The sequence below is a fragment of the Heteronotia binoei genome, chromosome 15, assembly GCF_032191835.1.
Source record: "Heteronotia binoei isolate CCM8104 ecotype False Entrance Well chromosome 15, APGP_CSIRO_Hbin_v1, whole genome shotgun sequence".
In the NCBI taxonomy this organism is placed as follows: Eukaryota; Metazoa; Chordata; class Lepidosauria; order Squamata; family Gekkonidae; genus Heteronotia; species Heteronotia binoei.
Window position 1 is genome coordinate 29,851,256 of NC_083237.1, and position 107,951 is coordinate 29,959,206.

The window sequence follows — 107,951 nt, forward strand, 5'->3', positions numbered from 1 at the left end:
CATGGTTCCCTAGTCCAGCACTTTAACATCTTCTACACCATACTGGCCCAGACAGAAACCTGATTACTTTTACATAACTGCAGCACTTTGTAAACTTTCGATGCCTTTAGAATTATTAGCTGCTTATATAGAAGATATGCTGGGCAATTACTGCTGTAAATTTTACAGGAAGTTGGTCCAGTTATCCATTTTGGTCTGACTTTGATCATGGGTAATTTTTCCAACATCATCAGCTAAATGGGAAGGAATTGCAGTGGTGCAAAACTGTTTCTATTGTAAATGTTGCAGAAAGTTAAAAACACTGAAGACAATATTGTTGATATGCATTTGAAAGGATGTGGAAATCTCCCCATGAATTCCCCATTAACTGCAGTATTAACTCACCATTGAGCTGAGCTTACTCGGTCTTCTAGTCCACAGCTCTTTGCTTAAGAAGTGTAAGAGTTGAACCTTATCACTTTTCTTTCCCCCCACACATAATAATATTAATTCTTGTTGTTCAAAGTCAATATAAGGTTTTTATCCCATCCATTCTTCATGGAACTCTATGTAGTGTACTTGGTCCTCTCCCTCCATTTTACCTACAACACTCTTCTGAGGTAAGCTGAACTGAGACACCCAGTTGGCCCATAGACACCCAGTGGGTTAAACTGAGATAATGATTGGCCCATAGTCCCCAGTGAGCTTCATGACAAGGTTGGGATTTGAACCTGTCCTGACCATTCTATAAACCACTGCACTGCACACAGTAGGCCACTGAGGACAATAGTGGAGTAGTGATGTTGCTCTTTATGTCCTACTTAGGTTTTCCAAAAGCACCTGGTGGACCTCTTCAGGAAACAGGATGGTATATGACTAAGGAGGTACATTATAGAGGCTTATAAAATCATGCACGGGCTGCAGAGAGTTGACAAAGGGAAAATTTCCCCCCTCTCCCAAAATACTAGAATTCAAGGGCATCCAATGAAAGTTGATGGTTAGTAGGTTCAGGATGAACAAAAGAAAATACCACTTTACACAGAGAATGATTAAAATGTGGAATTCGCTGCCAGAGGATGTAGTGATGGCCACAGGAATAAACAACTTTAAAAGGGGATTAGATAGATTCATGGAGGATAAGTCTGAATCCCAGAGTCAGGAAGCAACATCAGGAGAAGGCCTTGGCCTCTGTGCCCTGTTGTTGGCTGTACTGAAGAACTGGTTGGCCACTGTGTGAGTCAAGATGCCGGACCAGATGGACCACTAGTCTGATCCAGCAGGGCTCTTCTTTTGTTTTTATGACTTGAAGGGCCTTTGGTCTGAATGCGCAGGGGTCTTCTCTAGGTTCTTAAGTCGAAGTCCTTCTATGAAATGGCTAGCTGCTGGTTTACCAAAAGCTAAAGGAACTTTATATTTCCACCCACTATATAGGTAATGTAAGCAAGCTGACTTGAATCCTATATATAGAGAAAGGTGGCCTAAAATAGTATGAATAAATACTGGGTTTAATTATCACAGGGTGCCATAATGACATCTACAATATGTAATGTATTAAACAGTAAGTTCACAGAAGATCTGGGTGGGGACCACAGCCATGACAGCCGAGATGCCAAAATCACATTCAGAGGAAATGTTTCACCAAACCATAGGATCTCCCTAGATGTGAATTTCTCTAGGTCATCTGTTTTATCAGTGTCAGAGATTGTGTACTGAGGAGATGGACAGTTTACCTGACAAAGAAAGAAAGAAAGAAAGAAAGAAAGAAAGAAAGAAAGAAAGAAAGAAAGAAAGAAAGAAAGAAAGAAAGAAAGAAAGATTGCTGTAGACCTATTTGTCTAAATATATTGATTCAGATATAGGTAAATGATTGTGAAACATTGCAAGTGTGTAAATGAGAAATACATGACAGATTGATTTAGTAATAAATACAGGACTGAGGGCAACCCAGTTCTTCGTGTATCTTCATTATAGACAAGACAAGTGACAGAAATAACTCCTAAATCTGTTAGAGACAGGAGGGGGGAGGCTGGAGTGAGATCTCTTGTAAGGAACGGGCAAGGATTTGACTGACACATGGGTCTGTGGCCACCCGGCCTCTCTACCCTGCTTCGCCCCCTCCAAGCCAACCATCCTCCTGGCTTCTCCCTCTCAAGTCAGCAAAAATACCTTCTCTCCGCAGAAGGCCATATGCGAGTTGGTGGCCGAGGTGATGTCAGCGACAGGCACCCAATGGGGACCCACGGACACTGTCCGAGGATCTGGGCCCCGGGCTGCCTCATAAGGACGTGTGCCAGCCCCAGAGCTCGGTGAAGGCTTCTGTACGAGGACGGGTCGTCTGGGCTTTCCCTCCATCGTTGGATACTGTGCGTCGAGGACCATGGTCTGCTGAGAATCCGGAGGAACTCACAGGGGGCACGAGTGACACTCCATTGACTGGACAGCCAGGGGAGCAGCAGCAGAAGTCCGTGCCGAAGGGAAAGGGGGACAATTTTAAGCACAGCAACAGGGCAGCTGTGGTAGGGCAAAAATGGAGAACGCCCATGCCAAGACAGGCGAGGAGTGCCTGGCCTACTTTGGGGTGAGCGAGCACACAGGCCTCTCTCCGGAGCAGGTGAAGAGGAATCTAGATAAATATGGATTCAATGGTGAGTACCCATTAAAGCCAAGAGGCATCTTGGTACCCATGTGGCTAGATGCCAGGATGCAAAAAGGGGCAGCAGGATAGAAGGACATAGATACAAGAACTAAAAAACAGAAAGATTGATCCTGCAAGAGATGTATAGGCGAATGGGTATATGGATTCTGGATCTCAAGGATGGATGGATACAAGGTAGGGCAAAGAAAAGGTGGATTCAGTGCAAACCAGAGAAGAGTGGTTATTGATTGAAGGAAGGACAGGAAGGGACTGAGAGAAAGAGCCTGGTGGGAATTTGAAGCTGGACACAGAAGGTAAACCGGGGTGGAGACTGAAGCAAAGCAGAAGAGAGAACATTGCAGATAGAAAGAGGGGGAGGTTGTAGCCAGGCTGGGGACAGGGCAGCTGCTGCTTTGCTAAGAATAACCCAGTAATTCCCTTTGGTATGAACCAGATATCAAAATTGCTGATGGGCAACTTGTAGGAGCAGCCGGGGGGTGGGGGGTGGGGGATGGAGAGAGAGTTATACATGTTAGGGCCACGAAATGCAGGGTAGATCTAAGAGAGGAATATGGGTTTGGCAACAAAATTCAGGGATGTGGTGGTGGCCTATCATGTAGGTATCATTGTGGGCGATTTTCTGCAGCCTCTCCCCCAAGGTGTAGGCAAACAAGCAGCAGAGAAATGGTCGTTCCCTCCAGTTTTCCCTTGCATGCTGTTTTCCAAGATCGTCTTGCTTTTCAGAAAGGAAATATGGGGAACACACAGGTCCTGATGTCCCCAGTAGAATCAATGCGATGAGATGGTAAAAGGGGATTGTGAATATGTACTTAGATAAGATAGCATAGGCATATTGCTGGTTGTAACCTATACTGGCTCATGACTCCGCAGGTTTTTTGGGGAATCCTACTGACAAGGACTCCTTTCCTTAACTTTATAATTCCAAGGTAGTAGCTCTGATTCCATACTTTCTTTCAAAATCTTATTCTTTCCTTGTCTTTCACCGTAGCTGATGCCCCCTTATTCTCAGGCATCGGCTTGACCCAAGTCTGTAACCCTAAACTTGACTCTGGGACTTAATTCCAAGGGTGCAGTTCTGATCTCAAATATTAACCCTCATCTCTGTCTGAGAAGCCGTCCTTGTTGCTAACTTAAATCACAGCTTTCAAACAAGACTTTCCCTGTCTCTATTGTTGCCCAATAGAGGCAACTCCATCCACAGTCCTAATAATCATGACTCTAACCAGCTCCTCTCTCTCTCTCTCTCTCTCTTTCTCTCTCTCCATGCTATCTCTGAACCCCACAGAACTCCCAGCTGAAGAAGGTAAGCCCTTGATCCATAGATGGGAAATGCTACATCTAAGGGAAAGCCATTGTATCTATTGGGGGCGGGGGTGAAATAATTTCTCTCTCATAAATGTTGTATATTGGAGTGAAGGACTGTTGCATCTCTGTGCTTGACAGGAAGTTTCAGGGTTTCGGCCTTTTTCTCAGGGTCTTGAAGCAGAATAAATGAGGGGCCTAGAATCAAGGGGGCAGGCTATCTTTTGAAAGCTTTTGCTATTAATTCTACCATCTCGATGACCTGGTACCACCCTGCGCCCCAGACAGCCATACTAGGCCCTGCTCTTATCCCATTGATCAACCAGGCACCACCTCTTAAATCTCCCAGGATTCAACCCTGCTTTTCAGAGCAGGGTTGTCCTTGACACCTGAGCTTTCTGGCCAAACTAAACTAAAACATAAAATGAAAGTAAACCTCTTATATTGTCTCCCCCTTCCACATATATACACTAGGGATCCTGGAACATGCTCCTCTGAGGAGGAAACCCTAATCATTCTCTACTATAATGTGATGTTGTTGGACGCTGAGGCAGAAATGTAGGCCAGCCATACGGATGTTGTTGAGACACTTGGAAAAAGTTGAATCCTTGGAACCTCTTACAGAGAAAAACTGACTGACAGGAATGATTTGGGGTAGAGAAAAGATGAAGACTCCTTACCATTTCTCTGCTCCAAGTCCCCTGCCTAGTAAAAATAGCTGTCAGACGTTTGTTATCTGTGTTTTTGAGGCCCTTGAAGAACAATGCTAGAGACCTGGGGTTTTTTCACCCTTACCTGACTAGGCCTTGCTCAAAAGCTATTATTGGTCTGTTTTTTGCAGTTCATCTATAATTTTGGATGCAGTCGTTCCCCCTTCTGTTACCTTTTCCCCTAAGCTCCTTCCCCAGAAACCAGGGAGGGCAGTGTGAATTTCTACCCTTTCTGCTTCCTCTGAGCCTTTAATTGCATCATTTCTCACTTGTCAGGCAAATCCATTTGGGAACTGGTGATAGAACAGTTTGAAGACTTGCTTGTGCGAATCCTCCTGCTTGCGGCCTGCATCTCCTTTGTAAGTGCTCTTGGCTTTGTGTATAGAGTTCCTGCTTCCAGTGTGGAGCTGAAGAGAGTCTGTGAAATATCCAAGCAGTGGGGAGGAAATGCAAGCATTTTGGGAGTACATATGCTGAGACCAAAGGGTTGCCTACTGGGTCAGGGGTCAGCATATAACATGCCAATAGCTGATAGCATCAAACATTCAAACAGTGCTTCCAGTGTTTACCTAAATTACCTTGTAATTCTTACAACACTCCTGTAAAGTAGATGTGAGGCAGTGTGGCTTGCTTAAGGCCACCAAATACATGTGTGTTGGAGGTGAGATTGGAACAGGGGATAGTCCCCCTATCGCATCCCATTATCTTAACCGCAGTGCTGTGCTGGATGCAGCTTTCTTTCAGTCTCTGTTGGGAGATATTGTATTGTGGCAAACCACATTGATCCTAGCCCTTCCTAGGTGGTTAATCCAACTTTCTGAGTAATGGTAAGGTATGATCCATACCTTTGGATTCATCCTATTAAATATGAAGTAATATGAAAGAAGTCATGTGAAAATAATATGAAAGAAGGAATATGAATGTGAAGTAACATGAAAGAAGAGAGAATCTCTGAGCTTCTGTAGAGGGATTTTATTTCTGCTTATCACAGCCCTTGTCTGGCACAAGGGGTTAGGTCAGGCTTAGCCTCACAAGAAAGTTTGAAACTACCAGGGCTAGTCCATATCAGAGCAAGTCCCTTAAAAGACAAAATAGGAATTAGACACATTTTCCCTTATTGATAAGGGCAGATCTGTTTGGAAGTCTGGCCATGGAAGACCAATATTCCATCTGAACACTTCCCATAGTACCAGTGCAGTAGAGTGTATCTCCAGATGCACTGGTATATCTTTTGGATATGCCAAAATAATTTGGAGATATGCTATGGTCAGGGCCAGCCCTAGATTGTCTGGCACCCTAGACAAGGCTAAATTCACTGAGCCACATTGGGCACCCCCAGAAGGATGGCGCCCTAGGCAATTGCTTAGTTTGCCTCGTATCAGCGCCAGCCATGGCTGAGGTAGTGCTTAGTCACCATCCTAAGCCCTTTTTGTGGTTCAAAGCCCTATTGTACCTAGAGCTCTTTGGCTGGCAGCTCTGGACAAGTCCTTCTTTCTTAGCCTAATGTGTCACACAATGGGTGTGAGGTTAAAATTCACTGCTTCTAGTTCACTGGAGGAAAAATGCGACGTATCTTGAAAGGTGCATACCCCATTAGGTGTGCAAACTCTTAATGTGATTTTGTCTCCTGCAACTTGAACCTGGTTTCCTTGTACCTTTGAGTGCATTTGACAGACATACTGGCTATTGAACTGGGTGCTGATTCAATGGTCTGTCTTCACCTCCTTTTTCATTAATGCTCCCACACAGTGTGTGTGTGTGTATGTGTATATATATATATATATATATATATATATATATATTTGTCTCCTTGTTTATTGCCATTAAAAACCTCCAGTTTTTAAAACTGTTGAAAAACTGCTTCAGGAACAACAAGGAGGCAGGTGGTATGTTAGTGACATCACTTGTTTTTGGCCAATCACTGCTGTACACAGTCAGTGTCTATTGTAAACCCATATAATTACTTTCCCCTGAGCTCTGTCTAGTTGGGTATCTGAATAAAGTGGGGTGAATACACTTCCACAGGAGGCAGACTGCTCAAATGGTGGCAATCTGAGTAAACTAGTGACTGCTATATTTTGATATGGGGACCATCTCCCCTTTATGTTCTTCTTAAGAAGGAATTCCCTCAAGTAAATGGTAAAGACAACTCCCAGAGTCCAGTGGCACTTTTAAGACCAACAAAGTTTGAGCTTTCACGTGCATGCACTCTTCTTCGTATGTGCAAAAATAGAAGATATCTGAGGAAGTGTGCATGCACATGAAAGTTCATATCTTGAATAAAACTCTGTTGGTCTTAAAGGTACCACTGGATTCTAACTTTGTCCTGTTGCTACAGACCAACACGGCTGCCCATCTGGATCTATCCCCCAAATCTTCTTATTCTCACCACAAAATCTGAGTCAATGGCCACCAGAGCTTCTCTCCTCTTGGCCCTTTGAGTCTCCCCCACAGCCCACCCAATGGTCTTGTTTCCGACACTTGAGACACAGCCTTCATGGAGTGTGATACCGAATCCTTCAGGAGCACATGGCCTGGCTCAGCAGCTCTAGGTCACTGTAAAGGTCACAGTTAACGACCCGGTTCTCATGTAGCCTGGGCCCTACTCCTCAGAAATTCCAGGAACGCAGGAGTCTTCTCAGCTAAGGAGGAGGACTGCTAACAGACATGTCAAGTAGCCAGTTTCCTTATTCACTGTAGAAAGTGGGGAATAGTGATGCTAGCCCCAGGTGGGACCAGGGTAGGGTTGCCAATCCCCAGGTGGGGGCAGGGGATCCCCCGGTTTGGAGGCCCTCCCCCCGCTTCAGGGGGAGGAGGGGAGGGAAATATCTGCTGGGAACTCTGTTATTCCCTATGGAGATTTATTCCCATAGAAAATCATGGAGAATTGATCCGCGGGTATCTGGGGCTCTGGGGGAGCTGTTTTTTGGGATAGAGGCACCAAATTTTCTGTATAGCATCTAGTGCCTCTCCCCAAAATACCTCCCAAGTTTCAAAATGATTGTACCAGGGGGTCCAATTCTATGAGCCTCAAAAGAAGGTGCCCCTATCCTTCAATTATTTCCTATGGAAGGAAGGAATTGAAAAGGTGTGCCATCCCTTTAAATGTGATGGCCAGAACTCCCTTTGGAGTTCAATTATGCTTGTCACAGCCTTGATCTTGGCTCCACCCCAATGTCTCCTGGCTCCACCCCCAAAGTTCCCAGATATTTCTTGAATTGGACTTGGCAACCCTGGACCAGGGGATCCCTTGGAATTAGAGGTCATCTCCAGACTTCAGAGTTCCCCTGGAAAAAATGGATACTTTGGAGGGTGGACTCTATGGCATCATATCCCACTGAAGTCCTGCCCTCCCCGGGTGCAACTCCCAAATCATTAGGAGATTCCCAACCTGGAGGTGGCAACCCAATCCCCACCCCGCCAGAAGCTGCGGGGAACCTGGTAACCCTACTGGGGGAATATGGTGTGTCCAGATTGGGAGGAAGAACAGACACTTCCAGAGGGTAATTTATATATGCAATGGAATCGCAATATAAATAAATATGGTAGAAGGGACACTGCACACACAGGGAATGGACTGCAGTTAGTCTACTTTTCTCTCTCTCCCTCGTATATGCCGTGCAAGCAAGCTCTACGCTTCACTCATTGAGAGACAAAACTAATCCAGACTTTCCAGCTGGAGGATCCTGTTCTAGTATTTATTTCCTTTTCTTTGACTTGGGTTCAAGCACAAACTGTCTGGAAACATAACTAAACATGAGCTAATTTAGGAAACATTTGCGTTCATAGCTATTTGCAATGTGGAGTTCTTGATTTTCAGTGTGGTGGTTATATGAATACGTTTTGAGCAGCAAATTTCTGAACGGGAAATTAGCAGAACGCAGTCAGTTAGGAGGAGAAAGGGCTGGCCAATGCTTGGTGACCTTAACTGCAGAGATCCCTGAACTGGCCCACAGATTTTGGCTTGAACTTTGCAAAAAAATCACATTAAATAGGGTTGGCAAACTCCAAGCGGTGGCTGGAGGTCTCCCACTATTACAGCGGTTCTCCAACGGAGAATGAGTTCACCTGGAGGAAATGGCCACTTTGCAAGGTGGACTTTATGGCATTATTTATCCAGGTATTTCCCAACCCCAAGCTGGCAACCCTATGTTACTAGCAGCTTTATTAGGCTATTTTCTTTGTGTTAAATCTCAAAGTGGGGGAGGTAGGTTGGTCCCCACACCACCCCTGTACTCACACTAGCCTGACTATCCATTGTGCCTTAGTGGTTTACGCATTTGCACATACAGCTCCCTCCAGCAGAGTGTAGTATGGACCCTTGCACGAACATTTGCACAAAGATGCATCTTCCTTCCACACTCAGTGCTGGCTGTTGCAATGCTTGCACAATCACAATAACACAATACATACATTCGCACACCCTTTGCACAGCGCTCTCGGGTTTCATGGGATCAATTTATGGAATTCTGGAGCACACGGCAAGGGGCAGGCAGGGGTTCAGCTGTCAGATTCCAAATGTCAAGAATCAAGAGGCAGGCAGGATCTCAGGAACGTGAGGGGGAAGGGCAAGGGCAGGCTGAGCCAGGACTGGGAAAAGAGCAAGAGGCCAGCTGCACCTGAACAAGATGGAAGCTGAGGAGTCTCCCCTATGCCTAGAATCTATCATTTTTTCTTTTGGCAGGTGCTGGCCTGGTTTGAGGAAGGCGAGGAGACTGTTACAGCTTTCGTGGAACCATTTGTCATCTTGCTGATCCTGATCGCCAATGCCATCGTTGGAGTATGGCAGGTAAACAAACAAATAAATAAACAGAGCACCGTTCAAGGTGTTCAGAGTGTAGTGTGGTAGCCACGTTTTACAAGTCTGTAATGGCCACCCTGTAACAATGAAGGTTTCTTGCAAGGTATAAAGAGAGAAGTGGTGGGACCTGGATGGCCCAGGCTAGCCTGATCTCTTCAGATCTGGGAAGCTAACCAGGGTCAGCCCTGGTTAGTGCTTGGATAGGAGACCGCCAAGGAAGTCTGTGACTGCTACCCAGAGGCAGGCAATGGCAAGCCACCTCTGAATGCCTCTTGCTTTGAAACCCAAGGGGGGAAGGTTACTCACCACAAATCAGTGTGACTTGATGACAAAAAAAGAGGGGGGGAGGTCAAGCACAGGTGAGAGGCAGTGATGGGGAAAGGACAGGGACGGGGGGCACAGACAAGGAACCCAGAAAATTGACTTAAAACCCTCTGGTTTTTTATCTGGAGGACCATGACTTCTGAAGCAGCCTACATTGCTGTATTTCTGTCAATTTACTTGTTTTGGGAAAAGGGAATGGGGCAGTGAGGAACTTCCTCGCTGCGGTGGCCTGGTGTTGTGGGAAAGAAAGCGTTGGCCCCTGATGGACGGTGGCTTTTCTACTTTCAGGAAAGGAACGCTGAGAATGCCATAGAGGCTCTAAAGGAGTATGAGCCTGAGATGGGCAAGGTGTATCGGTCGGACAGGAAGGCTGTTCAAAGAATAAAGGCCAGGGAAATGGTTCCCGGTGATATTGCAGAGGTGGCAGGTGAGTGATAGACTGAGGAAAGGGATTGAAGTTACATGGGAGTGGTCTTGTCCAAGGGAAGACTGGACATAGACTGAGTGTCAGAGCCAGGGAGATGCTGGGAAGGCAAAAGGCATCTTTCACACTTTTAAAACCCCTATCTCTACATCTGTGCAACTTCCTCCCAACTTAAACCACAACAAATACTGTCACTAGAGAAAGCAAATGGTATCATTTGAAGAATGGTGTTTTCAGAGACCTAAAGACTTAGGTTCACCTGCAGGGGTGACTCAGGAGAGCACCAACTTATTTGTCTGTTGTTTATATATTCTTCGAGATAAGGAGTCTTTCCTGCAAAAGGAAGATCATAGGAAGATAAGGGAGGACCTATGGCTCATTGGCAGAGCATCTGCTTGGCAGGCAGGAAGTCCCAAGTTCAGTCCCTGCATCTTCAGCTAACCAGATCAGGTAGTCGGTGATGTGAAAGGCCTTCACCTGAAACCTGCGAGAGCAGCTCCCAGTCAGAATAGACAATAGTCACCTTGACATTCTAAAGATCTGGCTCAGTATAAGGCAGTTTCCTGCATTCAGCTTGAAAAGGCAGTTGAGGATCACCTAGGGCTCTCTTCTGCTTTGCTTTCTAGAGAGGATGTACTCTCCTGCCTGGGGAGGGAGGGCACATGGGGAAGAAGAGGCCATGAGCCTTATTCTGGTGACATTCACAGTGGATAACAAAGGCCAAGAATAAGGGCACGTACTCCACTGTGAAGAGGAGTCGGTTCTCCTGCTCCTGGTGGACTTATTCATTTACTTCATTTATACCATTCTCCACAGTGGGGTTTCAAAGTGTCTTACATTCTCCTCTCCTCCGTTTTATCCTCACAACAACCCTGCAAGGTAGACAAGGCTGAGAGGGCATGTCTGGCCCAAGAACACCCAGCAAGTTTTATGGGTACCAGCCTCCAGGTAGCACCTGGATATCTCCTGCTATTACAATTAATCTCCAGGTGATCAAAATTAATTCCACTGGAGAAAATGGCTGCTTTGGAGGGTGGACTCTTTGGCATTGTACCATGCTGAGGCAACTCCCCTCCCCTTCCCAAACCCCGCCCTCTCCTGGCTCCACCCTCAAAATCTCCAGGTATTTCCCAACCCAAAACTGGCAACCCTTGCAAGATTTCATGGTGGTGTTGTGATTCAGGCCTGAATCTCCCAGATCCACTCTAACCACTAGATCATTGGAGATCTGTGAAGGGAGTAGATTAGGGCTAAGGTGCTGAGGAAAAAATCTTGCCCACTGAAAATGCCCCCCTATGTTGATTTTAGCCCCAGTAAGGGGAAAAGGCAGGTGCTCAAATTGACCCAGGATGCAGCAGGACTAGTGGGAGAAAACTGAAAGTTTTGATTGAGGGATTGTTAAATTGATACTTAGAGAGCATTCACGTTGTGTTCTCTGGCATCTGTTTTCAGTGTGGTGGTAAACTGTGTCTGGTCTGTACCACTTCATGTCACGGCCATTGTTCCCTCTAAGCTGAGTTAGTGTGAGTTAGCTCACAGATTTTTAGCCTCTAGCTCACACATTTTTGTCTTAGCTCAGGAAGGATGTCCCCAGAGCACACTAATTTATGCAGTAGCTCACTTTAATGCCAGTAGCTCACAAAGTAGAATTTTTGCTCACAAGACTTAGAGGGAACATTGGTCAGGGCTCCTGTGTTTGAATGGTCATCCGTGCAAAAATATTCCCTTCACTCAGAAAACTAGAGGTCAGGGAGAAGGCTTCTAGACTTACCTTCTCACTCACATCTAGTTTTTTTGTGTGTGTGGAGGGGGACTTCTTTTCATTCCTACATGTTGTGTGAAGTGGTACAGTCCAAACGCAAAGTTACCACCTCTGTGACAATGAGGCAACTGCCGGAAGAGTTAAGAGCAAAAGAGCTGGTTAGATTCAGTATTTAGGAGATGTTAAGCCCAGACATGATGCTGTTTCATGGAAAGATAACCATTTTCCAGGGTAATACAAAGCTCTAGATAACATAGCAAGAAATTGCACTCTGTAAAGGCAAGTGAACTTCTCACCCTGGAGAAAATATGAAAATGAAATATCAGGATGTTGCTTCTGCCCAAGGGTCATCAGGACTAAGAAGCATTCTCTATTGATTGGCATTTGTATTACATTGATTTGGTTAGGGTTGCCAGCTTCCAGGTGGGGGATGGAGATCTCCTGCTTTTACAACTGATCGCCAGCTGGCAGAGATCAGCTCCCCTGAACAAAAATGGCTGCTTTGAAGAGTGGACTGTATGGTATTATACCATGATGAGGCCCCTTCCCCTCTCCAACCCCGCCCTCTCCTGGCTCCACCCCCAAAGTCTCCAGGTATTTTCCAACACAGACCTGGTAACCCTAGATGTGGTGACTGTTAAAATATCCCATATTAGGGAAAGAAGTAGTTCAGGTACCTAGTTTCAAAAATGCAAACTAATATCCTCTGATAATATCACAGTATGAATCCTTCTATCAGGCTTTAAACTTTTATTTAATTTATTTGAGGATTTTAAAGCCAACTTCTCCTCACTCCGTGTGGACTTTTTCCAGTTGCAGAAAACTCCAGGCCTTGCTTGGTGAGGATCCTTGCTAGTTCTGCCTACCCCCTCCCTTTCCTACCCCTGCCTTACTTATTCTCACTGGTTTCCCCACCCCCCTGCCCAAAATATCCTTCTGTGTCAGGCAAAGAATCCCATCCTAGTCCCCCCTCCCAATATTTCCTGAGCCACTACCAGGATCAGTCAATTGGTAGCAGTGGGCCAGATCAGTAATTACCCACAATCCCAAGGGAGTGTTGCTAGGTCCCTGTGGGGTCAGCTAGTGCTCTCTGTTAACCTCAGGTCCACGGGGTGTATGGGAAATGCTGCTTCAGCAAAGTCTTTGTGGCCCCCTCCCCATTCCTGTCCCTCCATCATGCAGCTTGTTTACTCCTTGGGCTTGGCCTGTCTTGACCCTAGGGTGGGGGCCGAGGGAGAGGGAAGGGGGATGTTTTGGGAACAGACAGTCCCCATGGTGTTCGCAGGCTGGAGGTGGAGCATTGAAAACAGAGCTTTGAGGAATCCCCTTCAGCTGCACTTACTGGGGAGCAGCTGTCCCCAAAGCCGGGCCCACAGCCAAACCAGCCCCTCCCATCCATCTGAATTAGTTTAATTCAGAGATCGCTTACTCGCTGGGCCAGTTGCACAAGTGGTCGCAAAATATAAAGGGCACCCAAATACACTGCCCTGCTGCAGCCCTTTTTGGGAAGGGAGCAGTTCCCCCCCAGATTTCCTCCCCCTGCAACCCCCCCACCCCAGCTTAAGGGGGTATCAGATATTCTCTCTGGAGTTGGTTGAGTTTTTGTTCTGCTTCTTTGCACACCACCAGGCCTGGGCCTTCTTCCCTGACATCTCTCAAAAAATCCATAAATGACAATGCATGCTGGGTGCACGGGATCCTACCAGCCAGGTCATTTCATGAAAGTTGACATTCTCTTCTCTGTGTCATTACACTGAGGTAGTTAACGTGTCTTTTTGTGCATCTGGGAAGACCATCAGGGAGTTCTAGGGTTGCTATGCAGAGGCAGGCAATGGCAAATCACCTCCGCTCCTCTCTTGACTTGAAAGCCCTACAGGGTCACCATGAGTCAGCTGCGACTTGACAGCACATTATGCCTGCGCACGCACACACACATACACTCTCTCTCTGTCAAGCTCAGGACTGGATCCTGTGGATCACTTTCACTTGAAAGGAGCTGTCCTCTGGCAGGAGGAGGCTGAGTGTCTTCCATCAGGGGAAGGCTCTTTCTGCAGAAGGAAAACAACCTCCACGAGCAGAATGGATCTGCTGGTCCCAGCCTGCAATATTCCTTTGCTCATCATGACTCCCAGTTCTGCCCTCCCTTATCTTTAGTTTATGGCCAAGGAACCTGTATTTTTCTTTAGGGGAGTTTAAGAATGTAATTAGCAGCCTGAATAGCTCAGATGAACTGAATCTCATCAGATCTCAGAAGCTAAGGAGGGTGGGCCCTGGTTAGTATATGAATGAGAGACCACGAAGACCAGGGTTGTTGTGTGCAGGAAAGCAATGGCAAACCACCTCTGTTGAGCTCATGTCTTGAGGGAGTTGCCATACATTGGTTGCAACTTGATGGCACTTAATAAAGAATACGTAAGACCTCACACAGTGTGTCAGGTCAAGGGCCCATCTAGTCTTCCTTACTGGGTTGGATCCTGTTCTGGGAACAGAAGGGTGGTGGTGATTCTTCCCTCCTGCTGCTGCAGAACTCTCTGACCCCTCCCTTATGCTGTTCCTTTGGGTACCCTGTCCCCTAGGAGTAGCATTTTGGGGGAAAAGGTGAGAAAAGCACACCCTGACAACAGAAATGCCTTCTATTTTTGAAAATATTCTGCAGGATCCAAAGCCTCCATGTCCAACAGTTGCCTAAGGGAAGCTCCTAAGCAGGGACTAATGGCCATAACCATCTCAAGCAGTTTGTCCCTTGCATCAGTTCTGAGGTGAACTGCCTGAGAACATGGAGGTTCCATTGCTATCACCAGACACCATGCTTTGGAGCCTTCTTTTTGAAAGCTGTGGGCTTAGAGTAGTTGGATGTAAAGGAGTTTAAGGCTCTTGGATCTCATCTAGAAAAGGGAATGACAGGGAGGGCAGTTTTTACAAGCGAACTCCCTCCTAAACGGGCACCATGGTAACTTCCTGTTGTGAACTATTCATTGGCAACTGGCTACCTTTCCTCTGCTCATTGGTATCACAATATTCCATGGCAATGGATTCTGCAGGTTAATCAGGTACTTTTAAAGACATGATAGGCTTTGCTCTCAGCTGTTTCGCTACAGGAAGGGGTGGACTCAATAAAGAGATAGATCTGAGGAGAAGAGATCTGCAGGTCATCTGTGTCTCATTGCCCACCTGGAGTAGCTCATCTGGTTTGTAATGCAGGTGGCCAACCAGTTTTAGCATCCTCACGGGGGTGGGGAGAAGGAATAAAGGAACAGGCCTTTGCCATCTCCATCCCAGTCTGGCCTGCGGCTCCCCTCCCTGTCAGGGCACCCATGACCTCTCCATCTCCTTGAAGGAGAGAAGGCAACGGGTGGTGGGCTGGTGCCCAGCCACCGACTTCGCCTTGTATGGACAATGGCAGGCAGCTGGTGATGCCTGGAGAATGTGATGAGACAGGCAAGGAAGGATTGAGAGAGACACTTAATGCGGTGGCAGAAAAGCGAGCTGGGGTGCAAGGAGACATCTAGGGTTACTGCGCTCTCTGAGGTGGAAGGGGTGGCAGGCAACGGGGAAAGCCAGGTGGAGGTGCTGACTCCTAGATCTTGGCCAGAGTCAGGGGACAGGGGGAACAAAACTAACCACACCTCAGGTCTCCCCTCCTGAGAAATCCCCCCCCCTTAATGTTTCCCTGGGAGTTTCTCTTTTGGCTCTGTGGAAGGCTTCCCTGCTCAGAATCTGTACACACTCCTAAGCAGCCTGCCAGAAGATCATAAACTACTCAAGAAGGGCACATGGGCAGTCTGTTTGTCTCATAAATAACTCTGTCATGGGAGAACTTGTGAGGCAAGATATAAATATGAGGGACAGGGACCTGCTGAGCCTTCTGCGTGGAGGCGGAGCTGCTGGGTTGAATTAGTGGGAACAGAAAAGGAAGAGGCAAATGTCCAATGTGGGGAGGGGAAATGGGTGTGACGGGGGCCTTTATTTGAGGTTCAGTTGTGTGTGAGGGGGGAACAGAAAAGAACAGGCCTGTGGTTTTCTGAACAGGCCATTTTTAGGACTGGGTCTGTGGTGGGCTGAAGTCCCCTACTAAATTTGAACTGTGGTTTCCCTTGACGTTAAGTTGGACCGTGGCTTCCTCTGAAAATTAAACTCATGCGGTAATGGGGAGGGGCTCAGTGACATATTTGCATGCAGAAAGTCCCAGGTTCCCCAAAGGATTTTGGGGAAAGGCCCTTCACTATCTGACACCATGGAGAGCTGCTGCTGCTCTGAGTAGTTCAGCCCTAGATGGTACAATAGTTTGGCTGCCTAGGGAACAACCTCTTAAATTCATAATCTGAATTCAACTGGATTTGGATGCACTTCAGCCAAATAAATATATCTATTGCAGCTGACCCTGAGTGGACACATTTTAAAACAGAAGGAGTAATCCTGCTTCTCCTTTTCATCAATTGCATTTGCTTCTGCAGACTGAAAATTCACAGTTCAGTAAACTGCAGGTTGTGAAAATTCACAGTTCAATTTGCATAAATCCTTTTAAAAGACTTAAAGTGGAGGGGAGGTTGGTCAAGATTAAGTATGAAAGTTGTTTAAAAAACTTGCGTGGAAGTGATGCTTCCATATTATGAGAGGGGTATGTTAAACCACAGGAAATTGTTAAAATTGCACATACCAAAGTAGCATAATAAAAAAGGGTACGGCTAGAACTTTTCTCCCTATCATATAGTTTTCTGTGGGCAGTGAGGAAGGTAAGGTTGATACATAGATGAATGTTCCATCATCTTCTTCTTTTCCTCTCTCTTTCTTTGTCTTAAGTGGTACAAAACAGGAGCATATTTACCATCTCATCTTTCTAGGTCTGAATTAGGTCCTAACTTTGGCTAGAGACAATAAAGACTTTCCTTCCCATATTATATGCCCACTGTGTTCCCTTTTGGTCAAACAGGGTTTGTGGACCCTCTTTTTTGGTAAACAATGCAAAAACCTAAATGTAACTACACAACCAGTGACCCCTCATTTAAAACTTCTTCAGCTCTCAGAATAAGTCCAGTCTCACTCACTTTTGTCTCTCTCTCTCAAAAGCCATGTCACCATTCATTCTTCCCTGCCTTTGCCCTTACTTGTTCTGAGGGCCACATCTTTGGAGGGCCACTGGGTGATTTTATGGACACATTCATTGGATTTAAGCATGTGTCTTCTGCTGCCCTCCAGTGGCTGTCATCTGGTTTCTCTGGGCTACCTTCATTTCCCATGGTATGGAAGGCAGCTCATTCCATGTTTACTCTCTGCTTACAGTGCCTTCTGCTTATCTTAGCCTCCTGGGCTTTCTTGATGTGGAGTGTCTAGTCCATGTGGTGGCGAAAGGGGCTGATGCAACCTCATCAGGGTTGTGGTGGTGGCGGTGGTGGTCTTGGGGCAAAGATAAGAGAGCTAGGATCTCTCCATCTGTGGCAGTGTTTCCTCATTCTATATAGTATTATTTTTTCCAGAGTTAATAGTGAAGGTATCTTTCACCACTCATTTAAAGGTGAACTTGTAGAATGCAGAACTGTCCTCTTGCTCAGGAACCCTTCCTCTGTATGTCTGCATGAGTTAGTGTTCTGGGTGTGCCACCTGGATTGAAGAAAGGCAACCCCTCAAGCAGTGTATCTTGCAGAGACCACGACATGTAGCCTCCTCTTAGGAAAGGGCTGCATTGAGACTGACTGATCCAGTCACACCCGGTGAAGCAAAGATTGACTAGAAGCAGAACACTGACTCATGTAGAGGCTCAACAGGCAGCCTCTTCGTTGGATTGGTCCTTTGTGTTTGCAGGATCCTTGTGTTGCCGAATTGGCATCTTGTAGCCTTCTCATGGCATGGTAGTATACACCAGTCTGTAGTTTGGAAGTTTCCCAATCTGTGGTCCTGAATCCTCTTTTCTCTTTTCAGTTGGTGACAAAGTGCCTGCTGACATCCGCATCATTGCCATCAGATCCACCACTCTTCGTGTGGACCAGTCCATCCTGACAGGTATGGGACCTTTGGGACAGCAGAACAGACCTGAAGTTGCATGCATGTGTTCACTGAATCGGGGGGAGGGGGGCCTGAGATGTGCCTATGTGGAATTGCATGTTTGTGCAAGCAAGGGGACGTGTGCTATGTGTCTGAAGAAGTATCTCAGTATATGTTTGCAGAGAGGTCCTGTGTATCTTTTGGGCGGAGAGAGGCTGGCAGAGGGACGACAATGTTCTGTGCTCAAGCCAGTAAACTCCAAATGCTGTGAAGTTTATGGAATGGGACTTCCCTGCTTCTCCCTTTCCACTGCAGCACATTGAACCCCTTGAAGTTCTGCTTCATGTACAGGATAGGGATAAAGTAGGGGCAGTGCAGTGGGAATAGAGAACCAGGACGTATTCCCCTCCTCTTGCTGACAGAAGGACCGTCCCGTTCCAGAAAAGAACACTGGATTGTTTTTCTTTTTAAAAAGAATGCCTAACCCCAGCAGTGTTCATTAGGGTAAAGATTGGATTGGGGATGGGGATGGGGATCAAATTAGACGTGTATACGTCTTCATTTCCCCAAGCAAATTTAGTTAGGAAACCACCACTCCAATTCATTTTAATCTACTATTATGACTATGATGTAAAATGGGGAGCTCTGTTGTTTCCCCTGACCAGGTTAGTCCAGGTCTGAGCTTGGCAGCTTAGCAGAGTCAGCTCTGGTCAGTATATGGATGGGAGGAAGACCAGTATATGGATGGGAGGAAGACCAAGGAAAACCAGGGTCACTTCGCTACACAGAGGCAGACAATGGCAAACCACCTCTGAAGGTGTCTTGCCTTAAAACCCCTACAGACTGCAAGGGGAGGCAGTTTCAGAACAAGGCTGTGCCGTCTCTTTTGTCCACCCAAGTCCCAGGCGGCCTGGTTGCTATCAGGCCACGGACCGGCCCCAGTCCATGGCCCGGTGGTTGGGGACCTCTGCCCTACAGGATCACCATAAGTTGGTTACAACTTGATGGCAAAAAAAGAAGTCCAAAGTAAACATAATTGCCTGCTAGTTGTGCACAGCTTACTGCAGAGAATCTGAGCAGTCAAGCCTTTAAGTTTGATTTAGGATTCTGTGCCTGCAGTATGCACAATTCTTTTTCTCAGGTGTATTTATTCTGCAGCCCAGAATAAATACACTGGGCTTTGCGCTGCCTTCTTGTGCCGCCAGGTTTAAACCGGGCAGCGATAGAGGGCAGCCCAGTTGGGAGTCATTTCATTTTTTTATACACAGCATGAGACTAGCGATGGTCTCATATCACTAGACTCATGCTGCTTGAAAAAAAAATTAAATGTAGACAGAGGAGTGGCTTCCAAGGGGCAGAGACAGGGTGTGGGGGGTAAATCTGAGGGGATCTGTATGCTTTTGTCTTTCCTTCAGTTGTTTGACTTACCTTCGGTTTGGAAGCAAAGCAAGGGAAAAAACAGCACAAAAGCACTCTCAGAAAACACAGAAACAGCGAAGGGAAAGCAAACTTGGTGTCGAAGGGAGGAAACAAAATGCAGAATGAAAAAGAAACCCCGACAGACATGCACGATGAAATCAAGGCAAAACATCTGTGTATAATAGGCTGATGTTTAAGCCTCTCCTTTCACTGCACCACAGTTCCAGTCTGAATCAAGCCCTTGCAGACTTCCAAATGGCATTCCCATGGAGAACTTGCACCCATAGGATGACCTCCAGTCCCTTTGGTGGTCATGTTAGGGTTGCCAACTGCCTGGAGAAAAAAATGGCCTGTACTTTTAATGGAGGTTTACTGGGGTGTTCTTTGCCACCTGATTCTATTCTCCTCCATGTCATGAAAAGCTTTGGCTCCCCATGTCTAAACTTGAAGCCTCTGTTAAATGCTAAGGACATTTTTCTTAATGCTTGCTGGCAACCTTGTGTGTGTTAAATACCACTATTCATTTGGGCTCTAGCTTTGTCTTTGTTATAGGCCCACTGACACCACCTAGAGGTGAAACATAGGCTGCTAACAGATGGGCAGTTGGGAGGCGTCCCAAATTGGGCCGGCTGGAAAACACTCATCCCAAAGCCTCCACACTCTCCGCAGAGAAGTGCCTCCATCCTGTCTGCAAGGCAGCCAGGTGCCTCCAGAAACAGGCGCCTCAGAAACCAGACTGCTCTTCCCCCCACAACAAGTTAAGCGCTCAAGTGCTCAAGCCCTCCCAACAGTTTTTAAGGGGAAAAAAAGCCAGAAGTGGCTTGGGGAGGTTTGGTGGTTTCACAGGCCAGGTCACCTCACTTGCGCCCTTCTGCTTCCAAATGGTGGGAAGGCAACTGGTGTATGGCTTAAAAATTTGCTACCGCTTCCAAGGTGGTAGCTTTTTGAGCCGCTCTACAGAGGCTGGAAGATGCGATGGGTACAGGCAGCAGATGTTGCCGTTTGGAAGGATTTTTCTAGTCGATTTCTGAGGTGTCTCTGAGTTGGCCCAAAGTGCCGGTCTGTAATCACCCATATAGAACCTGTTTTGCCCCATTGTCCTCAACATCCATTATTTGAAACCCCGCTCCCCCTGTGTGAATCACTGTTATAGGATGTGGATTTAAGTGAAAGGTGGTTGTATGTGACAGTGAAGGAAAATGGATTTTAAAGGGTAGATCTCAGGCTAGTAAACTAGACTGAGCTGGTTCCACACAAAATGAAGTGGTTGAGTCCTAAGATAATAGAATGCAGGCGAGATGCTCTGTTTTAAAATGCTCCCCAGAAAGCAGAAAATGATCACCGTAGAGAGTGGTTTGTGCTCAAATCACTTGGCAGTGCTGAGCTAATTATCTTCTTGCAAATGAGGGTTAACATGGGGGAGCATTCAAAAATGATACTCTCCCACCTAAGTAGTAGAGTCCACTCTTATTAGTTTAACATCTGACCATTTCATTCTACTGAGTTTATAGACCAGGCCTCAAATATAGTTTACATTTGTGTGTCTCCTGGGTGTGTGTGTGTGTGCAGTCCACATAGGGTTGCCAAGACCAATTCAAGAAATATCTGGGGACTTTGGGGGCGGAGCCAGGAGACTTTGGGGGGTGGAGCCAGGAGACATTGGGGGTGGAGCCAAGATCAAGGCTGTGACAAGCATAATTGAACTCCAAGGGAGTTCTGGCCATCACATTTAAAGGGGCAGCACACCTTTTCAAATGCCTTTCTTCCATAGGAAATAATGAAAGATAGGGGCACCATATTTTGGGGCTCATAGAATTGGACCCCCTGGTCCAATCGTTTTGAAACTTGGGGGGTATTTTGGGGAGAGGCACTAGATGCTATACTAAAAATTTGGTGCCTCTACCTCAAAAAATAGCCCCCCCAGAGCCCCCAATACCCACGGATCAATTTCCCATTATTCCCTATGGGAATCATTCTCCATAGGGAATAACCAAGTGCCCAGTAGACATTTCCCACTTTCTAAAGCGGGGGGGGGGAGGGCCTCCAAACTAGGGAATCCCTGCCCCCTCCCTCTCTCTCACACACAAATACTTACTGAGTCCTGTTCCTGCAGAACTTTACTTGCTCTGAAAACGAAAGCAAAAGAAAGGGAGGGGCCTTTCTCTGAGGAAACTGTTACTGATCCTGTCCCATGAAGCCCTTCCTGTTTCCTGCTTCCTTCAGCCTTAAAGGCACACATTAAAGGCACACATTTTAAAAACTACAGGATGATTGTGGGGGTGGGGCTTCCCTCGCCGGCCAGCTGGCTGGGGGCAGGGAGAAACCTGTCAAAACGGGGGATCCCCCGCTGGGACCTGGGGATTGGGAAGCCTAAGTCCACACCAACATGCCTTGCTGAACCCTGTTTATTCCATCCCTTGTCCCAACCCTCCTCCCTTAAGTTCAGTGCACTGCCCATACTTCTCCTCTTTTATCCTCACAACAGTTCTGTAGGGTAGGTTGGTGTGTGAGAATGACTTCACCCATGGCCCCCAATTCCAGATGATTTAATCCTTTCTCCTCTAACCAGGTGAGTCTGTCTCCGTAATCAAACATACCGAACCCATCCCAGACCCTCGTGCTGTGAACCAAGACAAGAAGAACATGCTATTCTCTGTGAGTAGGCCCTGAAACTTCCTCATTAATGTCAAACAAAGTCAAAGAACCAGTGCTGTCCACATAGGCTCAAATGATACATTCTCCAGAGGAGCTGCAAACTCCCAGGGGTCATTGGCTTGCATTCTCTTGGTAAATAAGCTGGATGGTGTGGGAGCACATTCTTCATTGTTGTTTTTCTGCCTCTTCAAGTAGCATCTAATAAATCAGAGTTACAGGACAGGAAATGCTAATGCTGTTGTGTTAATAATGTCATATCCTGTGTTTTTAATAGTTGCACATGACTGAGGAAATAGGGGCAGGTGAGGTTGTGGTTTGGTGCCATCCACTTACTGTCCTGGTATTGTGCAATTTAAGAAAGAAAGGTATGACATTACCATTTCAGTATCCTCCATAACAGCAGTCAATGAATGGGTGGGGGTAGGGTTGCCATCCTCTAGGAAGTGGCTGGAGATCTCTTGGGTTTATAACCAATCTCCAGGCAACAATTTCCCTGGAGAAAATGGCCACTTTGGAAGGTGGACTCAATGGCAGTACACCCCACTGAAGTCCCTCCCCAAGCCCTGCTCTCCCCAGACTCCACCCCCCCCCCCCAAATCTCCAGGAATTTCCTGATCTAGAGCAGGCAACCCTTGGGGTGTTCAGGAGAATACTAATATAATATCACACCATGTCTCCCCCCCTCCTCCCGCCCAACTACATGATACTGGGGAGAAGGCGGCAGGGAAACAGGGGAGGGGTGGCGGCACCCACACAACCTGACATAATATGTCATTTGTGCCAGTCTCAATTGGGGGCAGTGCCAAACCCAGCTGTTTTCAGCGTTGGAATTTCCTTTGTGGGTGTTTTGCCTACAGAATCAAGCCTGTATGTTCTTCAAAAGGGAAAAAAACCATTGAACTATGATCTGAAATTCTGCATGAAAGAAATTTGTTTGGCCTGGGGTTATAAGAACTGCTCCTTTTAGTAGCTTCTCCTGAGGCCAGGATGTGGCTTGAGCAACAGAGGGGATGGTTGCCCACTCCGAGATCAGATCAAGACTGATATTCAGCACTATCTCAAGTAGGGTTGTGGTAAACCTTGGTGTGTTAGGGAAGGCACTGAAGAAAGATATCCTGAATAAATATATCTGTCTAGAGGGAAATCTGTTGTCCTGACTTGTGACACCACAACTCTGGAATCGCCCAATAAAATTGACTGGCAGCAGATTCAGGATGGATGAAAGTACAGCTCTAGATTAATGTATGGAACTCATGGCCACCAGAAGTGGTGTTGCTGCTAACCTAGAGTAGACAAATTCCATAGAGAAAGAGGAGGGAAGGTGGCATGGTATAGCCCAATTTTGGAAGCTAAGCAGGGTCATTAGTTCACAGAAGGGAGACCATCAAGGGAGACTGCAGAAGAAGGCCATGGCAAACCACCTCTGCTTCTCACTTGTCTTGAAAACCTCTTGCTGAGGTCACCATAAATTGACTGTAACATGATGGCACTTTATACGGAGAGACAGACAGACAGACAGACAGGAATCCACCTGTAGGGTAAGAGTTGGAAATGGAATACTGGATCTCTTAAAACAGGATCCTGAGCAGTTCACCAGATTTTAGTTCCACAGATTTAGGCTGGGGCAGAGAGGGGACTGGGGAGAGGAAATATGATGGAGACACTGTTCTAAAGAGGCGAATCTCTTGCTTGCAAAACTGCACAGAGTTTCCTGCTCAGCCTTCTTCCACTGGCCACAAGCATGGCCACCTTCAAGAGGGGTTTAGATAAAAATATGGAGCAGAGGTCCATCAGTGGCTATTAGCCACAGTGTGTGTGTGTGTGTGTATATATATATATATATATATATATATATATATATATATATATATATATATATATATATATATATATATATATATATATAAATTTTTTGCCACTGTGTGACACAGAGTGTTGGACTGGATGGGCCATTGGCCTGATCTAACATGGCTTCTCTTATGTTCTTATATTCTTATGTCCTCCCACTCCTCTGTTTTTTCTTCCCGTCCTCCTGTTTGCAGGCTGCCCTGCTCCAATTCCCTTCCCCCTCCCTTACTCACTTTCTTTCTCTTCTTCCTCTTTTCCAACCTTTCCTCCAGGGTACCAACATCGGTGCAGGCAAGGCCATTGGTATCGTCATCGCCACCGGCGTCAGCACTGAGATTGGCAAGATCCGTGATGAGATGGCAGCCACCGAGCAAGAGAAGACTCCCCTGCAGCAGAAGCTGGATGAGTTTGGCGAGCAGCTGTCCAAAGTCATTTCCCTCATCTGCGTAGCTGTCTGGCTCATCAACATTGGGCATTTCAACGACCCCGTCCATGGCGGCTCCTGGATCCGCGGCGCCATCTACTACTTCAAGATTGCTGTCGCCCTGGCTGTGGCTGCCATCCCAGAAGGTCAGATGAGGCCACCCCAGGGCCGCGAATCCACCTGTCTTGGGTCCAATGACTGCCAGTTGATTGCTTTTTGAAATAGCGTTTGCCGTCATAACCCTTGGAAGGGGGTGGGCATTTGTTTTTTATTGTGTTTTGTTAACTTCTTTGTGCCTTGAATTGTGGAAAAGCTGCCTAGAAGATTCACGAAGGGAGTTGAACCATGGAGAAAAAAGCATTGCAAGTGTTATTATCCGAGCTTTTTTTGTAGCAGGAACTCCTTTGCATATTAGGCCACACACCCCTGATGTAGCCAGTTCTCCAGGAGCTTACAGGACAATTCTTACAGGGCCTACTGTAAGCTCCAGGAGGATTGGCTACATCAGGGGTGTATGGCCTAATATGCAAAGGAGTTCCTGCTACAAAAAAAGTCCCAGTTTATTATAATAAATTATCAGCATGGTAAACAATGTTACACACCACACTAAATAGCCCAAACTCACCTGAGCTTGTCAATTAAGCAAGGTCAGCCATAGCTAGTACTTATATGGGAGACTGACAAGAAAGACTCTTCAGAGGGAAGCAATGGCAAACCACTTCTGCTCACCTCCTTCCTTGAAAACCCCACAAGAGATCCCTGATAACTCAGTTGTGCCTTGACCACACTTAATGAATGCTAATCATACAGTATTACATACAAAAGCATAGCTGTGTATTTTTATTTTTAAAAAATCTCAATGTGAAGTTATCCAAAGCTATTTCTTAGATACAATCAAATATGGATAGCAAAAAAATATCTCTGGTTGCTGCCATGAGAAGTTTTTGCTGTAGACTGATGCTGTTTTGTTTTTTTAAGAACATCTATAGGATGCCGTACTTTCTGTGTTGTCCCCTGCTTTACTCTCTGATCTTTCCAAAGCGTGGTTTGAGATTATCTTTTTAGAAAGATGAAAAGTCAGCCCAGACTACATGCAGGAGTGGTTCTCCATTCAACTTCATTGACCACCCCCCTGGGGCTGAGCTTGCTCCTGGTGTGTCTGGACCAGAATAACCTTTAGCTCCTGTCCTACCTCTGTTTTGTTTATTGGTACCCCAGCATCTTCAGAAGTAAATGTGATGGGGGATATTAATTTTTTTTTGTACTGGGGCCCAAAAGGTTGCCTTTTTGTGAGCTAGTCTTTGGTTCATTCTTTCAAAGGAATCAGTGGCTAAACCTCGCTCTAATCACTGATACTTTTACCACACAGTTTCCAAGGGGTTGAATCCTTCCAGCTTTCTTTGCTCTGTCTCATCCAGTCCCCATCCTTATTACAGCTGCTGTACCATGTGGCTTCTGTCCAAGCAGGGCCCATGAACCCTAGTCTAGACTATTTGGTAGAGCTGCCTTCCCCTTTTTAGTAGTGTTTGGATTCAACCCAAGATCTTTCCCATTCCTGCTGTCTGAGGCCGGAGGTAAATAGAACACTGTTTGAGGCATGGCTATTTGGCTTATGTGGCAGAAGAATGAATCTAGAACATTCTATATGAGAGGCATTATCTCTATTGCTGAACTAAGAGCCCTAGGAGGAAGGGTGAGATTTAAAAACAGGCTAGATGAATTCTAGACAATGCATACTTCCCAATGAAATCTGTGCAACAAGTAGAGTTGCATGGTTGACAAGAGCCCCAAGGGCTGAAAGCAGATTGGATTATCTGAATGGGATTGTGTGGAAACACCTTCTTGAATGCTCCACCCCTTCCCAGCTTTCCTTTCTCATCTCCTCCTCCTCTTCTTTCTCTGCCTCAGGCCTTCCCGCAGTCATCACAACCTGCTTAGCCCTGGGCACCCGCCGTATGGCCAAGAAGAACGCCATCGTCAGAAGCCTGCCCTCTGTGGAGACCTTGGGCTGCACCTCTGTCATCTGCTCCGACAAGACCGGCACCCTCACCACCAACCAGATGTCCGTCTGCAAGGTGAGATGCTGTTACTTCCTTCCCTACCTGAAGGTTGCAGCTTGCGTCACTCATCTTGATGTTGACCCTTATTTCTCTTTTCCTTTTCCTATAGATGTTTGTCACTGATAAAGTGGAAGGGGATGTTTGCTCTCTGAATGAATTCTCAATCACTGGCTCCACCTATGCCCCTGAGGGAGAAGTGTGAGTGATCCCAAATGTAGCCCCTAAAACAATCTTATTACTCCTATTTTGCATCTTGAGGGATAAATGAGACACTTGAAAATCCTGATTTATTTTACTTCAAAGTAGCATCAAACTCCTCAGGTTGCTGAACCCTCCGACCTTTAATTTGGCCTTTCCTATAACAGGTCTGGCAATCAGTCTAGAGACGTCATTAAGAACATAAGAGAAGCCATGTTGGATCAGGCCAGTGGCCCATCTAGTCCAACACTCTGTTTCATACAGTGGCAAAAAGCCAACAACAGCCAGGTGCCATCAGGAGGTCCATCAGTAGGGCCAGACACTAGATCACCAGCTCCACCTATGTCCCTGAGGGAGAAGTGTGAGTGATCCCAAATGTATCCCATAAAATAATCTTATTATTCCTGTCTTGCATCTTGAGGGATAAACAAAACACTTGAGTTGCATTTCTTATCATAAATATTTATTTTAATCATACATGTGTCCTCTTCTGTGGCACTGACTGAAGTCTCCCATCCAGATTAGCAATCAGGTCCAGACTCCACACCAGCCTACCTTGGCAATGTGACAGATCATTTGCCCCAAGACCATCTACTGGGCCTCATGGCACCATTTCTGAAGCATGACAGATCTTTGAGGCAGCCCAGTATTTACTTAAATTTCATATCCTGTGAGCAATCCCAAATATGACCCCTGAAATGATCCTCATTGCAATCTTACATCTTGAGGGATAAATGAGGCACTTTATTTTACTTTCCAGAAGTATGTAACCCCTGTCGAACCCCCCCCTAATCTTCAATTTGGCATCTCCTATAACAGGCCCAGTAAACAGTCTAAAAAGGCAGCTTATATAAATCAGTAACAAAAATGCTATAAGCAAACTTTTCTGTTTTGTCTGGTTTCATGTATATATGTGTCTGCTGTTTATAAAGATGATTTTTGATGTCTTTTAAATCACATCAAACCATTTCCTTTCACAGCCTGAAGAACGATAAGAAAGTGAATTCTGGACAATATGATGGTCTTGTTGAGCTTGCTACCATCTGTGCCCTCTGTAATGACTCCTCCCTGGATTTCAATGAGGTGAGCCATTTTTTCCTTCTTCACATCTGCTCTCTCTCCAAATTTAAGATCCTTGCTAGTGAAGGCACCTTGAATCATTGTGGCTTCAATCATCAGTTCTGACCAGTTTTTTCTTTTGCTCAGGGCTGCAGCTGTGGACCACCACATTCCACATGTCATGCTTTACCAATTCTTCCTTCCTACAGTCCAAAGGAGTTTATGAGAAGGTGGGGGAGGCCACTGAGACTGCCTTGACCTGTCTGGTTGAGAAGATGAACGTCTTCAACACAGATGTACGTAGCCTCTCAAAGGTGGAGCGAGCCAACGCTTGCAACGCTGTAAGTACTGTTTGCCCATGGCTGTCCCCCTTCAGTGCTCTAAAGGGTTGCATGATTCTGTACAACCGGTTACCCCTCTACCTGTCAACACGCAGCAGATCAGGAATCAGACTCTGATGGGCCACAACTTGCTGGAACGCTCTGCCAGAAGACATCAGTGCTCTGCGAGGTCTTTTACAGTTCTGCAGGGCTGTAAGGCAGAGATTTTCTGACAAGCCTTTGCATAAGGACAGCGACAGTTGCCATGCTGGCACCTTCTTCTCCCCACCCCCACTTGGGGGGATCCTCCCACCCCCATTGTAATGACTGGAAATTGAACAATAGCACTTGAAATGAGATGCTATTGGGGTTTTTAATTCCTTTTTAATGTAACTGATTTTATTAATCTCAATATATGCATTTTGTTTTTATGTTGTTCATCGGCCAGAGCCTGGCGCTGGCCAGGATGGGGCAATTCATTAAGTTAAATAATAATAATAATAATAATAATAATAATAATAATAATAATAATAGTAATAATAATAATAATATGGACCTGTGGGGACCTGATCCCTTCAGGCATACTCCCTGAATTTTTGGCCTCAAATATAAAAAATATCTCTCTAGCTTTTTTTACTTATAAGGAAAACCCTTCAATTGCTCAGTGGTCCTGTTCAATTGCTCAGTGAGAAGCAAAGCTGCTCCCAGCTTTTGCTTCTGAGACCCATCAGTGCAAAGGCCAATGTTATAATTTTGTTTCCCAGCTGTCTCTTTAGGTGTCATGCTTCTTTCCCCTAAACTACTACCAACATGGATTCCCTTGATGAATCAACAGAAAATTCAAAGTATCGAAGTTAATACGTGGCATGGACATATTATTGAAATACATTGTTAAAATTATTTAACATATTCCACTATTTGGATTTTGGGTTTTGCTGTTTCATGTTGAGAGCCACTCCCTCACTCCTGGTCTGTTCATAAAGTTGTTAGCTGTGGACCTGCTAGTGGATACATGCAAGCAGGAGCCAAGTACTGGGCTGGATCTAGGCAGCTTTTTCATTCAATATCACCCAGTTCTCCAATTCATTACAGGCCCTATCCTGCATAACTTTTGTTCATGCAGGTCCCACAACCTCCAGAACAGCCTTTTTGGGGTGGTACAAAAGGACCCTCCTCTCTTTTGCAGCAGAGGAAAAGCTGGATCCAACCCAGTACAAACTTGGAACAGCCCTCTCTTCTCCCTGTCTTCCCCTTCCCATCTTATCCTAGGTCCTGAAAGGTATCAAAGGTCCTGAAAGCAAAATGGCTATTTTATTTCTGAAATGACTTAAATAGGTTATTTATTTATTTACTGACTTATAGCCCTCTGAGACTCAAGACTGATTTACAAAGATATGAAAAACTGACAAGGTCATGTAAGGTTTAACCCACTTTTCTCCTCCCTCCTCCATGTCTCCAGGTGATCAAACAACTCATGAAGAAGGAATTCACCATGGAGTTTTCCCGTGACAGGAAGTCCATGTCCGTTTACTGCTCCCCAGCCAAAGCCTCTCGGGCTGCCGTTGGCAACAAGATGTTTGTTAAGGTCAGTGCTGGCCACATGACACCTACTGTGATCTCACTCAGTCACCATAGCAGCTAAGAAGAGTAGACATTCCATCTTCAGCCTTCTTCTTCTTTCTTCTCCTCCTCCTCCTCCAACTTACAGTAACCCACACAGGGGGTTTTCAAGGCAAGAAAGGTTCAGTGGTCATTTGCCATTGGCTATCTCTGCATAGCAACCCTGGACTTCCTTGGTGGTCTCCCATTCAAATACTAACCAGGACTGACTCTGTTTAACTCCTGAGATCTGACAAGCAGAAAGTATATTCACTAACTCAGTGAGAATTAGACCTTCATTGGCATGGATCCAACCATCCTTCCTTCATGTAAGGGGTGTCCTTTCAATGTATGGGGCTGCCCCTACTAATGGAACAGTCTTAAATTGCAGGGAGGCTGCTTCAGTCAGAGAAAGCCTTCAAATTTTGCTCAGTGGAGTTGTAGGATAGATGGCAGGTAGGATCCACCTCACTGCAACCAGGAGACACTGTATAACACCTCTGTTACCACTGTCCCCAAACAGTATTTAAAACATCCAGCCTTATTCCTGGACCAAATAGTGAGACACTGCCACAACAGTGGACTGGGTGTCTCACAGTCCCTGTCTCCTGAAATCATACTATCGCTACTTCTTTCTCACGCACAGGGTGCCCCTGAGGGTGTGATTGACCGCTGCAACTATGTCCGTGTGGGCACTACCCGTGTTCCACTAACCCCCAATGTCAAGGACCACATCATGGGAGTCATCAAAGAGTGGGGCACAGGACGGGACACCCTCCGTTGTTTGGCTCTGGCTACCCGTGACACCCCCCCAAAGAGAGAAGACATGATTCTTGAGGACTCCACCAAGTTTGCTGAATATGAGGTAAAGCAGAGGGGGGTGGGGAATCACATCAGGGTGGTGGAAGTTTAACCAAGGTCTCAAAACCCAGGTTAAGATCTAGAGCTGAAAAGGACTGAGCAGCATAAGAACACAAGAGAAGCCATGTTGGATCAGGCCAGTGGCCCATCCAGTCCAACACTCTGTGTAACACAGTGGCCAAAAGCAAAAACAAAAAAAAACCCAAGTGCCATCAGGAGATTCACAAGTGGGGCTAGAAGCCCTTCCACTTTCCCACTCCCAAGGACCAAGAATACAGAGCATCATTGTCCCAGACAGAGAGTTCCAACAATACGCTGTGGCTAATAGCCACTGATGGACCTTTCCTCCATATGTTTATCCAATCCCCTCTTGAAGCTGGCTATGCTTGTAGCCGCCGCCACCTCCTGTGGCAGTGAATTCCACATGTTAATCACCCTTAGGAAGAACTGGAGAGCTGAGTTCAAATCCCTCCTTGGCTACGAAGCTGCCTTAATGACTTAACAATTAGTATGTTGCAGGGAAAAGTGTTATATGGGTTAATGATTTTAGCAGTCCTACTTACTCACAATGTTGTTCTGACCCACCCTCCTCTATACACAGGTGGACCTGACCTTTGTGGGCTGTGTAGGCATGTTGGACCCACCCCGTAAAGAAGTGATGGGCTCCATCCAGCTGTGTCGTGAAGCTGGCATCCGCGTCATCATGATCACCGGAGACAACAAAGGCACAGCCATCGCCATCTGCCGCCGCATTGGCATCTTTGCTGAAGATGAGGATGTGAGCGGTAGGGCCTACACTGGTCGTGAATTTGATGACTTGCCCCCTGCTGAGCAGCGGGAGGCCTGCAAGAGAGCCTGCTGCTTTGCCCGCGTGGAACCGACCCACAAGTCAAAGATTGTGGAGTTCCTGCAGGGTTTCGATGAGATCACAGCCATGGTGAGTTGATGAGTGGAGATGGGGTGGCTAAAGATAGGCCAGTGACAATCCTTGTCCCATGGGTTTATGGAGGGAAAGTGTATGCCTAGATATACAGTCCTGTGTGAATACTGCTCATGGACAGGGCTTTTTTTGAGCAGGAATACCCAGGAATGCAGTTCCGGCTGGCTTGGTGTCAGGGGGTGTGGCCTAATATGCAAATGAGCTCCTGCTGGGCCTTTTCTACAAAACAATATGTGAAACAATGCTGTCAAGGGGTGTGGCCAAATATGCAAATGAGTTCCTGCTGAACCTTTTCTATCAAAAAAGCCCTGCTCCATGGGTATATCTGGTTTTTGAACAAGCTTTGAACCTGGACTGTGTCATCAGCTGTTAGGATCCAAAGAGACTGCTCCACCCACCCACCCAGACACAAAATTTTATACTATAATGGACTCTATGGGTTGAATCCAAACTACTTCCTTGGACTTCCTTGATGGTCTCCCATCTAAGTACTAACCTGGGTCAACCCTATTTAGCTTCAGAGATCCAGTTAGCCTGGGCAATCCAGGTCAGGGCCTGCTATTTGGAGGGTAGTTCAAATGCTGGCACCATCACTTGGCTAGCATTCGGTTTCAGACAAAACACGAGCTAGTAGTGTTTGATCACTCATTACTGAAATTATAACCATGAGGCCAGATGGCAGTGCTGAGGCCCAAGAGCAGTCACAAAGTTATATAGATTAAGGCAGGTACAAGGGTTCTGTGAAGTGCCATGAGTTCTTGTTCTAATAGTTTTCATGGCCCTTTCTTATATGCCCAGGGAAATGCTGATCACCACTTTGGGGTCAGCAAGCAATTTTTCCCCAGGCCAATTTGGCCAGGGATCTTGGAAGGGTTTTTTTTTTGCCATCTTCTGGGCATGGAACAGGGGTCACTGGGTATGTGTGTGTGTGTGTGGGGGAGGTATTTGTGAATTTCCTGCATTGTGTTGGACTAGATGAGCCTGGAGATCCCTTCCAACTCTGTGATTCTATGATTCAACTTTTCTGAATGTGAAAAGGAGAGGGAGATTTCTCCATGATCATCCATAAAGACTATGATGGGACTTACGGGACTGGCACACACAAAAGCCACATGGGCAGGTGGTAGTGAAGGAGAACAATTAGCAGAGATTGAGAAAAAAAATCTGGCAGGATTCAAACTCGTGATTCCACTATGAGAAGCCTTGCTCCAGAGGAAATTAGTCCTTCTATGGTGAAAGAGTCTCCTTCCTCAGGCCTAAGGATCCTAGTAGAAATGAGTTGCCAGATCCAGTCATTTATATGGAGTGGTTACTTCCTCATACATGCTCCTGTTGCTTTTGTGAAATTAAGGTCTTGGAGTCTTTCCTATCCCCTCTGCCACCTTTGTGCAATATGCACTGGCTCACTCCTTGTTCCCTTCGTTTCCCTCTTTGCAGACCGGTGACGGTGTGAATGATGCCCCAGCCCTCAAGAAGGCTGAGATTGGTATTGCCATGGGCTCTGGCACTGCTGTGGCCAAAACTGCCTCAGAAATGGTGCTGGCAGATGACAACTTCTCCACCATTGTGGCCGCCGTTGAAGAGGGGCGTGCCATCTACAACAACATGAAACAGTTTATCCGCTACCTCATCTCCTCCAACGTGGGTGAGGTTGTCTGGTAAGGAGTTCCACCTCTCCCACCCACCTTGACATCACTCTTCTCCCTCGAGTGGCAGGCCAACCAATGGTGGTGGAAAGTGTTGTCAAGTCACATGCCCTGTAGGATTTTCAAGGCAAGAGCTGTTCAGAGGTGGTTGGCTGTTGCTTGCCTCTGTGCAGCCATTCCAGGCCCCACATGGAGACTGGCAACCCCAGTCCTGCATAAGCTTTTGTGAGTCAGAGCTCTGGGTCTGACAGACACAGGAACGACTATTTAACCTTACCTGGTCCACATTCATAGGACATTTAAAAGCTGGATGTCCGGCATTAATTCATGAATGGGATTCTCGTTTTGCAGGGTACGCTTGGAATACTGCCCTCCCCCCAATTGTCATCAGGGAATCTGTAATGCAGTGCCACATTTCTCCTTTTTCTCTCTTTGCAGTATCTTCCTCACAGCTGCTCTGGGTCTCCCTGAAGCCTTGATCCCCGTGCAACTGCTGTGGGTGAACTTGGTGACTGATGGGCTCCCAGCCACCGCCTTGGGCTTCAACCCCCCTGATTTGGACATCATGAACAAGCCTCCTCGCAGCCCCAAAGAGCCTCTGATCAGTGGCTGGCTCTTCTTCCGCTATCTCGCCATTGGAGGTAACAACCTTTTAACATGGTGCCTAACCGCTTATTCCCAAATTGTTGCCCAATAACACATTCTGCACTCCAGACTCATCCCCAATCCCTGTACACCAATGCTGTATCCAAATCCCTGTGCACCGATGCTGCAGCCAACCTTTTTGAACTTGTGGGCACCTTTGGAATGCTGACACAGGGTGGGGGGCACTGCGGGAGGCAGAGCTAACCACAACAATAGAGGAAGCTCAAATGCGAGGAGCAAAAGGAGTAAATAGTAAAAATAAACTGGGAAAGAGGAGTCAGAGAGAGAATAAAAAGGCATGCCTTCACATACATAACAAAAATCAACACTGTTGAGGCAACCGTCTGTACAGCCAATCAGATCTCCAGTGAGCAGTCTGAAGCTCTACTGGGCAGGAGCCCAATTTGCCCCACCCACTTTCTAAAAATACCCAGCAGGAGCCTGGAAAGTGGTTGGTAGGAGCCATGGCACCCTTCAGGCACCATGTTGGGGTCCCCTGAGAAAGGCAAACTATACATGAAATAAATAAACCAATCAGATGGGGGCTTAACACCATGGCAGAATATACTGAGGAGAAAATTTTATAGGACTCTTCCACCCACCCACATACCCAAGATGTCAAACAGATTTTAATAACAGACAACAGTTTGTTGCCCTCAAAATCTACTGCCTGAGGCAACATCATTGTTCTCCTTTTTGTGGTAGGATCAGCCCCAGCTCAGCTTTCTTTCCTCAGAAGGAGGAGAGGGAGGAAAATCCCATGATCCTGCCCTGTTCTCCTCAAGATCACTCTCCATCTCTTGTCTTCTTCTAGGGAAACAGCCAGGACTTTGACAGCAGCCAGAAAGGAAGTGGGAGAGTCCCTGGTAGGATTCCCTGCCTCCACCTCGTATCTCTCAAATGTGTTTCTCTTCTTTGGATGCCAGGGGAGGGGGCCTCTGTGCCTTTCGGCCTCGTCTTTGCCCCAGTCTTGTGCCTTACAGCAGGCCGTTTTTACTGCATCTAGTCCAGCTAAGAGCAACTGCTTGAAATCAGTGTTCCTCCTGAATGGGATCTCCACACTGGCCCCTCTCAGTTCTTTGTTCACACCAAAGTTTCCCTCTGCCTACAGGATACGTGGGAGCTGCCACAGTTGGTGCTGCTGCTTGGTGGTTCATGTACGCTGAGGATGGACCTGCCGTGTCCTATCACCAGTTGGTGAGTTTTGACCTCTTTGACCCTGTTGCTGGGAAGGAATTGTGGGTGGGTGGGGGCCGGGGGGGGGAGACTTGCCTGTAGTATGCATACAGCCCATCAGTACATCTTAAGTTTCTGCAGTGGGACAGACAGCAGCTCCAGACAGCCATTTCCAGTCAGAAAAGTCGCACAGGGGGAACAAGGCAGAAGCCCCCCTCTCCCAAGTGCTGTGGTTCCAATCCAAATCAGGCCTCTCCGTGCCTGGGAACTAAGTTTCCAAATGCAGAATTCTCAGACTGTGTCTGTGGACCAAACCCGGGCACAGCCCCAGGGGGGACTGAACATGTAGTTAGGCCTTCAGCCGTAAAACTCACTAGGTGACCTTGGGCCAGTCGCTTTCCCTCAGCCTTACCTAGTTCTCAGGATTGCTTCGATGGTCAAATGCAGAAGAGGGGAGCCATATATGCGGCCCTGTTGATAGTGTTTCCAGCTCCGAGTTGAGAAAAACCAGGACATTTTGGGGGTGGAGCCTGAAGAGGGTGGGGTTTGGGGAGTGGAAGGACTTCAGTGGGGTATAATGCCATAGAATCCACCTTCCACAGCAGCCATTTTCTCCGGGTAAACTTATCTTTGTCACCTGGAGATCAGTTGTTATAGTGGGAGATCTCCAGCTACTACCTGGAGGTTGGCAATCCTATGCCCCAAGCTCATTGGAGAACAGGCTAAAAATCCAGTGGGCAGATAGGGTATAACAGATAGGTGAGATAGGGTATAACAGGCGTCCACTGGGATTTCTAATTGTGAGCTTTAATATACCTTTTTGGCTTTTGTGACCATTTTATGAATACTTCCTGTGTGAACCAGACTTGTAAGTCTGTGTGAGGATCCAGGCCTATTTACCAGAATTTATTTCTTTTATGTTCTTTCCTGGGACAGTGTTGAGTTGAGAGCAGGGCTTTTTTTGATCAGGAATGCAGAGGAACGCAGTTCCGGCTTGTTTGGTGTAAGGGTGTGTGGCCTAATATGCAAATGAGTTCCTGAGAGTCTAAACTACGGCTGCGGTCACACTCACCATTAAATCCATCCCTAACCCGTCGCTATTATACCCCGCAGCTTTTTAACAATGAATTTCCTGATAAGACATCCCTCCATCCTTCAGTTCTAAGCAGCATTGGTCCCGTTACTGGTTGATCAGAGGTCTCAACCGGACCTCATTTTTTGAGATGGCATTCCACACTCGTGCAAGCGCAGTACGTGGGATATTGTGCTTGTCTTTTTTTTTTTTTTAAGGTGCCAGAAAAGGTGGGCGATCTGCCCCCCCACCCCCCCATTTAAACACCCAGAAAGGAAGGGGAAGCCCAGGAGTTCTCTTTGCTGTCTCTCCGCCTGGCGGGAAGACAGCAAAGGTGGGTGATCTCCCCCCCCCCATTTAAACACCCCGACGTGGTGTTTAAATGGCGGGGAGCATGGCAACTCTCTTTGCTGTCTCTCCGCCAGGCGGGGAGACAGCAAAGGTGGGGGATATTCCTCCCCCCCCCATTTAAACACCCCGACGTGGTGTTTAAATGGCAGGGGGAGCACAGCAACTCTCTTTGCTGTCTCTCTGCCTGGCGGGGAGACAGCAAAGGTGGGTGATCTTCCTCCTCCCTTGTGTTTGGAACAAAAGGGACTTGCCCAAGAGCACATGATTCGAGGCTGTGCTTTTCTTTTCCTATTCAAATAAAGCAAAAAACTGGATTTTTGGATGTTATGTTTTTAACCATGCTTGTTTGAGCGTTAATAAACCTTTCCTAGCCTTAACAAAACTTAGAAAGACATAATTGCCTAAAGACTCTGGTTTTTTTTCCAGTTGAAGCAAATATTCTAGATAGGTATTCTCTCCTTTGTGGTGGATTAAAGGCTCACAATATGTTGAGGTAAACAGGACTTCATGGTATGAGGACTACTGTGCCTCCGCCAAGGGGAGAACCTGGGACAGGAGCCAATGGTTGCTGGGGAAAGGGGAAGCAAAGTCAAGGGACACTCTCACCTGTAGCCTGGCAGCTCATCACAGGGAACAACTGCATGCACACTTGTAGTTTGACAAGCTCATGGCTTTCTTCACCTAGGAGAACAATTCACTATGTTAACTTTACTTCCCCACTTTCTTTGCCCTCCAGTCACATTTCATGCAATGCACTGAAGAGAATCCTGACTTTGAAGGCTTGGAGTGTGAAATCTTTGAGTCTCCCGTCCCAATGACCATGGCTTTGTCCGTATTGGTCACCATTGAGATGTGCAATGCCCTCAACAGGTAAGGGGTCCCATGAGGGTCAATTTCAGCTAAACATGCACAGCACAGTCTTACAGGTTTGTCAGTCATGTTTCTCCCTCCTCCAGTTCCAATCTATGGCCATTACTCTTTCTCTGCTGTCCCAGAGCTATGTGTACACTAACATCTGTTCTGGGGGGGGGGGGAGATATTCAGTGTTTACCCACTTTCCTAGCATGCATATGGACTAGGTTACAAAACATAAAGTGCAAAATACAGAGTCCCCCCTCCACCAAGAGCAGGGGGGCATTTGGGGCTGCTGTAGGAGGGGCGAGGCAGAAACTTTCTGCTCCATGGTTGGAAATTCTTATCTTCTAAAACCCTAAGCAAAGTTTCTTTTCCTACAATTCGATACCCCGTTATTCCCCTGTTCGTTGTTCTTTAAGGGTTTTAGATTGGTTGTAATTTTGTTTCATATTTCATATTATCTTTTGTGTTACTAATGTTATCTTTTGTGTTACTAATGTTTCAAATAAAATTAAAACAAAAAAAAATAAATTCTTATCTTCTAACAGGAATTCCCAGCTTCCATTCTAGCTTCTTTTGCTGTGGAGGGTATGCCTTTCCCCATATATCTCTGCAATGAAAGGGGTTAGACACTTTTTAAAAATTGAAGCTGGGAATTCAATTCACTTGTTACCTATATTGTTATAACATTATATCAGTATAGTACTGTTCAACTGCCAATTAAAACATGGCAACAGGTTGAGGACCCATGGCTCTCCCATGGCAACAGGTCGAGGACCTGGCTGCTGTGGAGAAAATGGCTGCCATGTGGGCAGGGCCAAGAAAACCTGAAATTTTCTACCCACACAGGTTGGAGAAAAAAACCAGGGAAAACATGGGAGGGGCACAGATGGACCACAATGCTTTGGGGAAGGAAAAAATAAACACAGACCAATTTTGCACTCACTCTTACACTGCTCTCACATCCGTCTTCTCTGTGCGCCATCCTTCCGATTTCCCACTATTTGCACTGGGGCTGCAGCAAACATTGCGGTTTTCGTGCAGCAAACGGAAACCGCTAAAAACCAGTTTCCGTTTGCTGCGCGAAAACTGTGATGTTTGCTGCAGCCCTGACACAAATAGTGGGAAATCGAGAGGACGCCATGCGGAGAAGACGGACGTGAGGGCGGAGTAAGGTGAGTGCGAAATTGGCCATACCCTTCCTAGCAGCATTGAATCCAGGGCAAATACCATTGTGGAAAAAAGTCACCGAAGAGGAACATGCTCATTTTGCATAATTTTTTCTTCTTCTATTGTTTTATTGAATAAATCTTGGTATTTATTAAACGAGAAAAAGATGGTAACCTCACCCCAGCTCCCCACTTCTCTCTCCTGTGCAGTCTATCAGAAAACCAGTCCTTGGTCCGGATGCCCCCCTGGGTGAACTTCTGGCTTCTGGGATCCATCTGTCTCTCCATGTCTCTGCACTTCTTCATCCTCTATGTTGACCCCATGCCTGTAAGTATTGCTACCTCATGGCCCCATTGCAAGGGCTCCTTGGAGATCAGCTTACTGGTGCCTGCCTGTTATCACTTGTTGGCGGTTAAAATACATGAAAGGGCACCCCTGAAAAGTGTTATGGCCCTCAGGGGCAGAGCACCTGCTTGGCATGCAGAAGGTCCCAACTTCAATCCCCAGCATCTCCAGTTAAAAAGGACCAGGTGGTAGGTGATGTGGAAAACCTGCCTTTGAGACCTTGGAGAGCTCCTGCCAGTCAGAGTAGACAATACTGATTTTCTGGTTCAGTACAAGGCAGCTTTTGCATTCATGTGGGTTGAGGTTGGGTGAGATGAAAGTCTGGGCTATGCTGAATTCTCCCAGGGGAAAAAACCCTTTGGTTATACAAAGGTAGGGAATTTGCATAATTTCCTTTATTTGTTTATTTTTATTTTTGGTATATTTGTATTTTGTGTGTGTATGTCTGCACCTGGGAGTCATAGTGACTTCTGGTGACTGACCCCTTCTGGGGGCCCAGAGGATATTCAGAGAGGTGGTTGAATAAAGCCTGCCCCACCACCGGACTACTGGTATTCCAAGGAGGTCTCTCATCCAAATACTTGCCAGAGTCAGCCCTGCTTAGCTTCTGAGATCTGTCAAGATTCGGCTTGCCTGGGCTATCTAGATCAGGGCTGGAATTTGCATAATTTCCATCACTTTGCATAATTAACTATGCTTTCACTAGTCACAGAGAAGGCTGAGCAAATACGCTAGGCACATCTTAGTCACTGGAAACATTAACCAATTTTTGGAGTCTGCAGCAAGCATCACCCACATTCTTTCAAACATATCTTTGCATCCATGAGGGATAATGACTTGTATTTTGTCTTCCTTTTCTGAAATGAAAGCTGACATTCTAAGGAAGCTGACTGCTGCATCCAGTACCATGCTCTTTCTGTGTTTCTGCAAGAGCCGCAACATATACGCAACCCTGTGTGTTTTCTATAACTGTTATTTCTATGTTTTCTTTTGGGGGAGAAGAGGCCGTTGTCCCTTTATATCCAAGCTGGACATTTTGGGCCAAACGCTAACCTTTTGCTCTGGCTTTCCCCAGATGATCTTCAAATTGACACACTTGGATGTGCATCACTGGATGGTGGTGCTGAAGATATCTTTGCCTGTCATCCTTCTGGATGAAGTCCTCAAATTCATTGCCCGGAACTATCTGGAGGGTAAGTCCCTGCCTTTAACTTCTTTCTCTCCCCCCCCCCCCCCCGGGTTTATTCCAGTCCTTTACACCAGTCCTTTCCCAGAATTCTCCTCCGGCTCCTCTGCTGGACAGAACGTGCAGGAAAACATCCGCATGGATAGGAGATGACTTTCCCCTCTCCTCTGGACCCCTTCTCCTTTAGTTCTTCCCTCTTCCCCCACCCCCCACCCATGACTGTCATTACTCCCTGCAGCCTTCCATCATCCCCAACTCCATCCAGGACAGAACGGTTAGGCTACAGGACACATTTTATACAAGTGCACCATGAGAACTTGCAACCATACTGCAGCTGTGAGGTGGCAACTCAGTTTAGAAGCACCGCAGGAGAACAATTTGGATTGGAACTGCAGCTCGAGGAGAGGGGCTCCTGCCACCCTCTCATGCCATATTCCCAAACCGAAATGACACCAGGGGGCTTTATTTGCCCATGCTGCAGTCCCAATCTGCTTCTAAGTGCAGCTGCCACTGGGAACTCGCAGTTGCAGTATGGCTGTGAGCCTCTGTGGTGAACTCATATAAATACATTTATGTCGTCTAGCCCTCGGACAGAAGGCTGGAAAGATTCCAGGTCCTGATAGCTCTAGCTCCTCCCACTCATGCTTCTCTGAATGAAGCTTTTCTCTTAGAAATTGTTTTTCAGCCTTGTGCTGGACCTGACACTTATGAACCTGCAATTCTTACGTGAAGACAGATAGCCCTAAGGAGGTTGAGGTGGCTAGCAGTCCCCAGGCTCCTTTGTGTGTCCTGAGAATCCAGTGGACTTCATTGGGTTGCAGCAGGAGTGTAGAAAACATGGATGGGAACTGGGACTCTTAGGTTCTCCCCAAAACCTTGTGTTGTAAATTGAGTTTAGTGGGGAGGATAGAAGGGAGCTGGAACTTCCCCAGGTTGTCTTCTATGTCCAGAGTACTCACAGAGTACCCATGTTTCTCCCATGGGGCAAACAGCAGTTTTCAGGGATGACTGATGTCAGGAAAATGACATGGGAGTAAAGGGTTGACTACCCCCCCCCCCCCATGCTGCAACTCTAATGTGAACTCCACCCCCCAATCTTATTTTTCCACTTAAAACATACCATGAGACTATTCACTAGTCTACCCAGGTTGCATCTAGTAGTCCTCCATCTACATTAACCCCTTTTTCTTCTCCTTCCCACCCACTTCCTAATCTCTAACTGTGATTTAACTGTGATTTCTTTTATCCTTTCCCTCCTGTAGCATAAACTCCTTCCCCCTCTGTTCTCCTGTATCCTGCCTCCCAGGTACCTGACACCCCTTGACCGCATGCCTTGCTTGTTCTTCCTGCTCTCCTCTCTGTCTAGTCATCCATGTGGGAATATCTGCAGGGGCGGTGGAGCTGGGGAGGGCGTTTCTCTTTTTGCTTGATCAGTCTGTTTGCACAGTTTGGACAGTCCAGGAAGCTGGGGCTGGCACCTGATTCAGGGCTAGAGTGGAAAACCCTGCCCAGAAAAAAAAGAACTCACTCCATGACTTTCAACTGCTCCAAGAAAAATTGCCCATTGTCAAATAAAATTACACCAAGATGACAAATAATTAAATGTAGCTATAATTAGTATGCAGTCAGTACTCTATTTGTGAAATAACAATAATTTATTGACTGAAATCTGGTCAGCATAGGCCTAAAAAATCATTCTTGGAGTAGGAGAATTGCCACCTGGTAGCTTTATAAACAGATTGGCTGGTTTCAAATTTTGAAGCCCAATTTATTATAATAAACTGTTTTCAGTGGTTTTCAAACTTTCTACCACATCATTTTGCCAGGCTGAGGAGCCCGTATGTCTCTGCCTGGGAACCCCTGTGCGTGGCAGAGGATTATTATTATTATTATCTTTAATATGGGGTAATAATAATCATGGGGTATTTTCTAGGGTACACTTAGTTCCTGTGAGACAGTGGCCAAACATATTTGTCTCCAGGGCTTTTTTTGTAGAAAAAGCCCAGCAGGAACTCATTTGCATATTAGATCACACCCCCTGCTGCCAAGCCAGTTGGAACTGCGTTCCTGTGCATTCCTGCGCAAAAAAGAGCCCTGTTTGTCTCCATTTCCACCTGGCATGTCCTACATGTGCCCCTGAACACACTTGACGTGGTCCTGTACTTATGGCTGCTTTCATTTGCATTGGATAATGCACTTTCAATGCATTATAGCAAGTGTTTGCAACTGGATTCTCTTGCTTCACACAGGAGAATCCAGTTGCAAAGGACTGCCATATTGCATTGAGAACGCATTATCTAACAAAGTGTGAAAGTGTTCTAAATTCTACAGTGGTAGGAAGGTGAGAGCTGTCTTTCAAGGAAGCTTGCTCGCCTTTGCTAAGGATCCCGCTGAGGAACCCCCAAGAAATATCCGAGGAACCGCAGGCTTCTTTGAAATACCATTTGAGAACCACTTTAACTACTCCTTGGGACCATTAAAAGGAAACAGTCAATTTATTGGAGCTCTACATCCACAGCTCTCAGTTGCAATTCAGTTGCTGAGCTCAAGCTCAGGACTCAATATTTGGACTGCAAAATTTCCACTGTAACCGCACCCAGTGAGTGAACCTGTAAGCAGTAGATCCTCTTCTGCCTGCTTTGGCAGGGAGGGCGGGGTATAAATTAAAAATTTATTTATTATTATTTATTATCAGTTCCTGAGAGTTTCCCCCTACCCTTCTTGACCTGGTTCCATCCACTGTATTCCTTCCTATTTCATGGTGTTTAAAATGAAGTCATGGTCTGAAGTTTGTGACCCTGCTACAGTTTTCCAAGCCGGTCTGGCCTTCATTGCTTCTCTGCCTGTGCCCCAGCTGCCTGCACTGCCCCCTGCTGGTTGCTCTATGCCATGCCTGGCTGGAGGAGCAGATAAGAGCAATTGCTTGGCACCACATTTGCTGGAGTGGGGATGTGGTGTCCTGGGCCTCCGTTGTTTCAAATGTCCTGTTTGGCAAGGGCATGGCTTGAGTCATGCCTGATGCTGAGAAAGAGATTCTCTCTTTGTAGGCTGTCTCTTGCCAGGAAATACCTTTTGCAGTGCCAGGAAAATCCAGCCACTGCTTGTTTATTTGTATGGCTGTTCAGTATCATTAAACTGCTTCAGATGTGGGGCTTGAGATATAAGGGCATCAAGGGGGGAGATGGTGGTTTTCCCCTTTTCTTCTCCTAGGACTTGAAATAAGAAACAAAACTGAGATCGGGGAGGGGGGAAGGATCAAAAAAGCTCTTAGGAGATATTTTGTTTCATAATGATGAGCAAAACATTTTTTGCAAGCAGCTTGTCAAACAAACCAATTCACACTGCTGCAGAACCCTTAGATCCATGATTCCAGAAGTAGCAATATTAGCTTTGCTATTACACGCTGAACAATCAAACTTCTAGGACACCATGTTAGAAAGTACTCAGGAAGACTGCAGGATGCAGCATCAGGTGTAGGAGTGCAGGTTCTGACAACAGCTTGGATCTCCTTGGTTCTTCTTCTCTCTTGCCTTCTCCCCAGCATCTGCCTCAAGTCAATTAAGTTGATGAATGCCTGCTCAAAACAGAGGAAGATTCATGAAGATTGGCTTATTTTAGTTCATGCGAAGCTTCTCTTTCCCAAAGTATATGGAATTCATTAAACTCTGAGCAAAAGTTCAGAATAGGAGCAAAACTAGATGATATGGAAGGCATTAGTCAGATTGGGAGGATTCGCAGCACAACTTGAAGTCACATGTAATATCAGGGAACTAGCATCTCCCAAAAGGATAGGGAAAGGCCTACCTGCTGTAGGCAGGGCCAGCCCTGCCACTAGGCAAACTAGGTGATCACCTAGGGTGCTGGCCTTCTTGGGGCTCTGAACTGGGCCCCCCACATGTGACTTGGTGATGTTATGAGTGCATGGGAGGCACCAGAAAGCCTTGGCTAGGGTGCCAAACAGTCTAGGGCCAGCCTTGGCTGTAGGTAGGACAGCTCTGCTAGAAAAATGATAACTTTTAAAAGGGAGGAAGTCTGGCCCAGTTCTAGAGCATTTGTTAAACATGCAGAAGGTCCCAGGGCCAGTCCCTGGCATCTCCAGTGGAAAAAAGTTCAGGTAGTAGGTGATGTGAAAAGACTTTGGCCCGAGGCCCTGGAGAGCTGCTACCAGTCTAAGCAGCCAATACTGACCTGGGTGGACTAATGGCCTGCTTTAGTATTTTAAAAAGGTAAAGGTAGTTCCCTGTGCAAGCACCAGTCGTTTCTGACTCTGGGGTGATGTTGCATCATGATGTTTTCACGGCAGACTTTTTACGGGGTGGTTTGCCATTGTCTTTCTCAGTCATCTACACTTTCCCCCCAGCAAGCTGGGTACTCATTTTACCGACCTCGGAAGGATGGAAGGCTGAGTCAACCTTGAGCCGGCGACCTGAACCCAGCTTCTGTCGGGATTGACCTCAGGTTGTGAGCAGAGCTTGGACTGTAATACTGCAGCTTACCACTCTGTGCCACGGGGCTCTTTCCCACTTTAGTATAATGAACAGCAAAACGAGAGGGCTGTACCTGGTTCAGCAGAAGGAGTGTCATGTATTCAAGATGCCCCCCTAAAAGGTGGGACAGAGGCAATTAAGCCAGCTCAGTGGGAGAGGTGCATGTCTGCTTGCCAGAGAGCTTTGTGTTGGGGCTGCTGCCCGGGAAGAAACATAAAGAGAGCCATATGCTGACACCAAGCTGTGGGCTTGTGACTTTCTGCACTAGCTTGCCCAGCTCCATGCTGTGTGGCATCCTCCACCCTCTGTTTCTCTTGTGCTCACCCTTCTTCTCTGTTTTCTTCTCCCTCCTCATCTGTTTTTTCCCCAGGGGATTTAGAAGAAAGGATGAGGAAGTGAACTGTTGAGACACCATGGAAATAACCTCTTCATCCCCAACAGTGAAGATCTCTCCCTCACCCCTCTGCCATGTCTTCTGCTCCCTCCTCTGCTTCTGTACCTCTTCCCTTATTTAATAGCCTCCCTCCCTTCTCTGCACACCCTCTGTAACTCCTTTATTGGGGACTTACCAGTGTGGGCCATAACGCTGGCATTTGCCATGCCGTGTTCCCTGCCAGCTGCTTCTACACCCCACCCCACCCTAAACCACCCCCAAACTCCACTCACTTCTTGGCTTCTGTACATTTTGAGCCCCCCTTCCTGCCTACCCCAGCTCCTGCACACCCACCCGCCCTACTCCCCCTCCCACTGCTTTTTGCATTAGCGCCCACACAAACGACATTCGTTCCCCCTCTTCACACGACTAGAACCCACCTCAGCCCAGGGGTTGGATTTTTTAATGCACACATAAACAGAAGGAAACATTTTGTTAGGGAAAGCAAACAAACGAACAAGTGAGACTCCTTGACTCGGAGGAAATGAAGAGACTCTTCTAGCTGCTTATTTATTGACATTAAAGGATAAACTCTTAACTCTTACCACATGCTCTCAGCTCTTCCTTCATTACTTAGAACATACAGGAGGAATGGTTCAATGGAGCTGGAGATTCTTTTAGGTCTGGAGGTGCATACTTGCCTGGTTGCCTCTTTTTACTGGTAGAAATAGGGCTGCCAGCTTCCCCCCTCCCCCAGCTGCTAGTGTGTGTGGCAGGGAGGTAGGATTGCCAGTTTCTGATTTGGGAGTGGTGCCTGGGGAGGACAAGGACCTCTGTGGGGTTCGATGCCATCGAGTCCCATCCCCACCAAGTATCCACTTTCTCCGGGGGAACTGATCCGTGTAGTCTGGAGATAAGGTGGAATTCCAGGGGAGGCTGGCATCCCTGGATGGAAGCAATTTAACAACCGTGGGTTGCCAGAAACTGAAAAATGGCAATGCCCCCAGAAAATAGAAGGGAAGCAATACTTAGATCAGGGGTGACCAAACTTACTTAACATAAGAGCCACATAGAATAGAATGTCAGATGTCTGAGAGCCATAAGACATGAATGACAGATGTTTGAGAGCTGCAAGGAAAGAAAGGAAGGCAAATAGATGAGGGGGAGGGAGGGGGAAAGCAAACAACTTTAAATGCATTCTCCAAGCTGCTGACTAGTTTGGCTTGGAGAAATGATTTAAAGGGACAAATGCCTTCTCCAAGGCAGTGGGGGCTTTGAGAGCCACCCAATATGTGTGAAAGAGCCACATGCGGCTCCTGAGCCACAGTTTGGCCACCCCTGACCTAGATCATCAGCCCAATCTCTTCTTTCAGTCACGTCTTTAGTGCTTTCACCCTTCCACAGCAGACAGTTTTAGATCACTCCAAATCCATTCCGAGAAAAGTCAAGGAAAACACTGTGTTGTAGTGGCCTGTTAATGATGTCATCTGAATCCTCTGAGATAACGGCATGAATAAATGATGGCCAATCCAAACAAAATTACTATCCAGAATAGCCCCTGTGACACACTGAAATTCAACCTCTGCAGTTTTCTTGCAGAGGAGATAAATAGTGGAACTCAGAGGCTGAACTTCTTTAAGGGACAAGAACTGTCACAGGAAACTGGAGGACAATTCTTTGTGTTCACTGAGTCATAGCAACAGGTACCCAAAGTGGGTCTTTTCAACTTGGGTGACAGTGAAATTCCTCTGCAAATTGCAGAGGGGCAGCACCAAGGGAAGATGCTGCCTTCATGCCCTGCTTAAGGGCTTTCCATGAAGTTTAGGAATTGTTACTGCAGGAGAGGAAATTATTTTTTGTTAGGTGTGCTTGGTCACCAAAGGTTCTGCGCAGATTTGATGACCTCTGGCTTTCCGCCATTCATGGAATCAGGGGCGATCATAACAATTAGAAGAAAGAGAGGGCATTTTGGTTCAAATGGACCATTTTGCAACAAGAGTCAGTGCCAGCTGATGCCTCTACCCATTTCCCTAAGTTACTTCAAAAATACCTGGTGTTTTTTCCCCCTCTCCTACTGAAACAATACAAACTACACACAAGACTGATATGGAAGCCTTTCATCTGATATTAGCAGCTCAAAGGAGCTAATTACCCATGCGTTAGGTAAATTACAAGAAGAATAGTTGCAGATTTATACCCTGCCCTTCTCTCTGAATCAGAGACTCAGAGCGGCTTACAATTTTCTTTATCTCCTTTCCCCACAATAGTCACCCTGTGAGGTGGGTGGGGCTGAGAGGGCTCTCGCAGCAGCTGTCCTTTCAAGGTCAACCTCTGCCAGAGCTATGGCTGACCCAAGGCCATTTCAGCAGCTGCAGGTGGAGGAGTGGGGAATCAAACCTGGTTCTCCCAAATAATCCCACCATTGGGTGCGTAGCATGGAACATGGAACTGTCTTTAGAATGCAGAATTCAATGACAGATTAAGTCCAGAATTGTTTAGATCCTGAATCTTCTGAACCGGCATGTCATAGCTCTGATCCAGTATTAATTCACATAGTTAAATAGTTCCCTTAATAGATCCCGCTCAGTAACAGTGCCGTCTTTCTAAGCCAAGTTACACCCTTCTAAGTCTGTTGATATCAATAGGCTGATAATGGTGTAATTCTGTTCAGGATGGCACTGTAAGCAATCCTAATTGGGTCTACTCAGAATTCTACTTAAGTCTCTTTGGTAGGGCTTGCTCCCAGGAAAGCACTCTTAGGTTGGCACTGTAACACACAACATGTTTTGGTTTGCCCCAAACAATGGATCTTATTATGGAGGCCTTTATCTGAGGAAGCAAAGTAGTCATTTTGGATCCCACACAAACTGCATGTGCAGACTCAGCACCTCTCAGCCCTGGAGACACAGAAGTTAGTTGCTGAGTACAGTGTATTTTTAAAAAATGTTCTGAATGGATGTGACAGTTTCAGTTTGTCTGGGAAACTGGAAAAACATCAGCAAACATTTTCTCTGATGGGTTAGATGCTTAAAATAGCTCCTATTCCACTCCCCCCCCCCACAAGAGTCTCCTGTCCTTTGCATTAGGTTTAACAGAATCAAGAACAAAACAAAAGTACCACAGAGTGCTAACTACAGTGTATGTTTGCAAAGATAAAAAGGAGTCATGGAGGTTTTGGGCAACGCCCAGTGCAGGGGGAAGTTTCAAGACCAGTACATTTCAAATGTTGGAGAGGAGAGGATTGTGTGTTATGAATGATAGGCGACATGTGTACTAATGGTCTACACATGTTGGTTTTCTGAACAGGGAAAACAGTGGATTCCTGAAGGCATTTCAGTATAGGGTGCAGAGAGAGAGAACTAAGCTCTCTCACCATGGGCTGCAACCCTTATCCAAGTCAGGTTCCCACCTGTCCGTCCATTAAGTTTCAACATGGAACTCCCAGTGGCCATCTGGTTGTCAGGAGCTGGAGCAGACCCCAAACAATGGATCTCATAGAGCAGGGGTGTTGAGCTCATTAGTTATGAGGGTTAGGGTTGCCAAGTCCTCGTTGTCCCAGAGCGGAGGACTTTTGTGTGCAACACAATGATGTCACCTGGAAGTTGTTAAGGAATTCTGTTTGAAATTCTATTTCTTTATCTCAAACAGTGTGATGGATCACGGGATCAAATAATCATTGTGAGGCATTTAATATGAAAGCAAAAAACATATTTATTTCTACAGGGAAAGGGTACTGGGAGATAAAACAACAAACACTATAGAACTACATGCTTACACTAGAAGATCATGTGCTTAACCGAGGCTGTTTCCTCCTTCTTCTTGACCTCTCTGCCTGAACAAAGAAAGTCACCTGACTAACTGACCAAACGGACAAAACAGGTTTTCCCCCTTCTAGACCTTGATTGACAGCAGTCAGTATCTTCTTCCCAGGTCATGCAGACTGTGACGGAAAGCAATGGGTTAACCATAAACAGAAGACGCACAGGGCTGCGTCAGGTGACCTGAGGGTGGGGGCAAAGTGCTCAGAGCTCTCGGGGAGGGAAAAGAAGTTGAGAAAGAGAAACTGCTGAGGCAGTCAGTCAAGTTGATATCTGACAGAGTGGAGGCCTGTCAGAGAAGTCTGTCAGTGGGGACCTGACAGAGACTGAGAGGGTCAGTTCCATGTTTTTCCCGGATGCTTTAGCCATTTGGTAGGGGAAAAACTCTATGGTACCTATTGTACCATGGAGTTTCCCCTCCCAAATGGCTAGAGCATCTGGGAAAACCATAGAGTTTTCCCAGAAACACCTAGAACAGCTGCTGCACACCATTGCGATGACATCGCTTCTGGGTGACATCATCATGCCAGTGATGTAGGGGGAGGTTCCCCCCACCATCCCAATGTGAGCCAGGGGGTTGGGAATCTCCCGGGTGGGGGAATCCCTGCCCAGACCGGGGGCTTGGCAGCCCTAGACATAAATGAGACCTTGTTGGGCCAGGCTATGTGTGTACTTATTTAAGATAAGGTAGCAGAGATATAAACTTTATAAAGGAAACAAACAAGCACAAAGATTTTTTTAAAAACAGACCTTAAAACATGCTTAAAACATTAGCACTCATTGGTCTTAAAAGTGCTTTCTTTGTATTTCTTCTGTGGGATCCAGGGAGCTGGGCAAAGGAAGCTGTGGCTCATTCCTTCCTTCCCCAGGGGACCAACCAATAGAAGGAAGAGAGGCTTGGCTCAGTAGCTCTACTGTACAATTGAGAGAGCCTGGGAAAGCAAACTCTGCCTCCCCCCTCTTCCTCCCCAAGGGAGAAGCCTCAGCGAATGGAGAAAATAGAGGTTTTGCTCTGTAGCTCCTGTGCAATTGAGCAAGCCTTGCAAAGCAAGTTCTGATGAAGAAGGAAGCAAGGGAGAAGGAGAAGGAAGCAAACAACAGCCAGTTGCTCAGGGGCCTGATAGGAGCCCTCTGGGGACCTGATTCGGCCCCCAGACCGCATGTTTGACACCTTTGTCATAGAGTTTCATGAGCTGGAATTAAATATTTTTAAAACTGCAGTAGGCTCCCTCTTTTCCTCAACATCCAGCCTTGCAAGAAGGGAGGGATACAATCTTCTAGACAACCAAGCTAGGGAAAGACATGGGGGAGGGAGAGCACAAACGAGTTCAGTTCCGCCATCCCATGCTAGCCTGTAACGCTCCCTTCAGCCTCCCCTTTGGGGTTGGGTTGAGTTCATTCATGCTCTGTGGCAACCGGTGGCTGCTAACACTGAGCCCACACATCCATCCGCTGCAGCTGCAAGGCAACCCACGGGTTTCCCTTGGGGAAATGCATTGGTTCATTTACACAGTTTAAGTGTACTTGTAACACAGAACAGTCCTGTTGGGTCCTAGCACTTGTCTTTTCAATGCACGGCCCTGCTTCCTAGGCCTGACTGGCTACAGAAGTGCACAGCAGTAACATTCTTTGTGCCCCCCTGTTTTGAACCCTTTCCAGTTCTAAAATAAACCCTTTTGTGAGCAACCAGAATAGGACACACTGTTGAAGAGAGACCATTACACTATGACTCATGCCAATTGTTTACAGCCATATTTTTTCATTAATGTATTAATTCACCGGGGGGGGGGGCGGTAGAGGAAATTCCACATGCTTTCAGCTGTCACTCCTGCTTAATTGTTAGATTAATTGGCTAAAGCTTTTACCAGTTAATTGGCAAAGACAAATTTTAATCCTTGGGATTCAGAGTTGAATGTTGTTATTTTAAATTCATGGTGGTTTACAGAAGCATAAAATGAGCAAGCACAAGTATAATAATACCCATTTTACAAAAAACAAATGAACAGTAGTGCAAAATAATCTCAACCTTTGTTAGCCAAAGAAAAATGATAATTCATTCATTCTAGCTCAACCCAGCAAATAAAAAACAATGCTATCTACCAACTCCAGTGACTCACCAATGAAAAATGAAACATGCAGGTAAACAAGGCCTTAAAGACAGGAAGGAAGGCACCAGGTTAGAATATCTAGGGAGGAAGGTCCACAGCCAAGGAGCAATCACTGATAAATCCCTTTCTCCAGTAGCCAGCTTGCTTGCGATCCAAGGACCACATCTGGCGCACAGGTTCATAGGGAAGAAGGAAATCCACTTGATAGGTTTGTCCCTATCTGGAGACCTGGAGAGAGACCCAGTTTGGTGTAGTGGTTAAGTGTGTGGACTTTTATCTGGGAGAACCAGGTTTGATTCCCCGCTTCTCCACTTGCACCTGCTGGAATGGCCTTGGGTTAGCCATAGCTATCGCAGAGGTTGTCCTTGAAATGGCAGGTGCTGTGAGAGCCCTCTCAGCCCCACCCACCTCACAGGGTGTCTGTTGTGGGGGGAGAAGATAAAAGAGATTGTAAGCTGCTCTGAGTCTCTGATTCAAAGGGAAGGGCGGGGTATAAATCTGCAATTCTTCTTCTTCTTCTTCTTCCTATGCTGCTTCAGACCTTTGTAGTTCAAAACCAGCGCCTGAAATTGTGCCTTAAAACTCCAGGGTTGCCAACTCTAGGTTGGGAAATTCCTGGAGATTATGGGAGTGGAGCCTGAAAAGGGGAGGGGAGGGGTAGTGGGGTATAATGCCATAACATCTGCCCTCCAGAGAAGCCATTTTCTCCACTGGAATGGACCTCTTTTGACTGTGTACATCATAATTTTGGGAGATCTCCAGGCCTCCCTGGGGGTTGGCATCCCAACATAATAAGCCATCTCCCAGGCCAAGGGTGAAGAAGGCAGAAACTCAGCTACTTTGTTGAAAGTAAGGAGATCTGGGTCTGAGCAACAGCTGGACAGGAGCCCCTGAGAACTCCAATTATTACTTCTTAAGTTCCATCATGGAAAAAAGGCAAGAGATGAAGGTAACATTTTTGTAAAATAAGCAAGAAGATCTTCCAGCTAGTTCCTGCCACTTATTTCTTATCAGATCCTTCCTGTACAGAGTTAAGGAGAGTTCTCACGCTACAGCCTCCACTCCTTATCCTCACAATAACCTTGTGATTGGAAGGGAATTCAGGGAAAGGGCAGCTGGCCTAGATTCCCTTAGAGACCCAAGTTGTTCCAAGCTTGACTTGCTAGCTGCTACCCCAGACTGGTTATATTAACTACTAGGCTGCCATACATTTAAGTGAAATGTACTGCAGGAATGGTCTGGATGATGCAAGACCATCCTTTTCTCACTAAGGGTCAAGAGCAAGTGTTTGTTTATTTCAATGGCTATTTTTAGAATAGAGTGTCACTGTAAGAGAGAGTATTGGCCTTTCCTTCTCAAAGAAACCATAGTTTTTCCTGAAGACACTGTAAGTGTCTCCCCTCCCCTCTCTCCCCTCCTTATCTCAAGATGTGCAGAGGCTTTCAGTAAACTCATCTAACTGTTTCTGATTAGCACAGTTCCAGTAACCCAAGATTCTGGGGGTGGGGTATGTCTCCACCCACTGGTTTCTTCAATGTGAGGATCAGTCAGGGCTGAAAAACCGTTGTTCTAAATCCTCTCTGTAGATTGGCATTACCAATCTGAGGAACCACAGGTCATGCATAATCTGGGAGACCCAGGTTCAAATCACTGCTTGTGCCATAAGATCATAAGAGAAGCCATGTTGGATCAGACCAATGGCCCATCCAGTCCAACACTCTGTCACACAGTGACCAAAACCCAGGTCCTCTCAGGAGGTCCCCTAGCTATGGTTACCCAGCAACTGGTGTTCTGCCTCTGATCATTGAGGTTCCAGTCACTCATCATGGCTAAAAGCCATTGGGAGGCCCTATTCTCCATTTAAAGCCAGCTGTCAGAACTGGCAGAACTTCAAGAAAGGCCCAAGACTTAGTTGCAAGTATAGGCATTTATTAGAGAACTTCAGAGCTTGAGGTGCAGAATAACACTGATAACAGACAGCCAGTATTCGATACACTTTATGTGATTCTGTTGACAACAATAAACCGATCACTCACATGAGTGGAGACAACAGTCTGCTTCTCAGGGTCGTTATCAGGTAAGGAGGATGGAATCCCGCTGAGAAAGTGTGGGCCGGCCTGGCTTCAAAAGGCCATCTGCAGATGTTGACCCTGAGCAATCTGTTACCCTTCAGTGATCACAGTTTGTTTGAAATGCACAGGCATACACAGCAAGGGAACTGGTTAGTGTTTTGGGACAAGCTGCCTGGGTTAGTATTTGCTTTCAATATGGAGTCGGTTAGGCTAACAGCATAAAGGAAAGTTACAAGTTCTGACATACTGCCCCCCCTAAGCTTTCGCCCTGGGCTTGTGTGGGTACAGTAGGTGAAATTTCTTTAGCAGTTGCAGGGCAGCTACATCACTGGCCTTGACCCACTCGTCGCAGCTCGGGGGGTAGTATTTCCAGCGAATCAGGTAGTACAGAACCCCCCGGTGGACCCTGGAGTCCAGGATTTCCTGGACTTCATGGTGACTCTGGCCCTTCACTCGTGTAGGAGGTGGCTCAGGAGGGCGAGGGTGCCAGGATGTAGCCCCAGGATCTTTGCGAAGAAGGCTGCAATGAAAAACAGGGTGGATCTTACTTAACAATTTTGGTAGTTCTAGCTCCACTGTCACGCTGTTAATTACTCTTTTAATTGTGAATGGGCCCAAATATTTGTAGGCCAGTTTCTGGCAGGTCTGTGGAAGGGGTTGGTTCTTGGTGGACAGAAAGACTTTCTCCCCCACTTTAAATTCCCACTGGGGGGAATGTTTTTTGTCAAACTGCCATTTGTACTCCTCTTTGGCCTGCTCCAGGTTTTCCTCTATCACTTCCCAACCCCGCCGCACCCCCTCCCACCACTGTTGGCAAGAGGTTGGCTTGGGCTCTCCTGCCGGTAAGGGGAGGTGTGGGAACGGCTTGCCTTCATAGCCGTTTACTATTTGGAAAGGCGAGGTTTTTGTGGAGCTGTGTAAGCTGTTGTTATAGCAATACTCTGCAAAGGCTAGTAGCTCCACCCCGTTCGATTGTTGGAAGTTGATATAACATCTAAGGTATTGCTCCAGAAGCCCGTTCACCCTCTCCGTCTGTCCGTCCGTTTGCGGGTGGTAGGCGGAGCTCAGTCCTTGCTCTATTCCTGCAATTTTACAAAACTCCCGCCAGAAGTTGGCAACGAACTGTGGCCCACGGTCGCTAATGACCTTATCGGGGAATGAGTGTAGGCGTACCACGTGATTAAAGAAGAGGTGCGCCAGTTTCTTAGCGGTGGGGAGTTGCTTGCATGGGATAAAGTGGGCTTGCTTGGAGAAAGTGTCTACCACCACTAGTACCGTTTTCCCCTGGGAGGGGGATAGCTCGACTATGAAGTCCATCGAGACTACCGCCCATGGGCGGGTGGCCGTTGGCAGGGGAACGAGGTGGCCGGGTGGTTTCCCCCCCCTCCGTTTCGCCATGATGCATGTGGGGCATGAGCTTATGAATTCCGACACATCCCTTTTTAACTGGGGCCACCAGAATTGCCTCGTGAACAAGTTTAGGGTTTTCACATAACCGAAGTGCCCCGCCAGCCTGCCTGAGTGGCAGTTCTCTAGTACTTCTTTGCGTAGGGATTTTGGCACGTAGATCTTCCCGTTGTGATACCAGAGTCCCCCTTCCCCCTTTTCTATTCCCTCGGGCCGATCCCCTCCCTCCGCTTCCGTCTCGGCCACGAAACGTTGTTTCCCTTTTAGTTCGGGGGCTCCGGTCGTTTTCCCTGACCGGGTGGTGACTCCCCCCGCCACCTGATTTGGGGGGATCAGGGAGTCTACTACCTCCTCTCTTTGACTATTGTGCTGGGGCATGCGCGAGAGTGCGTCTGCGAGAAAATTCTTGGTGCCGGGGATGTGTTTCAGCACAAAGTCGAATTTTGCAAAGAATCCGGCCCACCTAATTTGCTTGGCGGTTAATTTGCGGCGGCCGGTCAATGCTTCCAGGTTTTTGTGGTCAGTCCAGATCTCGAACGGGACGCGGGCCCCTTCTAGCCACGATCGCCAGGTTTTAAGGGCGAACGTGACTGCGAAAGCCTCTTTGTCCCACACAGACCAGTTTCTCTGCTCGTTTGAGAATTTGTGGGAGATGTAGGCGCAGGGCCGGAGCTCCCCCCCCTCATCCCTTTGCATTAATATTGCCCCCACCGCGACGTCGGAAGCGTCACATTGCACCACGAAGGGCTTTAGTTCATTGGGGTGGGCCAGCACCGGCTCGCTGGTGAATAACCTTTTCAGTTTGTCGAAGGCGCGTTGACACTCGGGCGACCAGTTGAGGCGCGCTCCGGGTTTTTTTTGCTTCCTCCCCTTTCCCTTTGGTCTTGAGGAGCTCCGTGAGAGGCAACATGACTTGGGCGAACCCCTTGATGAACCCGCGGTAAAAATTTGCGAACCCGAGGAATGATTGTAATTGCCGTCGGGTTCGGGGGGGCTCCCAATCTAGTACCGCTTGTATTTTCGCAGGGTCCATCGCCAGTCCCTCCCCCGACGCTCTGAATCCCAAGTAATCTAGTTCCGTTTTGTGGAACTCACACTTAGACAGTTTGGCATACAATTTGTTTTGATACAGTGTGGACAACACCTTTCTGACCAGGGGCACATGTGACTCTAGGTCCTTTGAGTAAATAATGATGTCATCTAGGTACACCACCACCCCCTTATACAAGTATTCCCGTAGGACCTCATTGATAAAGTTCATGAACACTCCGGGCGCCCCTTGCAGCCCGAACGGCATAACTAAGTACTCAAATTGTCCCATCGGCATATTGAACGCCGTCTTCCATTCATCTCCCTCCTTGATCCGGACGCGGAAATACGCGTCACGCAAGTCAAGTTTGGTGAACACCGTGCCCTCAGCCACAGTGCTTAACAGGTCTTTTATCAACGGGATCGGGTAGGCGTTGGACATGGAGATCCCGTTAATCCCGCGAAAATCTGTGCAAAGTCTCAAACTTCCATCTTTCTTCTTTCGGAACAATACGGGGGCTGCGTGGGGGGCTGTAGCGGGGCGGATGAAACCTCGCTTCAAGTTTTTGTCTATGAACTTTTTCAGTTCCGCCTTCTCCGCCCACCCCATCGAGTACAGTTTCGCTTTCGGCAGCTCTTGCCCCGGTATTAGTTCAATCGCACAATCGGTGGGGCGGTGCGGGGGGAGTTCGTCCGCTTCCCGCTCGCTAAAAGCCCCTTTTAGGTCTCGGTATTCTCTGGGGATTGATTTCACCTCTTCTATGGTCAAGCATAGCCGCTCATTTTGCGGCGGGGCTTTTGGCCCCCACTCCTCCCTCCAGTGGTGGTGCTCACATCTCCAGTCGGGGAAGCGAACGATCTGGGCCTGCCATTGTATGTCTGGCTGGTGCCTCGTTAGCCAGCCCGCCCCCACTACCAAATCAAACGAGGATGAGGGGGCGACTATGAACACCTCTATCCCCCAGTGGTCCTCGGTCCCCATGGGCACCGCTTGGGTTTCTTCGGTGCAGGGCTCGCCCCTCATCACCGACCCGTCCATTTGTGTGAATTGGATGGGGCAAGGCAGGGGGGATTTTGTCAACCCTAAGGCCTCTACTAAGCGAGGGGACATGATGTCTCTCGTGCACCCAGAGTCAATCAGGGCGCGGGTGTGCATGAAGCGTTTGAGGTGGGGGTTTAGTAGGGTCACTGCCATAAATAAAAGTTCCCCGGTAATTCTCACCGTCATCGGTGCCGGCGTTTCCCGGACCTGCTTTGCGGCACCCATTAAAGCAGGTCGCTGTTGTTTTCCGCCGGTTCGGGGTCCCACGATTCCTCGCTCGACTCGCCGATGGTTATAGTTTCCTCGTCAATCGCCATGGACGTGGTGACGGCGCCCCGACTGGGCTCTTTGGTGCGGCCTCCTCCCTTCTTTGGTGTGCTCGCGGGCTGCTTGGGGGGCGGCGTAGCCGTCGGGGCTCTTGCGGGGCAGTTGGCGGCGAGGTGCCCCGGGTCTCCGCACCTGAAGCACCTTCGCCCGCCGCCGGTTGGCGTGGAGGTCGCTAGTGGTTTCTTCGCCTCTGCCTTCGGGGTTGCCGGGGTCGCCTTTCCTCCCCTCTTTCCCAGCTGCTGTTGCCGGCGCAGCCCGACGTGCTGCAGATTCGTCTCCACTTCGCCCGCCAGTTGAATCCACCCCACGAGAGTGTCGGGTCTCCCTTGGTGGTAACACCTGTCAAGTATGTTCGCGTTCAGCCCGTTCTTGAACGCCGAGCATTTCATCAGCTCGCTCCAACCTCTCACCCCGGTGCAGTGGCCCATAAACCCGGTGGCGTATTCGCGAATCGTGCGGTTCCCCTGCTCGATCCTCTGGAGAGCCTCGGTGGCTTTCTCCTCCCGTAGGGGATCCCCGTACTGGTGTAGCATCGCCTGGAGGAACTCGGCCACCGAGGTCAACTCGGGCTTCCGTCCGGTGTACAGCCCCACGTACCATTTTCTCGCGGCCCCTTTCAGCCGGGATGCTATGTGGTCTACACGGCTGGCCTCCGTCGGGTAGCCGGCTCCCCAGTGCGTGAAGAAGGTGTTGCACTGGATGGTGAAGTATTCCACTTTGTCTCCATCGCCATCGAAGGTGATCTTGAGTTCGTGCGGTCTCCTGCCATCCCCCCCCTGGGGCCACCGGGGGGGGGGTGGCGCCGGTTGGGGTGCTGGTTGCGGGGGGGGGGGGGTGGAACCGGCAAGGCGGGTGCGCCGGGGCCTGCTGGTGCTGCCGGCGCGGCTGGGACCGCTGGCGCGGCCGGGGCCGCTGGTGCCGCGGGAGGTGCCGGGGCAGCCGGCACGGCTGGGGCTTGCGGCCCCGGGGCGGGTGGCCTGACGGGGCCTCCTCCTCCTCCGCCGGGTGGCCCCCCGGGTTGCCTCCCATCAATCGGCGCCACCGGGACCCCCGGGGCGGGCGGCCCAGGGGGTGCGGGCCCCCCCCGGGGGCCCGGCTGGTCCTGCCGGGATCGTTGCCTGCAGGGTGCGGATCTGGTCTCGGAGCGCGCCCAGCTGCAGCTGCATCTCTGCGGTCATCATGATGCGGGTCTCGTGGACCTGGTCGTGGATCTCTCTCACCCAGTGGGAGAGTTCGTTGCGGAGGGCTTGCGCGGAGTCCCCCGTTCCAGGATCGTGGTACTCATCTTCGTCTCCTTCCCAGTCGTCGCCCCCTGCTCCGCTGGCGAGCGCCTTGTACCTCTCCTCCGCCTTGTCCATTAGTTTGGTGGACTTTTGCGGGCTCCAGCTCCGCGAGGGGAACACGTCCGTGGAGAAGGGAGCCGGGTCCCGGATCTTGCGCCTCACCGCCGTCACTCCGGGCTCCAAGGGTCTGTCCTCTACTGGAGTGGTGGGCTCTCCGTCGTCTGGAGCCTTGGCTGCCATTCAGCCAAGTTGCCAGTTCGGATAAGTCCCAAAACAAAGGGATCAGTGTTATAATGTCAGAACTGGCAGAACTTCAAGAAAGGCCCAAGACTTAGTTGCAAGTATAGGCATTTATTAGAGAACTTCAGAGCTTGAGGTGCAGAATAACACTGATAACAGACAGCCAGTATTCGATACACTTTATGTGATTCTGTTGACAACAATAAACCGATCACTCACATGAGTGGAGACAACAGTCTGCTTCTCAGGGTCGTTATCAGGTAAGGAGGATGGAATCCCGCTGAGAAAGTGTGGGCTGGCCTGGCTTCAAAAGGCCATCTGCAGATGTTGACCCTGAGCAATCTGTTACCCTTCAGTGATCACAGTTTGTTTGAAATGCACAGGCATACACAGCAAGGGAACTGGTTAGTGTTTTGGGACAAGCTGCCTGGGTTAGTATTTGCTTTCAATATGGAGTCGGTTAGGCTAACAGCATAAAGGAAAGTTACAAGTTCTGACACCAGCTACATTAGTGACCATCATTACATATTGTGGCTGAGAGTGCCACAAATTAATCACAGAAATTATTAAAAGGGTTACCTCTCAGAGGCAGGTTTTTTTTAAAAAAAATAAAATTCTTTCATTTCTGGACATCATTAGCAATTACATCAGCAAGGGTGTGACTCAATTCTCTCACAAGCAGTCTGACCTGACATTATTAAGGACTGTATTCTCAGCCAATGCGTTCCATCCTCCCCTTTCCCCCAAGAAGCCCAGAGCAGCAGACGTTCCACCTCCATTTTATCCTTGCAACCAACCTATAAGGCAAGTTAGACTAAGAGAAAGTGACTGGCCCAGGCCGCCAAGTCAGCTCCATGGCTGACAGGAAGGTCCTCATTCAACACTGTCACAACTGTGCCATGCTGGCTTGGTCGCTTTCAGCTTACACAGCCTGAAGAGGCCTCAGTCCCATTTCCTTTCTCTCCCCTGGGGCAGCTAGTGAGCCTCAAGGGCGCATGAGAGGAAGTTCATGCTCCAGTGCACCCTCTTCTGCTACTGTGGCCTGAGGTTTACTGACTGCCCCTTTTGGGCTGCGCGAGCCTCACTCTGCCTGGCAACCCAGGGGCTTGTGGGCAGTAGGTTTGGCCGGAGGGAAGCAATGGTACCTATTCAACATTGCCTGCTTCTTCTGTGGCTGGTTTGGGGCATGGCCACCAGAGCACCAGAGGAATCAACGCAAGTTGTTCGAGCCACAGGTGGGTCTCAAAGGAAAATGATAAAAAATGGGGGCTGGTTGAATGAGGAAGCACCTCTCCAGTGTGCAAGTAGGGAGGAAGTGGGGAGAAGGCAAGCAAGACAGCACTAAAGAAATGGCAGCATAAGAAAGAATATCAATGAAAATGTGCCAAATGCTTTCACCTCACCATGGATTAGTGGAAAGGCAAGTTTCCAGATTGGAATGAATGGTTTTCAGGAAGGGTTGAGTCCAGAATCTATCTAGGGAAGCCCTTTTTGGGGACAGGGTAGCGAGTTCCAGCTTGGGACATTCCTTGAGATTTCGGGTTAGTACTTGGGGATGATGGAATTTGGGGAAGTGAAAAAACTTAGCAGGGATGTGATGCCATAGAGTCCGCCTTCCAAAGCTGCCATTTCCTGCAGGGGAAATTATTTATGTGGTCTGGAGATCAGTTCTAATCTTGAGAGAACTCTAGGCTGTATTTGTAGACTTTAAAAAGTACTGCTACATTAGTTCCACAAATTAATCACAGAAATTATCAAAAGTAGCTGCTCGGTTTAAGTAAGACACTGTGTGAGCACAACATTCCCAGGTGGGGATATTTTACCACCCATGTCACATTTGGTCTTAAGGGTGCCTTATGGTTCAGAAGACTTGTTGAGAGTTATATGGGCTGATGTCAGTTTGGGGTAGTGGTTAAGAGTGGTGGACTCTGGAGAGCCAGGTTTGATTCCCTCTTTCTCCACACATGCAGCTACTGGTGTGACCTTGGATCAGTCCCAGTTATCTCAGAGCTCTTGCAGCCTCACCTGCCTCACAGAGTGTCTGTTGTGGGGGAAGGAAGGGAAGGAGATTATAAGCCGCTCTGAGACTCTGAGTGAAGGGCAGGGTATAAATCGAATCTCTTCTCCTCTTCTTCTGATAAGTGCAGGATATGTGCTTTTAAAACATTAATATGAATGGCTCATCTTTCTCTCCCTCCAAATGAAGAGTCAGATACAGTGATCCTGCCCTGCTCACTGGGTGGCTTAGGCCCCACTCCAGCTTCAAATTATCTGAATCTGACTTGGCTTGGTCCATTGAGGATGATGGTACTGAACATGGAGGTGAACTACCGCTACTCAGAGCTCAAGACGGGTCCAGATATGGACTGGGGGCTGCTGATCCACGACATCTCCAGACAGGGTGACATTCCCAGTTGCAGCTGGGAAGGAAATCCAGGTGGGCACCTGATTGTCTGAATTGGGTCTGGGTTGTTACGAGTGCGATTTAAGAGGATGTAGGGGAGAAGAGCGCTGGTGTGGTGATCAGAAGGCAGCAAAACAACTAAGGAGACTTGGCTTCAAATCCCGACTCTAACTAACCTACTTCACAGGGTTGTTAGGATAAAATGAGGGAGGGAAAAGCCATCCTGACCCTCTGGAAGGAAAGGCAAGATAATACTGCAGCAAATAAAAAAAGCTGAAAGGAAAATTCACATCTACGTTGTCCTAATTCAGTTTTTAAACTGCAATTTAGACTGAGTCCATCTGGGAAAGGACGGAATATAAATTATCTAAAACAAACAAACAAACAAATACAATCAGGATGTGAAGGATTCCATTTGGCAAATTAATATTACTGCCTTATAGTTTGCCAACCCAGGGGAGAGAGTAAGGGCTCCCCACACACAGAAACACATGTTAATTGTTAGTTTCAACGTGGCCAATTGGCATACAATGCAAGACAAAAAAGGTATACCCAATCAAGTTAACATAAGAAGGGGAGAAAACAGCCCTGTAGCTAGGAGCTGCAGGGGGAGGGGGCCATGGGGGGCTTTAAATTGTGCAGGAGACTGGCAATTATTCCTGCTGCCTCTCCTGCATGATTTAGAGCCCACCGATCAGCTGATTTGTGAGCCCTTTAAATGATATGGGAGGGGTAGTGGTAGTAGGCTTCCCAACCCCCCTGCTCTGGCGGGGGACTTCTGGGTTCGCAGCCTAATCTCCCGCCCCCCAGAAATCGGGAAGCGGGGGTGGGGGGTGGAGGGGGGGGGAGAACATACCTGCAGTCTTCATATTGTTGAGATCCTGAGCCGTTTGTAAAATGTGTGGCCCCTTTAAGGCTGGGCAGGAAGCAGGAAGAGCTTCGGAGAACAGCCCCTCCCTTTTTTTTCTTTTGTTTTCTCAGCAAGTAGAGTTCTCCAATCTGGTAAGTATTTGTGTGTGTGAGAGGGAGGGGGTAGGGGATTCCCTGGTTTGGAGGCCTTCCCCCCCTTTAGAAAGCGTGGGGGGGAGGGAAATGTCTACTGGGCACTCTATTATTCCCTATGGAGAACGATTCCCATAGGGAATAATAGGGAATTGATCCGTGGGTATTGGGGGCTCTGGGGGGGCTATTTTTTGAGGTAGAGGCACCAAATTTTTAGTATAACATCTAGTGCCTCTCCCCAAAATACCCCCCAAGTTTCAAGAAGATTGGACCAGGGGGTCCAATTCTATGAGCCCCAAAAGATGGTGCCCCTATCCTTCATTATTTCCTAGGGAAGGAAAGCATTGAAAAGGTGTGCCGTCCCTTTAAATGTGATGGCCAGAACTCCCTTGGAGTTCAATTATGCTTGTCACATCCTTGTTCCTGGCTCCACCCCCAATGTCTCCTGGCTCCACCCCCAAAGTCTCCTGGCTCCGCCCCCAAAGTCCCCAGATTTTTCTTTAATTGGACTTGGCAACCCTAAGTGGTAGTGGCTGCTCCTGGGTGCCCCTCCTGTACAATTGAAATCATGCTGGAGGGGGAGGGGCATCTCTGGAATGGGGGGTGAGGGCCCCCCAAAACTGTCAGGTGGCCAGGCCCTGTGGGCCCCTGGTTAGCGATGGGCCTGGAGAAAAGTGAACTCCTGAGTTGTAATTGACTAAATAGATGAAATAATTAGCAGTCATAAATGTTTTGATATTGCCAGGGCTTTTTTGTAGCAGGAACTCCTTTGCATATTAGGCCACACAGCCCTGATGTAGTCAATCCTCCTGGAGCTTACAGGGCTCTTCTTACAGGGCCTACTGGAAGAAGAAGAAGAAGAAGAAGAAGAAGAAGAAGAAGAAGAAGAAGAAGAAGAAGAAGAAGAAGAAGAAGAAGAAGAAGAAGAAGAAGAAGAAGAAGAAGAAGAAGAAGAAGAAGAAGAAGAAGAAGAAGAAGAAGAAGAAGAAGATTGCAGATTTATACCCCGCCCTTCTCTGAATCAGAGATTCAGAGTGGCTTACAATCTCCTATATCTTTTCCCCACACAACAGACACCCTGTGAGGTGGGTGGGACTGAGAGGGCGCTCACAGCAGCTGCCCTTTTAAGGACCTCTGCGATAAGCTATGGCTCGCCCAAGGCCATTCCAGCAGGTGCAAGTGGAGGAGTGGGGAATCAAACCCAGTTCTCCCAGATAAGAGTCCGCACATTTAACCACCAGGGTTGGCCAAACTTGCTTAATGTAAGAGCCACACATAATAAACATCAGATGTTTGAGAGCCACAAGGAAGGAAGGAAAATAGATGGGGGAGTGAGGAGGGAGGGAGAGGTGGAAAGAAGGCAGTTTTAACTTTAAATGCATTCTCCAAACTGTCAGCTGGCATGGCTTGGAGAAGCAATTTAAAGAGATAAATGTCTTCTCCAAGTCAGAATGGGGCGGGGGCTTTGAGAGCCACACAATATATGCGAAAGAGGCACATGTGGCTCCCGAGCCACAGTTTGGCCACCCCGGCACTACACCAAACTGGCTCTCTGGAGGATTGGCTACATCAAGGGTGCGTGGTCTAATAGTTAAAGGAGTTGCTGCTACAAAAAAGCCATGGATACTGCTTTCAAAAAGAATCTTCCTCCAATCAAATTTTAGAATTAATTTGAAAGTTTAGTTTAAATGTTCAGAAATGAGGAAGAATAAGAATGTGAGAGAAAGGAGGAATCCCACCAAGATGTTTTCTGGAGGTCTGAATTCTGTGGGGGCTCAGGCAAGATGCCACTGGCATTACCTATAAGTTCAGCAGGTTCACCCTGACTTTGGATAGCGCAAGTTAGCCCAAGCTCATCAGATATTGGAAGCTAAGCATGTTCAGCCTTGATTAGTATTTGGAATGGTGACCTCCAAGAAATACCATGGTCATGAGGCAGAAGCGAACAATGGCAAACCACCTTTGAAATGTCTCTTACCTTAAAAAACAAGTCTAGCTCACCACCTAGGGGTGCATAATACTTAAAGAACTAGATCTTAGGGCTGCCAGACAATTTTCGGATCTCTTGGTTATTCTACACACAGTAATTGTCATATATTTAACTAGTTAATTAATTCAGAAGCTTCTTTACTGATAAAGTTGCCAACTCTGGGTTGGTAAATACCTGTAGATTTTGGGGGTGGAGCCTGAGGAAGGCAGTGTTTGGGGGGGGGAGGGACTTCAACAGGTTATAATGCCATAGAGAACACCTTCCAAAGCAGCTATTTTTTCCAGGTGAACTGATCTCTCCAGCCACCACTTGGAGGTTGGCAAACCTATTTACTGAGCATAAGGGAAAGATTCAGTCATGCATGGCTTAACATAACTCACAAAGTTTCAAACAATTTTTATTAGTAACATATGGCAATATATTCAATTTCTTATATCATTAATAACTACTTTTTAAATCCCATATATTACTTTCTACATACCCCTCCCCCCTTTACTTGACCCCCGCCGGTGTAGTAAATTCAAAACATCATTTTAAAAGGTACCCCTAATTAATAAGAACCAAAGTTTATATCTTCCCCCCACTTATACTTAATCATTATCAAAGTTTGTCCAATGTCCTTTTATTTTCCATTCTTTTTCTACGTATCTTCTGATCTTCTTCCACTCCATCTTAAATACTTCTAAATCATAGTCTCTTAAAGTTCTTGTTAACTTATCCATTTCACTCCATGTCATAACTTTAACAATCCAATCCCATTTCTCTGGTATTTTTTCTTGCTTCCACAACTGCGCATACAATGTCCTAGCAGCTGAGAGCAAGTACCAGATAAAAGTTCTGTCTTCTTTTGGAAATTTTTCCATTTGTAATCCTAACAGAAAAATCTCTGCAACTTTGTTAAATTCATATCCCAAGATCTTAGAAATCTCTTGCTGAATCATCTGCCAAAACATTTTAGCTCTTTCACAAGTCCACCACATATGGTAGAAAGAACTTTCATGCTTTTTACATTTCCAACATCTGTCTGGCATTTTGTTATTCATCTTTGCCAGTTTTTTAGGAGTTATATACCATCTGTACATCATCTTAAAACAATTTTCTTTGATATTCTGGCATGTTGAGAGTTTCATAGAGTTCTTCCACAAATATTCCCAAGTTTCCATCTGTATTTCTTTATTTACATTAATTGCTCATTTAATCATTTGAGATTTTACTACATCTTCTGTAGACCATTGTAAAAGTAATTTATATACTTTTGAAATTAATTTATCATTGTCTCCAAGCAGAACTTTTTCCATTTCTGTTTGCTCCTTCCTTATTCCTTCACTTTTAATATCATTCTCCACCAAGCTCTTTATTTGTTGCATTTGAAACCAATCATATTTATTATTCTACTCTTCAGCAGTTTTCAGTTCTATTTTGCCACTTTGTATTTTTAACAGTTGACTATATGACAACCACTTTTCTTCCCCTATCTCAGCTGTTATTTTTATTACTTCCGCCGGTACTATCCATAACGGTCTTCTCTCATCTCCATACTTCTTATATTTCATCCATGTATTTAAGAAATTATTTCTTATATAATGGTGAGAGAAAAAACCGTCCATCTTCTTTTTTCCATAATACAAATATGCGTGCCAGCCAAATTTATTTCCATGACCTTCCAACACTAAAAGTTTTCTGTTTAACAGCGTTATCCATTCTTTTATCCACACTAAGCAAACTGCTTCCTGATATAATCTTAAATTCGGTAGTTGAAATCCACCTCTCTCTTTTGCATCTGTCAAAATTTTCGTTTTAATCCTTGGTTTCTTCCCGGCCCACACAAATTCTGAAATTTTTCTTTGCCATTTATCAAATTATTTACTATCTGTCACAATAGGAATAGTTTGAAACAAATACATTATTCTTGGTAGAATATTCATTTTAATTGCAGCTATTCTACCCAACAATGACAAATTAAGCTTGTTCCATTTTAACAAGTCTTCATCCATTTTACACCATAACTTCTCATAATTATTTTTGAACAGATCAATCTTCTTCATTGTTATCTCTACCCACAGATATTTTACCTTGGAGGTGACTTCGCAGCCTGTTAGTTTCTGCAATTCTTGTTATTTATCTGCATATTTTTACACAGAATTTAAAAAAACCCCAGGGTTGTACACATCAACTTGAACTTCCCAGATGAAAGATAAGATACCACTGTGAGGAATGAGATGGAAAAACCATGCCTGGTGTGCACAGAAAGAACCAATCACCTGCCTGTTCATTCTGTCAGCAAAACATTTGTTTTCATACAAAATCTGGATTGGGTTTGGGTGGCATGAGGGAAACCCAGAGGGAATCTGTGTCTGGATTTGAGAGGGGTGCCCAGGGTTACTCTCAGAAGCCCTGCCTAGTGCCAGAGTGTTATCTGAGTACTGTATTCCCTCACATGGCAACCCTGTCAGATCTGCTTAAAGGACAAGTTTGTAATTTTAGGGAAGCTGAAGATAACAAAAGAATCCTTGAGGAACACAGTTCTTTGACAGTTATGCAAAAGGGAGGTATAGTACTTAGATGGATTGGTGCAGCTCTAATTTGTTTGCAAGCTCTTATGGAATTGGAAGCTAACCAACCTCAAAGGCCTTAAGAAAGGTTAATGAAGAGTTAAAGGCTGTTAGACGAAAGGCTCTCCAAAATTGTACGGGCCTTAGATGTTTTAACTGCAGCTAATGGAGAAACTTGCACATTGATAAAACTGCAAACTTGTGTGTATATTCCAGATAATTCTGACGTCTCAGAGTTCATGACCCTGCAGGATCCCTTAACCAGATGGTGGAAAAGATTTTGGTCTTGGCTTGGCAACAGTAGTACTTGTATGTTTATTTTCATGATTTTAATGGGAATTATATGCACAGTAATGTTAGGATGTTGTGTTTTCCGAGCTTATTGTCACTATCTGCCTCTTATACTAGGAAGAAACAACCTTCTGCACAACAATTTTATATGGCTTTACACATGCAAATGGAAGCAAAGAATGGCTCAAATGCCACTAATCAGGCATATAGCCAAAGGGAAGATTGTAGTGCAAGGACCAAAGAAACTCCATTTTGAGTTTCTGGTTGAAGATGAGAAATATTAGCTCAATAGGGAAAATCCACTGCTTGCCTATCTGTAGAATAGTAAAGAGAAATTCCACCTTATGGTATGCAAGACAGTTACTGTAACTCTGCACTAGGCACTATCATTTAGAAAAGTTGCTTAACTGTCACAGATAATATTCTATCCTTCCTTGTCAATTAGGTGATGCCACTAAGAGCTCTAGGGAGTTAGTTACCTGTATGGTTAAGTTTTAATAGAAAGCGGATGATGCTAATGGAAGTCTGAAGAGTTAAAGTAAGTGTAATGGTCCAAAAGGTTAGAATTCAATCATTTGACACTCGGGTTCCCCTTTGTTCAATTAAAGTTTTCCTGCTCACTTCAGAAGCAGGTAGTGTTTTTTGATTGGTGACAAACACACCAGGCGATGCCTCATTAGGCTTACAAGAGTGATGGTAGTGGCTAGGTCAGCCCTGCCTGCCAGAGACTGCTGTTAGGGATGCCAGCCTCCAGGTGTGACCATGGGGACCCCCCAGAATTACAGCTCATCTCCAGACTACAAAGATTGCTTTGGAGTTCCTCTGGAGAAAATTGATGCTTTGGAAGGTGGACTCTGTGGCATTCTACCCCCAGGTTCCATCCCCAAATCTCCAGGAGTTTCCCAATCTGGATCTGGCAATCCTTCCTTCCCCTCCCCTGCCAGTGGCCAAGGGGGACCTGGGAACCCTGTTACCCTGATTTATATCTTTCATTCTTGCTCTTTGGCCTAGTTCTCTCAAACAGCACATGAGGTGATAAATTTCTTTCTGGATTGCACCATGTCAAACTGTAGGTGAAGTTTGTATAATTGAATGGTTTTTTTCTAAAAAAAAAAAGCCCATATACATAGGGAAGTAGATGTTGGGGGCCCACTCTTGTCCTTTATACGGTACTTTTCCATGCGTATAGTTGTTTTTTTTTAATAACATGGAGCATCAAATTAACCTCTACCAGCAGTCTGAAGTGCTGTGGTCCAGCTTTTAAAAACTCATCTGCTTGTTTATAAGAACCAAGCCTTTGTCTCTCTCTTCCCTTCCCACCAGATAAAGAAGTACAAGTGAATGACTACCCTTCTGAGGATGAGTGTAAGTCCAAGGGCTGAGTGGAAAGGGATGGCAGAGGAAGCTATGATGAACTTGAGGGAAAATGTTCTCTGGTTAGGTTGTTTAATTGCTTTACAACTCAAAGAACATTCTCAATAACCATCTATGGCCATGGCTTCCTTTGTGCAGATCAAAACATCTGCACAATGGGAACCTGCCAGCCTAGAGTATATATTTCTGCAACTCTGGCTTTCCCAACCTGAAATGGTGGAGTCACCGTTTACCTCATTCTGGGGTTCATATGTACTAATGGACTACAATTATGTTTCCCAGAACAGAGCGAACAGTGGCTTCTCAGGGGTCTTTCAAGTTGGGAAACAGGCTGGGTGGGACATATAAATGTCACAGGAAAAAAAAGAGAAGGAACTCAACATACCACTCAACAAACGACCCTTGGCACTTATTGTGAGGGGTCTTTCTCCTAGGAGGACAGGAGGACATCTTGGGTGTTTTCCAACCGTCCAATCAGGGAGGCAGGATTCAAAATTCTTCCTCTTCCTGTGGCTGTGGGAACCACCCCTCTCCAGTTCGGGTGACTCCGAGCAGCAGTATGAAGATAATTGTATCTAGAAAAAACAAAACTTCTAATATATATAGCTAACCATCTGTCAGTAACCATAGTGTCAGGCCTGGAAGCCGACCGGAGGAAAGTAAACCCTAAAATACGAGAACAAGGAACATGCCAACAGGCGACCAACAGTATGTGAAAAAACGCTTCGGTTGAAGCTGACAGAAGAGATAGGAAATATAGGTTGCCTCAAGGTAGGACGATAGATGGGAGGGCAAGATGTCCTCCTGTCCTCCTAGGAGAAGGACCCCTCACGGTAAGTGCCAAGGGTCGTTCTCCCTAGGAGGTGGAGGACATCTTGGGTGCTCCCAGAGCAGTAAGTTCTTAGGGTGGGGTCGCCCTACTCAGGTAGAACATGTTGTAGGATTCGTCTACCGAAGGCTGCGTCCGCCGACGCGTATGAATTCAGTTTGTAGTGTCGAACGAAGGTGGAGATCGATGACCATGTGGCTGCCTTGCACACCTCCTCGACAGAGGCGTTCCTGTTGAAGGCTGCGTTGGTGGCTGCACTTCTGGTCGAGTGTGCCGTGATCCCTGGCGGAACCTTGAGATGTAACGCCTTGTACGCCTCTGTTATACACTGCTTAATGGCATAACTAATGGCTGACTTGGACATCTTCAGGCCCATTCTGGGTGCTGTCACATTGATGAACATGGAATCCGACTTACGCAGAGGTTCCGTCCTAATTAGGTAGATCTTGATCGCTCTGCGCACGTCCAGGGTGTGCCATGTGCGCTCCTTCGGGTGCTTGGGATCTGGACAAAAGGATGGCAGGTTGATCTCTTGACTCTGGTGGAATCTAGATGTTACCTTTGGTTGGAAGGTAGGGTCTGGATAGAGGACCACCTTGTCCTTGTGGAACACGCATAGCTCCTTCTTAGCTGACAGGGCTCTGATTTCGGAAACCCTTCTGTCTGATGTTATTGCCACCAAGAATATTGTCTTCATGCGCATCATCTTTAGGGGCACAGACATGAGAGGCTCAAAGGGTGGGCCTGTTAGAGCTGAAAGCACCGGGTTCAGTCTCCAAGTCGGGAAACGATGAGTTTGTGGTGGAGAACTCAAGGAGGCCCCTCTAAGAAACCGGCGGATGTGCGGGTGTGACGTCCACCTGCTGGAGTACTGAGGATAGTGCCGTGACCTGACGCCTGAGGGTAGCTGGTTTTAGGCCTGACTGCAGACCGTCCTGAAGGAGTTGAAGAACCCTGGGCACCGTAGGGCGTAATGGATCCACCTTCTTCCTCCGGCACCACCTGTGGAAGGCTTTCCAGGACATGTTATAGATCCGCATGGTGGATTCTTTTCTGGACGCTAGGATGGTGTTAGCCACCTCGCTAGTATACCCTAGGTCTAACAGCAATCTCCTCTCAACCTCCACGCGGTCAATCTCAGCCATTCTGGGTGAGGGTGCCACACCGGCCCCTGCAACAGCATGTCCGGCCAGGTTGGTAGACAGAGAGGTTCCTCCACGGACATCTGTTGGATTGAAGAGAACCAGGGACGTCGAGGCCACCAGGGTGCAACCAAGATGATCTCGGCCCCCAGCGTTCTGATCCTTCTGAGTAATCTCAGAATGACTGGAATTGGGGGGAAGGCATACAGAAGGTCCTGTGGCCACTGGGATGTTAGTGCGTCTGTGGATTCCGCCTGGCTGTGGAAGTACCTTGTGAAGAATCAGGGGAGTTGGTGATTTTGATGAGACGCGAATAGATCCAGCACTGGCGCACCGAAATGCTCCACTATTCTCAGGAACAGAGACTTGTTGAGAGACCACTCCCCCGGCTGGATGTTCTCCCGGCTGAGCCAGTCCGCCTTGACGTTGCATGTCCCCTTGATATGTTCCGCTCTTATCGATTTCAGGTGATGCTCCGCCCATCTGAACAGCTTCCCGGCCTCCCTGTGGAGGGAGCTGGACCTGGACCCCCCTTGATTGTTTAGGTAGGCTTTCACTGCTATGTTGTCCGTTCGCACCAGGACATGCTGTCCCAATACTTGGTCCTGGAAGTGAAGCAAGGCTAGACGAATTGCCCGAAGCTCCAAGAGGTTGATAGGGAGGTTCGATTCCTTGGTCGTCCACCGCCCCTGCGTGGGAATCTCGTTGAGGGTTGCCCCCCAACCGGATAGACTGGCATCTGAAAACAGTTGTAACTCTCCCTCTGCGAGGAAGGTTCTCCCTTGACGCAGGTTGCTGGTCTTGGTCCACCACACGAGGCTCTTCTTTACCCCCATGGGCAATGACAGTGATATGGAGCGTCTCTCCATGATGTGGAGTTGGTAGGGACGTAGGAACATCTGCAATTGCCTGGTGTGATGCCGGCCCCACTGCAACGCTTCTAGGTTCGAAATCAGGAGGCCCATGAGTTTTGCCAGCGTCTGGAGCGTCGACGTCGACCCCTGAATCACCTGCTGTGCTAGCGCCACGGTCTTCAAGATTTTGTCTTCTGGCAGAAAAATGGATTTCAGGTTCGTGTCGATTATCATGCCCAGGTGCTGCAGTCTCTGGGTTGGGCGCAGGTGGCTCTTGGCCGGATTGATAATGAAGCCATGTTGTTGGAGGCAGTTGATGGTGCTCTGGACGTCTTGCTCTGCAGTCCTCTTTGGCGACGATCTTATCAACAGGTCGTCGAGATACGGGTGAATGTGTATACCTCTCTGTCTTAGGTGTGCAATCAAATTCACCAGGACCTTGGTGAACACCCGTGGTGCCGTTGCAAGACCGAATGGTAGGACTCTGAACTGGTAGTGACATCCGTTCACACAGAAGCACAGGAACTTGCGATGCGCGGGTAGAATCGGGATATGTAGATAGGCCTCTGTTAGATCCAGCGAGGCCATGTAGTCCATATGATTCAAGGCCTCTGTTATAGACTTGATGGACTCCATTCTGAAGTGGCGCAGCTTGATGTTCCTGTTCAGAAATTTTAAGTCCAAGATCGCCCTCCAGTCCCCGTTCCTTTTGGGAACTGTGAAAAAGATAGAATAAACACCTAGATATCTCTGCTTCGGAGGAACTTGTTCTATTGCAGCAATATCTAGAAGATGGCGTATTGCCTTGAGGGTGATCTCCCTCTGCCCTGGGTTCAGGTGGAGAGGGGAAATAATGAAACGATCCGGAGGGGTACGCCTGAACTCTATCGGGTAACCCTGAGATACAATTTCTAGAGTTCAAGAGTCTGCCTGCGACTCCGCCCAAACTTGATGGAAGTGTAGCAGGCGACCCCCTACCGGGATATGCTCCCAGTCATGCTTTATTAGACTTGGGACCTTCTCGAACCTGTCCGATCTCTCGGGCTGGTTCCTCTGGAATCGAGGGTTGGAGAAGCTTTTACGAAAATTTTGCTTGTGTTGGCCCCAGGCTGGTTTTCTAAACTCTTGCTTGGGCTTGGGAGCGCTGGTGGAGGTCCGAGAGGAATTAGCCCCAAAACCTCGCCTGTCTGGACGTCTCAGGAACTTGGGCATGGCCTTTTTCTTGTCCCGCGTCTCCACTAGGATCTTTTCCAGGGACTCTCCGAAAAGCTTCTCTCCTTGAAATGGGTAGCCTGAAACGATCGACTTAGAATGTACGTCGGCCGGCCAGGCCCTAAGCCACAGGCCCCTTCCAGCCACAGCGTTGAACGCCATTGCTCTGGCGGAGAAGGTCAGGGCGTCCAAGGAGGCGTCTGCTGGTGCCCTCCAGGATACTTTTGTCCGCCTCTGGTAAAAGCTGTGTCAAGCGCCTTATCCACACAATCGCCGCCCTGGAGACTATAGAATTAGTGGCAGCAGCCTTGATGGCCAGGGCCGTAGTTTCATGGCTCCTCTTCAAAGCCAGGTCGATCTTCCTGTCCCAGCTGTCCCGGACCGTCCCTTGGCCGTCCTCTGCTAGCAGCCCATGGGACTGTAAGGCTGCCACCGGTGCGTCCACCAGGGGGACCTGTAGCATATCATTAGCGAAGGCAGGAAGCTCATATAACTTCTTAATGGAGTTGGGAACCTGTCTGTTGGCACTTGGTTTGGCCCATTCTGACCTTAGCTGGCGCTCAAAGAATTCTGGGAAGGGAAAGACCCTGTCAGAAGATTGGTACCTTGGGAAGAACTCCGAGTTTCCCTTGGGCTTGTTCTTGGGGTTAGCCAGGGGATTGGGGACCTCCTGCTCCTCAGGGGACACTTGGAGGTCCAGAGCAGCCAGTACCTTGGACAGGAGGGGCTGAAACTCCTCTGTCTTGAAGAAACGTGAGGAGGGTTCTGGCACAGATGTACCCTCTATCTCCTCATCCGATAAAAACTCGCCCTCCTCCCGTTCTCCCTCCTCTGACTCCTCCGACTGATCCCCATAGTGGGATCTTTCACCCTCCAGAAAATCACTGGTTAAACAACCCCTTGTGGTCCTAGAGTAGTGGCCCTGGTCCCTGGGTCTCTTGTAGGGTGGCCATAATAGCTGGAGGCCAGCCAGGGACATCTTGAGGGGGGAGTGATGTGAGTGCGCGCGTGCAAAGCACACGCCGCCGGAGCAGGAAGTGACGTCATTTCCGGTGACGTCATGCCACCGCCGGAAAAGGAAGTGACATCACTTCCTGTGACATCATTTCCCCCGCACCACCTGCCAGAAGCAGGAAGTGACATCACTTCCTGTGACATCATTTCCCCCAAATGACATCATTTCCCTCCGCCGGCTGTTTCTGATAGCCCTGCGCCCCCTCTTTCATTTGATATGTGTCCCGTGCGGGTGCCACCCTCCCGCTGGGAGATGCCACAAAATGAGCCCCCTTGAGGCTTATGGCGGCAGGGCTCGGGGGAAGCGAGCTAGACTGCTGTTCTTTTGAGGGGTTATAGAGTGTTTCGAGCCCGTCCCTGTGGCATCAGTCCCATCGTTGTGGGACCCAGGGGGCCGGCGCAGCGGCCCGCTGAAGCAGCCTGTTGGTCACTTCCGGGTTCCGACCTGTGTTATTAGTGACAGGCTGCTTCGGCGGGCCGCTGCGCCGGCCCCCTGGGTCCCACAACGATGGGACCGATGCCACAGGGACGGGCTCGAAACACTCTATAACCCCTCAAAATAACAGCAGTCTAGCTCGCTTCCCCCGAGCCCTGCCGCCATAAGCCTCAAGGGGGCTCATTTTGCGGCATCTCCTGGCGGGAGGGTGGCACCCGCACGGGACACATATCAAATGAAAGAGGGGGTGCAGGGCTATCAGAAACAGCCGGCGGAGGGAGTCGGGAGCCCACCCCACTGGGAAGGAAGGAGGGAGGGGGGGAGGAGGGAGGAAGGAGGGAGGGAAGGGGGAAGGAAGGAAGGAGGGAAGGAAGAAAGGAAGGAGGGAGGGAAGGAAGGAAGGAGGGAGGAAGGAGGGAGGAAGGAAGAAAGGAAGGAGGAAAGAGAGGAAGGAGGGAAGGAAGGAAGAAAGGAAGGAGGGAAGGAAGGAAGGAAGGAAGGAAGGAGGCAGGAAAGAAGAAAGGAAGGAGGGAGGAAGGAAGAAAGGAAGGAGGGAGGGAAGGGAGGAAGGAAGGAAGGAAAGAAGGAAGGAAGGAGGAAGGGAAGGAGGGAAGGGAGGAAGAAAGAAAGGAAGGAAGGCCGGCCGCCCCCTCCCGCCAGCCGCCCCCCCCGCTTTCGGCCCCCTCCCTCCCTGCCTGCCTGCCTGGGGGGGCTTACCTTCTCCAGGGCGTGGGTGGCCTCCCCTCCGGGCGGGCTGGCCAGGAGGCGCAGCGGCGGCTGGTGCTGCTGGCGGGGCTGGCGGCGGCTGAGGAGGAGGCCACCGAGCACACCGACCCGGGGCCTCCCGCCATGCCGCCGCAGGCGCCGCCGGCCTGCCTCCCGCTCCGGCCACGGCCTCCGCTGCCGTCTCTGCCGCCTCCCCCTCTGCCGCCGCCGGGCCAAGGCCCTACGCCAGCGAGAGGAGCCTGCGGGCCGCGCGCGGGGAAGGCGGCGAGTGAGGGAGCCAGCGTCCCTGCGCGTGCGCACGGCGGTGTGGCGGGCATGCGCAGAGCATGCCACACTGCCGTGCGCACGCGCAGGGACGCTGGCTCCCTCACTCGCCGCCTTCCCCGCCTGCGCGCGGCCCGCCGGCTCCCCGCTGGCTAAACCGGGACCTCTAATGGTCCCGGTATAGCCAGCCCGGGAGGCGGGAATTGGGGGCCAGAACCGGGACTTTCCCGGGTGACCGGGACGGTCTGGCCACCCTAGTCTCTTGGGTGATGGTGACCTGGAGGAGGAGCATGGGCTAGAGGGCCTTGGCCTCTTGTGGGTAGCTGCTTTGACTGCAGCACCCACAGTCTCTCTAATAGAGTCCAAAAATTCAACAAATAAGGAAGGTCCCATAATGAGTACGTTACCCAAGCCCGTCTGGGGCTGGCTGGTCTGTGCAGCTTCCTGCTGCGGTCGAACTTTGTATGGGTCGAAGTCTCCCGCCTGGAGGTTGGCATCCACCGGTCCTCGCCTCTGGACGCTGCTTAGTTGCTGGTCAACGTCTTTCTGCGCTCTCTTGCGCTTGTCGAAATGGCCGTCGGGGCCGGGGCAGCACTCTGATGAGGAAGCCTCCTCTGCTGCCGATGTCGACCAGCGCCGCCTGCGTTCTGCCCCTACAGGGCACGTTGCCAGCAGCCGTGGCAAGCCCCGCGGTCATGCCGGCTCTGGAAGGCGGCCTTTCGGCTCCGCGCGGTGCGCTGGAAGCCGAGTCATCGTCCAGGAAGTCGTCCCTGGCTCTGTGCACCATCACGCTCCTCGCGCCGTGGCTTGAAGGTACAGCCCGGGCCGTTGGCGCGCCGCTCCTCCTTAGTGTGGGGAGGGGGGGGAATTAAAGTGGCAGAGGGGCTGGAAAGGGAAGAGGACTTCAACTGAAGGAAAAAGGGTGAAGGAAGGGAAAAAAGGAAGAAACTTAAATTTTATGCTATAAGAGAAAGTAAAGGGATAGGAGCCTATCCTAGCACTTGCTCTCCCTGTCGAGGCAGGAAAGGAACTGGAGAGGGGTGGTTCCCACAGCCACAGGAAGAGGAAGAATTTTGAATCCTGCCTCCCTGACTGGACGGTGAGAAAACACCCAAGATGTCCTCCGCCTCCTAGGGAGAACAGCCTTTTAAAGCCCCAGATAGCTTAGAAGCCTGGAGATTTAGGAGGTGAGGTAGGATTTCCCAGTTGTTTCCCCCTTTTGTGATTCCTCATGGACCCCAGTTTGTACATTTACATTTGTTAGCATTACTTGAGCAGCATCAATTGGAATAAGATTGGCTCAACATTTTGGTGGGGGGGGAGGGGACACACCTTTCTGGCTCCCTTATAGGATGCCAAGGGAGCCAACTACCATATTTTCAAGTACTTTAGAAAAGAGGCCAGGAAAAAAGCCACCATTCCCCTGACCATACAAAAGGCATGACTGCTATGTTTTGCAGTCCACCAGTTGCTTGACAAATTCTTTGTCAATTAACCCATTAGGACTGGGTTGTTTGGGTTTCCTTACCTTTGGAGAGGCCATGATACAAAGCTGGCTTTCTGCATTTATTATAAGAATGGTCCAGTGGGAAGAAGATGCGAAGCAGGAGGCCAGCACCTATGCAGAACTTTCAGTACCTTCCATGGCCATCACCCAGGAAACCCAAGAGTGCATCATAGAATCTCTTGCTCTTCCTCCAAGGGATTGCACTCTTGTGTTTGTGCTGAACATTGTGAACAGCTTGAGACCTTGGGCTTCCACAGGAGATTACCAGTGTGAGGTCTGTACCTCATACTGGCACCCCTTTGTTGGAAACAAAACCCTTAAATGCTTGGACAGGAATGGGACCCTTAAATGCTAAACTGTGCTAACTAAATTGGTACTATTAATTGAGGGTATAAATAGGGTTGCCAGCTATGGGTTGGGAAATACCTGGAGATTTGTGGGGGGTGGGAGCTGAGGACAGTGATGTTGGGGTAGGGGAAGGACTTCAGTGGGGTATAATGCCATAAGGTCAGCCTTCCAAAGCAGCTGTTTTTCCCCGGGTGAACTGATCTCTGTTGCCTGGAGATCTGCAGCCACCACCTGGAGGTTGGCAAATCAAGGTATAAATGACAGCTCTGCCTTCCAAAAGATGAGGAAACACAGCTCTGTAAACAAATTGTATGTTGGGAAATGAGATCAGAAAGAGAGCAGGTTGGTTCAGTGGCAGAAAGTGTGTGGAGAAAAATGGGGGTATGGTTACAAGTGTGGACTGAGGGGAGAATGGACCAGCCTAGTCATCCTAGTCTGTTTCCTTCAGATGATGCCAAGAATACTGAAGACGAAATGAAATACTACATGAACTATTCTTCAAGCGGTAATAACTCCTTCGTCGTTAGCTTGAAAGATGAGACGTCACATATTGGGAACATGGCTCATTCCTCCCAACACCTCACAGGATACTAGTTCCTCTGTGGACAGCAACTCGAGTGTATGGGCTTTGATGGGGTGAAAGGAGAAAATTCTGCGATTGAGACAAGTATCTTTTTAGTTTTGGTTGGGAACTAGGGAGAAGGATTAAGTGTTGTATGAAGAGGAATTTGGATGAATCCTGGGATATGATTCATAAGGTTTCCAAATTTCAGTTGGGAAATCCTTGGAGATTTGGGAGTGGAGCCTAGGGAGGGGAGGGTTTGATAAAGGATGGCGGGGGGGGGGACCTCAGCAGGGTATAATGGCATAGAGTCCATCCTCTGGAGTTGCCATTTTCTCTATGGGAGATCTATAGTATGGAGATCAGCTGGGGCCCACCTGGAGGCTTGCAATCCTAATTCAGAGCAATGGATTGGGCCAGGAGGTAGGGGAAGATTCTTTTTGGGGGGGGGCAGGTGTGGATTACTGACTGGCTGTAGCCTATACCCTATGATTATGAGCAGGGAGGTTACAGTGAGTAGCTTGTATTGTTATATAGGTGTCTCCCACTTTTTCACAAGCCACGCCGTTGAAGATTTCACTAAAAAGTAAGATGCAAAAAAAGGCATTTTGTATTTTGCACAAACGGAGCCATAGTAGGTGAAGGGAAATGTTTTTGGATCCCAACTCCTGCTTCCTGCTACAGCTTGCTCCCCCCTCCTTTATCCCTGAGGTATTTTTGGATCCCTCAAGAACAGAACAGAGTTTTCAGCAGAGAAGAAAACTGCTTTCTGCCTCTTCTGCAGTGGAAACACCTTTCAGAAGAGGAGGAGAGAGGGCTGGATCAGAGTTTAAGTAGTCAGCTGATGCCTAGCAAATCAATTCTTAATGTTGCTGCCTTAACATTTAACAAGGTCCAACACTTTTTTTTCAAGTATCCTACAAAATCAAATTGGATCCAGAATTTGAAATGTTTGCTTTAAATTTTGAAATGTGCCAAATTGTGCTTCTGCTCAACAGCCCTTCTTTCTCACCCTCCACTACCACAGACACCTCCATTCCTCCTGCAGAGATCCCGGACTTTAGAGATTTTGCCCAGGATGGGACACCTTTCCCTTGCAATGACTCATCAGCCAACAACCGGACCTGGACAGCCGTATCCTGGATCCCACAAAATATAACAAAAGGAGCACTGAGTATGAAAATATGGCAAGCTGCTCCTTACAGACTGCGAGTGTCTCCTGACACTATCTCCTTACTGCTGCCTTCTGTAACCTCCAGAGATGCTGGAAACTACTCCTGCTACTGGAAGAACCAAAGCCAGACTTTTTGGCTGGAGGTGTCAGCACAGTCAAGAACAGCTCATGGTAAGGGGTAGGTGGTGCAGAGTGGTGAAGCTGCAGTACTGCAGTCCGAGCTCTCTGCTCACAACCTGAGTTCGATCCCGTCGGAAGCTGGGCTCAGTTAGCCAGCTCAAAGTTGACTCAGCCTTCCATCCTGCTGCGGTCGGTAAAATGAGTATCCAGCTTGCTGTGGGAGAAAGTGTGCATGACTGGGGAAGGCAATGGCAAACCACTCTGTAAAAAGTCTGCCATGAAAATGTCATGATGTGATGTCACCCCAGAGTAGGAAACGACTGGTGCTTGCACCTTTACCTTTTTAAGGGGCAGGTCATTAGGTAGAAGCTGCATACTTTGTGATGTAATTGTACCGATTGCATACTGCATGTATTCATGGGTTGGGGAAAAGTTGTGCAGCCACACATAAAACAAAAACACGAACAAAATCCTCAGAATAACTATTATTAGGATCAAAACACTCTGAAGACTTTCCAGTTCACCAGTGTGCTTCGTCAGGATGGATGTTACAAAATTTTAAAAGATAAAAGTGTAGAAGGCAAAATTCTTGGCCATGATCTTAAGGTCTGATCTTACAGACATCCTTTTTGAGATGCAAGCAGGCAATTAATTTCACTTTCATTGGTAAGATGTAGAGTTTTACAGCATGGTCTCTGGGAGGCTGCATTTAGTAAGGAGCCTGTTCTGGAATTGCTGTCATGATTATTTAGACAGATGAACAAACTTTCAGACTGAATTAAACACAGGGGAACTGCTTGTTCCAGTAGTAGTAAATGGTGGCTGGCTGACCTGGTGACACCCAGGAAGTTCCCATGGCCCTAGATGTCTGTACAGAATGATATAACTGCATAAGAGAAGCTATGTTGAATCAGGCCAATGGCCCATCCAGTCCAACACTCTGTGTCACACAGTGGCCATAAAAACCAAGTACAATCAGGAGGTCCACCTGTGGAGCCAGAGCTACCAGAAGCCCTTCCATTTTGCTCCCCGCCCCCCCAAGCACCAAGAATACAGAGCATCACTGCCCCAGACAGAGAGTTCCAACAATACACTGTGCTAATAGCCATTGATGGACCTCTGCTCCATATGTTTATCCAATCCCCTCTTGAGGTTGTCTATGCTTGTAGACACCACCACCTCCTATGGGAGTAAATTCCATGTGTCAGTCACCCTTTGGGTGAAGAAGTACTTCCTTTTATCCATTCTAACCCAACTGCTGAGCAATTTCATTGAATGTCCACACGTTTTCATATTGTGAGAACGGGAGAAAAGTACTTGTCTATTCCATGCATAATCTTGTAAACCTCTATCATGTCACCCCTCAGTTGATGTTTCTCCAAGCTAAAGAGCCCCAAGTGTTTTAACCTTTCTCCATAGAGAAAGTGTTCCAACCCATTAATCATATTAGTTGCCCTTTTCTGGAATTTTTCCAATGCTATAATATTTTTTTTGAGGTGCGATGACCAGAACTGTACACAGTACTCCAAATGAGGCTGCACCATCGATTTATACAGGGTTTATGCTCACTGGCTGACCCTGATGACAATCATTAAGTTCCCTGTCACTTGTTTCCATATTTGGCTTTGCAGAATGCTGATAGGCTGCTCCTAATGGTGACTCCAAGTCACCAACACATTTGTGTAATAACATTTGCTAACAAAAAGGAAACTTCTAAAACTCTGCAGCTAAAAAGCTGAAATAAACAATATACTGTATATGTATATGCTTATTTTACAAAATGGGTTCTGCTTCTGCTAATTGTGGAGAAGAACAATTAATTATGTGAGGCACTAAAGCCCTGACCACTTCTGGCCACAGGAAATCCTACTCAGCTCCATCCGGTCCTTGAAATTTCACAGAAACTGAAAGGCACTTTCATAAATTGTCAGTCCCAGGACTAGAAACTTGGCTGTAACCAATGAAAACAAAAATGGGAATGTTGAATGTTGTGCTCACTCTCATGCATACAGTTAACTCTTTCCTCCTCCCCAGCTGTTTCACTGTATTTTAGAAAACAGCACTGGATAATCTGGATTGTGGCCCTAGGATATGTGGCTATCTGCCTTGGCTTCCTCTTCGGCTTCCTGCAGTTTCAGCGTGGTGAGTATGGTGCATACACTACAGCAACAACATAAACAAAAAAACCTTTTCACATTGCTATTTTTCTTCATTAGAAATCAAAATAATTCAGAAATACAGATTAAGAAGAGCCAAAGAGTTCAGTAGTTTTTTTTAAAAGTGAAATTCAATACAGTACCCCACCTCTTTGTTCTAGTGCTTTCTTTCTTCCCCTCCTGTCCCTGAGTTCTATATGCATGTGTTTCCCCCCTACAAAATTAGCATTATAGAGCTTGCAATGTTGCAGCTAATCTTGATAGCTTCCCTTGAACAGCTAGAATGTTTATGAATATTCTGCGATCAAAGCAACTCAGCTAACGGTAGAAAGATAAGTACAGGAGAGAACACTTGTGGGGTTTTTTTCCCCAGCCTGTGACACATGATTATTACAGACTAATCACGATGGCTTTGGGGCAGAGGGTTCTTCTGATCAGTTATTTCTCATCCATCCCTCTTGTTTCAGCCTTTCGTGCACGTAGGCAGAATATGAAGCTGAGGTCACCAGCTGCCAGGCAAGTATTAGGATAGCTTATGAGAGTGACAAAGTTAGGAGGGCGAGAGGGTAAATTTGGGAGAGTGGTCCTCACATGACAGGGTTGTAGAAAAAGGACACTCTTGATGACCCAGTTCAATAAAAGGGGTGTATGGGAGTTCAGGAGGAACATGCATCTCTAAGGAGTGGGAGAATTTTTAATCTGAGGGTGTACCATCCAGCCTCAGAACTGGTCCTAGTGTAGGGTTGCCAATCCCCAGGTGGGGGCAGGGGATCCCCTGGTTTGGAGGCCCTCCCCCTGCTTTAGGGTCATCAGAAAGCAGGGGATGCGGGGTGGGAAATGTCTGCTGGGCACTCCATTATTCCCTATGGAGACCGATTCCTTGCCTAATCATTTACTTTTATCCTGTCATATAATGGAGAATTGATCTGCGGATATCTGGAGCACTGGGGGCCCCCCTGATTCTTGGGGTAGAAGGAACCACATTTTCAGCATAGTATCCAGTGCCTTTCCCCAAAATACATTCCAAGTTTCAAAAGGATTGAACCAGGGGGCCCAATTCTATGAGCCCCAAAAGAAGGCGCCCCTATCCTTCATTATTTCTAATGGAGGGAAGGCATTTAAAAGGTGTGTGGTCCCTTTAAATGTGATGGCCAGAACTCCCTTTGGAGTTCAATTATGCTTGTTACAACCTTGCTCCTGGCTCCACCCCCAAAGTCTTCTGGCCCCACCCCCAAAGTCCCCAGATATTTCTTGAATTGGGCTTGGCAACCCTATCTTAGTGCCAGGCCAGGTTGCAGCTATCAGATAGGCCCCTGGCTTGCCCTTGAGATTTGTGTGGTGTAGTAGTCAGATTTGGGAGAACTGGGTTCAGATTGTGACTCTGCCATGAAGTTTGGTGCATGGCTTTGGGCCAATCATACACAGTCTAAACTACCTCACAGGTTTGTTGTGAGGAAAAACTGGGAAAAGGAGAAAAATGCACACTACCCTGTGGGACTCTGATAAAAATGCATAAGTACACAAGGTTGCGTGAGGAACCATGTATACCAGTGGCCCCCCAACATGGTGCCCGTGGATATCATGGTACCCTCCAATTACACAGTTTCTGGCATCCCCTCGCCTCTTCCCCATAGCATCTCTTCTTCGAAGCAATCCTGGCTTTCTTCCACTGTAGAGGAGTAGTAGGTGCCTCAGAGGTGCCCAGAATGTGTCATCTTTATGTCTGCAGGGAATGCCCACTTGGAAATAGTGGCTTCTGCCACAAGGGGATGTTTAGCTTGGAACCACCCAAAGTTTCATTAAACTTTCTGATGTTGGAGGATTAGACCCTTCCCCACCTGGCCACTGTTCTGCTGTGGTGTTGAGAACTTCCTGCTCCCAACATTCCAACAGGAACAACAGTTTATCATTTCTAGAGACCCTGATGTATGCCATCCTGGCACTGCTTTGGAGGAATGGCAGGATAAAAGTAAATGATCAGGCAAGGACCTCCAGCCATGCAAGAGGCCTTCCTCCAGCAGTCCTTCAAGGGGAAGGAAGTCTGATGCTCAACCAGAAGCATCAATTTATGTATTTAACATGTAGCCCTTGCTTTTTAGTGCCATGGGATCTCTCAAGGGGAGCTTGTGGCAAATTCACAACTTGGTGCCTTTAATTTTACATGGTTCTTTGGTTTCCAGAAAGTTTGTCCATGCCCAACGGAACAGGGCACCAGCCTCTGGTGAGACTCTGATGCCCTCGGCAAATGGAAATGGTGAGTTAATGACCCACTACCTGTCTCCTGCTCAGAAAACCAGCCCTGGCCTGTTTTTGTGCAGGTCAGGGATCCAACTAGCCAATCTCCTTCCAGGGTTGACAGCTGCCTGGAGAAAAATCAGTCGTCCCTTTTAACAGAGGTTTTATGGTGTTTGTGATGGGCAGTAAATGGTTAATGCTTTAACCTGGTCCGAGAACCATGAGTGCCAGGGGATTCAAACAGAATTCTCCAGGTGAGAGTGGCAGTTAAGAAATAACAGTTGACAGGAAAGGAAAGTTAAGAGTGAGAGAATCAAGAAGGATCTCACTCAAGTCTAAGGGAAATTGCTTCTAGCGAAGGGGATGATCCCTGTTTAGTGGTTAAGACTAAGGTTCCACATAGTGGAACATATGTGAATGTTTCTGCCTTCACCAACTGAAGGGTCTTTCAGACAAAGAAGCTTTATGATTGTTTATTTAAATCTGTTTTTTCAGTGTTTTAAGATCTGGAACAAAGTTGGAGACCAGCATGTTTCAAGACCTGTTTGTATAACAAAACAGCTACCTCGTTGTGACAAACTATCTTTTATTTACATTTTCACAAAATTACTTCATTCCTATTGCGTATTGCTTCAATCCTGTTCATCTTCTAAGCCCTAAACCTACTTGACTATTTCAACTCATAAGTAAAATAAAACAGTTGTTTGTTTTGAATTTCCACCAGTCTTTTGTGTGTCATATAGCCCCGTGGTGCAGAGTGGTAAAGCAGCAGTGCTGCAGTACTGTGGTCTGAACTCACTGCTCACGACCTGAGTTCGATTCCGGCGGAAGCTGGATTCAGGTAGCCGGCCCAAGGTTGACTCAGCCTTCCATCCTTCCAAGGTCGGTAAAATGAGTACCCAGCTTGCTGGGGGGGAAGTGTAAAAGACTGGGGAAGGCAATGGCAAACCACCCTGTAAAAAGTCTGCTGTGAAAACGTTGTGAAAGCAACGTCACCCCAGAGTCGGAAATGACTGGTGCTTGCACAGGGGACCTTTCCTTTTCTTTCTTTTGTGTGCCATTATCAAATAAAGACAAAAGAATGATTTTATTCAGTACCACATTCAAACAAAAGGGTGGAACAGACAGAAAAACAAAGAAGAAAGAAAGGGGGCTGCCCAGCCAAGGAGAAGATAAAGGGATCCTGGGGGAATCATCATTGCATGCTATTTACCAAATGATGTTATTTACCTCTTTGGCATGAAAAGTTTCAGCTGCCAATGCTCTCACAGTCAGCCTTTATTAAACAGCCAGGACATTTTTGTGCTGGCTGTTTGGCAACCCTTTGTAGGAGACAGATGCAGGCACTATGGTTTCTAGAATGTTCTTGTTCGGCTCTTTTTCTGGCTGCCATTAGGAAACTGGGCTATACCCGGAACTGGTGTTTTGACAGAGCTTGCCTTTCTTTTTCCTAAGGCAAGGAACAAGTAGATGCCTTCTCCTATGAGAATGTATTGCCCAATGTGAGTCCGAAGAGTGGCCACCGGTCTCTACAGAAAGGGAACACCCTGCCTACTGCCACCAAGGTGGAAGGTAAGTGCCGGTTCTGTGGATGAGGGGAGGGATGTGCTGGGTATGTAGAAAACAACAGGAGAAGCAGCACAATGTAGGAAAAAAGAATGTAGGTAACAGATTATAGTGATACTGAATCTCATTACGGATAAAAGTCAGGGACAAGGATGTGATGTGGGCATAGGAAATCAGCATACAATGAGCAGAATTAGAGGCAATTACATGTATTGTAAGCAGACAAGGTTGCCAACTCTGGTTTGGGAAATTCCTGGAGATTTAGGGGATGAAGCCTGGGGAGAACAGATGGGAGAGACCTCAGTGGAGTATATAATACCATGGAGGCTGCACATCAAAGCTGCCATTTTTCTCTAGGGGAAATGTTCTATGTAGTCTGGAGGTGAGTTGTCACTCCAGGAGACTGCTAGGCCCCACATGGATTTTTATTCCTGATAAAAATTTAGCAATGCTTGTTCTCATGATCAAGCTCCAACTGGAAGTTTAGCAGTTGTCCTGCTTCTTCTTCCTTTTTCTTCTTTTGTTCACAATCTAATTGATCCTTTACTGTGGCATTTCTGATTCAGTCTATGGTAGTTTATAACAATCTCTGTGGTAGGCATAACTCACCAGCAAACAAAACTACAAATTTTAAAATTGACCACCAGCTTCAGGGTCTTTGTGGGAGTTGCAGTGCCAGAAATGAAAGGAATAGGATAATCCTGGTCCATGTTGGCTCCAGAAACCCACCTGCCATGCTGCTTGCAATGGAAGCTAAGACTGTCTGTGGCAGCCATAACTCATCAAAAAATGAAGCTAGGAGATGCCCAGATCTATTTTGGCTACAGATTACCAAAAAAAGAATGATTTTGCTGTTGCTTCGTGAATCTTGCTGTTTCTTTGTGAAATATCATAGTTCTTTTGGTAGAAGGCGAATCTGCTTATTCAGTATTCAAAGCACTCACTGTTCTATACTGTCAGAGCAACAAAGAAGAATTGCAGATTTATACTCCGTCCTTCTCTCTGAATGAGAGACTCAGAGCGGCTTACAATCTCCTTTATCTTCTCCCCCCACAACAGACACCCTGTGAGGTGAGTGGGGCTGAGAGGGCTCTCACAGCAGCTGCCCTTTCAAGGACAACCTCTGCCAGAGCTATGGCTGAACCAAGGCCATTCCAGCAGGTGCAAGTGGAGAAGTGGGGAATCAAACCCTGTTCTCCCAGATAAGAGTCCATGCACTTAACCACTACACCAAACTGGCTCTCAGCTACAGGATTGCTGAACAGAGCAAGCAGGCACATGTTCCATTGTCAATAATTAGTTCTTTGTTCTTGAAGCTGGAATGTGTGTCACATATTGCTTTTCTTTTTGTGGATGAGGCCATTACTCATGTGAGTGCCATCAGAATTCATGCACATTCTCTATCTCTGTCTCTCTTTCATTCCCACCAGAAGATGATGATGAAGAGTATGAGTGTCCGGACAGTGAGACAGAACAGAAATCAGATGGTAAGCTGTGCTCCATTGAACTATAGGGAACAATTTAGGCTACTGTTTGGCGTAAGCTACAGCCCCTGGGCTATATCACTCACTACTGTGTCCAGTGTGTGCTGGACAAACTTTTAATAAACCTGAATAAATTGGCACTGTGGCCTATACATACACACCACAGTAAGTGGCAGTCATTCTGGATCAGAGTAGTGGCAGAAAGTGCAAGTGGAACAGGAAGGAAGGACCACACCATTCAACAACTATTCATCATCCACATATAGTGCATTTGCTGAAGAACCCCTTGCTCCATCACAAGGAGGTCTGAGATGTGCTTCTAAGTTTGATCTAGGCATTAGAAACAGTTTGAGAGTCCAGATTCCTATGGCTCATGACCCACGTGAAAGTCTACACATGGTTGTGGCCCCTATTTACCTTTTACAAGACCTCTGAATGCTGCTGCACTGGGACGGGCATGGTGCATACCTAGAAGAAGGGTAGGAACCAGAGCCCTGTGAGCCTGGGGTGTGTTGGGGATGATGACAGGAAGGAAAGTGGGTTGATTCAGTGGAAGAATGAGCAACATGAAAATAGGCTGTGGAGGAAAAACAAGGTAAATTGTGTGGGCTGAGAGAAGAGCGGGCCAGCCTCCTCAGCCTAGTCTGTTTCCTTCAGATGGGGACAACTATGAGAATACTCAGGAAGAAGTGAAACAGGAAGACGCGGTTTTAAACGGTAATGGCTCTTTTACCCCTTTTCTGTTTATCCTTTTTCTACTCTAAGACCCAGCCCTCATGCTCCAAACTGCATGTAGGCATCATAAAGATTTTATCAGCTTGGGCATGAAAGTGTGTGACTTAGATCTGGAAAACAGCATATTGCAACCAACCAGCAGCAACTTGAAAACCATGGGGTTTCCAAGGCGATACATCATCATAGATGGTTTGCCCTTGCCTCCCACTGCATAGCAATGCCTGTCTTCCTTGTTGGTCTGTCATTCAAGCGCTAATAATGCCTGACCCTTCTTAGCATCTGCCAGCCTCCAAGTGGGGTAAAGAAAACACAGGATAACACCGGGTAGCAATAATTGCACTCTGTAATACTTGCTGAACTTCAGCTTGCATTAGTATATCTTAACAGACCATAAACATTAAACTGAAAGTAATGGCCATTACTGCCTGGAAAATAATAGAGACTAATGCATTTGAAGCACATGAGCAGCAGTTCCAAGATTAATAACGTGGCCAGAAGATTTATATCGTTCTCAAAACATGCTGAGTAACCTAGGGAGCATGTAACCACTAGTCACTTCTGTATCAGTTTATTTTTGAATAACAGTTGACCCACAGACGGTTACCAACATTACCTTTGTCTACAGTAAGACCTCCACCCCAGTGGAAGATTGCATTGAGGATTGTGATTCACAGACTCTCAGCTATCACACTGACGTCATTACTGAGAAGCACTTTTGGACATTGTATGAATAAGCTGTGAAAAATATTTTCAGTTTAATGTTTATGGTGTGTTAAGAGATACTAATACAGGTTGAAGTTCAGCAAGCAGCATGCAGTGCAATTATTGCTACACTATATTATGCTGTGTTCAATGTTCCCTCTAAGCTGCAGAGTCTTATGAGCAAAAATTCTACTTTGTGAGCTACTGGCATTAAAGTTGTGAGCTACTACATAAATTATTGTGTTCTGGGGCCATTTTTCTTGAGTGAAGACAAAAATGTGTGAGCTGGAGGTTAAAAATCTGTGAGCTAGCTCGCGCTAACTCAGCTTAGAGGGAACACTGGTGTTTAATTAAACTTGACCGTGTTTCCTTTGTGTTTGTGCTGTTAGCCTCCAGGTGGGACCTGGGGATCCCTTGGAATCACAGCTCATCTCCAGACTACAGAGATCAGTTCCTCTGGAGAAAATGGCTGCTTTGGATGGTGGACTCTGCTGCATTGTACATCACCTGAGGTCCTTGGCCTCCCCAGGCTCCATCCCCAAATCTCCAGGAGTGTCCCAACCTGGTTACCCTACACCTCATCCCACGCTGATAGCCAGGGGGACATCTGGCAATCCTAGATGCAATTGGACTAGTCATGGCTTTTCAGGTTGCTGTAAAATGGCATGGGGTTAGAGAAAAGGTTAAATAGCCTTCCCTCTCCCAGTGCTTCTTCCCTTATCCCACATATCCTGCCTTCCCTGATTCTTTCTCCTGCCTTGATGGCTGTTTTGGACCTTTCGAAAAAAATATGAGAAATCCTGAATCAGATCTATGTGCCCTGAGTCTTGGGTTTTCTGCATGCAAAGCTTGTACTCTGACTCTTGAGCCGGGGATCTTGTTGCCTTTCTTGCTAGGCTTCATTTAAGCAATAGCTGTTGCTCTTCCTTCCACAGATGGTTCCTCTTATGAGAACAGCAAAAAAGAGAGCTGTGCCTCAGGTACTGAGGGGAAGGGGAAGACACAAGGCAGGCTTGAATGGCGTTATAGTTAGCCTGGTTTTCTTACGGCTTGCTTTCTTTTGGCCTCACAGCTGACTCTTGGTATTCAAACAATTCTCAGAAGGGCCATCAAGATCCAGCCCAGGATCCAATTTCTGAAGGTAACATCTAGGTGAAGAAGTAGAGAACCCACCAAAACAACTAGAGGATTTGAACATCTGCAAGAATATGCAGGAAGAGAAAAGAACAGCCGGGGTGGGGGGGGAGGAGGGAAAGAGAAATACCATCTGTTATTCTTTGTGGGCTGCAAGTCGCAGTCTTAAGGGAAATTGTCTTTGTATTTTTAAAATTAACAGATAAATTCAATATACTTATTAATTTCAGGATTGTAAAAGCAGCTTCCCTTGAGAATCTCCGTATCCTGTTCCACCAGTCTAGCGGTTCAGTCGGGACACACATCAGTTTTTATAGAGAATCCAGAAGACATTATCTAAATCCTACTGTGTTCCAGGGTCTTCTTTGTTTTTCTATCTCTTTTATTTATTTATTTTAGTACATTTCTGTTCCATCCATTCCCCATAGAGCTCAGGGCCTAGTGGTTATTTTCAGGCCTAGTGGTTATTTTTTAAAACTTGCACCTGCCACACTAACCTGTCCAAGGTGGCCTAACCACTATTCAGGCTTTTCAGGGCTATTGTACCTTTAATTTTTCCTCCATGCCTCTTCTCTTAAAGAAGCTTCTTCTTGGCTACCTAATTAGATACTCCCTGTCAATTCCCCTGTCTGCTGCTTTATTAACTCAGGCTTTAATTAGTCAGTTCCTATTCCTTGCACACTGGGAAGTGTTTAAATTCCTCTTTGCACACAAAGGAATTCTTCCTCCTTATTATTTATTTTGCATTATTGCAATTGCACATTTACAATTCTGAAATAGGCTTGCCAATCCCCAGGTCCCAGCGGGGATTCTTCCACTTTCCCAGGCGCCTTCCTGCCCCCAGTCAGCTGGCCAGCAGGGGGAAGCCCCGCCCTAGAGATCCATGTGCCTTTGCACCTCCAGAGGCTTCAGACTCCAATTGAAAGGCTTCCTCTTGGGATGGTGTGTCTGTGTTACTTTGAAGAAGTTGGCATCAACTCGTGAGTAGAGAGGCCAATCCCTCGCTTCAGAGTCATCAGAAACGGAGCTGGGGGTGGGCGGGAGGGAGGGAAACGTCAGCTGAGCACTTCATTATTCCCTATGTGGAGATCGATTCTCATAGGATATAATGGGGAATTGATCTGGAGGTTTCGGGGGCTCTGGGGGAGCTGTTTTTTGAGGTAGAGGCACCAAATTTTCTGTATAGTATCTAGTGCCTCTTCCCAAAATACCCCCCAAGTTTCAAAACAATTGGACCAGGGGGTCCAATTCTATGAGCCCCAAAAGAAGGTGCCCCTATACATTATTTCCTATGGAAGGAAGACATTTTAAAAGGTGTGCTGTCCCTTTAAATGTGATGGCCAGAACTCCCTTGGAGTTCAATTATGCTTGTCACACCCTTGTTCCTGGCTCCACCCCCAATGTCTCCTGGCTGCACCCCCAAAGTCTCCTGGCTCCACCCCCAAAGTCCCCAGATATTTCTTGAATTGGACTTGGCAACCCTATCCTGAAAACGTAAAAGAACAGAGAATACCAGCAGAGAATACCAGTCATTTTCGGGCAGTTACAAAATCCCCCCAAAACATGCAAGTTAATAAGAAGCTAGTCAGGGCTTTATTTGAGCAAGAATGCAGAGGAACGTGGTTCCGGCTGGCTTGGTGTCGGGGTGTGGCCTGATATGCAAATAAGTTCCTGCTGGGCTTTTTCTACAAAAAAGCCCTGTGGGAAACAATGGTGGTGACAGGGGTGTGGCCTAGTATGCAAATGAGCTCCTGCTGGGCTTTTTCTACCAACCTCCCCCCCACCCCTCAAAGCTAGTAATAGAGAAGCCAGGATGAAGTTCCTTTAAAAGAAGAGGCAGAGAATAAGATAAAAGTTTTTTATTTATTTATTTTTTATTTATTTTATTTATTTAGGATTTATATCCCGCCCTTCCCACAAGTGTTATATTTGGGAGAAATATAACATAAATGAGGCATTCTTCAGAGTAAACATAAAGTAGAGCGCCTGTAGAGCTCTGAATGGCAAATTTTATAGGGAATACAATGCCATACGAAGTGCAACATGGAACTGCCACTTACATTTTGCGTGCACCAGGTTGTGGAAAATAATATTATTGCCTTGGTGCCACCCTCTAGCGCAGGCTGCAGATTGTTACCAGTGATGGTCCTTGTGTCTCTTTTCCTGGTAAGAACTTTGCTTACCAAAACAGTGGTTCAGCAAATAGCCACCGGAACACAGTTCTACGCAAATAGGGCCACTATCCTTAGAAACTTCTTTCACAATGGTTTGAAGGCATTGCTCGTAGCAACAACTTCTTCAGTAAAATGGAGACACCCTCCAGAGCAGTCCAGTTAGTGGTGGTCACATCTACCTGTGTTTCCCAACAGGTGGTGACAACTATGAAAATGTGGAAGAGGAGAGCTCTCTGAGCCCTGGTGCTGCAAGACTTATAGCAGGTAAAATTCAGCACTTATAGAAGACTTATAGAAGTAAAATTCAGCACTGCCTTTCTTGTGGGACTTCCAAATACAACACATAATATCTCTCCATCATTCCATGCTGAGCAAAGGCCTACTTAATCCCCAGGAGCCAAGAAGAGACTGCTCAAATAAGTGGCAAGATAAGGTGGGCTTAGCAATGCCAACAAAGAAATGACTCGAAACAGGTTCAATATGAACCTACTTGACCACTCTAGTCAGCTTCCAAGCCCTTGTATGAGGTGTCCCTGCCATCTGAGGCTAAACAGATGTCAACTTCTCAGTTGTTGTGTCTGAAGTCTGGAACTCCCTCCCTAGAGAGATTCATCTGTCTCCCTCAATCATTGTCTTCTGCCAGTGGGTAAAAACTTTTTTGTTTTATTTGGTATTTGCTTATGAATTGTCATTGGCCTTCTTCCCTATCTGTGTGTTTCTGTGTTCATATAAAGATAGATTCAGGTAGGTCGCCGTGTTGGTCTGAAGCAAAAGAACAAAATTAGAGTCTAGTGGCACCTTTGTTCTGTGTTCATGTGTTTTATTTAATTATTTGAAATATTTTTTGTATTTTCATCTATAGTCTAAACATTATTTTGATTATTTGCTGCCCTGAGGAGCTTAAATTGGGTAGAAAGGCAGTATTAAATATAATGTATTCTATCAGCCACAAGGAACCCTAGGAACTGTAGCTCTCGGAGGGTAGTTAAGAATCTTTGAGAGAGATTTTTCAGCACACTCACAAAACTACAATTCCCAGGATGCTTTGAATGGATATGCCCAGTTGAAACACGGACAGGGCAACATCAGGAAAGACCCCAGGAAAGTGATTTTAGTATCCTGCTGATGGTTAGAGGGCTTGTACTACTTCTATGACTTTGTGTTATACTGCATTGCTGCACTCATAAAATGAAGGCAGTGGTATGGGGGATATTTTCTGGCTAACAGAGAGGAGAAAATAACTCCTTTCAATTCTGCTGGCCAAGTCCAAAGGCAACATGATTTTTCTTTTATTGAGCTGCCCGCCACTATCCAAATCCTTCAGTGCTGAAAGACCCACATTCTTGCCAAAACCAGCAGCTGTTCCTCCACCAGAAGCATCCCCCTTTTAAAAACACTTTACTCAGACACTTGAATGAAATAGCCAAAGATTTTCTGACTACATTTGACATAATTTTTTCCACAGAGTATCATGGCAACAGCCCCTGTTTAATAGATGATTCTCCCATCACTTTAAGATGGCTTCCTTATTTATTTTTTTATCTCACTTTTCCTCCAGAGGAGCTCAATGCAGCATATGTGATTCTCCCTCTCCCATTTCCCCCTCTCAGGTAGGTTAGATTAAGAGATAGTAAGTGGCGCAGGGTGTCTCAGAGCAGGGATTTGAACCCATCTGACATTTTTTTAAAAGAAGATTTTGGATTTATATCCCGCCCTATACTCTGAATCTCAGAGTCTCAGAGCGGTCACAATCTCCTCTACCTCCCCCCCCCCCAACAAACACCCTATGAGGTAGGTGGGGCTGAGAGTGCTTTCATCCAGCTGCCCTCTCAAGGACAGCGTCTATGAAAGCTATGGCTGACCCAAGGCCATTTCAGCAGGTGCAAGTGGAGGAGTGGGGAATCAAACCCAGTTCTCCCAGGCATTCTACTCATTACACCGCAGTCTCTGACATATGCTTTGCTGACTTGTGTTTCACTTTAGTTATTATGCTGCATGGTCCCATACATGTTTGCCAAGGAGTAAAGCTGTGGGAATTCCACTCTTAAAACCACCTAGATCTGGCATAAGAGAGGCCATGTTTAGCATAAGATTGCACAGTGGATAGCAAATCTAAAATGAAAATATAGCTAGTGCTTAACTGTGGTCTGATTTGCCAAGTGTTCCCTTGCGTTTTAAATCACTGAGCATTCTCCCTGCCAATTTGTAACTCCTTTTCAATCTGCTGGTCTTCTTTTGGGGGATGCTGCCCCCTCCCCCTGTGGAACACAGCCATGATGAATACAAGGATATGATGTGATCTCCTCATTGTTTCTTTTGGATGTAACCTAAAATAACCCTGGTCTTTGTCGCCCACCCATGCTGATCTCTGCTGCTAGGTTTGCGCTTGCAGCTGGCTCTGGACCCCCAAGTGGACAAGCAGGATGGGGGCAGTGAAACCTCAACAGGTAATGGCAAGATATGATTTCATTCTTTGGATTGTGAAGGGAGCTCAATGTTAATCTTGTCTGTTTGGGAAATCAGACCAGGAGTCCCCAACATTGTGCCTGCTGGCATCTTTCCTGGCACCCACCAAATGTTTTTAGAAAGCGGACAGGATCAGGAAGGGCACTGTTTCCCAGCGGGGCCCTGATTGGCCACTGGAGAACTGACTGGCTGTGCAGATTTTAAAAAAGTTGTTTTAGCAGCAGCTGCCACGGTAGTATTGGTTTCATTCTCTCTCACTTCCCTTCCCCAGTGCTTTTTGGTTAAATTGCCCCTCTTCTTTCCCACACTTGGGCTTCCGGTGTGTGTGTGTGCGCGTGTGCACACACACGCAGGGCTAGCTCTGCCACTAAGCAATCTAGGTGATTGTCTAAGGTGCTGGACTTATAGGGGTGCTGAATTGGGGCTCCCCATGTGACTCAGTGATGGTTTCAGCGCGGGGTGGGGGGGCGGCACCAGAAGTTAGCCTTGCCTATGGTGCCAGGCAATCTAGGGCCAGCCCTCTGTGTGTGTGTGTGTGTGTGTGTGAGAGAGAGAGAGAGAGAAAAGAACAATTTCCTTTCTCTGCCACCCATTTAACAAACTATCTGCCAGAAAGACTGAAGACAACGAGAAAACAAATATATGTCTCCCATCTCATTTCACCCTCCACCTTCCATCCTTTTCCTCCCTTCTGTTCCTCCATGTTCTCTCCTCCCCACCTCCAGCTATGTGGGATTTCTGAGTGCTAGTCACTGCTGTAGCTGTCAGAGTGGCCATAGAATCAGTTGTGGTGTAAATAAGTAACATGGCATATAATTAAACTGTTTCATGTCCCTACCACTTCAGAACACAGATGCAGGAATCACCTGCCTGAGGAAATGCTCCCTCCCCTCCATTGAAACAAAAACAGTGTCTGTAGAAAACTAGCCTGTCAGGGAGAATATCAGATTGGATGCCTTCCCGATGGCAGCCCTTCACTCAGTCTTTTCCATTCCAGTTTAGCTCCTGAATTAGTGCACCGGGAATGGGGATTCCACAGGCAGTTTTTACTCTGCATTTTCCAACCTTGTCTGTGATCCCAACGTGACTCCACTGGCTCCTCTCCTTTTGTGTGCATGCTCTATAAGAGAGAGCCAGTTTGGTGTAGTGGTTAAGTGTGTGGATTCATATCTGGAAGAACCGGGTTTGATTCCTCACTCCTCCACTTGCACCTGCTGGAATGGCCTTGGGTTAGCCATAGCTCTTGCCGAGGTTGTCCTTGAAAGGGCAGCTGCTGTGAGAGCCCCACCCAGCTCATAGGGTGTCTGTTGTGGGGGAGGAAAATAAAGGAGATTGTGAGCCACTTTGAGATTCAGAGTGCAGGGCGGGATATAAATCCAATACCATCACCATCATCACCACCATCCCAATATAATTTGCAAGAGAACAAAGTTAAGAGTCCAATGGCACCTTTAAGACCAACAAAGTTTTATTCAGGGTAAGCTTTCAGGTGCACACACATTTTGTCACACAAACGTTTACCTTGTATAAAAATTGGTTGATCATAAAGGTGCCATTGGACTCTAGCTTTGTTCTATTACTTCAAACCAACATGGGCTACCCACCTGGAAATATAATTTGCATGCAATCAACCAAAGTAACACCCATCACCTTTCCACTGCCTGAGGGACGTATCAAGTCAGTGACTGGCTTCCCCCTTTTCTGCAAGGGACTACTGGTTTCTATGGGCTGGCCTGGGCAGCTTTTTGAATGCCACAAAACACTTGGGGAGGTGTTCTTCTCGAAGACTGCAAAAGATCACGGCCAGGCACTAGACGAGTGGCACTTGCTTATTCCTTGGCGAAGCACAGGGAACTGTTGGCCCCTGTTATCTCGTTAAAAATGTTAGCAGGATCGCAATTTTTTTTAACTCATATGTAGATCATGTGCACAGAGGTAGCCCAGGTGTCTTTGGCAGGTACCGGCAAAGGTGCTATATAGTATATATCGTATGTCACAGTTTTAAAAACAAACAAGCAATACTGCTACAACTATTAATAAAAAAAGAAAATTGCCCTGGGATTTTCCCCACCTTCCCCGCCTCCCAGGAGCACTCTCAAGCTCTGGGATAGTTTATTGGTTTTCACTGTTGTTGTTTGGTCGCACAGTCGAGTCTGATTCTTTGCGACCCCATGGACTGGGGTGTACTAAAAGCCCTGCCAGATTGGGTGGCTGTAGTTGGGAGAGGAAAAGATCCTTCCCTTCTTCTGCCTATTGGGTCAGCAGAGATCATAAGGAGCGATTTTGCTGGGGGTTCCTTTACCCCCTGCAGCTGCCTGACTTGCGAGGCTATTAGTTCATGGGGATACACCCCCCCACCCCAGCAATAAATTTTTCCGGGTTGGGGGGGCAGGGAGATGTGCTATGCTTCTGCCAGTGCAAAATGGCATCCAACATGCATGCAAGGAATGTATATGGTTTGCACACAAATATGCAAATTAAAAAGAACAACAGCAAAACCGAGTTGAAATAAGATTTTAGGAAACTGCTGGGGAAAAGTAGGGACAGCAACAGTTACTGAAAGGAAGCTGTGAGGAAGCCAAGAAATATAACCAGATCAAGTTAGATTCAGGCGGGTAGCCATCTTGGTCACAAGCAGCAGAATAAAGTTAGAGTCCAGTGGCACCTTTAAGACCGACAAAACTTTATTCAAAGTATAAGCTTTTTTGTGCAAGCACATTTCTTCAGATAAAAGGTGGAATAAAATCTCCTCATCAAGGATAAGGTGGCCGGTAAGATCAATGAATGGCAGCAAATTAGCACGTAAATGCAAGAGCTAACAAAGAAAGAGATGAGAGAAGGAAGCTAGAGTCTTGGGACTGCAATGTTGCAGGCACTCTGATACTGTGCTTAGCCTCAGACTTGTGGGGGGGAGGGTTATGAGTGAGTCAGAGAGACAGCGTAAAGTCCTTCACTTTCAGTACCTTTGGCTGAGGCCTTCTCTGGAGTACTTAGTCTAAGTTAACTCTTAACTCAGCCCTCTCTGAGACTCTTCTGTTCCCATCAGGCTCCCAGACCTATGAAGAGATGAATGGAACCTTGAGCCCCACGCCCAGCAAAGGTTTCCATACAAGCAATGAAGAGGGTGAGTGCCAACACTCCAGGGTTCTCTGGGCTGAAATACCACAGGTGATGCTTTCCCCATCCCTCTACTTGCACACTGCAGAAACCTATCCATACTACAACTCTGTCTGAAACAAAGGAAAATTTTGCAGCTGATTGACACCTCCAACCATTCCCGGTCCTGGAAACTGGGTTGCCAGCTCTGAGTTGGGGAATTCCTGGAGATTTGGGGGTAGCACCTGGGGAGAACAGAGCTTGGGGAAGGGAGGGAACTCAGCGGGGATGTGATGTCAGAGGCCACCTTCTGAAACCGACCTCTGTAGTCTGAAGATGAGCTATGATTCCAAGAGAACTCCAGCCAGCACCTGGAGATTGGCAACACTACCTATAAAATATGTTTAAGGAGTTGGGATTGAGGGTTGGGTCCATCTCTGACCAAGTGCCTCCTGCAGATGCTGATTCCTACGAAAACATGGAGAGCCCCAACTCCTTCAGTTTACCAAAGGAAAGCAGCCTGGATTTACAAGGGGAAGGTAAGTGAGTAGGACCAAAGTTCTGGGACTGGAAGGAAGGGTGCTGACAAGATAAGAATGCAGTGTTGCAGGCACTTTGATATTGTGCTCCTTCTAATATCTCTTTTAAGCAGCACATTTACCTGGTACTGAGTATGGGTGAAGGAAGTTCTATGGCACCCATGGGCAGTTTTGCAACCTTGCTAGACTGTGTGAATTGGGAATTTCACTAGGTATTACCCACATACCCAAGGCCCTTTTTTCATACACAGAATTAGAAACCTGTATTCTTTTATAAAATAAATTAAAACTGATACTGTACAGATGGTGAATTCTGTACCCAAGTTCTAGATTTGCAGAGCATTACAATATTCATGTAGTCTTAGTCTTTTTAGGATGAGCAGCAAAGATTTTTTTTTCAAAGTGCATGTTTTTTTCAGCTGATAATTCGCATAATCTCTTTCACAGGAGCTGCCTTTGGTTCTGTGCGGCAAAATCTTTCCATTTCTTTTGGGGCTGATCTCTAAGGTAGTGCTTAGTCTACAACAAGCCAAGGCAGAGAGCCCAGATGGGGAGCTGGGTGGTCTACAATTCCTCTTTTCTCTCAGGCTAAAGTGATGTCACCGACTTTGGGAAAAGGCACTCTGCTCTTTGCAACATCTTGGCACCCTGGATCCTCCTGGAGCAGAGGGGTAGGAAAGTAATTTGATAATGATGGGAGATTGAACTCCAGCATGGTTTGATCCTCAGCATGGAAAGCAGCATGGAGTCTTCCATTCCTGAGTGGGAGGCAGGAGGGACTGACTTGGAGACAGTTTTGACAAAGCTGAAAGTAATCAGAGAGGCGGGGCTTCCAATTGTATATGTACAGACATTTCCTTTGTCCTCCTGTCACAGCTGGCTAAAGTTTCTTACAGCAAGAAAGAAACATGTTTATCGATATGTCTTGAGTAGTGACATATCGATATGTAGTTTATCGATATGTCTTGAGTCACCTGAGTAGTGAGCCTGTCTGTTGTAGATTCGTATCCATTCCTTTTTGGCCAGATGTACTACTACCTCAGGGAATGCACCTAAAGAGCAATCAGTTCTTTCATGCTTCAGCATAAATTAACTGTTCAGGATTCCAGTTGTTTGGCCCAGGTGACAATCACAAAACTGCCTCCCTCCTTCCCACTTGTCAAGTTGGTTTATAGCTGTGTTGGTCCAAATGCAAGCCCAAAAGCCAGAAATATCATCCACACAGAACACCTTTGTTAGATTCAGTTCAGTGCCACATCACAGTATGCAAGCTATGAAGTTCCCTAGAACTCAGGGAGTCACTCCTAGTAGACAATACTGACCTTGATTGGCCAATGACTGATTAACTCCAGTACCCTGTGTTCCTTGTTAACTGATTCAATAGAAGGCAGCTTCATGTGTGGGCTTATAAATAATTAATGGGCCTTTTAAAAAGAAGGTCATCCGGTCAATATTTAACCTCATGAATTTGCTAGGTGCCTAAATATTTTTTTAAAGCTGCATGCAGCCTGGGGTTGGTGGATGATGAAAAAGAGGACATCTGCGCAAAAGCTGCAGGCAGATCGGTCATGAGGAAAGGCCGGAGGCAGAAGCAGAGCAGAAAAGGCTGCATCAGTACATGTAGATAGGGGTGTGTACAGAAGCAGCTATCAAAACCTACAGTGGGATGAGTGTGCACAGATCTACAGCAATCTCTTTTTCAAACTGCCTTCAGCTCTCTGGAAAAAATGCATATTGTCTGTCTTTGTTGATGGATTTCTCTGTGGGATGTGGCTTTTGTATACATATTCATACTGAGGGTAAGTTGCCATGGAGTTCTGCCCTGACTTTATTTCCCCTGCTGCGGCCTGCTTTGAAAGGCTCACATGTCTTGTACAATAAAAAAATGTTCTATTTAACTCTGTTGTCTTCTTAGACCATTTGTTGCTTACCTATTTCCTCACTGAAGCAAAGCCGGTTTTGATATTTTGTGGGTGAATTGGACAGGAGGTGATCAGGTCCCTCCAGGTCTACGTTTTTCTTGGTCATGTGATAATAAAGAATTCCCCTGAGGCATGGACAAAGGGTTTTTGGTTACCATCCATAACCACAGCCAGCCTCAACACTGCTGAGATGCTAGGGGGTTGTAGATTGTAGGGGGTTGAGATGCTAGGGGGTTGTAGGGCATTTCTGATTTCTTACAGTTATCTACTGTCTGGCTGTAGATTTGTTTGCTCCAGCAGTGAAAAGCAGTGCTCAGTGACAGAACACAGTAAAAGGCTGGGTCCATTCAGTTTGTCACAGTTGGATATTTATTTTTTAAATTTTATAACATGTATTCTGTCATTAAAGGGCTTCAATGGTATATTCATTTACTTTGCAATAAGCCTGTTTCTGCCATTGATTTAAAAGACTGTATTCACCTTTCTTGTTTTACACACACACACACACACACACACACACACACACACACCTCTGGGGCTCTAGGGGGACTGTTCTTTGTTTCTGCCATTGATTTAAAAGACTGTATTCACCTTTCTTGTTTTACACACACACACACACACACACACACACACACACACACCTCTGGGGCTCTAGGGGGACTGTTCTTTGAGACAGAGGCACCAAATTTGCAGCCTAGCATCCGATGCCTCTCCTCAAAACACCCTCCAAGTTTCAAAAAGATTGGACCGGGAGTCCAATTCTATGAGCCCCCAAAGAAGGTGCCTCTATCTTTCATTATTTCCAATGGAGGGAAGGCATTTAAAAGGTGTGTGGTCCCTTTAAATGTGATGGCCAGAACTCCCATTGAAGTTCAATTATGCATGCCACAACGTTGCTCCTGCCTCCGCCCCCAATGTCTCCTGGTTCCACCCCCAAATATTTATTGAATTGGACCTGGCAACCCTAGTCATCCAGCAACTTTCCATGGCAGAAGGGAGACTTGACTTAATTTCTCCCATATTCTAGTCCGATACTAACACATTGAAATGACTGTAAACACCTGAGATGGTCTGGCAAGACTGCCCATTCCCAGCGGGAGACCTTCTCTTCAATGATGTGAATTGGGCCAGTTGCTATTCTAGCAGACGGCCGGGTCTCCCGGGGCAGGGGGCACGAATGCTATTCGGTACGGGAGAAGAGAGGCAGGCAGCCCCGCCCACCCCGCAGTTTCCTGCAAGGAAACACACGAACTTCTTGGCGTCAGCAGAACAGCTGAAATCTTCCTTTACAAAAAGTAGTACGCTGAAGCGAAAACGCAGCGAGAAGGCAAGGGGGCTGCTCAGAGAAAGCAAACGAATGAAAATGAAATAACGGGCTGGAGGATGCATGCAAACGTTTGGGTTTCACAGAACTTATCCTCGCCGCGTTCACTGTCGTATGAACTAGGGCCTTAGTGGAAGGTGCTGATCTCGGCCGAACTCGCACTCGGGGCTGCAGCAATTGGTTGATTTCCCGAAAGCATCCAGTGGTTTCTGTTAGGAAACGAAACTGAAACGGCACTGCCGCCGCCGCCATGCGGGGATCCCGTCGAACCTTCCCGTGTCTTCTGCTGCTCTTGCAGCAGTCTGCTTGTAAGTAGAGTAGAGGTTGCTTCCTGCCCTCCACACGGAGGGGAGCACGCAGCTTGCTCTGGCTAGTGGGAATCGAAGCGGGCTGCTGCCTGCCGCTGCAGTGGTTGGGCGCGCGAGTCAAAATATTTGGACAACCTGCGTACTCCCCCCACCCTCGCGGGAGAAGAGGGATCTAAGGGGGCAGGCACAAGAGGGAAGGGCTGGAGACCGCAAGAAAAGCATTTGGTTGTATTTCTCCTGGGGGGTGAAGAGAAATTATTAGGCTTTAGCCAGTACTTCCAGTCTAAACTGTGGAGTCAAAATTCTACTTTGTGAGCTACTAGCATTAAAAGTTGTGAGCTCCTACATAAATTAGTTTCCTCTGGGACCATTTTTCCTAAGGTTGCCAAGTCCAATTCAAGAAATATCTGGGGACTTTGGGGGTGGAGCCAGGACACATTGAAGTGGAGCGAAGATCAAGGCTATGACAAGCATAATTGAACGCCAAAGGCAGTTCTGGCCATCACATTTAAAGGGATGGCACACCTTTTCAATTCCTTCCTTCCATAGGAAATAATGGATAGAGGCACCTTCTTTTGGGGCTGACAGAATTGGACCCCCTGGTCCATTCTTTTTGAAACTTGGGGGGTATTTTGGGGAGAGGCACTAGATGCTATACTGAAATTTTGGTGCCTCTACCCCAAAAAACACCCCCCCCCCGGATACCCACGGATCAATTCTCCATGATTTTCTATGGAAATAAATCTCCATATGGAATAATAGAGTTCCCAGCAGACATTTCCCTCCCTCCCCCCCGCTTTCTGATGACCCTGAAGTGGGGGGAGGGCCTCCAAACCGGGGGATCCCCTGCCCCCACCTGGGGATTGGCAACCCTAATTTTTCCTGAGCGAAGGCAAAAACGGGTGAGCCGGGGCTAAAAAAACCTGTGAGCTAGCTCACACTAACTCAGCTTCGAGGAAACAGGGTCAGAGGAAAATGCTTCACTAAAGGGAGCTGACCTGTTGCAGTTGTTCATATCAGCAGGAGGCCAGAAGAGCTGCAACAGGCGCCTGTTTCTGTCACATAGACCTCATGAACGACCAGCTAAGTGTGGTTAGCTGGGGGTGCTGGACTTTTGCTCCCTCGGCTGTGGTCTTCATTTTACCCTGTCTGAGGGGGAGAAAGAGCATGGCGCCTGCCTTCAGTGGGGCACAGTGGATGGGTTGGGACAAGGTGAACAAGGGAGCCACATTTACCTGTGCTGCAGGCAGCCTGAGGTGTGTTTTGTATGGGATGTTTCCCCCTTGGAAATATATTTTTTTAAAAACAAGCCATGAACAGAAAGGGAGGGAGCCAGAGCCTTTAAGTTCCACCGTAGCATTCGAAAGGCTTATTTAAACTGATTGCTGTAGGGAAAGGTTTTGTTGTTCAGTCACACAGTCGACTCAGACTCTTTGCAACCCCATGGACCAAGTTACGCCAGGCCCTCCTGTCTTCCGCCATCCTCAAATTCATGTTAGGTAGCTACATTGTATTAGAGCAGGGGTGGCCAAACTGGCTTCACATGAAAGCCACCTAGAATAGATGCCAGATGTTTGAGAGCTGTGGTGGAGGTGCTTGAAGGCCACCCCCACATGGACAGCTGGGCTTGGACTCAACCATTGGTGCCCTCACTTCCCCCTGTGCAGGAGGAGCCAGTGAGCAAATCATATCACTGCTGGCTGGGGCTGAGCAAAGTGGTCCCTTGTAGCATTACTTGCATGTGGGACCACCTGGTGTACCTTGTTCCTTGGCTATTTGCATAGCCTGCTCCTGCAGAACCCTTCTCTTTCTTTTTCAGGGGCAGTTCTGAGGGTGTCAGTGCCCTTGTCGCCAATCCGTGCCTTGCCGTCCTCTGATCAGCGGCTGCCGTGTAACTTCTCAGACCCTTTGAAGCCCATAAACCTGCGTAACTTGGCTGTAGTGTGGAAAAGAGGCACAGAGAAAATTGCTGAGTATTTAGGCCGCTTTGAGGCAATGAGGCAAGGGGCAGAGATGTCAGTGGAGCGGCTGCAAGTGGGTGATGCTTCTCTGCTGCTCCCACAATTACAGGATTCAGATTCTGGTGTCTATACCTGTGTTGTTATTTTCACACCTGATAAAGATGAGGGGAGATTTGAATTGAAGTTGGAAGGTAAGAGAAAAAATAGCTGAGGAGGCCAGTGTTCTCTAAGGAGCTCTTTCTCCCATACGATGCGTACCTCTCCAGACAATTAGATGTTTGGAAGAGGTGCTACCAGAGAATTAATTTGAGGAAGGTAATGGTAGCAGCTCTACAGAGCTAACTTCTCTGTGGCAGCTCTACAGATACAAAATGCCGACTGTCTGCTCCCCTAGGTTCCTCTGAAGTTGAGCAGGATTGAAAACATACGTGATAACTAAGGGCCCTCCTTTCTCCAGAGTAGCCCACCTTGTCCACTGCTAGGGGATATGGTAACTACATATCAAGTCAAACCCAGGACTGGTCAGCGTTACTGACTGTTTGTTCTAAATGGCAGCTTCCCAGAGTCCCTGACAAACAAGGATGTCTCCCAACTCCTGGACCCTCAAGGCTAATTCATGAGTTATGAAGGCCTTGTGTACCCTGTGTGGCTGGTCTCAGAGCATGTGGCCTAGGAGTTGGAATTTATTTCTCAGTGGTGCTCAGACCTGATTCAGATTGAGACCATAGAGGGAGGGGGTTTCAGCCTTCCATCCAGAGCTGTAGCCAGGATTTCATGTTTGGTGGGGCCCACAGCACAATTCGTTGTTTGGGGGAGGCCAGGGGGGCACCCGGTTTGGTGGCCCTGGGTTCCCATCACTGTAAGCTGCCTTGTGTTCCACAAGCTAACCCCTCTTTGCCTGGGCAGTCACAGCAGCTCTGCTCCCCCCACCCTTTTCTTATGTGCCCCTCTCTCAGAGACAGAGACCTCTTGGCTCTCCCCCCCGCCCCCACCCCACACACTGTGTTAGAGAAGGGGAGAGAGAAAAGCGAAAAGACCAGCAGCAATGATACTGCTTGTTCAGAGTGCCGGTGAGCAAAGGGGACAGATTGGGGGCCCTCCAATGGAGGGACCATATAGTTCAAAGGGGGGGGGGGGTTGAAAGGATGGGCCTGGCCCCACTGGGCCACACTGTAGCTACGGGTCTGATCCTGTGCCATTTTTGCAACCTAAAACTGTCCCAGGGAGCCACCATTTGCCTTGCTGAAGACACTTACATGGTAGTTTATCAGTATATGTGAGGCATCCCGATGGGGCAAATAACCTGCCTCTAGGATCATACCAAGTTATGAAATGATGTGTGTGTGGGGGGGAAGGGGGGCAGATTTAAGCTACTTTAGTGGGAGGGAGGCTTTAGTCCTCTTTTCCTGGATCTCATGGTCCCAAGCTGATTCAGGCCCACTGTGTCTAGGGAATGAAATTCCAAGCATGCAACTCCAGATGCACATCCAATCCACAAGACCTGGGGGGACACAAGGCCTTTATAATGCATGAAGCTGGCCCTGGGCACCTTTAAATGGTGATAGTGGTATGATGGATGGAGACCTTCTGTGCACAGAGCATATGCTTTGCCACTGAGCCATGGCACCTTCCAAGGGTGGAATTCTAGCAGGAGCTTCTTTACATATTAGGCCGTATCCTCCTGGAGCTTACAAGGCTCTTTTTTGTAAGGTCCTGGAAGATTGGCTACATCAGGGGTGTGTGGTCTATTATGCAAAAGAGTTCCTGCTAGAATTCCACCCTGAAGGCATCTTAAATTCCAGCAGGTCTTCGGTAGTGCCTGAAAGGTGCCTTTTTAACAACCCCTGTTCTTGGCGTTATTTATGATTGCCATTTCTAACATCCAGTGTCTTTTATTGACATTAAATATATATTCTATATGTTATGCATAGCTTGAAGCACTTTACTGAGGAGTGATGATGACTTTCATATTTAAAGGTTTTCACCAGTTTTGTAAGGTCCCCAAATTGCTGTGTAAACAAAGCTTGCTTAGAGTTAGAGCTTCCTTGCAAGCTTAGGGTAGAGATGAGAATGATGCCCATACTCCACACAATATACTAGTTCTCATGGTTCTTCATTGCTGGAGGTGAAGTGAAGGAAGAGGCCCCTTTGGATATTTCTTGAGAGGATTAGAATTGGGCAGTCCAAAGGGAAATATGGTGGAATGAACTGTCCTGCTCACCTCCAAACTAAGCTGCAGTGATGGATCCAGACTGGAGATGTTACTGAACCGTGTAGCCTCAATCCTTCAACTCAGCCCCTTCCCCATTGTCATTTCTGCTTTTCCTGGCTATTTTATTTGGATGCATTTGATGCATTGTCTATTCCCTGCAGTGACTGTTCCCCATCATGTTTATGCATGTTACTGTTATTTTTGCATAATTTGCAGATACATATAATGGCTTAAAACTTTTGCAACACTGCCCCCCCACCAAGAAAAGGAAAATCTAGCAATGAAAATCATTAAAATGTAAAGGCTGACACCCACCAGTGAAAACCAAAAAGAGCATCTTTGACCGTTATGTGGTCGAAGGCTTTCACGGCCAGAGTTCATTAGTTGTAGATTTTCTGGGCTGTATGGTTGTGGTCTTGGCATTGTGAGACCTGACGTTTCACCAGCAACTGTGACTGGCATCCTCAGAGGTATAACCCAGAAAACTGGAGTTCTTTCTGGGTCCCAGAGACCTCCAGATTTCTGGGTTATATCTCCGAGGATGCCAGTCACAGTAGCTGGCGAAACATCAGGTCTCATAATGCCAGGACCACGGCCATACAGCCTGGAAAAATCTACAACAACTAATCTTTGACCATTGCTACTCAGGAGAGAATGGGAAGGCTCTGGGGCTGAGAGAGGGCTTCAGGTGGGTCTCTGGTGGATGAGATCTTCTCCTAACTTTCCTCTCTGCCTCCAGCTGAGCCATGCATAGCACTTGGATCCACAAAGCTGCAGCTGGCCAGTCAAGGTGCTGTCACATGTACGATATCTGGTTTTTACCCTGGTGATATCTCTGTGGAATGGCTGAAAAATGGTGCGGTTATAAAAGGCCCCCAAACATCTGTTCACCAGGACAGTCAGAATGGCCTATACAATGCAAGCAGCATCTTGGAACTCACACCAGACATTGCTGATGCGAATGCCAACTTCTCCTGCCAGGTCAGACACCGATCGCTCGAAGGCCCACTCAAAGAAAACTTTCAACTGCAATTGCAAGGTAAGGGGGAGCCTTTCCAGAGGAACACTGAAGACCCGGCACTTTCCTTCCATCCATACTCCAAAAACTAGGAGCCTTGACTCACAACTGCTTATCCAACTATTACAATCTGTTCCTCAAAAGCATGAAAGTACCAGCTTAGCCCACACCTTTGCTCTTCCCAGCTAGGCTGCCACCCCATAAAAGAGGAAAATCATCAGAACTGCCTTGTAGGGTCACCCTGACATCTTCCCAGATCCTGGTCCTATGGCGTCTATATAGGTGGGGAGTAGTGTTATTGCTTCTCCTTAGGATGCACCTTAGAGGATCCCATCCTCCCATTCCTCTCCTGATGCATAAGAACATAAGAGAAGCCATGTTGGATCAGGCCAACGGCCCATCAAGTCCAACACTCTGTGTCACACAGTGGCAAAAAATGTTATATACACACATACACTGTGGCTAATAGCCACTGATGGACCTGTGCTCCATATTTTTATCTAAACCCCTCTTGAAGGTGGCTATACTTGATGCCTCTTGTAATGCTCTCTTAACAGGAATTTAAAAGAAGAAGAAGGTGGTATTGGATTTATATCCCACTTTATACTCTGAATCTCAGTCTCACAGCAGTCACAAACTCCTTTACCCCCCCCCCAAAAAAAAACACCCTGTGAGGTAGGTGGGGCTGAGAGAACTCTTACAGCAGCTGCCCTTTCAAGGACAACTGAGATAGCTATGGCCAACCCAAGGCCATTCCAGCAGGTGCAAGTGGAGGAGTGGAGAATCCTGGTTGCTGTCATTAGATTTTCAGGGAACTTTTGTGGGATTTGTGCATCTCACTGTTCATTATCCAGGATCATGTTCTCTTCTTACAGCTCTCCCAAGCCTTCAAGTCTTCACAGGGGTGTCACAGAACACTCTTGAGGTGCTGGAGTGCCTGGTGAGTGGATTTTACCCCCACGATGTTCAAGTTCATTGGCTGCAAAATGGGGTGCCCCAACAGCAGGTAGAGTCTAGAGAACCCCAAACACTGCCTAATGGGACATTCCGCATGCGGAGCATGATCCGGCCCGAAGAGGTGGACCCTGGAGTCAGCTACGTCTGCCAGGTGCAACACAATGCATGGGACAAGCCGCTGGAAATGAGAGCCCACTGGCAACCGAAAGATGAAGTTGAAGGAGTTTCTTGCCCTACACCTCAGCACCCCCCGAGTTCAGGGACAGAAGGAACACCTCATTCATGCTCACCCACACCTGTCCCTACATCTCCAACTTCTGCTACAGGAACCGTTGTTTGGCCTTGGATAGTATTCACACTCGGATCGATGCTTTTCGTTGCAGGTGGAATAATGCTGTATATGGCTTTTAAGAAAGGTGAGTTGGTATTTCTGCAAGGGATTGGGATTGTGGGTTTGGGATAGTGAGGGTAGTGGTGGGCAGCAGAACTAGTGAATGGGCTGTGTGGATGTTGCAAATCACAGTGCTAACTTTCTCCCCCACCTCCCTTTGTAGGCAAGAATAAGTCGTATCCAGATACCAAAAGGAACAGCCACCTGGATCCTGAATCAGTACAATGCATGACGAAGCCAGAAAATGACTATATCCCTGACTATACAGGTACATCGATGTGAAGCCCTTTTGTGTTACCTCAGTAATTTGCTGAGACAGACTGCTTCACTGAATCAAGAGGGGTGCAGTTAACAGACTCTATGCATCTGTGGCTCCTTATTCAGCAAGCTGTTTTGGTGGCATGTGAAGTGCTGGAATTGGGTGGCTAGCTTCTGACATCCTGCAGTGATTGCAAATCTATTAGCCCTGGACAATTCAAAGGGCAGCTGTCTTTGGAGTTAAAGGTGTCCTTCTGTGACCCAAAGGAACTAGATTTGTTCCTAGCAGTACTCGATCGATGAGGGTAAATTTCATTTGTGTTTTGTTTTTATTTTAAAATATGCAATGGATATTTTAATATTGGCCTTCTATATTTCAGAACTCAGTCTTGAAATTATCCTTTTTTTAAAAAAAGGGGGTTGCAGCAACAAGCTAAAGTAATCTCAATGCATTTTGAGACAATGTTAATTATAATCTTCTCAAGGGAAGTATATCAGGCTGTCCCCCCCTGCCCCCCCTAAAACCTCATCAAACTCCTAAGATTCCAGGAGAAACTGTGGAGAGCCAGCTTGGGGTAGTGGTTAGGAGTGGAAGACTCTATTCTGGAGGGTTTGATTTCCCCCCTGTTCTTCTCCACATGAAAACAGCTGGATGACCTTGGGTCAGTCACAGTTCTCAGAACTCTCTCAGCCCCACCTATCTCACAGGGTGGGGAGATGTCTGTTGTGGGGAGATGGAGGGAAGGCGATTGTAAGCTGCTCTGAGACTCCTTCGGGTAGTGAAGAATGGAGTATAACCCCCCCCCCCCAACTATTCATCTTCTGTTCAGAATAAAGTAAAACACCTCCATAAGGGGCCAGACTAGACCATATGTTTTCCCATGAATTGGGTCAGGGTTTTTAACAGTCTTCTAAATAGTCACATGGCAGTTGCTGGGAACACAGTGTGCTGGGACTCAACCTGGAGAGGATTCAGGAACCCAGCTTGTGGGAAAATGTGTTGCTTGGACCTAGGAGATACCGGATTTTGAGTCTTCACAAGCAATTAGGAAAAGTTTGTTCAACCGTCCCTCCCACTACCTTCAGCTTTACTTAGCAGCAGAAGCAGAACCCTTTCTACTGTCCTGTGGTGAAGAAGAACCCAGTCATATGGAAGTGTTTAGCATGCACATCATATATGCCTCCCTCCCCGGTGTAAATGTCAGCTTTTGAAAAGTAGCCAAGACCCTCATTTTTATGAAGACTTTGGAGTCAATGGACTTACAGCCCTGTACATACAATGTGCATCAAGCAAAATCATGCCACAAGTCCTGCCCCTTAACCTCTGCATATTTCTGCTCGTCATTGGCACAGAGACTTCTGCAGACTCCGTGGGCATAAGTTCTGTCAATCTGCAGCACTCCAGGCAGCATGGATGCTCGCACTGTGCAGTTTGTAGGCATACAGACTCTGCCAAAGTAGGACTGAACCTAGTTAAGTGGAAGGTGAGAGCCCCAGTCCAACTTGTGTCTCTTGTACCTGCAGACGTAGCAGATTCATAGGTTTTTAAAAAACATTTGC

The 107,951-nt window shown here is 47.1% G+C and overlaps 3 protein-coding genes across 4 annotated transcripts; all 3 read left to right on the forward strand.

Moving 5' to 3' along the window:
* Positions 1 to 2,256: 2,256 nt before the first annotated feature.
* On the forward strand, positions 2,257 to 45,230 carry ATP2A1 (ATPase sarcoplasmic/endoplasmic reticulum Ca2+ transporting 1). Of its 2 annotated transcripts, XM_060255597.1 has the most exons (23): positions 2,258 to 2,624; positions 3,921 to 3,938; positions 4,924 to 5,006; positions 9,332 to 9,436; positions 10,061 to 10,199; positions 17,875 to 17,955; positions 21,926 to 22,011; positions 24,132 to 24,429; positions 26,192 to 26,358; positions 26,453 to 26,541; positions 27,522 to 27,624; positions 27,810 to 27,941; positions 29,380 to 29,505; positions 30,166 to 30,384; positions 30,982 to 31,317; positions 32,758 to 32,978; positions 33,405 to 33,607; positions 34,723 to 34,808; positions 36,947 to 37,080; positions 38,445 to 38,562; positions 39,656 to 39,773; positions 41,029 to 41,072; positions 44,624 to 45,230. In XM_060255597.1, the coding sequence occupies exons 1-22, from the start codon at positions 2,507 to 2,509 to the stop codon at positions 41,031 to 41,033; spliced, it is 2,985 nt and encodes a 994-aa protein (XP_060111580.1). In that variant the 5' UTR covers positions 2,258 to 2,506; the 3' UTR covers positions 41,034 to 41,072; positions 44,624 to 45,230. The 2 variants fall into 2 exon arrangements, with proteins under 2 accessions (XP_060111579.1, XP_060111580.1); XM_060255596.1 differs by lacking the exon at positions 41,029 to 41,072 and having other exon boundaries at positions 2,257 to 2,624.
* A 16,099-nt stretch (positions 45,231 to 61,329) lies between these two features.
* On the forward strand, positions 61,330 to 97,938 carry CD19 (CD19 molecule). The gene is made up of 18 exons (XM_060255009.1): positions 61,330 to 61,358; positions 66,117 to 66,209; positions 67,515 to 67,556; positions 76,346 to 76,402; positions 77,487 to 77,804; positions 79,788 to 79,895; positions 80,377 to 80,425; positions 82,009 to 82,163; positions 83,600 to 83,716; positions 85,141 to 85,197; positions 85,852 to 85,911; positions 87,567 to 87,611; positions 87,704 to 87,772; positions 90,135 to 90,203; positions 92,318 to 92,386; positions 95,452 to 95,529; positions 95,960 to 96,040; positions 96,488 to 97,938. The coding sequence occupies exons 2-18, from the start codon at positions 66,140 to 66,142 to the stop codon at positions 96,544 to 96,546; spliced, it is 1,503 nt and encodes a 500-aa protein (XP_060110992.1). The 5' UTR covers positions 61,330 to 61,358; positions 66,117 to 66,139; the 3' UTR covers positions 96,547 to 97,938.
* A 994-nt stretch (positions 97,939 to 98,932) lies between these two features.
* Positions 98,933 to 107,504, forward strand: LOC132583902 (tyrosine-protein phosphatase non-receptor type substrate 1-like). Its single transcript, XM_060255641.1, has 5 exons — positions 98,933 to 99,594; positions 101,414 to 101,746; positions 104,507 to 104,806; positions 105,661 to 106,158; positions 106,297 to 107,504. Exons 1-5 carry the CDS (start codon positions 99,537 to 99,539, stop codon positions 106,413 to 106,415), a joined length of 1,308 nt encoding a protein of 435 aa, XP_060111624.1. The 5' UTR covers positions 98,933 to 99,536; the 3' UTR covers positions 106,416 to 107,504.
* The last annotated feature ends 447 nt before the right edge of the window (positions 107,505 to 107,951 follow it).

Bases quoted from the DNA above. Each gene is read 5' to 3' on its own strand.
- LOC132583902 (XM_060255641.1), top strand. From the start codon at position 99,537: ATGCGGGGATCCCGTCGAACCTTCCCGTGTCTTCTGCTGCTCTTGCAG. The intron at 101,747-104,506 runs GTAAGAGAAAAA...CTCTGCCTCCAG, and splicing joins ATTTGAATTGAAGTTGGAAG to CTGAGCCATGCATAGCACTT. The intron at 106,159-106,296 runs GTGAGTTGGTAT...CTCCCTTTGTAG, and splicing joins GTATATGGCTTTTAAGAAAG to GCAAGAATAAGTCGTATCCA.
- ATP2A1 (XM_060255596.1), top strand. From the start codon at position 2,507: ATGGAGAACGCCCATGCCAAGACAGGCGAGGAGTGCCTGGCCTACTTT. The intron at 26,542-27,521 runs GTGAGTGATCCC...TTCCTTTCACAG, and splicing joins TATGCCCCTGAGGGAGAAGT to CCTGAAGAACGATAAGAAAG. The intron at 32,979-33,404 runs GTAAGGAGTTCC...CTCTCTTTGCAG, and splicing joins AACGTGGGTGAGGTTGTCTG to TATCTTCCTCACAGCTGCTC.
- CD19 (XM_060255009.1), top strand. From the start codon at position 66,140: ATGACCCTGCAGGATCCCTTAACCAGATGGTGGAAAAGATTTTGGTCT. The intron at 67,557-76,345 runs GTAAGTCCAAGG...TGTTTCCTTCAG, and splicing joins CTACCCTTCTGAGGATGAGT to ATGATGCCAAGAATACTGAA. The intron at 79,896-80,376 runs GTGAGTATGGTG...CTCTTGTTTCAG, and splicing joins CTTCCTGCAGTTTCAGCGTG to CCTTTCGTGCACGTAGGCAG.